The sequence below is a fragment of the Lutjanus erythropterus genome, chromosome 1 (assembly GCF_056507025.1).
Source record: "Lutjanus erythropterus isolate fLutEry1 chromosome 1, fLutEry1.hap2, whole genome shotgun sequence".
Classification (NCBI taxonomy): domain Eukaryota; kingdom Metazoa; phylum Chordata; class Actinopteri; order Lutjaniformes; family Lutjanidae; genus Lutjanus; species Lutjanus erythropterus.
The window spans coordinates 25,563,328-25,707,506 of record NC_139317.1 but is presented as its reverse complement, the minus strand read 5'-3'; the positions used below and the strand labels follow the sequence as shown (position 1 = coordinate 25,707,506).

The following is a 144,179-nucleotide window of genomic DNA, read 5'->3' as shown; positions in this document are numbered from 1 at the left end:
TATTGAAAACAAAGATTTTTGATGATGACGAGTAGGGTACATTGTAATATTATGAGGATATTTGTACTTGATATCCCTGTTTGAATACTGTTTTATCACTACTGAAAAGTAAACGTTAATAATATTTTAGGATCTAAATATTTTAGGTAAAAACATAACTGATTCTGGAGCTTTTTGTGGGTGAAAGAATAATGCGATGGGGATGAGTGCATTCCTACCTAACATTTAAACATTTAACCTTTAAATGCACAGGAAAGTGAAAAAAAAAGTATGCAGGTCTATATAAAACAAAGAAAGAATGACACGACACGGGGCGAATGAGCGTATGAAAAAAAAAACGCGCTCTAATGGAATGAAGTCATCAGCGGTAATTAAATGCAGTGGGCAGAGAGGACGGGAGCGCGCCTGCCCCTGGTGCGCGCTGGGTGGTCCGCTGCGCTGATAAATGTGTGGCCCTCACTGCAGGCGAGTGGCCGAGCAGGCACCGGTTAAAACAATACTTACATTCATTTATCCATGGGTTTAAATCTCCTCTCTGCAACAGCAAAAACTAACAGTGGCACGTCTGTCACCTTTAGGCTGACAATGAACATTTGACAATGAATTGTTTTCTCACAAACCGCCTGGAAGAAAAAAACAGCGGTTCATGTTTTTGAAGCAGGTAATTCATATTTGAGTTACATATCGAGATTTAATTTAAATAAGATTGAACTAATACACATGCTGCCACATTATTTTACAGAAAAAAATATTGTAAGAGCTTCTCGTGACCTTTACGCACAGACAACAAAATCCCCAAATATGGCCTGGTTTTACGCACAGGGCAAAAATTATAAAAATGCTCATACACAGTTTTCTTCGATGATGTTTTCCACAGTCATCCTAAGCACTCATAAGTAGCAGTAATATCGAGTCCAGAAGCAGGCAAGCTCCAATAAACCAGCCCACGGAGAGGCAAAAGGTTGCAGGCTGCAGCTATCGAGATCTCCAGGGAACAATAAGCAACCTATTGTCAACAGTTTTGGGTTATGAAGTGATCGTCTTTCAGTAGCTCTCGCTCACAGCTGCATAAAAGGCAGTCGCTTTTTAAGCGACTTTGGAAACACCAAGAATAAACAGACAAACAAGCTGTGGCACATTTTTTTCTGAGTGAATTTAAAAAGTGTTATTTAGAGCATAAGGCATAATTTGGTTGTCATTTTCTGATTATCCACTATATTATGTAACATAAAATAAAATAACATCCCAAGCTTTCCAATGTGCCACTAATTCAATATTCCGGCTGAAAATCCACTTTACCTTATTAATTCCTGGATCATTCGGTGGTAAACTGCCCTGCAGGAGTCGATCCTCAAGTCCCCGTCCGAGTTTCTGTGCTCCCACTTCGGCGGAGCTTCCACCTCACTCCTCCTGCGTCCCTGCGTAAATATTATGACTGTATTACACAAACAATATTCATGTGTAAAAAACGTCCCAACATCTACTCATAGACGCTGCGAACAGACTGGCATATCGCATCAGATTGAGTATTAGCTGATCTAAACGGAGCTTTTGCTTGATTTTTTATTTAAAGAAGGCCAGGGAAAATGTTTACATTCTGCTGTATAAACATCCTGCCCATGTTCCTGTCTATCTTTTACAGAAATCAGGAGGCTGGTTTGGAATATGAGGGGCACGCTCTCTGCTAAATGCTGATCATACACGAAAAATGTTTTATAAAATATAAAAAGTTTAACAAGAATGAAGTCGTGACCTATTTGCCGTGCTGGTGCATCAACCATGTGGCCTTTAAATAGAAAGATATTTGCACAGTATGTTTATGAAAGTACACAGATTGCATCAGAATATTTAGTGTTAAAATAGGAATAAAAATTAAAATAAAATCATATTAGATAAGAGGGCAATCAAAATCTGTGTCTACAGGCCCTAACCAGTAGCTGTAGTTACTATAAATGTGTGATCATGTAATATGGCCCATCATACACCATCTGAGACCATGTCCTTCTATGTACATCATAAAATAGTATTAGGTTATTACAGGCTATATGGGAGATATATTCTCTATTTCAATGTAAGGAAAGGGGGAAAAACACATTTCCCTGAAAAGTGAACGCACACAGATGTGCATGCTTACAGCCCACCACTGGAGTAGGAGGGAACTGGGCGGGTCCCAACATTAGGATGGCCAAGACATGCAGCTGATGGCAACAGATAAGTAAAAAGTGAGCTCCTCGGACGCACGACAACACACCAACTGAAGTGGAAAGCGGCTCCTGTTCTGCTTCTTGTCCCATTTCGGACGCTGCGTACGAGGCGGTTCGGCTTTAGACTGCTGCAGGACTGAACCAAACGGAAGAAGTTGAGAAGATAGTCTCGTCTTTGACTTGTGCGTTAAGTTTGGCGACTTCTTGGCTCTATATGCCTGCGAATTATTGTCCAACTTTGTAGTGTTTGTTGGTAGAAAGGTGGAAATCAATTATTTTCGTTTGCCTTCTCGAAGACTACATTTAACTCATGACGGCAGAGGTCCAGCAGCCCCCAGCGCAGACTCCTGCCCAGAGCAGCCCCATGTCGGCTCCGGAGAAGCCGCACGGACAGACGGCGGTGATGGAAACTGCCTCCTCCACTACGAAAACTAAAAAGACAAACGCAGGGATCCGCAGACCAGAGAAGCCCCCTTATTCATACATCGCTTTAATAGTCATGGCTATCCAGAGCTCTCCAACCAAGCGCCTGACGCTCAGTGAAATTTACCAGTTCCTACAGAGCCGCTTCCCGTTTTTCAGGGGCTCATACCAGGGATGGAAGAACTCCGTGCGTCACAACTTGTCCCTGAACGAGTGCTTCATAAAGCTGCCCAAGGGCCTCGGCCGGCCCGGGAAGGGCCACTACTGGACTATTGACCCGGCTAGCGAGTTTATGTTCGAGGAGGGCTCCTTCAGAAGGAGACCCAGGGGCTTCAGGCGCAAGTGTCAGGCGCTGAAGCCCATGTACAGCATGATGAACGGCCTGGGATTCAACCACATCCCCGAGTCCTACAACTTCCAGGGCAGCGGCGGGGGCCTGTCCTGTCCGCCCAACAGCCTGTCTCTGGACAGCGGGATCGGCATGATGAATGGACACTTGGCAGGTAACATGGAGGGGATGGGTCTGTCCGGGCACACCATGTCGCACTTGTCGACCAACAGTGGACATTCCTACATGGGAAGTTGTACAGGCTCCACTGGGAGTGATTATCCCCACCACGACAATTCCGCCTCCCCCCTGCTTACCAGCGGGGGAGTCATGGAACCTCACCCCGTCTACTCGAGCTCAGCCTCGGCGTGGGCTCCGGCCCCCTCGGCCTCGCTCAATAACGGGGCCTCCTACATAAAGCAGCAGCCTCTGTCTCCTTGTAATCCAGGGGCCAACCCGCTGCAGCCGAGCCTGCCCACACACTCACTAGACCAATCTTATCTGCACCAGAACGGGCACAGTACTACAGATTTACAAGGTAAGCTTAATTGTACTATTTTACCTTTAATTTAACTAAAACTGCAGCGTTTTATAAATAAAACATGTGGGAAAAGTGAATTTATAGGAGGAATTATGATGCAGGAATATTTACAAATACTGAACCATTTAATTACCAGAGGGTCTAAATCAGATGTCCCCAAACTTTTTCATGTGAAGGACCCCCACAACAGATGCACGGACTCCCAATTTGAGCTGATTTTGTTTTAAGCGATCCTTGCTGAGTATTTGTGTAATTTTTAATTTAATGTTTGATAATAAATAAATAAAGTCCTCATAGTCAGTCAATGATCAAACATGGATTACTATAAATTACAACCATCAAAACGGCCAACCCACTTTCTTAACATGTTGTTCCAAAAATGTGAAAAATTTTTTTTAAATATTCTTTTCCTGGGGACCCCTTAGAACACATCCAAGAACTTCTGTTGGTCCCCGGACCCCAGTTTGAAAACTACTAGTCTAAATAATATTTTCTATGCATGGATCAAGCCTTATGGTTCACATATGTTTATGGTCTTACAGGCCAAACGTGGGCCTCACTGAAATATTGAGCATCATCACATTACCTTATTCAAATAATTCTGTATTTTCCTGTCACTAGAGACAGCCCTTTCTTTATTGTATAAAACATAAGAATGACTCATATCAAAAGCCATTAAAGAAAATGTTGCAACCAAAAGGAACCACGTATTTTCTCCCACGAAAATTAACCCTAGTCATTGTCCTGCTCCCACTTAAATATAACACATTATTGCAAAATAAAACCCAGATATCGGGGGTTTCAAACTCGCACGGTTTCAGTTTCTGGAAGTGGTTTAGGGGGAAAAAAAAAAGACAGAGACTCGACAGGGCAGGGAGAGTCTGCCGGGACAGTTTAGAGCAGTGCCAATCTCCGGACAAGAAAAACAAGCGCGGTTAGGACCAGTCTGCCTTGCCCCGAGGCCCTGCACGATTCCTCCGGGACTGGCGTGCAAGAGGGCCACTGTCAATTAGCCCTGCAAACCCGCCCGCCTCCCCCCTTTCACAATCTTAATCGTGCTTGCTAAATGGACTGCGGGACTGTGAGGGGAAAAAAAGACCCGTGAACCTCTATATTCGGCCTCTAGAAATTAATAACAGAATTTATCTTGAAATGTAATTATTGATTTTCGAGAAAATGAAGGGCCTCTTTTAACAAAAAAAAATATGGCGGAACAGGTGTGGAAAAATACGAGCATCAGGACAGACTTATTATTATTATTATTATTATTATTATTATTATTATTATTATTATTATTATTATTATCATTATTACATGATGTCTTATTACGAATTGATAAAAAAAATAATAAAGTCAAGGTCATGGCTGTCTTAAGAGGAAATGTCTATCAGGGATAATTGACAACTAATTTGTCAATGCATACAGAAAATATTTATCGAATTGTTTTAACCAGTATATTATTAATATACATTTTTACGTTTATCCGAGATTCAAACTTTTTTTTTAGAATTTGTCAAGTGGATTTGTCCGAGCTGTTCATAAACACATTGAGTCTCATTTCTAGGGCGTCAAATACTGACGTTTTGGGTAGGTAAAGATCCTGAGCACGGCAACATAATGAGAAAATAAGAAAATACAAGCAAAGCGCTGAGTTTCTTGCAGATACTTCCACCACCACTCACTTCTAGTGGGTCATAGGTTAGAGGTCATAACATTGTTTTTCTTGCTGAGAAAAATGTTGCATATTATGCCTTTAACCCTCATTGACACTACAGATCTCCATCGTTTTTAACAGATATTTTCAAACACCTTTTTTTCGCAGGTATTCCTCGGTACCATTCCCAGTCTCCGAGCATGTGCGACCGAAAGGAGTTCGTCTTCTCCTTCAACGCCATGACGTCCTCGGCGATGCACTCACCGAGCAGCAGCTCGTACTACCACCACCAACAGGTCTCCTACCAGGACATCAAGCCCTGCGTCATGTGATGCAGACCAAAGACAGACTCGAGCCACGCAGCAGAATGAACTGAAATGAGAACAAACAAGTAAAATAAAATAACCACTGAGAGACAGACAGACAAACAGAGAGAGAGAGAGAGAGAGAGAGGCCTGCCGCGGTGCTTCCTGCTTCAAGTAGACCGGACTACTTTTTTCTGTACTGTGTGATACATCAGCGACAAAGACACGGAGACAGGCCGACCACAAAGCAAAAACCCATTAATAATAATATATAATAATACAAACTTTTTCATGCCATCAACATCGACCAGCGGGGTAAATACTGACTGTATGAAACCCTGCTGCTGTTTGGTACTTAGTCCTGCAGAGCGGATGACTACCACTTCACACTTTTCTTCATGTTTATTCTTTTTGTTGAAGTAGGTCAATAATGTAAAAATGCACACGTCAAATTTCCAGTTCTTCTTTTATTTTACAAATTAGACTGAGGCTCTTTTTATTTTTTGGACTTTTACCAGAATTTCAAAATGAACAATTATGGACATTTTATATATATGTCCATATATACTGTGTAAAAATGATGAAGGCACTTTTTGAATAGCCTATAAGCGCAACTTTTTATTTATTCTGTAGGCCTACATATTTTAATATCAGGCGAATTGGCCAAGGAGGTATATGCTTTATTGGCAATATTTGTCAGAACGCTTGTTATTTGTTTTAAAATGAAAATTGAGGATATATTGTAAGCACTGTTATGTCGTTTGTGTTAGATGTATGTAGACCATTACTTTCAGCACTGTATACTTATATATTGTTGTTAGGAAATTTAGCAAGGGTCCACCAATGAGGGCTAATCTTTTAGGTTATATTACAACAAATCATTTGTAAGAAATAAAATATATCTGCTGGCCTGTTTGAGCCTAAATCCACAAAAAACAAGATATCTCGATTTCATCACACACATAATTCATGGGAGATTTTTAGGGACACTGCAAAGAAATATCTGTGTAAATCTTAAATTGGCGAGAATTATACACAATCAACCCAAAATTAGTACTTCAAGAGTGGGTCAATTTCTATCATTTCTGCATTTTCTTGAAATATCACAATATTTATAATAATTCAGCAGACTTGCAATTAATTAATAAATCAAACTATTAGGGGTTTAAGTGGCTTCATATTGGTTTAATCTACTAAATATTTGGTGATGCTGAAGCCAAAAGTTTAAAACACAATGTGCATTTCACGTCCGCACTGGAAAATGTGGTGTTTTGTTGTAACGCAATTCATGATTGACTGTAGCGTATCAGGTCATGCCTGTTAGTGGCATGGCAACTGACAAGTCTGATTCTGCACAAAACAATGATTAATTGATTATAGAATTTAAATAAATGGTTTTTAAAGTCTAAAAGTATCGTGTAGTTGTGAAATGAGACTGAACGCAGCAATTAAGGCGTAACAAATCAGAGGCAAAGATCTCACCCGCATTTGGTAACAGGGTGCAAACCCGCAGCAGCTCTTCCATTACTCTGGTATATTTACAGTTGTGTTCCTCAAAAGTCTTTCATACAAAGGGTTTTTCTGCCGAATAGTTCAGGGGTTCAAAATGAATTACAATGAATTTGATTTTTTTTTTTACAATCAACACAAAGCATGTTTTTTAAGAAAATAAAAATCCCCAAACTAAAAACTTATGAGGAGGAATAAAGGTTCAGTGGGTTTTACATAAAATATGACGGGACGTTGCGCAGATTAAAGTTTGTTTCTACTTTAAGAAACACATTTTACTTAAAATTTTACAGAAATAACCTCAAAACGTATTGCAGAGGCGCAGGAATAAGATGCACAAATAACGAATAAATGACCGTCTTGTCACACTAAGGGAATGCTACAGCCTATAGTTACACAGTTAACTAGAGTTATATTCATATTACAAAAGTCATGAGACAATTTCCCTACATTCTCTTCATCTAATTACATATTTGTTATTATGGCAGTTACAAAACTCCTCATAGTTACTTTAACCATCCTCCAATAATTTAGTTTCAGTTTCAGAGAAGTCTGTGGTGTTGAAAATAATAACAGGTAGAACTGCAGTGATTAGTCCATTAATCAATTAGTTGTCAACTATTAAATTTAGCATCATGTATTTTGATAATCCATTACTTGTTTTTAATCTTTTTTTTTTTTTTCAAGAGAAGATAGCCAAATTCTCTGATTTCAGCTTCTCAAATGTGATTTTTTTTTTCTGGGTTCTTTAGTCCTCTGAATATCTTTGGGTGGCGGACAAAATAAGACATTTGATCAAGATCAACAGAGATGAAGATTTTTCACCATTTCCTGATATTTAAGATAGCATCAATCAATAATGAAAATAATCACGAGCTGCAGTCCCATTAACAGGTGCTCTGATGTAGAAAAACATGGTGGGCAAAAATCTATTTTATGAACATCTACATACTGTGCTGCACACCTCTTGTTTAGATAAAGTAACTCAATTGTAATTTAAGATGTCTTCTTGTTCATTTTACTTTGTAAGTAATGCTGTTGAGGCATGTGTGCACACATACATGTGTACTTCACGCCTTCACTTTTAATATGTGTGTAACAACATGACCACTGACTGAACCCCAGTAAAATGAGCGTGCCATTGAGCTCAACAGCAGTGGAACAGCGCATTAACAAACTGATGACATTTGCTGGGGTTCAGCGCTCTGGCGGGGCTGAGATGGGGTTCCACAGCTGTTCCCTGGCCAGGCCTGGATGACAGCTCCATAAAAAGCCTGAGGCCTGCTCTGTGTAGACAGATATGCTGTGTGCTTGTGTCTCAATACAATCAGGACTGCAGTGAAAACAGGACACTTGTGACTGGTACTGTGCAGACTGACACAAGAGTGATCAGTTACCAGGTAATAGTCTGTACAAAAACACAAAAACATGACATTTCATGGCACAAGATGAAGGTTATTGGGTGCTCAAGCCTGGATGGGTGGTGTATAAAATTTGGATTAATCTCTTGTTCAGTTTGAAAACCAATCAATACTACTGCAGCTAGACTTTCAAAACAAGGCAACAATGATGTTTAAACCCCAAATGAGGTGCTACCCAACAACAAAACTGCTCAAAATCACTGCTGTAGCAGTTAAAACAATATCAAGTTTAAAAATTTGACCTTTAAAATATTTTTGTATTTGTTTAAAATCCATCAGCTCTCTGAGTTTTGTCGAAATCTGATCGATGGTTTGAGATATTACAGTTAAGTTCCATGTTAATAACTGTCTCTTCAGCAGAACAATCTGTTAATAGTCAGGATTGTTTGAGGGATAACAGGCTTTGTTAGAACTGGACCACAACAATGGAGAAGTCGGGTTTTTTTTTTTTTTTTTTTTTGGTTTGGTTTGGGTTTTTTTTCCAGAGTTTGATCTTCAAAAAGCACAATCAGTGTAATTTCTTAAATGCTTCAAAACTATGTGAACATGCTTCAGTACTTGTCAAAATCAAAGTAAGATATTCACAGTTTTGTTTTGTTTTGTTTTAAAAAAAAAAAGACACTAAGTCGGAACCAGTGCAGTCAAACTCTTTAGTAGAGAACATTACGTGTTACAGACAGATGCATTGACACTGCAACAGTTTATCCAGGCATGTGAGGCTGGCTTTATGCTCAAACTGACCTAACCAGACAAAATACCATGAGTATATTATTTTGATCAATAAAAAGGTACAAATATCACTGTTTAAAAGTACATTTGTGTTTCCAAAATATTCTGAAAAAATAAGTAGAAACTGAAAACATTATAGCTGCAATGAGGCTGCACAAACCTGTTATTTTTTAATAAAAAAAAAGGTTTAAATGTTTGTAATCTGCATCTAGATGCAGCATTTTTCATCAAAACACACTGATAGACAATCATGACGATCTTTAAGAAAATACTTAAATCCTGTCACATCCTATTTAAATGCATTATATTGCTTTAAGTTGTAATTAAAATGGCTTAATAATTTGCTTATCAGTTCACATCTTTTAAATTTGGTTGCAACTGCACAACATGCTCCAGATTTATGGCAATATATGTTATATGGGCCACATCCATTTCACAATTTGGCAATTGAATAGAAAAAAAAAACGTTTTTAAGGTTATTAATTAAATAATCCTCAGCACTCAACTGTGTAAAACTGTTGGTTTAATCTTTACCTATGCAACCAATCAACTGCATATAATTTTAAATGTTTTTTATAGGGAGCAAAAAGGGAGCAAAATCTTAATCTTGCTATACAACCCTGTGTTGTGTAATGATAAATCTATTCTATCTTGTATGCAAATGTAACAGATTATGTGAATATCATATAAAATTACTATGGAAATAGAAATCAGAATGGTGGAAAATCTTTAGTATGTCTATATGGACATATAAATGTTAGACCACGGAACATATCATCTTATTTCTAGGTGTCATAGCTCAGGACTCATGAGGAACTCACAGGTTGATTAAATGACCACATGGTGGCGCTATGTGCAACAAAAACTAACCAATTCTTTTGAGGCCCATAGTCTTTGTTAAATGTTTCTGAGATGACCAATACGCAGACAAACAGCTCTGGAAACAACCATTTTGTAGAAAGTAATACTGATAGCTGGTTGTGGAAATAAAATGTACTCAACACTTTTAATTTTCAAAATTCACTCAACACAAAAACCTGTATCTATCTCTAAGAATTACTCAAAAAAAAAAAGAAAGAAAGAAAAAACACCTTCAAAGAATGAAGGCTCTCAAGGCACAGAGACCAGCAGGTGTGTGTTCAAAAACAAGGCACATAGATTTATGGTTAAATATTGTGAAATGATATGAACAAATCGTGAAATGCTGCATATTTTAAATATTTTGTCAAGCTTATTTGCCTTAACAGTCACTGATGTCTAAGGTTCATATAACTGAGGTAAGTAAATCCAGAAATATTAAAAAACAAACTCTTCTTAAGGCATTTCACGTCATTGAGCGTGCTGCTGCCTGTTGCTGTTACTGCTCAGTTATTTCTTTGGCATCACTCGTAGTATCTGGTGCCATTTTAGTTTTCGGAGCTGCTGATGGTCTCGGTCTCCTGTTGGACTGTCCGGACCGCTTACCTCCCCTCTGACTCTTGGCCAGCTCAACCTGCAAACTGTGACCGTTCAGACTGAGGCCGTGCAGAGCCTGCAGGGCCTGCTCTGCAGCCTGAGGGTCGCTGTAGTCCAGGAAGGCCCGGTGCTGAGCTCCCTGCCAGGTAAGCCTGAGCGGGGCAGCCTCCCGCTCTCTGAGGGCCGTTTTCAGCTCGCTGACACGCAGCCCGGCAGGGATACCCCCCAGGTAAACTGTGGTCACGCTCAGTGGGAGCTTAGACTTGACTTCACCTCCACCCTCCTCCTTCAAGCTCCCTCCTCTTCCTCCCTTTCCTCTCTCGCCGATTTCTCCCTCTTTACCTCCCCCGCCATCTCCCTTGCCTTCTTTCCTCACTCTAGCTGGACGCTGTCTGGCTTTCGGTTCTGACTCCACTCTGTTCTCCTGTTTGGGTTCTCCCTCAGCAGTCTGCTGCGTGTTCTGCTGTGGCCTCCGTGCCGTTCGCCTTCTGGGTTGCAGACCGGGCTCTGCTGCAGCAGGCGCTGCCCCCAGTGTTACATCCTTTCCAGCCTGCTCCTCCAGAGCACGCAGCTTCTTCAGGATGGGGATCTTCTGCAGCTTTTCTGTGTCCAGCTGAAGACACAAAACTGGACAGCTCAGTAAGTCTGAGAGGGGAGGGGGTCACACACAGCAAACAACTAGCCCTGCTCTGAGCTACTGCAACACCTACGAATGAGTACAATTAATAACAAGCTGACAAATTAGTTGGTATTATTCCATTCTGATCACAGCCAATGCTACAGCAATAACGATCTTTATAGCAGCAGGACATTTCACTTCCCCAGCAGTTAAAAATAAAGCCTGCTCTCCTGATTTGTTGAGCCTGTAAGTGTCTTGGCAGGCTTTGATGCTGACCAGTCCTGTAAAGGATATACGGGGCTATTGTTTTTACACTGGCCTGTTTGACCCGTCGTTCCCCTGCCCCTGCAGAGCCACGCTGGCTGGGCAGAGCAGCCTTTGATGATCAGACATGGCCTTCCTGCCAGTGAGGTCACTGGGTCCTGTTTACTTACAAGTGTGTCTTAAGGAACCCAGAGGTTACACACCAACTCTCCACATGTGAAGAATAATGTCCACATCATGTCTAATTAAAGACAAATTATCAGGTGGAAAAACACGCCACATCTCTCTGCCAGTGTCAGTAAATCAGAAGCACATTAACAGTCATACTCTGAATATCAACAGAAAAGACACTTTGATGTTAAATTTATTCAGGTACAGTTAATGAATTATTTTGTTTTGACTGCCGTTTTCTCCAATTTTGTTCTCTCTTGTGTTTTTTTCTTAGTTGTTATAGGTCTTTGGAGAATATACAGTACATGCACCATATGTACTCTATATTAAAAAAATAAGTACTAACTCATTTTATTATTGTAATTGGTGATTTAAAGAGTAGACAGAAAATAAGACAACAAGGGTAACACTGGAAATAATTATAGGGCAGAGAAATTAAATGCATTCAGAAGCAGATTGAATGACTCCACTGATCAGGTGTGGTGTCATCACTCGTCCACTAGAGAGCAGTGTTGCTAAGCAGGGAGGCTTTTGTTGGCTGTTCAGGAGAGAGCAACTCTGTACAATACTCTGATATTTGTAGCACTTAAACACTCAAAGATTTGTAGACAGATTATGTATGTAAGGTTTGAAGAATACAGCTAAAACTTTACAGTACTGTTAAAATTTGTAGAACATTTTATTTTAACTGGAGTGACCCGTTTTATTCTTAAACACAACACTGTGCTTGTTATATTGCATTTTATGCATACTATCAAATAGATGAGTGATATTCAGTGAAATTTAAACCTGAGAGCTTTAACCCTGTGAAGCCATTTGTATCATATTTTATACATGAGTTTCTGAGTTTCTCATTTATGTTAAAAACAGAGTAAGAATAGCAGTTATTGTCACTAATATTTCAATATGAATATTTACTGTTAAATAACAACTTATAATTACTTAATATTTTGTACCTTATTTTACAGTAAAATTTTGTGTATCAGTTATGACACAGCAGGTATACAAAGTAATCCCTTAACCATTGTTCAACTGAATTTCACAATGCAATCTACATTATGCCTACCACAGTGGCAAATGCACTGTGAAATAAACCAGTTAAAGATAGAAATGTCATATTAAGATAAATTTAGAGTGCAAATTATTTATATATGCAACCTGCTCTCATAATCACTTGGATGGTTTAAACAATTATTAGCGAGTCTAATATTGCACTACTTGCACTATATCAAATATGATATAAGGGGAAAAAAATCATATGTAAATGACAAGATTTTTTTTTTATTCTGTATTTTAAAATAAGATTTTTCTGGCAATTATTTGGTGTGTCAGGCTTTACAGGGTGATCCTGTAAAACTGAACATTTATTTTTGTTGCTTTTGATGTTATCAACTAAGACATGAGACTTATTAATAGTGTATTAATAGTGATGTTTCCTATCGTTTCTTTTAATTTACCTTAGTCCAGATGATTCCCTGTGGTTTGGGGAGCTGGCAGTTTGTCTTAATGACTCTGGTGGGTGTGAGAATGTAGTCCACAGTCAGGTCATGACTTTCAATTAACTCCTCTGGAATGTCCACAACCTGAAAGCACAAATACCCCCAATGAACACCAGAACAACATGTGGTCATAAATCATGTGTTTGAGTATACTGAGAATATATTTTAACAATCAAGAGAGATGGAAGTTATTTGGTCCAACAACATTTTCAAGTGAAAATTATTACTTTTGCTGCTTAAAACTTGGAAATTATAGTAAGATAGACTGGATAGATAAAAGTAGAATTTTATCTCATGCCTGTGGAAGCTAACAAACAACACCTGGCAAATGACATTTTAATGTGTCCAAGCGGATAATAGAATAAGAAAACTAACCTGGCAGTCATGCACAATAGACACCACCACAGTAGACTCATTCACAGCTCCCATCGAGGCCATCATGCCATACTCCATGTCAGCAAAGCCCTCTCCTTTTCCAATCCGAAGGCCTGCAGGAGAAGACAGGAGCCAGAAGGACAGCTATAAAAGGCAGGTTTTGCATAATTTGATACAGAGAACAACAGTCTCCACTCTTTGATGTGGCACTTTCTTGCTTGAACTATATCACAGACCCCAGAAATAACCGGCATCTGTGTCACATTCAGCAGATTTAAAAATACTCCAGAAACAGAGGATTTTAATCTAGAAACTGCACTGAATTAATACACAGACACACATGTTGAGGGTGGCTGTAGTAAAAATACATTTTTGCCTTTTCAATGCATAAGAATAGCCCGATTAAATCGAGACTGATGTGAACATGGATGGAACCTGTGATCAAACACTTTATGAGAAACATATGGTGTCGTACACTTGAAGCCGTTTGTAAATGTATCCGTTATAGTACTCATGTCCGTTCACCACAGCACTGCATCAGTTATCTGAGGTATTTGGAAAATGAGCATCAAGATGCGCTGTGAGTGATGTGAAAATTTACATGGAGAGCAGAACACAGCAGAACCCACAAGCAGTGAAATGGATCTGATTATACACATCTGCTCTTATTCTCATTTCTGTTCTTCCTCATATCTCCCTGACAGGGTGTTCTGGTGCCTTGTGGGCTTGACACACATGCAACAATCACAACACAATGTTTAGTATGACCTTCTTCACATGACATGCCGTTTCATTTTTCACAGTGTAATTAACCACCCTTATCGGATATCATTTCCAACCCTCAAAGTACGGTACAGGTTTAGCTGAGTCAGTATCTAATAACAGACACTGTGATGTTCATCACACTGCACAATACATAAGTATACAAAAGAATAACAAACTAATGTTTTTGCAGCTCATAAAGTCTTATCAGCTGTGAAAGAAAAGATCTGGAAGTTCTCTAAATCAGCAGCAACACAGGCCACACACGTGGCTTTAACTACTATTTATTTATGGATGAGGAGTGTGTTTTAAATGGACGGTTCTCCCCAAAATCAAAACTACGTATTTTTTTCTCTTACCTGTAGTGCTATTTATCCATCTAGATTGTTTTGGTGTGACTCACAGAGTTTTGGAGATATTTGCCATAGAGATGTGCGTCCTCTCTCTAATATGTTAGAACTAAATGGCACTAAACTTGTGGTGCTCACAGTGCCAAAGAAATATATTTGGAAAAACTCCACAGCAATGTCGCTTTCCAGAAGTCATGACCCAGTAGCATGACTATTTCACAATATATGAGATATAGCTAAATATTTTCTCTAAATTAAAATACTGTAAATTCTCAAATTATGCAAATATATAATAATCTGATTGAATTTGATGCATTGATGAAAATTAACTACACAACAGTATATAAAGTAGTTACGGCTGGGTGACAGGGACATTGGCGCTTTCACAAAATATTAGAGAAGATACAGGAGATTTTTGGTAAATAATCATCAGTAATGTACTTATAATAATTAAGTGGGCAAAGGCAAACAGAACAGCTAGAACAATCTGATAAGTTCAGAAAATCACATCACTTTACTGTAATGCACACTTTAAAACCAGGAGAAGAAAACACTTGTGCAATAAAAAGATATAACATTATTCAAAATCTAAGACAATATCTAGTCTCATTTCACAATATCGATATAATATCGATATATTTCCCAGCCCTACGACCTGGTTATTCTACTCATGGACAAGAGGTTACAGCTCAGCTGAGGAGGACACCATTAATGTTTCCTTCTGCACAGTCAAACAGTTGGCAGGTGCAGTTCAGTAGAAAGAAAATAGATTAGATTTGGTATATCAGTACAATGCTGTCAGTACACTGAAATTGGTCTTGAGCTCATATCTACCATATTTATAAAACACCATAAAGCTTCACACATAAATAGATAAATCATCAGGCATTTTTGGGTATGGTGATGTTGTAACTAACAGTTACCTTTCTCTGACACTGCCACAGAACCGACCACTACCAGGTCGATCTTCACCTTCGCTTCCAGGCCAACGGGCACACTGAAGTCTTTCACACCCTAAAGGAAGAGGTTGAGAAGAAAAACAGGAATAGATTAAATATTCAAGGGTTTATGAATCACAATGAAATTCTGGATGAAAATATTATGAATGAATAGAAATGTGTAAAATCAGCGAAACCTGAGAAGATGAACATATGCGCAGCTGTTCTTTGCTGGCCCCCTGTGGAGGAGTAATTTTATTGAAAAGACCAGTGCGAAGACGAGGAGTTGGGACCAATAAAGTTTTCCGTGCCTGTGAAGATAATCGCAAAAATTAGCCACCAGACATTTAGAGTTAGTTAACATCATTTCAGATTGATACCAGATTGGAAAGAATTCAGTGAGCAATGACAACAAACAGTTGAAATTCAGCAGATGAAAATCATTGACTTGCCTTAAATGGGAAGGAAATGGAAAGTTACAATCTTATTTAGTAAGTTATTTCTTATTTCTATTTTAAATCCCTACATGTGGTCAAACTGACATGTTTACAAAACAGATGAAACAGTAAATATATTCCTTTAATCCAAGACACTCTGTTTCTTGGTGTTTTTTTCCACCTGTAGCACTGCCAGCCGGACACCCTCCAGAGGTTTGTCAGGATCCACCTTCACCTCAGCTGTCTGGGTGAACACCTGCAGCTCAGACACCTTGGCACAGGCTGTGAAAGCACCCTGGTTGAGAGGAGAGGAGGGCTGATGATATGTTTCCTTTTTCAAACAAGCCAACTTACTTCCAGTGTGACAAAGCGTGCCTGCTGCTGGGGTCTGTCTGGGTTTACTTTGACTGTCTGGCTGGACTTGAACTCCTGCAGGTCAGCAAGCCTGTTGCATGCTTGAATTGCACCCTGGCCAGTGAGTACACAGTGGAAGAGATGCATAGATGCACAGGACAGGATAGGCATTAATCATTCAAAATTCAACATCAGTCAAAAGCTGCTGTGCAAACCTGATACCCTGGTGTCTTTACTGTAGCAACTGGGCATTTATTTACCTCCTTAAACAACCAACAGTGCCAGTCCAATTATGATAGTAGTACAGGTAATTGGTCAAAAAAATATCTAAATAATAATTTGGGAGACCCCCTGCAGTAAATATGGAGGACCCCTTTGGGGTCTCGGACCCCTGTTTACGTCCTTTGCTCATATTTTGGCTGAGACATGACAGATATAGGTTTTGCTATATGGTGATGGTCAGGGCCACCCTCCTGTTAAAAATAAACCACCTACTGTAAATTATCTACACTTATTTAACACGTTCTTTAACTTACCCTACTTATTGAACACAACAGATTGACTTAAATGAGTATGTAGGTTGCCATCACTCAATTTGAAGTCCATTTAAGAAAAGTTTATGTTGTTCAAGGAATTATATTTGCTTGAATGATAAAACTGAGCTCTGTCAAAATTATAGCTATCTCATAAGATCTGTCAAAATAATCGCAATATTTCAAGGATTCAAGGATTCAAGGATTCAAAAAACGCTCTTATTATAAATAGCTCTGTGTCAAATGTCTGTTATGTTATCTTTGGAGCTGCAGTGATTAATCAATTATGAATCGATCATCTAAATTCTCTGATGTGAATATTTTCTGGTTTCTTTACTCATTTATGACAGCAAACCGAATATCTCTGGGTTGTGAACAAAACAAGACATTTGAGGATGTAATCTTGGGCTCAGGAAAACACTGATCAACATTTTTCATCCTTTCTGACATTTTATTGACCAAAGATCTAATCAATTAGTCGAGAAAATAACCAACAAGTAATCAACACTGAAAATATTGCAGCCTGAGTAATTCTACACAATACTGCTTTACTATGCATTTTCATAATCTATTAATGTTCTTTAAATCTGGTTTTCTAGCTTGTCTTAGTATCAAATGTCTGTTTTATTATCTTGTTTATGCTCATAGTTTTAATGCATCCCATCACTACTTTTACTGTCCTGTGGACACGCGGCCCTCATGCAAAAGACAGTTAACAAGCCACAGAGAATAAAAGACCATGCATGAATATCCTCTGAATGAATGAACGAGCAAATAACAGATGATAGCCTCTGTAACAGCCAACACCACAATGTCAACACTGCATATTAGAGTTAACAGTTTCATTGCCAGTGTATTTTGGGTCACAATAACCACACCGCTGCTTCAGTTTAGCCGCTTTAACCTGCCTTGAAATTTGGGATCCTGTTGTGAACAGGTCTGGGGAAGTTGGCCAGGTTGTTTTCCTCGATGTAGTCCCATACTTTCTGGCGAATGTCCCACTTCGACGCTCCTGGAGAGGAAACAGAAAAGGCTTTAAGACAGACTGAAGCCAAACATTTAGCTCCACGGTGACGCCATGCATCGACATTCATTTTTTAACAACAAAACAAGCGTTGCGAACATTTAACTCACCAGGTTTTATGACTAAAACAGGCTCCATTATTAGTGACGGAAATTCATATATTCTTCGACCCTCGTTTTCAATGCACGCAGTAAAGTCTTACACGTGAGCTGTGTAACATAAAACTGGAGGAACAGCTGCTTGTCAGTGTTTATCACTGCTACGGCGGCTCTGGAGGGTCAGTCTTAACCAAACGAAAAACCGGAAGCGTCACATTATTGTGAAACCCTACAAACTGCGAGGGAACCACAGAGAAGTGAAATGTTTTCTACACAACAGCGTATTAATGTACAGTTCTTAAAATACCTCCACTTAACCTGAGTATTTCTATTTTTAACTTCTCTCTCTTCTAACTGGTTTTTATGTGGGCTGAACTCTGAGCTACAGGCAAGTTTATTTGTTTAGCACTTAGAAAATATAAGGCAATTCAGAGTGCTTCAGATGAGACTTAAAAGGGCAATGAAAGACACAAAGCAATATCTAAAGACTCACATTTGAGAGTAAAATTATTTAGAAGATAATAAAGTCTGACAAATTTGAGGCCTCCTTGTACCTGGTCAGTGTATACATTCGGATATAAAATAAAATACTTTTGAAGTACACATTGATCTGATAGTTCACATAAAGGGAAAATATGATGTTAAATCTGTTTAATGGAATCTTTGAATTCTTCAGTGCTGCTACATTGACCAAGAAAGCTAAGTCCTGCTGCTCACTGAGCTGTGCCAGCAGGGCCGACATGTACCAAGATGCATTGCACGCAAGTTTCTGAAGCCCACATGTTCAAGTATACCCACACTAGCCTATTCTGCCTGCCACAGGCCTCAGGTCAGTTTTTCTATGTTCTTGCCTCTGCATATTCTGTCCCTGACTGCTTGGCCCTCCCTCCTCGTTGGGGATTGCCTTCACCTGTGTTTGGCCTTTAACAGCTTGGGGGAATCCAGGATGGCTCTCTCTCACTCCTGGAAGGCTGGTGCCTTTCAGGCACCCACTGGTTTTGTTCAGTTTGATTATGTTTAGTTTGGCCAAGCAACCAATTTTAGCTGATGATTTTGTAGTTGCATGTGGATCTTGCATGGCAGCTGGTGGTCTTGAATGACACTATATTAGATGGTTGTTAGTGTTAACAGTAATGGTCTTGCTGGGGTCAGGAAAAGAAAACAATTAATGATTATATTTGGAAATGTGTGCACAGAAATATCATTGATGAAATATACTACCTCTTGTAGTAAACTGAAGGTGATTTCCTGGTGTGACTGTTGGTGAGGAGAGAATTTGTTGGCCGGACTGACATCCAACAGCCAATCAGTGGGGACAATTCAGGCTCCATATATAATAACATTCCTGTAAAGTGTGGACAGGGCCTGCGCAATTAATAAAAACAAAATTAAAATCGCAGTATGGCCAAGTGCAATATTCAGATCAGAAGAGTTTCAATTTTTGGATGACAGTAAAATGTGTGTCAAAACAGCATTATAATGAAGTACTGCGGTGATACAGAGATACCCTCCCCTACAAATGTTACCAGTCGTAGTGTGCTCTGAAAATTGTCTGACAGGAAACAGCTGTTATATAAGCCAACCAAACTCTATAGGTAAAATCAGTCATTTTACCTCGCAGAATACACAAATTGCTGGTCTACTCTAAATTTTGTAAACTTTGTAAACTGGAGCAGCACCTGCAGGCTTTTATGTGTCATCCGCTGTTCAGCCCAGTTATTGCTTATTTTTTCCACCTTGATCTCCATCTTCACCTGAACTGTTCAGGCAGTCTACATGCACTAGTCATCATATTTACATCACGACTTGTGTATAATCCAGACACAGCATTCCCACAGTCCCATGAAAGAGACCAAACTCTACACAGTGTACTTTACCTCCCTGAACTCACCACATTAAACCTCTGCATATGAGACCTCATAGTGTTTGAGTCATGCTTCCCACAACTGAAATTCTTGTGGATGGTTGTGTTTGTGACAGTCTTGAAGTAGTTGCAGATGGTCTGAAATATTCCAGTGAAGACAGAAGGCTTGGAGAACAAGATCTGTTTGACAGTCTTCTCCTGGTATTGAGAAAATGAGTCCTGCTCTGCCGGTGAGGACTCTTCTATACAAGGAGCTACCGGAGGGGAAGACATGAAGGGAGAAAAAACATTATACTTCTGAACTTATAAGGATCTTTCTAACAATAACACGTTAATACATAACTGTCACATCTGTATTTAACCAGATAAAAAGTGAATTTAACTTGTTAACACCATCTAGCAGTGGTGGAAAGAGTACTGAAAATCTGTACTCAAGTACAAATACTATAACATTGCTAAAATATTACTCAAATACAAGTAAAAGTACTAGTGTTAGAAAAATACTTAAGGAAAAGTACAAAGTATTCATCAAAAAAACTACTCAGAGTATTAGTTACTTTTATCAGATGATGTCACCATCACCTCTCCAGACTAAAGCTCTAAATTTTGTGTGTTTTGCTTTACCAAAAGTTAAAACACTAACAATCAATTAATCATTAATGACTGATTTGATTTGACCATATTTGAACATTTTTCCCTTAATTTTTGTTTGTTTTTTTGTCTTTTTTTCTCTCATTTCAAGTTTTTATTTCCTTATTCAGCAAATGTCTCCAGCAGACAAAATAAAGCTAGATGAGGTGCAGTTACTGCCACAACTATTGATTAAATATCCATGAACACATTTTTAACTGGTTAAATTCTTAATGAAAAATCAATTAAAGATCAGTCATGAACATACTTTGTTTTGTTTTTTATGTCCTGGTTTTCATTGGCGTTTTTTTGCTATCAAATCACTTTATTGGCTACAAAAATGCTGATAAAAGGTCTGGATATTAATTTAAATTGTACTCAGTACTCAACTATGATTTTAAAAGTAACTAAGTAGATTACATGGCATAATGAATACTTAAGTACAAGTAAAAGTACAGATTTGAAAATCTACTCATAAAAGTACAAGTACCCCAAAAAACTACTTAATTACAGTAATTTGAGTATTTGTAATTTATTACTTCCACCCCTGCCATCTAGCATTTAAATAAAAAGACATATAATTTTTATTTGGATAATACCTTTAAAAACAAACTTAAGAAAAGTTGTTTTCAGTATTAAAAAGACAAAACGTGCAAAAATTCCACTAACCTAATTACATTTAGGTACATAACAAGAAAATAAGATTTTCCAAAGTGACAGTGCACAATCACTGGACCCTGAGGCGACTGAAGCAGCTAAACAGAATTCAGACATTATTGTTTTTGTAAATTATTCATTAGGGATCCAATCAGTTCCACTTGCTGCGGACCCCTTTTGTTTTTGGTCTGATCCTTCTTCGTCTTCTTTAGGAGTCCAAGCCACGTCTCTCGCTGTGAAAGGCTATTGTTTTTGTTCTGATTATTCTTTCTTTCTTATTTTTCTCCACTAAAAGTGTTTGTGCAGCAAAAACTGTGAGATGCAAATCCAGCAAAAGTGGCAGATGGATTGCAAATTCCAGCCACTACTCAGGCAACAAAAATGACATGCATTGAACTCAGGGTGGCGCTATAGACTAAAAATTCTTTTGCCATTTTAATTGTTCAATTCATCTGCATCTTTTCTCAATTAGTCCTCTGCTTAAAAAATGTCAACTCTTGTGACTTTTTCTCAGTTTTATCAACATCCTATTTTCATAAACTTGCCTTACATCGTTGGGCCAATCATCCTGAAAATTAGTCAATTTCAAAAGGAAATTTGGTTTGTCTGTCCATTCGGATTTTATGAACCTATCAATTTTTATCAAAATAGCTAACTTTCTAAATTCTGTAATAACTCCTGAACACAATGAGATATCAATGAGAAAAATGAGACTAGTATTACTGAGAGAGTATTCAAGAGTGTCCACTAAGCTTACATATTAAAGTGCATTTCATTTCACCATGACAAATGCAAAATGTTTATTTCTCATAATTGGCTGGACCAATTTGTCTGAAAATCCGTTTGCCTGATCTCAGGTCGTGACTCAGTCAATGCATGAAATTTGGTAATAACTGCTTAAAGTGTTTGTGATTTATTACAAAGCACACCTGCTGAAATGTGACAAAATTTTGTCTCACTGCAACCTGTTGTCATTTCAGAAGTCCATCGCTCTATATTTTTCAAAATATAAAAAATCAGTTAACATCTATATCTCCACGTCTTCATTCAAATGTGACCAAAATCAACACAGACGTGCTCTAGATGGTAGATATCAACTGTTTAAAATGTGTTCAGATCACAACAGTGAGTCTGCAGTGATATTTAATATCTTGTTGTAATTTAACTTTTTAGTCATACTGTACAACCTACATTTTCTTTTTTTGGTCAGTGTTTGATGAAACGTCACCGAAATATTTGACAAAACACCTGAAACCAGCAAATTGATGTGTGATTTTTTTTTTTTCAGAATTTTATCACCAACATTTTGACTTCTGTAAACATTTTAAGTTTAAACAGATAAAAAAAATGATCCAGTTTTGCCCCATGTGACATAAATGTTTTAGATTACATCCTGTAAATGTATAGTGTAATTATATGGCCATAATGATACATGACTGAAAACATTTACAGGAAAAGGAGTCTACAATGACATTGTTAACATGCTGCTGTTCAGATGTTCAACAAGTCAAAATGAAAGTGCTGGATTATCTCTAATCTTCCCAAAACATTATTATGATCTACATATACAGCTTTATCAGCATGTTGTGACCTGGATAATTAATTCAGCCTTTTTTTCTACAAGTATGTGACTGATTATATTTAAATTGTTTTTGATATAGTTGCTAGAGGGACTCCTGAGCTTCCCTCTCCCTAATAAAACCAATTACAGTACAGAACATAAAAAGACATGACTTGATAGGGCATGTCTTACTTGTCTGCTGTGATGTGTGCCAGCAACCAAAGTAGTTTCTGTTCTGGCACTTTATAAAGATTGCTGAATCTGATCTATACTCTCAAGTTTGTTTTTTTTATTTCAGCTAAAGATGCCTTGCAAGATAGAAAATTTACTGGAGACCATATCATTTATTTGAGAGCCATTGCTCTGTCTCTGTAGCATTTATTTTGGGGGCAAATTAAAGTTTGTTTCTAAAGAAAGGAACCTAAATTTCCTTTTTCTTTTCTTGTACTGTGTCTTGTCATAGACCATGTTGTTGGTGGTAAAAGTTGGTAGTTACTGCAGGTTGTGGCACACTGCTACCTGAAAGAGTCAAATCCCACCACTAGAGGGCGAGCTCTACCAGCATATCTCACTCAGGAGCACGGAGCACCATTTCCTGCTTTTTTGAAAGGTGTGGATTCAGATTACTATCACAGACAAGTAATTTTACAATGGGCATTGTCATATATCTCTTTTAATCATGTGCATTGTCTGAGCTGTGTGACATGAACTGACTCATCACCATCAGGGTTAACTTCAAGTTTATCCACAAAGGTTTATGCCACATCCATGCGCAGACACACGGGAATACTCATTCACACACACTGTCCCCCCACTCGAGTGGTCCATAAACCTCGGTGACACCCCATTCTCTCTCTCTGTCAGTCTGGGCAGGCTGCCAGCTCCACCCTCCCTCCCTTTTTCCCTTTCTGTCTCTCTGCCTGGATCTCTCTCTCTCTGTGTGTGTGTATTCTGTGCATACCAAGCCAAGCCTCACAATGCTGCGTTCACCAAACCAAGTGGCTTAGAAATTTGCAGTGATGTCGCTGTTCCCAGAGCTGCCTCTCTGTGCAGCAGACACACAGCTGTGATGGCAGAGCGGGGCAGGTGGACTGAGCCAGAGGACAAACCAGCATCACCTGTTTGGGAAATCTAGAACAAGGGAGGACAAAAAAAGAGAGGGAGGAGGAGGAGGAGGAGCAGCAGAGGGTTTGGGGAGCCGAGGTCTCGCTGTCTACCCCATCCCGCCCTACTCTGTCTCTCTCATATGCACACACAGACACACTCTCCCCTTGCCTCTCCCTTCTTCCCTCCCTGTTTGTCTCCGATGCTGGTGTGGTGAACAGCAGGACACTCGGCTGAGCTGCATGGAGGCACAGGGAGGGGCAGGGAGCCCAGGTAAGAGACATTTTCTGCTCTTTCTTTTCTCTGTGACACAGCTTTTGTCACATTTCTCAAGTGTCTTTGTCTTTTGAATGACTTGTGCTTTGTGTCTTTCTTAAAACAGCATGTTCAAGGTGTTGTAAATTGTATGGAGACTTCTAAATGGTGGGACTGAGTAACATTTTTATGTTTGTCTACTCAGGAGTTAGTCTGATACGTTTAAATATAGCAGGGCATCAGTGTCTCTATCTTTTATCATAGGATCCAGTTGTGAATTCTTTATTTCTACATTTCTATGTTATTTCTACAGGCCTCATTTTTAATCTGTTGCCCAGCAGTACAGCTCTTTTTATTGCCACGCACTGTAGGTCAATGACACAAAAGCTGGACTGATGAAATACAAATTGCAGTACAATAGTGAATGCATATGGCCTTTGTGTAAAGACCATCCAGAGAAGCCTGTTCTGTGTGGCAGCACTGCACAATGCCTCAGTGGTGCCACTATTGCACTGTAACATCTAAAAATTCAAAGGCTCATTATTTAACTATGTTTGTCTATAGTGGTGGCAAAGTAATGTACGATATCTAATAAGGATGGACCTGAATCTGAGTACGCTATGTGGGAAGGCAGAAATAATGTGATGGAAACAGACATGTCTTCTATTCAAAGTTACTCATTATTCAGAAAAAGTCAGTTCCAGCTGAGTACCTCGACATAGTTAAAAAAAGGTTGTACCTACCTTAATCAATTCCTGATGTAGTGCACCAAAATTATCACCCTCAACTGAAGTGTATTTTTACATATTTGTATGTCTTTACCGTAGAGTTTCTGTTTCAGATGAAAAACAGAATCTTTTGATTTATTAAACTTTTTCCCTCAGTTTTTGATTTTTCAGTATCACCCAGTTAAAGGGGAGGTGGTGGTTGATAAACTTACTTTAGCTAAAAATAGGAAGTAAAGTATGATGATGTGGAAATATATTTCAGAATTAATTATAATTCAGTGCTGAATTATTTGTAGACACACCAATTGCATTGACAGTGAATATTAGGTTAAAATCCAAAACATTTGCCTTATTTAATGTGACTTTCACTAAAAGCTTAGAAAACATTTTTTTAAAGAATACAGACAGAAGTTTTTTGGTTGAATAGATACAGATACAAATAATGACATATCTGTGCATCTCGAGTAAATAAGTCTTAAATGAAATTCCTGTGCCGGAAAGATTATAACATTAGCTTTGATAGATAAAAGGCATGCATCTCATAATGTACAAAGTGATGCAGAGCAGCAGAGGGGTAGTTTATTTGTCAGTATAATACTTCCTTTGACCGTACAGAGTGCATTCACCCACCATTAAAATGTTGCTTTATTACTCTATTGCATCTCGGGGCTAAAACAATGTCTCTGCAGCCATTATAAGCTGCAATTTCAGCAGGTATTCACAGTAATAGTATTTTTTATGGGAGATGGTTATTTTTCCTGCCATGGCTTTGTTCCACTTTACATACTGTGTCTGAGAACAACATGTTCATGCTGACAGAAAGAATTACCCGCCCGTGACAAATTGGGTATTATTTGTTCATTATGATGAGATGGAATTAGAGTGAACATCATTATTATGATGTATCACAAGACAGGGTTACAAAGTGTGACTTCTAGATAACCATGTTTGCATTGTGCCTGTTCTGAACCAGCAGCCACTCTGAATTAAAGAATAAAAGTTGATAAAACATTATTTTCAGCTCATGGGGATTAGGGCTGTGCACGGTGATGTGGTCACCTATATTTAGAGAAATTTGTATAGATATGGTCATTGCAGAAAATACTGTAACATTTAAAAAAGCATTACTATACAGCAGTGCAGCTCAGCCTTTTTGAGTTGTGGCTCCCTACGACAAACCAGTTGGTGTTGGTGACCTCCACAAAAAATCTATATTGCATAAAGTCAGGGTGATATTTCAGACTTTCAGGTGACACACATTGAGACATCTTCTCTATTTCCTGTCCAGTCTCCTGTTCTGAGTCTGAAGCTGGAATACCTTTTCTGAGAAGCCATTGCTTGATAGTTATTCCATGTGATAACTAGCAAAACTGGCTCTGTCTGCTTCTTTAAGCACAACAGTATGGCACAAAGGTGGCAAAATGAAAGCGAGTTTGTTTTGTGTCTAAAATATGTACCTCATTTCCCATCCTGCTTGTTGGTCTGAGTAGTTTGTTTGCTAATTCATGTTAGAAAATGCAAATGTTACTTTGTTAGTGTTTGTGTCTGTTTCCTCTCATTCCATGCTGCTTGCCGCAATGATTCATTTTGTTCTCCACAACCTTCTGTGGACGCCTGTCAATTATTCCGTGACCCCCTTGGGAGACCCGGCCCCCAGGTTGAGAAACACTGCAGTAAAGTATAGAAGATTGAGAGCAATCAGCAGGCAAAATGACCTGGCGAAAAGGGGTGTTGGGGGTGTTAATTCCTCCTGCCTGTGCTACAAGCAATGATTGATTTATTGAACTGAGTGAGACACAGAGTTTGACTCAACTTTTGGCACACATCACTCTCAGCTCTCAGCTTCTCTCTCCATCTGTCTGCCTGTCTGTGTCGGGCTCGCTGATTCACAGGCAGCCATGGCTGGCAGCTCCAGTTGAGACAAGGTCAGCCATTGCGTGGAGAGACCACATTTCTGATAGCTCTGATTGCGTTGTACCAGCAGTAACTTATACTCTGGTTATTTACTCTTGGTTTTTCACAGCCGGTCCGGCAGGTGGTGGTTAGATCATGCCATCTGTGTAAACATGTCCTCCTTCATACACTGTGACTTTCTTGAGAGCCTTTTTCTTCTGTCACTGATTAACATCCTGACTGAGAGCCAGACTCATCTTTTACCAAAATACTAAACGTTTGGGCAAATACAAGCACACAAAACACAGGAATACTATATAGTTATAAAAGAAGGAAGGAAGGTGATCCTCAGAGATTTGTGTTGGATTTATGTCTTAGAACTTGTATCTGTGGTTTAAAACAGATTTCATATCTGACAAATAAGTATTCCACTTTTCCTTTAAGACAAATAGCTGATTACAAATATGGCAAATGCAACTCCAACAGCCCTTGTGATGACATTTCCCTGTGGAGAAAAAGCTGATTTTAGAGTTAATGGATAAAATTACAGCTTGGATAGATGGATGGATGATAAACTGCCCCAGAGCAATAGTAGAAAGGTCAGGGGACAGTAATCCAGCATGATTTCTATAATGAGTGTTTGCTGAAGAAGATGATGGAAATGGAAACCAAAGCTGCTGATATCTTGGTCTAAATATTGAGCAAACATTTCATTATAACAGCAGACGTGGTAACACTATAGTCTCCTACCGTTTGTGTGGCTCCGCCGGGGAAATCAATCAATAGCAGAGTAATGAACACTCGGCTTCTCAGGGTGAAATCAGAATCCGTGATTGTCTGGCTCGGCCTCGGCTGTAACACACTTTTCAACTAAAATGAGAAATTCAGCTGTCTAGGAATATACAGCGAGTAGACATGGACTCATCAGCCATCTGGTGAGGCCCATCGTGAGCTGTTGTACTCCTACGTTACTTTCTATTAACTGCATGTTTTCATATAAAAAAAACATTACTGATGCCACTTTTGTTAGAGGTTTCTCCATATACACAGATTAATCTTTTTTCTATTAAAATGTCCTCTTCAGTTGCATTTTTAAAATGTACTACTAGGTTATTTGGCTCTATTTTACCCAACATGCCTGGTTTGTATTAACTAGCGTCAAAAGTATTGATACTTTGCGGAAAATTGTGGTAGTTTATGTTGTAGTTATATTAGCCCAATTCCAAAAAAGCTGGGAGATTGTATAAAAACATAAATAAAAACAGAATCCAATTATCTGCAAAAATGTGTCCATTTGTGTTCAATTGATTGTAGTGCAAAGACAAGATATTTAATGTGCAAACTGTTTAACTTTATTGTTTTTTGTAACTATACACTCATTCTGAATTTGATGCCTGCAGTGCGTTCCAATAAAGTTGGGACAAGGGAATGTTTATTGCTATAATCACCTTTTCTTTTTACAATATTCAGTAAGTGTTTGGGAACTGAGGACACGAAGTGTTGAAGTTTTGAACTTGAAAGTTTCCCATTCTTGCTTGATACATGACTTCAGTGGCTCCACAGTCTCTGCGTATTTTACGCTTCATAATGAACTACACGTTTTTCAGTGACACGCCTGGACTGTGGTCATTCCAGTCCAGTAGCGCTTTTAACAATCTGGATGGTTCTTTTCCTCTTTGGCCCGAAGGACTCAATGTCCATGAATTCTAAAAACAATTTAAAACATGGACTTTCACCTGAGGGGTCAAAGGTCATGAGCATTCATTGTTCGTTTTCAGCCTTGCCCCTCACCTGAAAAGATTTCTCTGGATTATCTGAATCTCTTAATGATATTATGGATTATAGTTGGTAAAATTCCTAAATTTGTTGCAGTTGTGTTGAGAAACATTCTGAAGCTGTTGGATTATTTGCTCACGAAGTTTTTCACAAAGTTTTGAACCTTGCCCCATCCATGCTTATGTATGACTGAGCCTTTTAACACCCAATCACGATCCTGTTACCAATTCACCTGTTAACCTGTGGAATGTTTTTTGGGCATTGCACAGCTTTCCCAGTCTTTTGTTGCAGCTGTCCTGACTTTTTTGAAACTTGTTGCAGGCATCAAATTCAGAATGAGTGTATATTTATAAAAAGCAATAAAAATTAATAGTTTAAACATTAAATTGTAGTGTTTTCAACTCAATAGAGGTCAAAAAGGATTAGCAAATTATTGTGTTCCATTTTTATGTGCATTTCGCACAGCGTCCCACCTTGGAATTTGACGTATCTGAACTCCTGTCCTTACCTCAGTCAGCCTCATCACATACCCCACTGTGTTTTCAGCTGTATCAAACAGGTGAACAGAGTTTTTTGCATACTCTGGTATTTAAAGGGATGCTATTTTAAGTACCTTCTATTTTCAGACTTTGTTAATAGCCTGTGCAAACTTGTTTTTTCTATCTTGAATGGATGTTTGAGAGGCTCTCAGTTTACTCAGCTTGTATTTTTTCCTAAAAACATTAAAATGACAAAAATGTAACAACTGTTGAATTACAGCCAAGGAATCACACATTTATAAAACCTTTAACACCAGCTAAACACATGTTCACATAGATTTAAACAGAAATTTATATGCAACTGACAAAAAGCAGAGTGTGTACACTTGTACAGACTGTAGGAATGAATTAAAGAATGCAAGAAGGGGCGAACGGAGAGTAAAATTGAATTCACAGCATTACAGTAGACAGGTGACATTGGGATTCATGTCAGGTTTAGATTTGGTAATTGAATGAAATTGAACATAAAATTGGTTATACAAGGAGGATAACTGCTGAATATGGCAGACACTGGAGTGAATATACTTGGGATCTCTTAATTGATTTCTTCTCCTTCATTACTTCAAGAAGATGTGTCTTTATGGATTCAAAGACATTGTTTAATCCCTTTAATTGTCCTGGGTTAGAAATAGACTTGAGAGTTACAGTAAGTTAAGTAGAGCAAATGACCTTTTATTAAAAAATCTAAAGGCCTGATCAATATCTCCACCTTTTCTATTCTATTTGCTCCCTCTCACTCTCTGTCTTACTTTCTCTGTGTGTGCTGATAGAGCCCAATAAAGACATCCAGAAGCTGCTGAAGCCCTCCAGCTCAGGTGACCTATCCAAGGAGTTGTTCCAGCACTCAGCAGGGGGGGAGGAGGAGGAGGGCAGCCTGACTGGGCACACCGCTAGCCTGCTGCACATCACAGAGAAGAGACGTGAGTACCCAGGGAAAGGGGTGAGGAGAGGCTGATATTAAGAACGTGATGAATATTCATCAGTGGAAAAGAGGTGTTGCAGAGTAATTACTGGTGGAAAATGCCTTCAGCATGATAACTGATCAATAGTAAGTGTCTCAAATGATGAAGAACGTGAGGAATGTTAAATAAGGAAGGGAGAAGATGTTCTGTTTCTATTCCAGAGTGTCTTATCAGTGACAGTCACTACTGTCTGTATCGTCACTCAGGGTTGACCATCTCTGATCTTTAAACCCACTGAATGATCGCTGCCTATTTTAGGTATTCTGGTCCCACATTCTCAAAGACCACTGCAGCTTAGTCGTGGTTGAAAGGACTCATTGTGCATCAGTCCCATACAGAGGCTTCCCTGTACGTGCCAGACTCAGGGCCCAGGGCACAGAACCACAGAGGGCTGTCGGGTCTACATGGGTGACAAGGCAACCTTTATCTGCTTCACTAACTCAACACTTTCTCAGAGGGACAGCTCATCCAGAGGCTAATGTCTGTGTCTTTGCCGAGCCACCTGGCAGGTCACATAATAGTTTCTGGCTATGAAGCGAGAGTAAAGAAAGGAAAGACCACTGTCGCTTGAAATACTCACAAAATGCTCTTCAAATCCCATTCTGAGGAAACATATATTCAAAATGATCATTCTTCTTGTTACAGTACATTCATTCTCAGGAGATCAGTCATTGAGAGATTAGCAGTTAGCTCGCCGCAGTTTGGAAGAGCAATAGGAGTAATAATAATAAATCTGTATAGCACCTTTCATACAAGTGCTTTACAACAAAGAAATTAATGCACCAAATTAAGTGCATCACATAATAAAGACATAGAATGAAATTAAAACAGGAATAGAATACAATAATTGATAAAAAATAAGTGTGAAAACTAAAAGCTACAAGTAAAAATAAGATAAAATGAGAACAGAATACATAGAATTCATCTTCACATGGCTAAAACCCTTGATATTTTTTTTTTATCATTCATTTTTAAATCGAACGATAACAAATAGGCTAAAACCAATACAGCAAATTTCCATTTTAAGTTTTCATACCCCCCAACCCTCAGCCCCTTTCCCTATCACTTCCCACCCCCTCTCCACCCCCCTCCACTCCACCAACCAACAAGATGGATGATCAGAGTAGTCCTATTTACACAGAAGATCTTTCAAGTCAGATATCAGATTTGTCCACATTAAAATTGTGTCTGGCCCTGCATCATTAATCCTTGCTGATGATAGTTCCAGGTAAGAAATGTCCAAAAAGCTCCGTAGCCAATGAATAATATAAATATTGTGAGTAGGTTTCCAGCGCTGGGCTACAATCTTCTTGGCTGCAGTTAGGCCCGTCAGCCAGACTTTGCATGCTTTATCCATGAGGGAAAGACGGGAATCTTCATTTAGAAGATGTACAGCAGGATCCATTGGTAATAGTGCCCCAACTAGTCCTGCGAGGGTATTAACAACCTTCCCCCAGAAATCTAGAATCCCTGGACATTCCCATACAACATGAATGAAGGAGCCAACAGCAGAAAGAACAATATAGGTCAGGGACCAGTCCCATCTAATGCCTTATTTCAAATTTCAAATGTATATACTGATTTGGGGTTTTTCAAACCATCACCGATGTTCATTCCATTCCGAATTACATCCCAATCCAGTTTTTGTCCCACCTCAGCTATGTCTCTCCCCTAAGCAAACCCTTAATAATTTGATATCTTGATAATACCGGTAAATGTTAAGTAATACTGAGTTCTGGTGTTGGAAGCTGAGCAAAGTACTGCTTTGGACAGGATCAGCAGCAAATCAAAAGGTCCATTGAAAAAACCCAATATCAGTTTTACCTCTTTACCTCGCCATCAGACAACCATTTCTGACAGGAGACCACCGTTAAGCCAAATATTGTGAACTCTCACTCACCCACACATTGGTGAAATCAGTGATTTTACCTCACAGAATCTGTTCATTTGATTGTGTTATTGTGTTCCTTTAAAGTTTAGTTCAGATTCATACAACGATAACACTAACTAACAGATTGAGGCAGTGGTAGACCTGAAACTCCCATATTCTGTGAGGTAAAATGACTGATTTCGCCAATGGAGTCTGGTTGAGCGAGAGAGTTGATATTTGTCTTATAAAAATGGTTTCCCTTCAAAAATTGCCATCTGACAGCAAGATAAAGCAGTGAAAGCAGTGAGAATACTCTAAATATAACACAAATTTAGTTTAAACTGACATAAGTTTGTTTTAGGTTGACCTTTTTTGAAGTGGCTAAAATACATTTTGTTGCAGGTCCTATCCACAGCAGTCCAATGATTTTAGCATCTTACTCTAATATACCTGCTGCCCTCCAAACTGGGAGTATGCTGACTGTTATTTACTGTTGGTAATTCACTATGGATGAATACCTCATACAACCCCATTTGAGTACTTCAGACTATCCCTTTAAGTTTTTGTCCACACTGCCACAGAGCCATGTTGCAGCCTCATCTTGAATAGCACAGAAAAGAAATTCCTTGCTAGTGTTGCAGTTTTATCTGAGGGACCAGAGTTGCTCCTGTGTCACCTGCAACATTTATTTTTAGACCCGGAGCAAAGAGCCTACTTTAAAAAGACAAACATCTTAATATACCAGAAAGGAACAAGTTGGTTTCTGGCAACTAAGTCACTGAAAAACAACAATATTCAGTACAGAAAGATAGACAAATACATACACACCCATATAAAACTGCAGTGCGGAAAAGTTCCCTTTTGTTGCTGTGATTGAGTGGGTGTGTAAGAAATGAAGATTAAAAATTTATGCTGTGCAGTAAGTCTGAGAGCAAAAAAAGTGTTTATCTGTTTGTGTTCATCTTTTATAAGAGAGTCAAAGGGAAGAAGAGAGAAATGTGGGATTCAAAACATTGAGTACAGCTTATCTGACAGCATGAACTAAAACTTGTTGCAATACCAGTAAACCATCGTTTAGTCATCAAATCTTTTCTGCTAATTTGCCTTCATCATAGAGCTGAAGCTAAAGCATGATGTACTGGAGAAGAGCCGTGTGACATGTTTTAATTTTGATAGACTGTATGCTCACTAAGTGTGAGGAAAATAAAATACTTGCAACAGCCTATATTGTCTAGAGAAAATACCTTTTGGCATGTAAAGGTCCAGTGTGTAACATTTACAGGTGTTTATTGGCAGAATATGACAGAAATTCATTATAATATTCATAAGGATGTTTTTGATGAATTAGCGATTTGTACAGGGTGTACCTGGACTCTTGCCTAATGTCAGCTGGGAGAGGCCCCAGCCCTCCTGCTACCCATCAGGATAAGCGGCTATGGGCGATGGATGGATGTTTTCATTGACATTTAATCACCTGAAACTAAGAATTGTTATGTCTCTGTTACCTTAGAGTGAGCCATATAAATGTACAGGGGCGTGGATCTTCTTCCATGGAGTCTGCCATGCTGTTTTGTGGCCTTTTGCATGACCACTGTAGGTTCTTCTTTTAAACTTGGAAAAGGGTGAGATGAGGTGTTTGCAGTCTCCAAGCTCACAGCTAGATGCCTCTAAATCCTACATCGCTGGTCCTTCAATATATTTCAATACATTTCAATCAGGAGAGACAAGTGAATGAAGATGATTGTGTATTATACAGTTTATATGTTATAATTGGTCTTGACAGAAAGTCTTTGTCAGTCAGACTCTACAGGGAGATTCTGTAATCGAAGGGCATCTGCTCTGAGCAGCGGTAAGATAAATATGCCATGGAGACACCGGAGGTGGCAGCTGATGATGCTGCTGGGACTGATATGCTGAAGAGGCTGATGAAATGATGAAGCTGTTGAATCTACAGAGACTGGGCAATGATGGTAGGGTGGAGGGTGTGCATGACGGAAGCATGAATGACTAATGGCAGAGAGATATATATATATTTAAAAAGACATAGGCTTTTACAATTACTAAAATTGTTTTTTTACTTATTTTTTTTATTATGATCTAACATCACCCGGTGGCACAAGACAGTTCAATGTGAGCTTGTTTTTCATCATAGTCTAATATTAATTGTTCATCATATGATAAGTAGAAAAGTTCTTTTTTCTTTTAAGTAACCTGATAAGTTAGGTTTACTCGCCACTAGTATGCTGACTCATGAATGAATCTTTTGGTTCTTTCTCATAGTGAAGGAGTTTAGAGGAGGAGTCCAGTCACCAAGAACATGGAGTAGATGCATATGTTCTGCACTCCCACTTATTTTAACCCTTCATCCTATTTAGCCCAATTTGTATCATTCTATCCACATCAACAGTAAATATTTTATTCCGACCTCCACCTGAAAATGGCTTTGAAATCCAGCAAAAATTCAAGAGAGTATGAAACTAAAAAAAAAGAAATGCCTTCAGATCTGCATTCTTAACTCTCAAGACGAAGGTTGACACCATTCATGCCAAAGTAGAAGAGCAGCAAATTCAGTCCTTCCAATCAACCACATCAGGGCACTGGAAGTGACCTGCTCAGACCTAGCCAGCGACAAGGCTAAGTTCAAGGCTAAGGCTGTGGACCTGGAGGGACAAAGCCGCAGTAACAATGTATGCATTTTAGGCTTACCCGAGTCTATCAGAGGCCCCCGGCCAACAGATTTGTGTTCTGGGCTGCTCGTCGAACTCCTGGCTGACCAGGTGGTTTCGTCACCTCTAGAGCTAGACCTCTCACATCGTGCCCTCACTTTCATGCTGAAGCCTGGGGAGAAACCCAGAACCGTTGTCTTCTGCTTCTAGAAGCACTAGATCCAAGACCAGGTGATCCACGAATCCCACAAGATGAGAGGGAAACTCCGTCCTGAAGCAGCGGTCCACATAGTGAGTTGTTACGAGGGAGTTTTATAACCTCAGCCTTAAACCTGCGCTTCACTACCCAGCCAAACTCACAACTGAGAAGGAGGGCTAGAAACGGCTAATAACGAAGTCCCCAGTAGGCCCATGAGTTTATGTCAGCACTCCGACATCCTCCAATACAACCCACGGGGGATTAGTCATCTTGAAAGCTATAGAGTTTACATAATACTATTGATCCAAGATGAAACTGACAGAAGGATGGGACTGAGAGAAAAAGACACATTTCCAAATCTGTCTGCTACTTCAGCACCATGGACAGCACCATTTATAAATTTTATAAATACACAGCACAATTAGGCTACTGATATTTCAGAGCCATGGTCGGGTCCATAGATTCTAACCTCCACAAACCTTAGTCAGAAAAACTAGATTAACATATTCCAGTAAACAACCTGTCTGCCCCTGCATTCTCTTTGCCAGTAAGGATAGAAAGGGGAGATAGCAGGTTAACAGACAGGGCACACTTTGTTCATTTAACTGGGTGATGGCATCCCCTGTCATTACAACTCAAATCACCTACTGTATATAATAATTTATTAACCACTGTTAGTTTACATGTATATAGCCACACTGAAATACTAGGTGTATAGTTGTGTTTGCATTAATAAGAGATTTAAGGGGTGCCCTGCTAGCTCAGTTGGTAGAGTGTGCGCCTCATGTACAGAAGCTGTCAATCTTCAGCAGCGACCATGAATTCACTTCCAGCCTGCAGCCTTTGCTGCATGTCTTTCCCCTACCCTCTCCCCCTATTTCCTGTCTATCTTAAGCTGTCCAACAAATAAATATTAAAAAGCCCCCAAAATAATGATAATAAAAATGAAGAATTAAATGAATGAATGAGTAATAAGGGAATGAAAGCAGACATGCAAAAGTTACTTTCCCTTGTAACTAATTATTTTTATATGCAGTAACGTGTGTCACTGTGGATAGAAGTGACCAGCTGATATCACAACTGACAGCCCCAAGCAATGTGAGCAAAGAAATTATGAGGGAGCATGTGTGAGAGGAGTGAATGGCAGGATGGTAAACTAAACATGCATAAGAATAGTCTTTCTGACTGAACTTTGGCTATAGCTTCATTAGCCTTTTCTCAATTGTCCTCACACCATGAGAACCCAGACCTCATTACAGGCTGCCCGGGCTGGACTGATGACCTCAGAGCCCTGCTGAGCCAGTAGAGAAGGAAGGGGATTACAAAGATCCAGCATGGAAGGCGCTTCCCCTCTGGTCTCTTATCCCTTCTCTCAAATGTGAACTCCTCTCTCACTCAGCCCTCGTACTCTTTGTTCCTCCAGTTCAATCCATCTGTACCTTTTAACATGCAGAAAGAGGAAAGGGGGAAAGAGAATTAATGTAAAATCTTTTTATGGAACATCGCATGACAGCATACAAACATTTATTTTTCTTTCTGTGATGTTCTAAATTAAAGGAAACATCATATTATGTTTCAGTGGAATGAAGGGACCTTGATTTCACACACATTAACTACAAAGGCATGAATTTAAAGTGTAACATTAAGGGCATGCAGAAAAAATACATAAATATGTCAAGAAGGAGTCGAAATGGATCAGAAAGCTATGTGCTTGCTGTAAGAAGAGGCGGTGGTCTTTTACATTATCCATCTGCTTTAGTCTCAAAATCCTTTTTTTTTTGTCTCAGCGTGAATTCTCTATTGTCAGTCCTCCCCACTGGCGTCTCAGAGCTTCTCTGATTGGCTTTTCAGACGAAGGCAGTTGTTTCAGTGTGTCTGCCTGGGAGAGAAAACGTACTGATCAATTATTCAAAGAGAAAGGGTGTGGGAGAGGAAAAAAGAGAAGGAGGGAGAGGTGGTTGAAAAAACAAGCGCAGCAAGATGGGAAAAACCTTGTAGCCAATTTGAAATAACAGCAGCAAATAATGCAGTGAGTGTTTTGTTTTACATAATTCCTTCCTTCCTCTTCATCTGTTTCCTTCCCTTCTTCTTGGTTTACATTTACCTTCTTACTGAGCTTCATCTCTCCCTCTGCTCCCATCATCCTGCCTCTCCCTCTTTTCTCTTCATCTCCTCCTCCGCAATTTGCAGCCTCCCTGTTTCACTGCCTCCAATTTCGTCACTCCTCCTGAAAAGGGGGTCAAAAAATACTGATCACTGTGAGCAGGCACCTTCCAGCCTGAGGGTAAAGTCAAATTTATTCACAAACACAGTCAAGAAAACAGTCTTGAAGACAGTCAGTCTGAAGTGATGAACACTGAATGTAGACAAACCACTATTAGACAGCAGACAAAGAAAAGTGTCCAAACATTTGGGTGTGAAATAGTTCTGTCTGTTGGTTACTGAGCCTCTCCATTGCTGCTGTTTAATTATACTGTGTGTGATGTAGTGGTTAATGGTGTGATAATGGAGACTGATGAGCTTAACCCTTTAATGAAGTGCCATGTAGCTCTATAGCCCTTAGAGCATAGTTTCTCAAAGTAAGGCCTGCGGGCCAGTTGTGGCCCTCAGAAACATTTTGTGCAGTTCCTGAATGTGACATGTACTGTAGTGTATGCATTTTATTTTAATTATTTTGTTTCAATACTTACACTTTCAATAGCCTACATTTAATACATCATACATCAAACACCACTGGGTCAGACTGCACTCCCCTGACAAGCGTCTGTCAGGTTAGGAATGACGACTTGTGGAAAGCCTCTGGTTGCATGGCAACTGGTGGCACCACGTGGGTGTTGCAGGTATGTTCTGTCATCGAAGTTAGTGCTATTAGCTAATGCTAGCAAATTCAGAAAAGAAGAAAATAAGGTCTCAGGAAAAGGGCATCAACTCTTACTTCATCAGACCATGAGGACCAGGTAAAATGATCAGCCTTATCTGCGAAAAAATTAATTTGGTGCTCAAGATATTTAATGTTAAATGTCATTGTCAAACCAATCACATATCCTACAACAAGTTAATGGGTTTTCCTGTGCCATTATATGCTGGCACTCAGTTATCAAACTTTGAGAACCCCTGCTCTAGAGGGATAATAGCTTATATTCTTTTTATTAAGATAAGATAAGATAATCCTTTATTAGTGCCACACTGGGGAAATTTGCAGTATTACACCAGCAAAGTGGATAGTGTGGTAGCAATAGCAGTTATCCTCAGGCAAGGTAATCAATAATATCTTTATTTAATAATATCTTTACTGTAGCTTTCTTGCTTACAGCTTTACGCTGGAGTAGGGGCAGATTTTTTTTCTCTCTCTTTTGTAGGCACTTCGTTTTTTTTATATTAATACTATTTATTCCGATGCCGTTTTATCTGGTCCCATACCAATTCAGATACCTGAACTTTGCTTTGGCCAATACCGAGTACCTTTATAGATGGCTAAGGAAAAATAGAAATTAGAAAAATAGAAAAATAAAAAAATGCCAGTAGCAAATAACATGATATTAGTACTGACCATTACCCAGTGTATTGGAGGAACTTCCAATTCTGATATCAACCGTAATATTATTTCCTGTGGAGCATTTCTATGCTGGCCACACGGCTTTAAAAATGTTCATGCATGTCATAACTACCTGTGTCATGGCTGGCATGTGACCTGGTTCTGAGCGTGACAACAAAATTGGGAAGGGCGTCTGGAGTAGAGCAGGTAGATTGGGACGAAATAGAGGACAGATTATGTTTGATCGTCCTAGTTAAAGGTGGTTCATCTGGACTTCAAAGGCTGAAGTCTCAAAATTTTCAGTGCTCATTTCTGATTTGTATTCTATCATAGTCACTGCTTCTTATTTTTCATTCCACGTCTCTAGTGGCATTTCTGGTGTTGAGTGTTTTTAATATCTTTGAAATATGGCACAATAACCAGCCACCTCTTCAGCATAACGATCAGTCTTCTTTGGATCAATATATGTTCTATCAGGAGGGCGATGCTGGGAATTAAATGTAGCAGCAGACACAGAGGAGCAGGAGAGTGGGCTCTGTTTCTTCAGCCTCAAGCGTTGTCTTTAAACAGCCTGGAAAACAGCAGACAAATGACGTGGGGTAATCACAGCTTTCAACCTGTCACGTAACCCATCGTTTTCTCTGCAAAGTCACACCCACAAACAACCGGTGAAGTGTCTCATTCAGACTTGATGTTGTATGGCAGGCAGGTATCCGCTGATTCATGAGGAAAAACAAACACACCTCCATCCGCCTCAGTGCCATCTCCAAACATCTTTCTCACTATAATGGCAGATTAGTTTAGCTCTGTTGCACATGATCGGTTGATGCCTTGCGATGCTTAGCCAAGCAGGTGTTCCTGAATCCTTGCTAGCCTCTATGCATGTATTACAGTCTTTGAGTAAATTCCACTTTACATAACTTACACTAACATTTCAGTATCTGAGGCAGCCTGATTGGAATGCTGAGCCGGGCACGTCGACACACACCGCATGTGAATATATGTGACCCTGTTGTGTGTGGCAGTAGTAACTCCTGCCTGCAGAGGAATCAGAGGCTTGTGCAGAAATGAACAGGTGCAACACACCCAGGAGAAAGACAGAGATCACAGTATGTTAAAGAAGTGGCTATTTTCATCTCCTGTGTCTGAAATATTTCTGAAGTGGAGAGCACTTAACTTTGCAAGAGATGTACCTATAACAGTGGATAAAAGAGTAAAAATGTTCTTTGTTAGAATTGATTTTACAATAGTACTGCAAGAGCCAGCTATTGATCTGATTATAAGCACAATGGAGGTTCGAGAGCGGTGTTACTGTACATGATGGGTGGAGGAGCTCCATATACACAATATATGCAGGTCCACTTCCAGCACTTCTCTGTAAAGAGCCGCTTCTCTTCTGCACTGTCAGCAGAAATGCGTGGATAGTTTTAATCTCTCGGCTTCCCTGTTTTCTCTCTCTGCCTCGCAGAACCACTGAGCAGTGTATCTTCTTTGGAGGTGCACTTTGACCTCCTGGATCTGACGGAGTTGACTGACATGTCTGACCAGGAGCTGGCTGAAGTTTTTGCTGACTCTGATGAGGAGAACCACAACGAGTCCCCAGCAGGTAAGGTTAACTAAAAATGTAAAAGCATACATGTTTTCACAATAAACTAGAATAACAAAAATAAAGAGAAGGGGAATGTATTTAATTGCAAAAATAATACTGAGATTCCCTCAAGTATGTTTTCATATTATCATCTGAAAATAAGACTAGTATTTTTTGTAACCTTAGAATGAGCTCTTTATATCTACAGAAGGCACAGGTCCTCTTCCATGAAGTCTGACATGTTGCACAGCCATGTCTCTACAGTAGCCCAGAATGGACAAATAGCTGCATAGTAAAACATCCAGCTCTTACAGATTAACATTAGCATTTCTCTGTAGTTGTGTTTCTGGCCACCTGGCAAATATAAGTCCAATATTGACTCTCTTTTAGCTCTGTCCTGAGGGAAATATCTGACTCTTGAGCTGCTAGATTTTCCACTTTTCACATATTAGTTACTAACTGTGTTTGTCTGCTGTTTGGTGTGGAGCAGGTAGTGTACAGTGTGACTTTAGCTTTTTCACTTTAAACAGCTGCCTGCTGCAGCAAAAAGGACATAAAAGTGCACGAAATTTAGAACTTAAAGGTCCAGTGTGATTTATTATGGTGATTTATTAGCAGAATAGGGCAAAAATGGAATCTAATAATCATAGGTATGTTTTCATTAGTGTGTAATCACCTGAAAATAAGAACCATTGTGTTGTCATTAACTTAGAGGGAGCCATTTATATCTGCAGATGTTGGGTCGGAGGCTGCCATGTTGCACTCCCATATTTCTTTAATAGCCCCAAACAAAACACTGGCTCTAGATACAGCTTTTTGCATTTTGCGCAAGTTTTGTAGGTTTTCCTTCATGCTTGGAAGGGGAGAGTGAAGGGACATGTTTGCTGCTAGATGCCACTAAATCATACACACTGGTCCTTAAATGACTCTTCTCTCAGCACATTCTAATTAAATTTGGACCAAGACAATAAGCTTGCTCTATAAGTCACAAAGATGTACAGTCATGTACGCAATAGACCAATACATGCACTTAATATTTTAAATGTGTTAAGGTATGCGAACAGATCTGCTGACCCATGGCCCATTTGCTCTGTAGCTTCATTTAAAAAAAGGTCAGTGAGTTACACATAAAGTTTGATTGTTGAGGGTAACGTTTCCCAAATTAAATTTCCTCCCAGCGGTCCTTCACATCAGAATATTCACATCTTGTGCAGTGTTTTATATCATTATGGCCCAGCAGGGTTCTTAAAAGGACTGCTGAGCCATAATCATTAGAAATGTCACGTGACTCCTTCAGGGACTCATCAAAAAAAACATATTTCATGGTGTCCTGGATACACCGCCCTTAAAACTGCAAACAACTTCTGTTTTTTCACAGCCTTGTGAGAAATAATTGCGTTTACAAATTAGAGTCTATAAGATAACAACATTTAAAGTCTCAATTAGGAATTATGGAAAGCATGAATGAAAGGAAACAATGTTATTTTGAGCTGGGACTACATCATACCAGTCACATACAAGCCAAATTAATGAAATGCAGTAGATGGGCCTTATGCACATATGCATACTGAAGAGGAAAAACAGTTCACCCTGCATGTGTGTCACAGAAGAAGGTGGAGGATAAAGGTTAGCACGCCTGAAAAAGGAAGCACAAAATCTTTCCCATGTTTTATTTATGACCTGTGAGCCTCATCCTGCATGCGGACAGTGAACTCTCTCCTCCTCCGACACTCCTGCCTCTCAGCATGCACACAGGATTTCATGCTGGCTCAAGATTCAAAGGGCCACTGACACAGTTTAGCCAGTGTCTTACAAATATTGTATATTCTGTACATGGATTGTGCTAGTCACATTTTTCTTGATAAAAATGTCAGATGTTCAATTGTGATATTGTCATCAGATATGGGCACAGGGCTCGTACTTCAGCTGAAAACAGATATTCATCATACTGGCGACACGGTGACAGTGAGTTAACAGAGAACCTAATGGTGGTGGCCGACCACATGTGTATGTCAAGATCTTAGGTTGTTTGACTCCACTGAAACACAAAATGGATGGACAAAACAGATTTTGTATGGTCAGACATACTTGCTATCACTCTTGGATTTTGTAGATTTCTTATTGTATCATCTTCTGCATCTTCAAAAACATTGCTCTGTCCCTTCCTTCTCTTTTCTATTTATTACTAATGTTCAATATTGTGGCACAGCTTGTTAACTGTGTGTTATGGTACCAGTGAACCATCTGTGGTTTAAGCTGCTGTCTGCAGCTCCACAGCCAATTATTTGAATTAAAGATATTATACAGCATTTAGTGCAGAGGCGTATCTTATTTGCAAGTTTCCTTTGTTTCTTAGTAAAACCTGTGTAGAGTGTAGCGTACTCTGTGCTCATGTAAAATGTTTTTATAAAATTAAAAGTTTTCCAATTTATCATATACAATGTGAGGATTCTTAATTGGGGCTCACTCAGTTTATTTATCACTGCTGCTACTGCCAAGACAACTGTAGTGTAGACAGATTTATGGTTTCCAGTAAATCACTTTTATGGACTTAATATAGTAACTCAGCTACAAGATCAAAGCAACATATTTACTTAAACCTGGTTGAAATGATAGATTTTTTGGCCACTTGGGGACAGTGGAAACAAGTTCTGCACACAGCATTGACATATTATCACCTAAAGTTGATATGGCAAACTTGTTAGCAAACAGTTACCTATTAACACAATCTAGCCATGACAGAGGACCCTTAGCATTTATTTGGAGTTGTGTTTGTGGCCACGGGATTAATACAAGTCCAATATTGACCGTCTTTTAGCTCTGTTTTTGGATTTTGGTCTCTACCAACCCCTGAGAGAAATATCCAGCTCTGTAGTGGTTAAATGCTCCACTAAATTTATTCAGTAAGGTTCACACTGTGTCTGTCTGCTGCTTGGTATGAAGCAGATAGTGTACAGTGGGATTTTAGAGCTTTTTACTGAAAACAGTTCCCTAGTGCTGCTGCCAAAAAGGTCATATGAGAGCTGAGAGGCTGCACCAAAACAATAAAGTTGCAGGTTGGACAGCTTAACAATGAGCTGAGGCTGCTATAAACCTCCACAGAGCCAGGGCATTGTTATAAAAAATATGGATTCTAGCCACTTAAAAATGGATGGAAAACAGTTAAATTGTGACCTGGGCAGAACTAACTTTAGATTTTAATGTCTTAAATGAAACACCTGCAGGTGAGTTGCTAGTTTAGGACACACTGTCAAAAGTAATTACATCAATCTGTTATTATCAGTCCTAAAGTTAAACACATAAAGTGGCTGTGCTCTGATGTCAAGGGATATGAATCAATGACTTCACATCAGGGGTCGAAGGATATGTTTTTTTTTTTCAGGGCCAGTACTGATTATTAGTAAACTGGGGTTGTTATTTATTTAATTGGGTTGTAAATAAACTGATAGTTGTATATTTGTTGTAAATAAATTTGGGAGTTTGTTGAAGTAATACATGAGCAAAAAAGGGTTAGGGATATATAAGTTTTACTTCTCCCTACTCCTTTTCGGACACTGTTACTTTTGTCTTTTTTATTTTTAATTATGTTTTATATAATTTGTGGTTTGAAATAAAGTAATTCATTCATTCATTCATTATTAATCAAGGAAATCAGTAACCAATATTTTGAACCGATATTTTAATGTTAATTTATCTTATTGGGAAACAGATAAGAACAAAAAAAAAGCCACTGATTCTTATTATCATATAAATGCTGAATATCTTATCTGTAATAAGTCGACCACTACTTCATACAAACCGTGAGACACAATTAATGCAACAGTAGTTTGATTCAAGGTCTTTCAGTTTTGGTGCATCATTAGATATCACTCAGCTATGGTTTGATTCACAGACAAACTCTGATTAAACAACACATGACCACATGAACACCAGTGCACCATCTCAAAGAATTTGACTTATTTTCAGGGCCAAGCTTCAGCCTCAAACAACAACTATTCGATCAAATATGCTAGTACATGACATATACTGTATACAATATATGTTTACCACTTTAGACCTGTGTTCCCACAGCAGTGCAGATTAAACAGTATTTACTTGTTCACCCTTCTCAGCTGTCCTCTCCAAACACAACCACACCAAGTTTCCTGAGCCTCTTGTTAGTCACGGGCCACAGCTGCTTGTCAGTCGCCAGGTGCAGGAGATGCAACAGCCAAGACGCCTACAGTCTAGTCCAAGGCCTCACATCCGCTGCTCTGCTCTCTGCTAATCAAGATGAAGTCCTGCTGTCAGGAGACGTACAGCTGTATACCATGACATGAAACGGCCTCAGATTTGTGAGCAAAACAAAATCACAGCAATAATTAAATGTTTGCACACTCAGAATGACACATTCAGTTGATTTAACTGTTTTTATTGCTAACTAATCCAAGTGGCAAAGTGCGCGTCATTCACTATTTTTACCTGAATAAATCATGACTAAAAATAGATCAGCCATCTGAGACATTTCTTCCTTGTTGAAAATCTTTAACCTTTCGACTAAAGATGTATCACTTTGTGCAGAGTCTTTCTGTAACTTGCTTCCCAAACTCTTCTCTCGCTTCTTCTACCTGTGAGCTGTTTTTGTCTCACCCTCACCGCAGACACAGTATTCCTCTCCTTCACCCTCTGTCTTTTAGCTTACCTTCATCCTTCATTCTCGGTTTCTCTTTCCATGTCTGCCTCAGATATGGCTTGTACACAGGAAGGATAACCATCCCAGATAGATGAGAGGCTGAGAGTGCTGTAGAGTGTGCATGCTGATATGTAGAGTAGCTACAGAGTGTCTGTCTTATAGGGCTATGAGATTTACGTAAAATCATATGATCGCCAAATTTTATTTGAAATTGAAGTGTTGTGTATTACTCAGTAGGTAAGGTAAGGCATTGCACCAAAGTGCTGTCATGAGCATGACAAGTTAAAGGGCCAGTGTGTAGGATTTAGTGGGATCTAGTGGTGTGGTTGTAGATTGCAACCAACAGAATAGCGAGGTGTGGTCCCTCCCCTTCCAGTGGACCACCATGGGATGGAAAAAATATGAACGGTAGTCGGCGGCAAGAGAAAAACATTTTTTTTTTTTTCATTTTATTTGAGTTTTGCCCACAGTGACCATGAAACTTAGGCCGTATCTTGAGCCAGTGTTTGGTATGTCCCTTCAGGGCTACTGTGGAAGCATGGTGTTGCAATATGGCAACCTCCATGAAAGAAGACCCACATTATATGTTGATTTTAAAGGCTTATTTTAAGGAAATAAAAAAAAAATAATGTGATTATACACTAAGGAAAACATACTTATGAATATTATATTCTGTTTCTGACTAATTCTGCCAAGAAATCCCCATGCATCTTACTCACTGGACCTTTAACAAAGCAGACAGATGTCTTGCAAAGATACCGTGGAGGAAAAGACACAGATTGACGTTATTGCGCAAACAATGAATCTGCAAAAAATTCTTCAAACTAAATGTCATCAGCTAAGAGTTTTGGATAAAAATGTCTGTCAAACAACATAAATTGTGCAGTAGATACAATATGATGTTAAAGCTTGATTTGCTTGTTTGTTTTACACCACACAGAGTTGTTGGTCCATCACATTTTGTTATTTGTAAATTCAGTCATTCTCATTCTAAAAATGTTTTTTAATTGTGCGACAGTATTTCAGATAAACTAAAACAACGAAATGTATTTCAGTGTATTTCACAGATGAACAGAGATAGTCTATTGTTGCATGCAGACGTCATGTCATGCAGACAATGACAGTGATGTGTTTGTGTGTGTGTGTGTATGAGAAAGGATTTATCCAAACAGCGACTTATTGCACAAATCTCAGCTGTGAGGACCAGCTGTTCTGTTTCATCTGGATTCCCTAAAAACCTCCCTCACTACTCAGCCTGTAATTTCATGCAAGATGATTTTTGATAAGTCTTGAACAACGCCACTAAAACTACAATAGTAACATATTGCAAACTGAACTGTGACAAATGCTGTGTAATAAAAAGTAAGCAGCTTTATTCAGCCATAAAGTCTTCAGTGAGTTTATGTTGGAGGAGTTTAATTATGTTGTGTCAAAGTTTGCATTGCAGATGTGGTAGCATTGAGCTGTGCTGTGCTGTGTGAGCATTACACACTATGGGAAACTGCTGAGTGTGTGTGCTGGGCATGTAGGAGTTGAGGAAGAGGTTAAGTGAAGTATAGTGAGGAGAGAAGAGGAGAGAGGCTGAAGATGGGTGAGCGAGTTCATGCTAAATGTAGGTTCCTGAATAATTCACTTTTCCCTGCTGGAAACATGCAGGCCTTCAAAGCCATTTAAACAGTTATCATAATATGGGAAACAACACTAACACATTATTTATAGATGCAGTGTCTTGTTTGTTTTGTTTACTCTGCTGTCTCCTCTTCTAAGTGTTCCTTTTGTCCATTCCCATGTTCCTCTTGTTTACTTTATGCTACTTGTCAAGCCTAAATTCATGGACATTTCAACCAAAATTAGTGATTCGTTGTACCCCATTGCTGAAATCCAGAAATTGCAGCATACAGTACGTAGTGTTTCATCAAGCGTCTCTTTCCAGAGCAGCTCCAGAGGACACACAACAAAAGGCTGACTTTGTCCAGTAGGTTTTCTCTTTGTTTCACACTGAAATGAGCCTGATGAACCATAAAGTTTCCCCACATCCCTGACAAACTACCACAGGCATAGCTTTGGCTTTGTCCTATTCTTTGTCATTGGAGCAATAATAGGGTTTTAACTGATGACACTGCAGACTGAAACCTATTGTGTCTCTGTCTGGTTGATGTTTTTTTTCCATTTTAAGTGATATGACTTGTGTTTTAGAGCGGGTGTGTGATTTAAGGATTTCTTCTGTAGACATGTGAAGTGAAGCAGAAAATAGGGAACTAAAATAAATTCATTGTTCAGTCATTTTTACTACACAACATATCATGTGTCATTCTCAAATCCGTGATAGTCCGTATTTGACTGCACAGAGAAGTGAGTTCCATCTCTGACAGTTTGTTTGGTGTTTGCAATAGACCAGTGGTTCTCAAACTTTTTACAGTAATATACTGCTTATTTAAATATTTTTGTTATCCAGGTTCCCCTCAACCAGAGCAAAACAGCTTTGATAAAAAATTGTTTTTAAAAAAAGCCTACACAAAAAGGTACAATGCAGCGCTGTCGCATAAATATCAGCTCTTTGAGGTAAATGCCTTTAAAACATATTTTTCCTGACACAGCTTTTGTTGGCTCTGGTTTCGCTTTCTTTTCTTTCTTGTGACGTTAAGCTCCTGCCCTCACAGCTAGCTGAGTCCATCGTGAGCAGAGCTCAGCTGTCAGTCATAACATTAAACTCCCATTTAAAAGCATCAAATAACTAATTTGAAAACTAAACTAAACTAAACTAATTTGATGTTTTAGTTTGGCCCATGTCCCATCTACTGAAATGGAGAGAGTAAGCTTTATGACTTATACTGCTGCCAGCCACCAGGGGGAAGTGTCATGTTGTCTGTCACTATATATGTCAGTGGTGCTCCCATTTGAGAAACACTGCATTACAGCACATAAAATCTCACTGGAAACACAACCAAACAACAGACAGACACACCCTAATCAGTGACTGGACTGTGGCCAGTTAGATTTTTTTTTCCAATCTGCTGTCAGAGATACAACACCTGCGGTGATATCACTGCTTGGGATGTAGCCAGAAGTGAAGCATGTTATGAAGTTTTAGCCCATAGGGCAGCAGTACAGCAGCAGCTTTCTGTCATTCAGTGGTGATTTATCCTTTAAGAGCATGAGACCACATTTTATAGACCCTCTATAGAGGTTCCCTTTAACATAAATTCCAGTCAAATTCCAGTTCAGCTCACTGCCTTCGGGGACGTTCCAGATTAGATTATAATCGCTTTATTATTATTAATATTTGCCCCAGTTCAAAAACACTGACTGGGCTGTGCTAGGATTAGCATGCACAAATAAAACAAGCATTGGGTTTTATGAAAAGAGCATTATCACACGTCACATGTACATGTGCACATATAAACACATTTTGTTGTTTTTGCTGTGCCTACACAGGTTTTCTGTAGGAGAGCCTTGTGTTTCAGACACAATAAGTGCAGCAACATCTAATGGCTGCGAGCCAGCAGCACAGAAGGAGTACACTACATTACCCCATAGCTCAGGGTACTGTGTGCCTGTGACAGCAAGAGAGAGAACAAAGGGAAAATCTCTGTATGATGTGGGGAGGTATGTAATGACTTTACCTCTCAGGTGTGCAAACATTCCTCACTGTGTGTCTTTCAATTATTTTCCTTTCAGTCTTTTAATTAGAAGTCAAGGCAAAAACAGGTCAACAAAAATCTGAGTGATGCACACAATGAAAGGAGAAGTGACGCACACACTCTCACATTGTGCATTATGTGCACATTGTCGACACATTCACATAACTGCGTAAACAGAACACGCAGTCATCAGCAGGTGTTCGTGACGCCTGCTGCAGCAGACTCCTTCATGCTGCTGTGAAGAGGTTGTTGTCCTTCTCATTAAAATCCAGTGGAGACGCCATCAATCTCCTGAAATCAATATATCTTTTCCACCTCCCCATTCCTCTCTCTCTCTCTCTCTCTCTCTCTCTCTCTCTCTCTCTCTTTGTCTCTCAGTCTGTAACGTGTGTGAGGATGTGGATGTGTGAGGATATGGATGTCAGAGAGATGTATAAGGCAGGTATTGAGTATGACCTTCACTCATGAGATCTAACATTGGACCGATATGGGCCGTGTAAAGGCAGAATGACTTGTCGGCTCCCTGTCGGTCATTCTGTTGCTTTGTTGTCCTTCTGGTTGGTTGGACATCACCACCAAGTGGTGTAAAGTGGAACTATAAAAAAAAAATCTGTGTGTCTAATTAAAAATACAACAACAGAAACGATTGGTAGAAGACTAAGTTGCTGTGAGTTGCAGCAGAGTGATTATTTATTATATATTTACTGGATGTGCAAAGAGAAGCAGCTTCTTGTGAGGAATACTCTTGTGGATCATGTTAGATGTCTCAGATGAGATAAAGAAAGTTTCTTATCCCATCCTAGCTTGCCATTATCTCATTTTCATATTTTTGAAAGAATCCCTAAAAATATAATCAGTGTAGTCTTGAATGAACAACAATCTGTGGCCTGTCTAGAAATGGCTGGTGTGTGTGTGTGTGTGTGTGTGTGTGTGTGTGTGTGTGTGTGTGTGTGTGTGTGTGTGTGTGTGTGTGTGTGTGCGCGTGTGTGTGTGTGCGCGCGCGCGCGCACAGGCACACTAGGGGTGTAAGAAAATACCAATACACTTGAGTATTGCAATATAAAGTTTGGTGATATTAGTATCAGTTCTCAAAAGCACAGTATTAATTTTTAATTAATAGTTTATATGCAAAGACTCATTGCAGTTTTGTTATCTGTCTTAAGCCATTTGACTCTTCTACTCTAATGTAGCAGCGTAAAATTTATTGCATTAAACATAGTGCTGTAATGATAGATGATACAGGGACTGTGATGAATACAAAAGCAGAAACTGTTTGCACAAAGATTGTGTGCATATGGTGGTGCTTTTTATACTGGGACAGTTTTCCTGAAATTGATTAATAGACTGTAAAAAGCAGCAATACATTGCTGTCACAGGAAAGACCTGGAAAATCAGCCCAAAAATACTAGGGCCCACAGTCTAAGAGGACAAAGTTTTAAGTGATTCATGTTTCAACACCAGCGTCTTCATCAGAGTCAAAGAGAACAGAGACATCCTCTAAAATAACCTCCTCTAAGTACACACTCATCCGACATAGGCTAGAACAACAGAGAGGGGCCAAAATACTGCATTGAGACACGGATCACACTTATACAGTATGGAATATGTCAACAACAGGAGGTTTTTTAAGTGGATGTGGGTCTCTGCTCTGTCTAACTCTGATGAAGATGCAGCTGCTGTTAAAACATTGGTCACTAAATAAAACTTTGTCACCTGAGTCCGTGTGCTCCAGTACTTTTGGACCTATTTTCCAAGTCTTCCCCCGTGATAAGAGTCTTGAGAGTCCCAGACAGGCCTGCAGTCCCTTGCTTGCCGGTTGAAGCATGTATAACCTTCTTTGCAATATATCACCTCACCCCCGACATCAGAATATATCACAATATATTGAATCTTATCCCCTGTATCATTATATGTATTACTGATGTAAATAAACATTGAATCAAGTGTATTTTAACACTCACTGTGAAACATGACAGGTGTGCAGAGTGACTTTCTTGTGTTTGTTTCCATATGCATGTGTATGTATATCTGCCTGGACTTAACATTATGGACAAAACATAATGTGTTTGGTTTCCAGGTTCCCACCAGCCTGCGCTGCCCAGAGGTGGGTACATGCGCTCCCCCTCGTGGACACGCTGCAGCAAAGTTGAGCCCCCGCGAGAGAGAAAGCACCACAGTGACTCGGACACCCCAGAGCCCTTAATGAAGCTGGAGAGACCGAAGCAGCCGTGATATGTGAAGTGAAACAGCCGGACCGCTGAGAGAGAGAGAAGACCCAGAGCAGCCAGAGTGGAAACACAACGCGGACCAAGAGGCCCCCCATCTGCCACTGTGCACTCACACAACGTTTCATGGTGCTGAACAGACGAGTTCAGGTCGAACTCTGGACAACATGCTCTGTGCTCTGACTAAAGATGTTGAGATGTGCAATACACACACACACTCTCCTTCTCTCTCCCTTTCCTCTCTCACATGCATACACACACACAATCATTGTGTTTTTCATGCAAGCGGTTCTTAATGCACTCTGGGCTGCCAGACGATTTTAAGTTTTGTTTTTGAATGACAGACAGGGTATGATGAGGTCAACACCTCCATCCGTACAGGCTCTCGATGCGGAGAACAGCCTGGACAGCGAGATTTGGTCCTAAATTGTGTCCACAGCTTGTGATCAGACCTTTTGTGTGAAGTTCAGACACTGGGATTCACATTGAATCACCAGGGAATTATTTGAAACATAAATATGTTGGAAATAAAACATCACGCTGAGATTATGACTTCATGTGTTGGCTTGAAAATGTGACAGGGTTTTTTTTTCTGTTGCCTGCTATTAAGGTGACTCGATAAGTGGATGTAAGTGAGGCTATGCTCTTTATATCCATCACACCTTCTCCATCTTAATGAAGGATGTGTGTCATAATTATTAGAATTGCCTAAATTAGAATTTTGCACTTCTCTCACTGTGCCCCCCAGAATTATTGGCATTTGGTGCAGACGACATAAAAGATAAACAGACCAAGTAGCAAGCTATATGCAACATGCTTTTCCATTCTCAAATGCTATTTATTTAGATAAATGTTTTCCAATTATAATTTTTTAAAATGATGGCTGCCAGAACTGCTGCTGCTAAGGTAATTCAAGTACGTCCTTCAGAGTGGTTAGTCATTAAGTTGGTGGGGAATACTTGAAGCAGTTTTAAACGAAGGGAGGCTCGCACCATAGTCAAGTGGACTTCAATAAGCTTTGCATGAATGCCAAAAACACAACAAAGTGCCAACAATTTTGTAATCATCTTTTAAAAGATGAATTTAACTTCAGATGCAATATTTCACATCTTTCTACAGAGGGTATAGCTGATTACTTGATTTATTTATCTCACATTTGGCTTGTCTATACCAGGAGTGCCAATAATTCTGAATGCTGTAACACGATGGATCAAAAGTGACACTTGGATGATAGAAGAATAAATAAAAGTCTTGAAAAAATGTTTTACTGTCATTTATTAACTACACTTCAGAAAAGCAGCCTCATTCCGTACAGTACGGGACGCACATATGTTTTAGGTGTCATGGTATCCATTTACACGACTTTAAACAGGTCTGTGGTTTTCCTTCTGCTTCTCCTTCTGAGTGTGGTGGTACAGTTATACATTGACCACTGTAGATAACTGTTTTCATATCAGCCTGAAAATAAAGGTCAAAAGTGTTCTCCACACTGTTACTCAACCTCTGAGAAGAATATGAACTGTCTTTCAAATATTTCTGATGCACTCATGGCTTAATCAAAGACTTGTGCATACATTTGGATTAAACAAACAGTAAGTTAACAGATATATTTATTAAAATAATACCAGTGGTTGAATGTAACTAACAGTGGTGGACAGTACATTTACTTGAGTACTGTACTTGAGTATTTGTTCTTTTTGGAAAATTCCACTACGTTTCTAGGATGGTACTTGTTACCATGTTGCTGTTGTCTGATTTTATGCAGTGATTTTAATACAGTTGCGTCAGAAAATGACAATAGCTGTCCTTTTTATAGGTGTTTCTATAGACTTAGTGTAGCATCGTGGTTCTACAAGCAGGTCAGTGCATCATTAGATGGTTTCAGAGTTACAAGGTTCTATGCATGCACTATGAAAACAATACAGTAATGTATTGATATTAGAAAATGTACTTTGTAATTTGTACTTTTGAAAACTTAAGTATTTTTAAAAGCAAGTACTCTTGTACTTTAACTCGAGTAAAATTTTGACTAAGCAACTTTCACTTGTGGTTGAGTAAACTTTGACCAGGAGTATCTATACTTTGACTCAAGTACTGGGGTTGAGTACTTTGTCCACCTTAGTACATACTTAGTACATACAATTTTGTGATACTTCAACTTACGCATTTCCATTTTATGCTCCTTTATTCTCCACTACATTTTGCAGGCACATATTTTACTTTTTATTCCACTATATTTATTTGATATTTTAAGTTACCAGTTACTTTGCAGATTTAGATTATAATACAAAATATAAATCTATTAATACATTATGATATATTATTATGGGTTAAGCCATGCAGCAGTGTATATAAAGTAATTCAAATACACCCCACCTTTACCAGCTGCAACATGCAAGTGATGAACACATTAATGCATCACTGAATTTGATTAAAATGAGAGACTTAAGATCAATGACACTCAATCAACCATCTTTCTGGTGCAATTACAAACAGCTTGGACAAATCCTACCGATTTTATCTTTAAGTAAAAGATCTGAACACTTCCTCCATCACTGCATGATTCAACAATCAGCTGTTTCTGAGACAAAATACTTTGTATAATTCAACCTTTTAACCATCACAATCAATATTTCAATCAAAACATGCAAAAATCAAATTTGCACATGATTGTAGTTTGTGTTATTTGACAGCACCACACATGCAGGGTGCACACTAATGCTGGAATTACAATATCAAATGTCAAATCAGATTTTACTTGGATGATAAAATAAAAATCGTGTAAATAAAAACACAGACTGGTGGGGTATAAAATGGTTTAATATTGGTGTGGGCCATGACAGCCTCACATTTTACATGTTTAATTTGTCTTGACATCTCGATGATAAGTCAATAATCTTCACTGACATGTAAAAAGAAATATTCATCAAGCAAAAACAAGGACAGTACATTATCAATCAGGCACAAAACAAACCATATCTTTATATACAATCAGCTGTGCATCATTTACTAATGTATTTTGAAATCTGGGTTTCAATACTGGACAAAATGTTCCAGTGTCCATCAACCTTGTATTGGAAAACCTGATTAAAAACTTAATAGAAGGCCCATGCTGCTCATACTGCAAGGCATTAATTCAAGTATGTTTTTTTTTTTAATGTTAAACCTGTTTAGCTCAGGAGCTACTGGTTCAACCATTAAGACACTATTAATATTAGGATAACAGTGTGTAACCAGCCCTTCCAGGAGAGTGGTTGAAATCTGAATGCTACATCAATAGTTTTCTAGCTCAGCTTGCTTTGCTCACAATTAGAGAAAACATTCAAACAGAAGTCACAATTCACTGAAAGGACAATCTACTGAATAACAGCAAATGTGTTGTCATGTTATAAATGTTGAAGGGGCTGAAGGCATTGAGGTAAAGAACACCTGAACCATCCAGAAAAGACCATTAAATCCTCACTTTACTCTGAACCCTCACTGATGTGTGTCATATTCACTACAGTGAACCGCAGATAAACAGACAAAGCATCAGCCTGGAAGTCACTTCACATCACCAGCAACAGAAAAGGACCAAACAACTATCATAAGCAGCTGTAGTGTGAGTATTGTGACTAATGAACTGTTCAGAGGATCATGTTGTTTTCAAAGGCAGTTAAGAATACAGAGACTGTGAGGTAGGGTGTGTTTGTGTGTGAGTGAAGACATAAAATCTGTTTTAGAGCACTGTGTGGTATTTGATAGCTTATATTTGATTCTCACTCCGTAACCATCAACCTACAGTAATGGATGTCAACATAAATGCTGACTTGTTTTGCTGTGGGACACTGAGGAGAAGAAAACAACCTACAGTAAATGTGATACAGTAACATCTGTAATATCAATATGTGCACAATGAAAATGTACAAACACTGAGTTTTAATAGCTGCCTTTACTGATGTAACCATGAGAGCCAGGTTAAGGTCTGCTGGAAGACTGTAATGGTATGAAAATGTATTTAAAGGAGAAATCTGTAATATATTTATTGTACCTAAATCACAAACTGGCCATAATATGTCATCAGAGACGAAGGAAACATGCAAAGTTGAAAAACTGGCTTCTTTGACAGCAACACTACGGCCAGCATGTTATCCTCTGAAATGTCCTTTTTGTTCTGTTTTTGTTTGCCCGTGTCACGCTTATTACAGTTCAAATTAATGTTCACTGAAAGAGTTAAGTGTCTGTTTGTGAGTCACAAAAAAGTCACTGGCAGGCAGTCACTGATCTTCCACTCCAGGGTGTGTATTTTCAGAGCAGTGGGCTTTTGTTTCAGGACAGCAGGCTTAGCTTTACATTGACAGACAAATGACAGTTATAAACAGCTGATCAACTTACAGCACAGGAATCACTGTCACTTGTCATTGTCCAAGTATAATGTTGAGCTTATCTTGCGCTTGTGTAGGTTCAGTGACCTACAACCTTCAAGTCTGGGGAGCAGAGGGCACAGGGGAAACAAGCCGCTTCAACTATGGATTGTATATTAAATAGGGCTTCAACCTGTTTAATATACCGTCTATGGCTCCAACTTGCTATTTAGACTGCGGTACTCATTTTTGAACACTGGGGAGTTTCACATTTCCTCACAATAAAATCTAATTCATATTATTACAGTAACGACACCAGCACAGTGTGTAACTGACAGATACACACCACAAGTAATGTCACATGATGTCATGTAATCCTGAATTTTAAAAAGCATATCTCATTTGATTTCTGTTTTTTTTTTTTTTGTAACTTGAGCTCATTAACTTTCCTCACCATGACTACAGGTTATTATGTAGGACTGTGAGACTCCATCAGAGCGTTGGAAGAAGAGTGTAAAAGGCACCTCCAGTGAAATGTAAGCCATAAACTACATTCTTTACAGAAGCCTTAGCTTAAAGGCCTTAAATTTGCCCTTACATTAACATGAAGAATGTTTTTTTCTAATTCCTGCTGGAATATAAAAACTACAATTAAAAAAAAAAGAAAATTGCATAAACTCTGCCATTTAAGACCTGTGCCACATCACTGTCTGTGAGATGATTTTTTCCAGATCTCTGACAGCAGGCTGCAGTCTGGACAAGACAATGTTGTACTTCAGAAATATTTCGCTGAATCCTGTGGAATATCAGCCTCGACGCTGCACGTCCTCCTACAGGTAAAGCGCTGATTTGTTTTGCCTAGTTTGCGGGTGTTTTTCATTCCCTTTGTTCTTGTTCCAGTCCTTCAGCCCTACAGGTAGAGACGTGTCTTCCTCAAATTCCCCCAGCCCTTCAACAAACTCCTCATATGTTGACTTCTCTTGAAATGGACGAGCTCCTAGCAGCTCCAACATGTCAGCCTTGTCTAGAATCTCCTTTTCCAGAAGACGTTTTGCCACCTGCAACACATGACATAACAGTAAAGATTTTAAGTACTTTAATGATAATCACAACTCCGTCAAAAATAAATATATTATGTGATATTTCTAATCACTTCAAGAACAGATTTTCTTTCAAACTTAAAACATCTAATTATTAATTTTTAAATAATTACAGTTATAATATCACAACTAGTGGTTTAACTTTGGGTAAATGATGCTGGCCATTTCCCTCACAATCATTCCAACCAGTTTTTTGAAAATGCTATTTTAAGCAAACCACAAGAGACTTCCAGATGAAACCAAGGAGCGTGGACATATGTTTGTGAGCTCTCGGTATTATGCCTTGGCAACTGCCTTTATCCTGCTGTATTTCTGTGTAGCTTTAATTTACATACAAGACAGTGAGACATTTGAATAGTTGTGAACAGAAAAAACCCTAAAAAGAAGTAAAACTGCAGCTCAAACGTCATGCTTCACTCCTGTTGGAAACAAACAGTGCAGACGGGCAAAAGGAAGCAGACGTGTCTCTAAATAAACTCCTAGAAGCTGTCCAGGAAACTAAAGAGGACCTAAATAAATATACTGACAAGAAAACAGACGACATTAAGCAAACCACCAAAAGCTGTTAGCAGGGTTGGGTAGTAACAGATTACTATAATCAGTCCACATTACATTTGGGAAATGTGGAATTAGATTTTAGTTACATTGTCATTAACTTGATTACATTTTTATTATATATTTTTATGATAAGCAATGCTCTAGTAACTTATGAAAAGCACATCTGACTAAGGCTACTCCTCTCCGGTTGGCATGTATTTGTTTTTTACTCATGATTCATGGATAATGTTAATCATTTTATTCCTTTTATTTACACTGAAAATGTAAGATGGAATTTTTGGGTAAGTGCTTCACTTGTGTTTCAAGACTAAAGTCCTCCATGTGGCTCTTGATTAAAAAAATGCATTAATAAAACTTACACAAAGGAAACAGCATCCCACAAGATGTAGAACCCTGAACATGCAAAATGCATTTTTTTTGCACTAAAATTGTTTTGAGATGTTTAAAGATAAAAAGTAATATTTGTGGAGCTCAGATTGTTGTGGTTGCATCTATTTTTTAGCATAAGGTGCAACATTTACAGTGTTTAATTTTGAGGTAATCCACAAGTATTCAGATTAGATAAAATTGTTTTGTTATCCGATGTATTATGTGACTATACTTCCTTTTTTGTTTTTATAATCATTCTTTAGACAGTGGCAATTGTTCTCACCTTCTCCACCATTTCTTTCTTCTCTGTGATAAGCTGCAGTGTTCGCTGGAAGGCAGTATCTATAAGCAAGCGCACCTCCTGGTCTATAAGCTGTGCTGTGGGTTCACTGAAGGGTTTTTCAGTTACTATGTCACCCTTCTGCGGGAGGTCAAAGGACACCTGACCCACCGCATCGTTCATTCCAAACTGCACAACCTGAAACATAAGGAGAAATGGCAACTGTAAGTCACATAATAAACTGCTTCACTTCAAATCAACCTTTTCTTTTATACGACCTCTAATTGTGCTAAATGTGGTTAATACCTGTGCGTAGGCAGACTGTGTGACTTTCCTGAGGTCATCCTGCGCCCCGGTGGTGATTCGACGAAAGAAAACCTGCTCAGCCACTCGACCCCCCAGCATCATGCACATTCTGTCAAACAGCTGCTCCTGAGTGTACAGGTACTGTTCCTTAGGCAGATACTGTGCATACCCCAAACCTTTCCCTCTGGGAACAATGGACACCTGAGGGAGAACATTAGAATCAATCCAATGATCAATACAGTCATTTGGTGAAAACTTACTGATTGTGAAAGAAGACATGGGCTGCACAGGCTGCAGAAGACTTCAGGTAGACAAGCAGAAAGAGAAGGGAAGTGGTCTGAATACCTTTAGTAGGGGGTCTGCATGCTCTAGGAACCAGCCAACCACAGCATGTCCAGCCTCATGATATGCCACAGTAGTTTTCTCTGGAAGCTGCAGTACCTGAGTTTTTTTCTCCAGACCTGAGAGCAAGAGGAAAAGTCTTACCAAACTGCAGTGTGACAGAAATGAATCTTTGTTTTTACTAACAGCAAACTTGATTAAGGTGTGTAGCCTTCCAATAGTCATCCCGTGAGTATTGTGATGATTTTCAGTTCACAAACATGGTTGTTAACTTACCTCCAATAACTCTCTCCACTGCCTGCTCAAAGTGCTTAGTGCTGATGTGTTGGTTGAGGTGACGTGCAGCTATTAGAGCGGCTTCATTGCACACATTAGCGATGTCAGCCCCTGAGACACACAATAAACAGTTAGACTGTGGTGTGAAAAAATACAGCAACGGATTCAGCAAACAAACTGTGTGATCCTTTTAGATCAATCCAAAGACTGAGCTATGCACACACATGTGAATATGAGCATGTATCTCTTGTTCTTACCAGTAAAACCTGGGGTTAATGCAGCTAGCTTCCTGGCTAAAGCCTCTACTTCTATACTGGAGTCCAACTTCAGGGGTCTTAAATGCACCTTAAAGATGGATGCCCTGCCTTTAATATCTGGTGGGCCTGTAGAAAAAACACAACAACATAGAACGAATTTTATGCTGCTTTTTTAAAAAACAAAATAATGACAAGCAGAGAGCAAAATAGGATTAAAATAAATGTTTTTGCAGAAGTAACGTCATCACATGATAATGTTAGTGAACACTATTTTTACCAACTGCTACAGGAAACTCAGGTGTTAAAGATAATGTATCCAACTTTGTCATTGTGTTTAAAACACATCAGTGTGTCACAATTACCCGTATTATATTGGTATTGTTAAAATGTACTAAAATTATCAAAAAAAAGTACTAATACACAAACCGAAAAGATTTCACCGAGTTGTATATTGGAATCCTCTCAAGAATTTGAAATGGCATTATGTCCTTCATGATGTTTTCACTGATGCAAAACAAACCCACGTCACTGCTGCACCTGCATCTTGGAAACTTTCTTTATTGCTGGGCAGAATTTACTGTAAGCTTTTCAAACCGCAGTGAACAAACGCAGTTTTAGCAATAATTAAAATTTGAAATGGTAATACGAATCGTCAGGAATTTGTTTCATCTTTAATGTGTTGAATTTGCACTTCATGAGGACGTCACATTTATAAACTTTACAGAAGCTCATTCAACACCTGCAATACAGGTGTGGAGACCGAGGTTGTTTATACACTTAAGATTAATTCAAGTCAAACTATGGCAGCATAGAGAGATGTCAGCAACAGAGTCAAATTTTAGATTTTATAGAGCTGTACATCAAACTAGATAGTAAAGTATGACATTTTAAAATGCATTAATTAATAGTCTAGAAATGGCAGTAATCACACCTCATTTGACATTCTTTTGTTTTTTCTAGTGGAGTTTTGTTTGTTGTCCTTTGTTGAATAAGGACACGTAAACTTAAAAGGAGAAAAAAATGACAATGAGAAAAAAAAGTGTTGTATCTTATTAATTATTAATTATTAACAATTAAGTGATTATTCAATCGTTAGCATTTTCAGCTTACGGTTAAGGAAAATGCACAAAATGTACAACCCTCTTCTGGAGCTTATATCTGAAGATTTGTTCTTAAACTGTCAGCTGAAAGTGACACAAAGATAGTCAAAAAGGTGTGAAGGGGCATTTGAAGGACCCACTTGATCCATTAGACTAGAGTTGTTAGGCATTTATTAAGCACTGAAAGACCTTAGCACAACTAATTATTCATGCATTGTTTTTCCTTAAAATGAAGGACATAATGGTTGATCAGTATTTAGATAGTTAGATGACTTGTTTCATCACTAATTAGTGATGTGACTGTTTTTAAGCAACATTATCTGACCGCTACTGTAAATGTAGCAACAGAAAGACTAAAGAAAAGAGAACAGAGAAAATCAACAGCACAGAGAGGAGTGGTGTGTCCCATCCCTCATGTTGGCCTCCAGTTATCTAATCCTTCTTTTATTGAAAGCCAGCTCTCTCATTTTGACCCAGTTTTCTTTGTCAGAGAGAAAACTGCCAGGCCCACCATTGCCCAGCACTGCTGGCATAAAGCAAATTAGATTTTAGCAGACAGAAAAAGATCAACCGTGTTAACCGCACAGATGAAAGCACACAGTATGCAATACACGCCTTTTAATGACATAAAAGTGAACAGGCACAAAAAAGAACAGAAGCAAATCTAATAGGCTGGAGGCTAATTTCTGTGGAAACCATACAGTAAGATGTAAGTGTTGGTGTGGTGGAGCAAAAAAAAACATAAAGTTAAATCTGTGTCTGCATGCACATTAGTGCCACTGAATTGTATTTGTTGCATGGTGACACATACATGCATCTTACATACAGTACATACATCAGTCTTTTTTTTGGCACTGCCCACTACCAGTGAGTAGCAGCTCATTTCTGCCCAATAAATACGATATAGTGTCGCTGTTGTTGCTGTATGGACAATATGTTTCTTGTTAGTTATTAGTGATTGTGTTTTTGTTTTTGTAAGCAATCATTGACTAATGAAGGGAAATTTAAAGTGTATCTATCAAATTTATAAATGCCAACAGATTTGGCAGTACTGAAGTGATATAGTAGTAGTATGCATAGAAGATAACTGTCATGAATTGAAACCTGTTTTCAGGTATCAACGTGAGAGCAGGAAATTATAAAGCAAGTGAGGCTGACCTCAGACAGCTGCTATAACTCACCTATGTGTATATGTCTATCAAAGCGTCCTGGCCTCATCAAAGCTGGATCCAGGATATCAGGTCGATTGGTGCCAGCTAAAACAACCACGTTAGTGCTACTGTTGAACCCTGCAATGATAGAAAAAAAAATAGCATTGAAAGCTCTTCTGAAATATTAGACCAGGAATGAAGGAAATGACATGAATGCGTACCATCCATTTCCACAAGCAACTGGTTGAGAGTGTTTTCCTGCTCGCTCTGGTTGCCAAAGTTCCCTCTGCCTCTCTTCCTGCCGACTGCATCGATCTCATCGATAAAAAGGATGCAGGGGGCATTTTTTCGAGCTGTGGCAAACATATCCCTTATCTTATAAAAGACAGAGCAAAGAGAAATCACAATTTAGCTGCATTTCCTAAAGGGTTAACATTCAATTACAGAGAGCAACATATAATTTAAATTATTGTGTTTACAGATGAGCATGCACTGCTTGTGACTCATCATTCAGCTCCAGACTCCCTGGCAGAGTCAAGAGGTATTTAGCCCAGTACTGACCCTGGCTGGCCCCACACCAACAAACATTTCCTGGAACTCTGAGCCGTTGACGGTGATGAAGGGGACATTAGCCTCTCCTGCCGTCGCCTTAGCAAGCAACGTCTTGCCAGTGCCCGGAGGACCCGATAACACTGCACCCTGAAAACAAAGGTGTTACGTAATTATCAATACTAATGACTCAAGGAATACTTAACCAGGTGGAGAAATTCCACACTTTAAAAATAAATTTTCAGTCCATATTCTTCCTAAGAAGAAGAAATTCCATTAATTGAAATTTTCCCATCACCCCCGGCACACCTTTGGGATCTTTGCTCCTAGGTCCTGGTACTGCCGCGGGTTCTTCAAGAAGTTGACAAACTCCAAAATCTCCAGTTTGGCCTCCTCACAGCCTGCAACATCCTTGAATCTAACACTGATGTTGTCTTTTATTATCTTGGCTTTGGATTCACTCATGCTGAAGGGGTTTCCTCGACCCCGACCTCCACGACCTCCTGCCATTGGTCCCTGCCGTGTGGCAAATAGTAAAAACCCAACCAGAAGTAAGGTTGGGAGTACGCTGAAAAGGAGTGTTCTGTGAGGGGAAAAAGGACGATTAGAATCAACATGAGCAAATTCAATATGCTTAAAAAGTCACTTCAATATTCAGGTTTCAGTTGCTCATCAGATGAAGGTCTCACCCATCACTTTCAGTGCTGTAGAATACAGGTATTTTCTGTGTGGAGTCCAGACCCATTTCATTCTGGGCCATCTCCAGGTTGTGCTCAAAAGAGTCAACGCTGCCGATGTTGAACCACAAATAGCTCTGAAATATACAGATAACAGAAAACATGCAGTATACAGTATATATGCATAAATCCTTAAAAGCTATAGTTCATGTTATTTAAAGTAGGGTTGAATGTAGTTATCCATAGTCAGTGTATTATCTACAGTAGATGGTGGTCAACATGCCCACAAGACGGAGTAGAGAACATTTCTACCACTTTACTTTACAAATATTGTTCTGTCCTGTTGGTTAGTTTGCTTGTGTTACTGTGAGACATCTGTGATTTAAAGGGTTATCACCAAAGTCACACAGGCAGCAGAAGGCCGGTAACTGTCATATTCTGTGAGGTAAAATTACTGATTTTTGCTGAAGGAATCTGGTGGCTTTGTAGAGAGTGATATTTGCCTTGTATAACAGCAGTTCCTCATTGGAAAAAGCTATCTGTTGGCAAGTTAATGGGGTGAAAATATTCTAAATACATCATACACTTCAAATGAAGTTGAATTTTTTTTAGGTGGATGCTTATTAAGTGGCTAAAATACATGTTGCTGATGACCCTGTCCATAGCAGTACACTGCTTAGCTTCACACAACTGCACTCTTGCTGCTTTCCAAACTGGGGGCATGTCGACCACCATCTACTGTAGGTAACACACTGACTATGGATAAGAACCTCAAACAACCCCACTTCAAAAAAAAAATCTGAACGCTTTAAAGTTCATAACAAGACTGTGTAACTTTTAAAATAAGAAATTAGAAATAAGGAATAAATAAATTCTTCCTCTTACAAATGAAAATATAGAGCAATATGTTGCACCATTGTTAGTTTCAGTGGCTAATATTAGCAAACTTTTGAGTATGAAAGTTCAGAAATTGTAGTTTGACAAAGTAATCTTTACTCAAAATCCATTTACAAGCATAGAATTTGGATGGATTTTGGAGAAGAAACCTAGTAAGAGAGCGTTGAGTCTTCTTGTGTTACTGTTAAACTTAATTTAAAAATTTACCATAATGCTGTCATTTCCATGTGTAGTCACAGTGGTCTTCAGCAAAAGTAACATGGACTCACTCTAATTTCTAGCATACATGTGTGTTGTGTATTCATTTAATTTCAGGCCTACCAGTTTTTAGGGATGCCATGAACACAGTAAAACTATATCACCAGTAGAAACTAGGACTGACTAACAGAAAGATCTACATTATACGAAAAGCAAGAAGACATAACAGCATTTTCATGGAACTAACCACTTCTGCTGTGTTCACTCCATGGGCGGGAATTACTTTGACATATTGTTTATTGACAACCTCCAGGTGATCCACCTGTGCAGAGAGCACAATAACCATTTTATTCACATTGTTGCAAACACAAAAATGCAGAAAATAAAAATAAGCATCCAAATAAATTTGAAGACACACACTTCCAAGCCTCTTACCAAGCCTCTGCTCAAGTAGTAATGCACAAAGTCCTTCCAGGAGATCTGGACCCCCGTCTCTCGGAAGTTAAAGTACAAAAAAGCCGAAGTCATGCCTGCTGCACCAATTGCAAGGTTCCGAACTGCTTTTTCATCCCAAGGAAATTCATTCTGTTAGATAAAAAAAGAGAGAGAGAGAACAAAGACTGATTATAACAGTGGCAGTGTCAGCACACCCCTGAAAAACAAGCCACTCTTTTCACCCTCGGTTCTGACTTCTGTGGTACTATAGGTTTTAAGGAAAATATCCATTTCAGCATTTGAAAGCTTATATTATTTTTACATTAATACATTACATAAAGAAACATCTTGGACGAGAATCTATCAACTAATCCATTAATTGATCAAATTCACTCATTAAGAAATGTGACACAGATGTAATATGTAATGAAAGCAACATTTTACAGGGGAAAGAAAACAAACTCATCCTCATCTTGAACTATATGGTTATATAATATCAGGCAAGATTTTACATTTAGAGATTTCAAATATCAGCATTTTACTAACTATATTCCACATTATTAGTGTTTTTGTACAGTGAATGAAATACAATAATAAGCTGAATTCAACTGATTTGCACCTGAAAGCGTGTCCACCAGTGTGATTCTTCCTTTTTTCGTCTTTTTCTCTGTCTTTCGTCATCCTCGTCGTTTGTGCCCCGCTCTTCCCTCACAAGAGATTCTTGCTCTTTGGTATTTTCATCTGAAAAGCAACAGGAAATCAGTCATATACTGCAGAAGCACTGAGATGCAGAAGATGTACAAAAGCTGCTTGTGATGATGACTCAAGCCTTCCTCACCTTCTGCAGATTTGTTGACACCACTCTTTGGGAAAAACTTTTCAAAACCTAAAGCCATTCAACAGTAAACACACAGAACAAAAGGATTAAGTGCCCAAGGCTCACATTAACCCTGAAAAGATTTAGGTTGCTGTGTGTGCTCATTTAATGTGCTACATTACGTAGTGCATTATGAGGTGCATTACCTCTTGGTGGTTTGTTTGAGCTGAGTGACCGGGCAAGTGGAAATCTATGTTGATATTGTCCTCCACATCTCCTCTGAATCAGCGATGTCTTCTGAAATAAAGATACACTGTGATGAATATGTTAACAGTGAAAAGGCATTTAAAAAACCTGTGGAAAATAAATATAGAGCAGAGAGGATTAATTCAACATGCTATATGGAATATACGTATTACAAAATGGTAGCCAGGCAATGCAGAATGAAATTTGACCCAGTGCCAGGATATCTACAGCTGTTACTGAATGAATCATTCATGTAGAAGAGCTTTCATGTCAGTGTATTAAGTCTTTCCTGCTCCATGTTTTTTTTCCCAAACAACCCAAAACAACATTATTTACAGGATTACTGAAATCTCATTATGACCTGGGAGTACTGGAATGTGTCCCAGGTAACATAATTTCTTTAAGTCATTACAGCACTGGTGCAGATAACCCACTTATACTTGACACTGAACAGTTGCTATAAGGCTCACATGGTTGTTACTACAAATCTGTCACTTGTTTCAAGTCAGACTGATATATCACCACATCAATACTGGCCTATCACAGCCACATCCATATCAGCGTATATGTTGTCCAATATGAAAACGTTTTTATACAGAACATAATGAGGATTTTTAAAAATAATAATTATTACTGGTAGCATTTTATGTTAATTTTATCCTTTTCATAATTGGCTGTATATTGATATTTATATTTTTAACTCCCTAATAATGGTTTGGCATCAGTCCCAAAAACCTAGTATTTGTCAAGCTCTAACAAGTGCAAATTAAATACAGATTCAGAATTATTATATAATATAAGGTTGCAACACAAATTCAGCAAATACCATTACTGATAACTGAAAAAAATAAAAATATAACAATACTGTGCTTTTTTTTTTTACAGAAACCTACAACATAAACAAACATTTTGTTTCTTTCTTAGTAAAAACATGTTATTGTTGAACAATAAATGTATTATCGAAGTAAATAAAACGTATCTTTTAATATTAACTATGAATAAAAACACATCAAATCTAAATTAATCTTGAATTGAGAAACTGTTATGTAGTAGCTGGCAATGAAGACGTATCACTGCAGTTTTCTACTTCACAATCTCTGCCATCAATATCAATATATCTAGAAAAACACAATATCGACCGCTAATATTATGTATAGATTAGGCTTTATTTACCATTCATTAATTGATAATGAAAAAAATGTTGTTGCAACCCTACAAAACTCACCACAAGAAAAAGAATCTGACAAGAGTTGTAAATTTCAGGGGTACTGTTAAAATAAAACTCAATTATTACATATTTTGTTTCATTGGAACAGGCATCAATCCGTGATTGAAATTATTCCTCATATAATATCAACAATATTCTGTATCTCAAATACTTTTCATTCAAATATAGTGTTGAATTGCGGCTTTTTATATGGAAATGATCAGGCAAAACTTCACAGTCTCTGGTTGGATTGTGCTACTTGAACAGTAAAGCATTAAGTCCACTGACGCAGGTCTGCAAAGTGTAATACCTCATCTCAACCAGTGAACATGCCTGGCCTCTTATTTCATACGAAATCAACCATTCAAAAAGTTGAATACTTTTTATATTCATTGCTTTTCAATAACTCATCTGCATGCTTAACATATTTTAAAAACTAAATGCAACTGAATGAATGAGACTGAACACCACAGTAAGTGAGACACGCCCCCTTCAAACCAAACATTATGAAACTGAGGAAACGGAATTATAAACTGAACATTATCACACGGACATCTCGTGAGAATGCAAACAACAGAGCAATGGTACATAAACATGCTGCAGTTTGTTTAGAGGTTTGGGGTCTCTGCAGGCTGAACTACACAGGAACACTGTGTTCTTTCCTACCACAGACCTAATAATAAACCAGAATAAAGCTATACAGCGCTAAAACTCCTGCAACTCACGGTTATCCAACACACCTGCAGGTAACTTACAAAACAAGTTTGCATGCATTTGTTGTTAAGAGAGGACCTTATAAGAGAGTTTGCATAACAACAACAAGAACAACGTCACCGTACCGCCGCGAGTGCAGCTCTGCTGCGAAAAGTGCCTGAAATAGTGGATAAATCACGGCTCCACATCCGAACCGTCCGGACTCGGTTCCGAAGGGAGACGACACCGACAAACAGCAGCCCCATCCCGTCTGCTGCTTCCCTCGGCTCAACTGGTCTGGTAAAGACACACGGTATATTAGATGCCAACAACAGTGAGTCATCTCGCGAGATTTGGTTACAAAAGCGCAGCGCGAGAGTTCGGATGTGGAATATTTTTGGAGTCATGTCTAGAAGGGAACCCCAAATCCGGGATCGAGCTCACGAGAGTAATCATTTTAATCCAAACCATGATCTTTCCCTTACCCTGACCAAGTGTTTTTGTGGTTAAACCCATAAGCCACATTTTACCCACGGCGTTGTTACCTTATAAACATAATTAGTTTGTACAAGGTTCACAACGAAGAAACAACGCGCACAAATCTCGCGAGAGTTTAGCAAAGCAAGGGTTCTCTACTAGACAGGAGCAATGTTTGCAATATATTTAGTTTCTCTCACAGTCTGGGCTTAAACATTCAAATAAAATGAAAGCATTTGACATCAAGAGTATATGTGGCGTATAATAAAGCCTGGAGATTCAATTCTGAGGGGTTTTTTGTTACATATGTTTGTTTTTGTTTTTTTCAATTACATAAGATACCATTGGTGGGTTCACTGGGTTCAAACTGTACTCATGTACACATACATGTATGTGACCAAAATTCTTATATATGATGATGCTGTAAATTGTAGCTGTGTATTACCTGTTTATTTTGTACTGTAAATAATAACATGATAAAATTATTGGATGTGAATTCAGGTTATTATGTTTTGATATTAGGACATCCTGTGCTTTGCATAATGTTGCATAATGATTGGCTGAAAGCCGTCCTCCAGCTCCTCATGTACACTTGTATTTGTTTCCGCACGTGCTGCCAAAGTAGGTGTGACTGATCTACAGTGTTGCCACTACAATTCACTACTTGACTATATGACCAGTGGTGGAAAGCAGGTACATTTTATCATGTACTGTACGATGTTGAGGTACTTGTGCTTTACTTGAGCATTTTCATTTTCTGCTGCTTTATACTCCCACCATTAGTCCAGGCATTTAACTCAAATGTGTGGATCAGCCTCACACAAATTTCAAGATAAACAGAAACTCAACAGATTTTGTGTCTACAATGTGCTCTAACATTAACATAAATTTAACTAATTATTTAAATATCACTGAAAATAACACTTTTCTTTCAAGATGTTCTTAACTGCCCGTTTGGCACCAATCAACAGAAATGTCATCAATAATAAAGCTTTTAAGTAAAACTTAAGTACTGCTGGTAACAGTCAGTGTATTTTGTCTGGCCTACCTCATTTTGGGGATTGTTTTGTTGGCAGATTACAAACATACTACAGGTACATGAATGGATTACTTTGCCTACCAGGCAGTAGTGCAGGGGCCTGAGGCAAAGGAACCAGTGGAGCAAACCCTGTGTTTAAAATGACAGTTACAAGTGTCAACATTTTCCTGAAAATCAAATGGCTCAGTCAAAACAAGGGCTGTTGCAGTCACAGAGTATCTGCAGATACTGAGCACGATAAGATATTTATTTTTATTACAATCGTGTTGCTGTTAGTTAAAATAGGTAAAGTTTTACGCATCTGAGACAATGAGACTCAATATAGAGGTGAAAGTTTGATTTGAACACAACACTACAACTTTAATGCATTTCATGACTTTATTCATGCATTATTTCAACATGTTTTCCAACAGAACATGGTTTTTACCAACACCATGTATGTCCATTAGTTTGAAGAAAAAAAAATACAGTACATCATGCTGAAAGATAACACAGCCAAAACTCATTATTTTAAAACAAATACTTTAAGTCACCGTTTACACATTATTAACAAAAGTGTCATTTAACATCTTTGTCATCTCTGGACAAAATGTGCTACTGTAAGAGTGAAACCATTAACATGATGGTGAGAGTATTAAGACGTTTGGATAACAGCTGTACGTAACCTGACAATCTTAGGCACAAAATGTTCATGAGTATTCACATCTATTTGCTACACACTGCACTAGACTGCACCGGATTAAACACAGATCAAACTGGCTACAATGAGTTCACCATTTTGAATAAAAGGAAAGCACGTTTAACTCCCATATTCACTGTCTTTTTGAGGTAAACAAGAAAATGTACTGGTAGTGCATGCTTCGTATATCTGTTGCCAATATATGTATCTATATTTTTAGATCACTGTGTTAATGATTGTATATACACAACCCTTCTTGTCAAACTATTGCAAATAATAATAATTTCCAGTATCCAGGGTGGCTAACTGACAGTTTAACTCAAATCAAACCTTTACTGTGAGGTAAGGTATAAATATAGTGCGGAAAAGAAATACTGTTAAGAAAACATCGGAATGGAAATGTTTTGAAAATCCTCTGAAATGTTAAAACAGATCAACAAATTATAATTATGAAAAGAAAACAGGCATGTAACATGTGATGTAATGTCGACAGTCTAAGAGATTTAATTAATCATACCAACTTATATAACCTAAATAAGTGATGCTTGGAAATAACAGCTCAGTGAATAGTTGCTCCCTTAACTTTCAAGCATGATTACAGGATTTTGTTTTGAAAGCTGAAAGGCAAATTTCTGGTTAACATATTTTTTTGTAATTTTGTTTTTGGAAGCTGGAGTTAAAATACTTAAAATTCAAAACCATTTTTTCATATATGGCAACCTTAAAGTTTAGATTTCAGCAAAGTTGGCAGTATAGGTTAATGCGGTCAAGGCGTGTAACAGTTAATATACAACTCCTACATGCATAATCACCTACTGATAAGGTGGCTTTTCTCTACAGGGCATTTATTTTTTGTACATGTATACAAGCAGACACACAGTCACTCATACAGACACCCATACACAGTGTTCAGTACATCCAATATCAGTATGGATTAAAAAGTTAGGATAAAAATATATATATATGTATGTATATATTAATTTCCAGACGGGTTTCTATGCACCCTTCTTCATAATGTAGTGCACAGGAAGATAAAGACACTACAGTATCAACATATGCACAAAACAAACTGAGGACAAAGACGAAAAGCTTCTGTTAGACGTTCTTGATCGAGCAGAGCGCAACATGAGGCAAAGTGCAACATCCAGTAACATCAGGTGCTCCTCTGCAGAGTTATGCATCTTTAACATCGTCATCCTGCTTCCGCTCAGTCATTCGGGCACAGCGTGGACAAGTTGTGGAGTTGTCATAGTAACAATCTCTAAAGAGACGCATAAACACCAACATTTTTTGTTACATAATACATCTTATTAAATGCACAGTGTGTATGTTCTGCCACTGGGGATCTCTCTCACGTCCAAACAATAACACAGATGTAGTTTGATGATGTTGTGAAGTAGTGTGGACTCATGGGAGTTGTTGCCCTCATTGTTAAACAACAACCATCACAGGTGAAAAGCAAAATCACGTTCACGGAAGCAGTAAAGTATTAAAGTTTTATTCATGTTACGTTTAGTCATGTTTGCCGACATCCTTTCTTACGCCGATGTATCCGACATATCCTGTGTTTTCACAGAAGATATAGCAACTAGCAGCTAGAAGGAAAATGCAAAGTCACATTAAACAAATTACTGATTTCTCTGAGTCTGAACATTGTTTCTGGGATAATGTAAGTATGCAACTTAACAAAATATGCAACATCTGTCTAACATTTATGTTAAATGTGGAAATGTTTCATATTATAGCTTTCAAAGTGTCCACTTGTTGGTTTTCATTTAAAGGGATAGTTCAGCGTTTGAGCAATAGTACTGTTTTGCTAACTACAGTATTCTGAGTGGGACAAACTTATAAATGCATTTTTTATTTCTCTGTATGCTGTTTAAAGGTATGCTAACTGGTCACCTTAGACTAAATTAGCAAAATACCAGGATGTCTTTGGGATTACCAGTAAATCCATTCAAAAGTAGGAAAAACACCCTTTTCAGTGCTGAGGCTTATATATTTTACCAGTTAATGGAAAGCTATTTTTTTCACAAACATTTCCACAAGTACATTTTAGGGTGTTTTTACACCTGTAGTTTATTTCGCCTGGACCAAAAGAATGCATTTTAGTTCTGTTCTATTTCCTGTTCACATGGACTTAAAAACGAACCAAGAGGAGTTAACACTAAGTTACATAGGGCAGGTTAGACAGGTAACTCGTTGACTGGACAATTTTGGTGACTGTCATCCTGTATCATCAGAATCCATGTTACAGATGTTTACGCAACACTGTTTCTGATGTGTATTCTTATGTTCCTTGCTGTCACATAGAGCTCACAAAGAAACAACTGAACATTATTTTGTATTATTGGACTGCAAATCAAGTGCATGTTATGAATAATGACTAACAAGTAGACAGAGGATGAAAAGGAGGTGCCTTGTACAGTTACAAAATACAAAGACTATGTATTAATCAGGGAAAAACAATGCACTGACTGTTACACTCCTAACAAACACATAATTTGCTGTATTTTTCAGTCTGACTGACTGGTGGTGTGACTAACCTGTGGAAGACAGCAGAGCACTCATGGCAGACTGAGGTGTGACTGTCAAAAGGGAACAGGATGTCTCCCTCCTTACACAGCTCACACACAAATCCTTTGGCCTGACAACGCTACACATACAGACACACACACACAAAATGGGACAAAAAAATCAGATTTTCAATTAGGTCACTCATTTTCTACTTCTTTAGCAAATAACACAATTATGTGTGTTATCCTACTAGTGGATACTACAAGATTGAGATTATGTGCGCTGCATACACAGACAATGAACTCACTAACATGGAGGAGTCATTAGTGTGGCTCTTTGTGCTTTACGTATGTCTTACCTCACAGTCTAGTTTGATGTGCTTTGCAAATGTGGTGTGGATTTCTGTGAGGGAGCAGCTGAGTCTGCCACTGGAGATGTCAATCAGATCCTGTAGTGAGTACATGTCATCATTCTCCACAAAGTGCTGCCGGTCTTGTAGCTGAGGAACACAAATACAAAGAAAATTATTTATGAAAATGTGTTATTGCATTACAATACATATATACATATTATTATATTAGAAATATTAAGTATTAATTCTTAGATTAAATATATTAAATAATTTCATTAGATCATATATAAACACTAAAATATTAATGAAAACATTTGTGAACATATAATACATATTTTGTCTGTTGGCAAGCCTTTTTAACAGTCTCACAAATATCACTGCAGATATTGCCAAGTACTGAAATACTACATGTACAATTTATAAAAAGTATTGAGCTGATAATGAACTTGTACCAAGAGCAGTCAAGTCAAGTTTACAGTATTTGTATAGCTTAATATTACATACAGTGTCTCAGTTTTTCATCAGGAACCTTTCCTGATGCAGCTCAAACTCTTCATTTCCACCACATGGTGGTGTTGTTGTAGCATCTTACTTATTGGTCACATATGGTCATATCACGCCACTGTTTATGACACTTTAAAAGGTGCAGGAAGGAAGTCTGCAGAACAATAGATGATTCCTGACCCTTTTCCAGATTATTAAATAGTTAAGTTTTAGGAGTGTGTGTCTCCAAATAACTAATTTACTGACGTGATTGTCACAGGCTAGATTTTTATAAAGCCTGAAAACAGCCAAGAGAAGCAGCTGCAGTCTTGATTCTCTCGGACCACAAAATTAAAAGATGCCTAAACGTTATTATGGAACCTTTGCCCAAACATGCCAGAATAAACCGCCTACCCAAGCATTAACTGCACCATGCAAAATCAATTTCATTCATAAACAGATGCTGACCTGTAGTAACAGCCGAGCCTCCATGGCCTCCTTACAGGTAATAAAATAGGGTTTCATCAACAGAATATCTTGACGTAGTTTCTGTAAAGGAGAACCAACACACACAGACACACACACTGCTGTCAGTCTCACTTAACACAAACAGAACTGCAGTTGATTTCCCATCTCAATCCGTGTGCCAGCAATACTCTATACAAAAAATGTTTTATTTTCAGCACAATAGCGCTTGATGCAAAACATGGTGGCAAAGTGCTGTTACAAAACACCTGTGACAGTAACTCTAATGAATGTGTGATAAGGTTTGAGAAGAGAGTCCAGGCCAATACTGAGAACACAGCTGGTAAAAATAATTCAAACTGAGTACTTGGTTTTATCTTTACTTCAGAGTCCACAAACTCTTTAGGATCTTTACTAGTGCCTCACCCTGATCTCCACCAGTTCCTCCACAAAGTTGAAAAGCAGCGGGTTGATTTCTTTCAGCTTCAGCACTGGTCGTGACATCATCAAGGCCAAGTAACGCATTGAGGAGCGACAAACCTGAAAAACAGACATGCTGGGTCACGAGATAGATCTGAGGGGTCATGAGACGTCTAATGGGAGAACATTCTGAGTCTTATTGAAATATTGGATCATTGTATCTCTCTGGGATTCAAAAAGTAATTTAAATAAATCATCTGAAAAGTGTAGAGGGAAAAAGTCCCACCATCAATTCACAGACATCTGACACATGACAATGGGGGCAAACTAGACCAACTGCTGTTTTAATATTCAACTGACTAAAGATTAAACTACAGCTGTCAAATAAAAATATTGTAATAAAAAGTACAACATTTCCCTCTGAACTGTAGTGAAGTGGAAGTATAAAGTAGCATGAAATGGTAATACACAAGTAAAGTACATGATCCTCTAGATAGTACTTAAATACAGTACTTGAGTAATTTCTTAGTTACATTCCACCACTGCCATCAGAGCACAGGCTGGTTCAACATGCCCACATGAACACACTCTCTCTGAATAGGTCAGTTCACATCATATGACCTGAGATAAACTTGAAATTGGGTCAGATACTAACTGGGTTTCATAAACAGCCATTTCTATCAGATATGGAAATGTGATTTCAAGTTTAAACAACATTAAGCTGACTCCCCTAGAGAAATTTCCTTAAATTAAAAAAAAAACATTGAAAGATCCTCCAGAGCCACTGCTTTCACAGGCTGTGCAGCATTCTTCAAGACTACTAAAGTGACTTTGACATGTAAAAGTGATGGAGTGTCTGTTCAGGTTTATTTTCTGTTCGTGTAATATAATTCTGTCCAGTTTTGATATCCACCAGTACCATTTATAAGAGTACAGCTGAATATTTGAGGTTTTTTTAAACAATATGAAAACATTCTGATCAAATCACTCAAAAGTTGCACGTGTTAAGTAAGTCCACACCAAACACTCACCCCCTTTTTTAAGCATTATAACATAACAAGTCTCATAGGCCGGTATATAAAAGATGACGGGATAATTTCACATGTTGAGTGTACTGCGTTGTGGCTGTTGAGGGTACCTTGCGGGGTTCGAACTCCCAGTTGTGGATAACACGAGCTGGGACAATCGCCGTGTCATTCCAGTGGCAGGTGCTACAGTAATACTGGCCTGTGTAGTCACATTGTCTGGCCTCACTTGGCACGCCCCCTGCAAAATAAATGTGGCACAGTACAGTCAAACTTTCAAAGAAAATTTAAGCACATTTAAGACGCCCTGATTAAATATAATAGTATTTAGATATGTAGTAGAGAATAAAGATTTCTTGAAGATTACAGTATGTACCATATGTTTCTAGTCAGCAAGTTCTGGATGGCTGGAAAGTAATATTATTCAAAACTGTGTGCACATGTTTATGAGGCAAACTTGGATTCATCCGGTTCAAATCAGCCTACATATTGCTTTTAAATCCTCCGTTTCTTTGTTTCAACTTGTCAAACATAAACCAGCACAGTAAATTCATACTCACTCAGTGAAATAGGTGTGCGACATTCTGCACAACGGTAGTCTTGCCGGTCTAGTCCTATCTCAGGGCAAATGCTGAGCTCATACTCCGACTGGTGACTGACCTTTGACCTGACACAGGGCTTGGTGATCATGTTCATACATTTGCTATGGCAACGATAATAACAACCTGAAATAAGAAAGAGAGAATCATACATGCATGAATTTTGTGAGGGTATTATCGTTATACTCTGTGGGTTTGGAATGAATGGCTGATTAATGAACACAGAGAGCCGTTCAAAGATGCTCCCACTGAGTCAGGAAATATACTCTGAGAAAACTATATTAAATTCTAAAAAGATTACGTCTTGAAACAAAAATGAATGAATCAAAGGCCAACTAGCAATGTGATTATAAGGTCAGATAAAATGACTTTTCCCGTCTCTAATAGGCTCATTTTGACTTGTTGAGCTTTGAGAAAACAAGGGAGACAGTGGAACTACATGTGATACACATCGATTGTGCACGAAGCTCCGAGAGCAGAAAAAGGATATTCAGATAGATTGTGGTGAACAAAGTACTCAACCCCAGTACTCGAGTCAAAGTATAGATTTTCCTATTCAAATACTACTCAACTACCATTGAAAGTTGCTCAGTCAAAATTTTATATGAGTTACAAGTAGAGTACTTGCTTTTAAAAATACTTAAGTATGAAAAGTACAGATTACAAAGTACATTTTCTAATATTAATACTCTGCTGTATTGTTTTCACAATACATTTACAGAACCTTATAACTCTCTGAAACCACCTAATGACACACTGATTTGCTTGTAGAACCGTCGCCATTACCGAGTTTTGTTTGAATGAAAGAGGGAGAGCTTGCTTGTGCTTGTTACAGAGCGCCTGGGTGACGTATTTCTGCTTTTACATCAATACCAGTTGAGACCGGGTACTGTGATTGGTTTCTTTCTGTGAGGAACACAGCATGTGGCCAGTTGCATTTTAAAAAACAGCAACAGTTGACTTCAAAGCTAAGTTTAGTAACGATTAACGACAACCTTCCTAGAAATTTAGTGGAGTCAAAAGTATAATATTTGTCTTTTAGTGGGATGAAAGTTTCCAAAAAAAATACTCAAGTTAAGTACAGATACTCAAAACATGTACTGTACTCAAGTAAACTTTGTTACTGTCCAACACTGCAGATAGAGCTACCATGATCTTGAATGGAGGTCTGAATTTTGAACTATCTATGTAGGCTTAAAACACCCTATTTCATGCACAATGGGATGTTTTGCAACTTTCATACTCAAATAGTGCACACAGTGTTGCATCAGACAGATACACTGTGTAGTGTGCCTCACCTGTGCATGTATACCAAGTCTGGATAAGGCCCCAGATGATTGTGCTACACTTATCACAAGTCTGCTTCACACTCTTGCTCTTTTCCTTGGAAAAGCGGTGCTCCAGTAAGATCCTCAGATTTGGCTCATCCTCCTCAGGGTCCTTTTAAGAGACAAAATGTAAAAACAACATTCACCAAAACCATCAACAAAGAAATAACACAGTTAATGCTTAGTTGATTACTGCAAAATGTGTGCATGTTACTCCTTTGGGTACAGTGACTTTCACACCAACCCTTGGACTAAATATGATTTTCACATTATACCATGTGATTTTTGCTTAATCGTTGTGATTTGATCCAAATGAAATAAAATAAACAAGTATATACAATATTTGCTCTTATTTCTTGTGTTTTCATTGTCTTCTGTTCTGGATATATGACCCCCCGAAGCATCAAATACAAGACAAAATTTGTCTGTTCAACTTGCATCAGATGGCAGTTTAAGATGCAGTTGCATTACTATATATAACATAAAGCGCTCTGGGAAAATTCCTGATAGTCTATGGCACTGTCTGTGACATTCAGCTGCTTCATGTGATATGGTTCAAAATGAATGACCTAATTCAACAAGTGCAGCCTAATAAATAACAAAGTTCTTTTCGTGCATCACTGTTAACATTATTTACGCAGTAAAATATTTGCTTAGTTTACAGCATTCAGCCTTAATCATTACCACCATGCCACCAAGACAGCTTTATCAGTGATGCCAGAAGTTTTGTAAAGGTGGAAAAATCACTGAGTCATTATGACGTGGGGAGGTGCCTCTAAAGAAAAACCAAAAAAACACCAAGGCTGGACCTGGCTAGTGGAAATAAATCAATTTAAAAAAAAAAGTTCTAAAATGACACAAGAAATCACTAACATTCTCTTTTCCACAAAATGCATTCAACTTGATTTGTTTATCTGAGTGTCCTGCAAGACACCAGACTGCACTGTGCTTTCTGTATTTTAAAGTAAATCTCAAGAAACAGAAAGTCTATTTGAATGAGGACCTTTTGGAAGGAAGTTGCTGATCTCAGCAAACTTGTTTGTTACCTTATCAGTCTCCAAGAATGTCTGCAATGCATGCTCTCATTTATCTCATACAGGGCAAAGGCTTAAAGGCCAAAGGTGATACAATCAAAGCAATGAAAATGTGTTGTTAGCACACAGTAGACCCAGCAGGATTTCTTATCATCTTCCTGATTACTTCTCTGACACTGATCTCTACCCAAAAGCATGACCTCTCAGCTACAGAACAGCTACTTCATAATTAAATTTCCCTCCAGAACTACTGCACCTATTAGGCTACATTTTCCAAATGCACTTGAATGCAGCCTTAGTTTAAGGAAATGTCTCTCCATAGATGATACATTTCTTGATACATTTCTATCTGCAAACACTTGAGTACTACTGTGCATTCTACTATGTTAAACAAGTTAAATTGGTCAATTATGAATTTAGCAGATTATTCCAACATACCAACAACTGCGATATCATGTTATGCACGTTTCCATTCACTCTTCAGTTCTAACCTTCAGCTCTTGCAGTTTGAGACGAAGGTGGATAAGTTTCACCACAGTGTCCTTTTGTCTCTCTGAGTGTTCTGGCAGCTCCAAGATCAGCTTTTTACACTCCTCTATGGCAAGTTTCAGCTGTTCGATGTCAGAAGCCACAAACGAACCCTGCAAAAGGAGAACATGAGCAAAAGCATGTCTCAACACACAGTAGATAGAATAGGAAGTTCTGTTTGCAAGCACTCTCAGGTTTACAAATGAAACAGTTTCATTTCATGTGAGAAATGATTTGGACTTAAGGTGCCAGCAGGAACAAAGCTTTACTCACCATAGGCCTGGAGAAGTGATCCTCAGCTAGACCGAGGTCCATGGTCCGATCTGAACTGTGGGTTCTGGTCCCAGAGAACAGCTCAGGCCTTGCTTCTAAAAAGAGGACAATGTGGCATAAAGCACTGCTCTTCTTATAAGTATACACACCATGTTCTGGTAAGTGCACTCAGTCATGCGTTCTAATTTCACACACATGACTGTGGGCACTCAGACAATCCCTGCACTCTGACTCACCACCTCAAGAAGTCCAGAGGGAAGACAAAAGCTCAAAACACAACTGGACAACTGAAGGACTTACAGGTAATTGTCTTATCAGGTCTGGTAATATGTAACCAAGGCAGCTGACAAGACTGTCTTCAACTGTGTCATTAAAAATGCAGCTCATCAAATTGAATGAACTTTGAAGTGCTTTTGAATCTACATCTTTTGTCAGTCTGTAATGAAATCATTCACATGATATGCTTCTAAATCAACTTAATCACAGTGTTAACATTCTTCTTCTGTATATGGATAACTACTGCTGTTACTATCAACTATTTTTGCAGAACCTCAACGTAAATAAAAACAGAATGCAATTATTGCCAGTCATTTTTGAATAATATTCAACTGAATACAGAACAAAGACAGGAAGTTTAATGTGCAAAATTATATAATTAACTGTTTTTGTAAATTTACACTCATTCTGAATTTGAAGCCTGCAGCACATTTCAAAAAAGTCAGCATCATCCAGAGACGTTGCCGACGTTTCTGGGGTCCAAGCTCATCTCAAAAGGACTGATGCAAAGTGGAAAAATGTGCTGGGCCTGTTAAGTCAACATTTTTCAGTCAACAATTTTTTTTTCAGAAATCATGGACATTGTGTCCTCTAGGCTAAAGAGTAAAAGAACCATCCAGATTGTTACCAGCGCTAACTTCAAAAGCCAGAATCACTGACCATATGGGGGTGTGTTAGTGCTCATGGCATCATGGGTAACTGTCACATCTGTGAAAGCCCCATTAATGCTGAAAGGCACATGCAGGTTTTGGAGCAACATATGCTGCCATTTCAGCAAAACAATGCCAAGGCACATCCTGCATGTGTTACAACAGTGTCAATTGGTGTCCTCAGTTCCCAAGCACTTGCTGAGTGTTGTGAAAAGAAAAGGTAATGTAACACAGTGGTAAACATGTCCCTGTCCCACCTTTTTTGGAATGTGTTGCAGACATCAAATTCAAAACGAGTGTATATTTACAAAAAACAATACAGTTAGACAGTGTGAGGGTTACTAGGATGTAGCCTATGTCATCATTTTGCATGCTAGGGAAATAACAGAAATATGATCTAGATTTTTTTTATGATTACTTTGATGTTCAGTTCCTTATGAATTAATTTATTGATTCATCTTAGACGATGATCCAGCACCCTTCCCATTGGGCTTATGGATGTGCATGTCACCACTGACTTACTCCTACTTACTAAATTGGGGGAAGCTTGTGCTTTAGGGCAGTGAAACAAGCTGAAACACAGCATCTGACTTATCACCTTGTCATGGTGAACTTGATAGCAAACTAATGTCTATCAATACGTCCAGCAGACACAGAGCAACATTAGCATTCAGCTACACAGATGTTTCTGTCCACCTGACAAATGGAACTCCAGTATATGTGGTGCATCATAACAATGCATTCTGCAGTATTTTGGCCATGCAAGCAGTGTAGCAACACGTCCACAGGCAGTACTGTGAGTACAATTGTTTTAATGATAAACAAGAACTAATAAACAGCTTTACTAGTGAAGATGTATTGGTAAATTAACTAAAACAGAATGTGGGACTAGAGGCTTAAATTAGTCATGAATATACAGGAAGATAACACACAACTAGGAAGAAGTACTGAATTATGTGAATTGTAGAAATAGGACAACATCACCTGTTTAGCTTATACAATCCAAAGGCTTATAATAAATACTACCTTAATACAGTGTACTGTTTTTACAAAATGTGTGTGGCATCAATTCCTTACTGAATTTGAGGTTTAATTTTTGGCAAGTACATTTTTGTGGTTTTGTTTGTCTTTATGAGAAATAATGTTAGGGAAAAGGGAGACAACAAAATTAAAAACGACAGCACAATATACAGCACATGTTCAACTAAAGTCTGTATGTCAAATAATAAAAACTCCCTCAGTTTAAAACTTTCGAGATCCTCTGATCATAAATGCGACGTATCAATAGCTTATGCTGAAACTGTTAAGTATGATGACTGACATTTAATTGTGAAAATTAAAAAAATGGTAAAATCTTGCAAAATCTTTTGAGAAATCTAAAATTGGTCAAGGAAATTAAACAAGATTTGAAAAGACAAACATACGTTACATTTGAAATCTTTCAAATGATGCCTAGTAAATCAAACTTATCATATATTTTTAAACAAACTTACTCTCTATCTTATTGAAAAAGAGCAGACAAATATGGCTATTACCTGCATACACATCAGGACAAAACATGTTGAGAGAATTCAGCTTCTCAGTGCCAGACAGAGAGACACGGCAACAAAGCAGACGAACACAGACGACACAAGTGAAGTGAAATCAGCTCAGCTTACAGTGTGTCTCTCAAAATTACTGTGATCGAACAAAAACATCTTCAATTCCCAAATCCTGAAATACAGGAAGTGTTACTAAAGTACACTTATGCCTTTCGTTTCCTCTGGTTCAGCTACAGTTTTCAACTTCCCTTTCCTTAAGCTTAGAGTTACTGACAACAGTCCAGCATGCTTGCTGCATATATTAGGATCTGTTCTAGACAAGATGAAAACACTTTCAACTTAGCAAAATCAGTTCCAGGAGAGAGCAACTGCCCTATACAATAAGTGAGCCATATAAGCAACATGATCTAAGCACCAAGGTGGCTCACTGTATTCAGCACTATAAGGGGAGCAAGTATACATCTGCAGGTAAGGGATATTTAGAAAAGCAGAAACATTTATTTCAGAAAACGCCTCCTGCAGATGCACCCATTTGTTCAGTCAGGGAAATGTCAAGAAAATCTATACATCAGGCAGGTTTCTACAGCCTATTGATGAATAAAATATTCTGTCTTGATCCTAATGTTCCTGCAGTAATCAACTCAAGGAGAACTGATTATTTTATCTTCCACATGACAGACCACAGGAACTTAAAAGAAATCCCAGTGTAATATATTACCACATTAACTGGCCTGCCAAATTGGAGACATCTTTTCAGCGCGTAACAGGATATTCAAACAACAACAGGATGTCTGCCAAAGGCTAAACATACTTCTTAGTCAAATGTGCCTCATCAAGGTAGCAGCCAAAAGGTGTCAATTCATCATCCTCACAATTTCTGCACTTATGATCATGTCATCCTTAAATTTCAGTGATTTTCCCTAATAGATCAGAAAGACAAGCATATGACTTATCAGATCGAGTTGCAGTCTCAACTAAAAATGTTTTTTAACCAGCTTTCTCTTCATAAGGTGAATGAGTGAATAAACCTATGATATGGACATGTTATATGCCAAGAAGTCTAGTATGAGATGCTATCAGTCACCAGGGTAAACATTGCCTTAGTTTTGCCACATGGGTCAGTGTAGTGCTAATGACGCAGGCTGACAGTCAACATAACTATCCAATGAATGATATCCAATAAATGATATTCATATGTCTTCACATTTATCTCTTGGTTAATTTAGACATTCACATGAAACTGACTTGAGTTTAAGCGACCTTAGAGTTTAGAGGTCATATTCTGCATTTGATATGGCTGCATCATGAGCTGCTTGTGAATAACTTGAGCCAACTTTACCGTGCTGTGGCGGTGTCTTGCCTCCTTGGGGACCATCTTCTTCCTCTCCACGATCAAAGGGATTGAGGCGGGTCTGGCGGAAAAGTGCAAGTCTCTCATCATACTCCATTTCATCGGCTACATCTAAAGGAAGACAAAATACATTGCAGTCACACACTGGTTAATTTCTCTTCTCTTGTGTTTATGAACTGAAGGAGGAATGAGGATCATGGCCATCTTTTAATGGAAGTCAGGTAGCTAATGTGTTAGCATGGTTGTGACTTATTGTGCATATGTGTTATTTTTCAGAATCCAATTCAATTGTTGTGCTGCTGCTAACAAGTAAACACATATTTTAACCCAGTTATAATACAGATTGTTAAAACCTCCAACTCACCCACTGTCAGGGTTATTTCCTCAGACTTTACATCAGTGATAGATCTATTAATTGGATATGATTTATTTGTTTCTTCATATTCTCAAACTGCATAATATATGATCATGCAGAGGTTTAGAAACTTGTAAAAAGGTCTTAAAAATAAAAATAGCACGACTAAAACATGGATTGCTTTTCATAAACACAATGGGGGTCTCTTAAAGAGATAGAAATTGAAAGTGGTTTTCAGCAGCATGAAACCTCAACATAAGTGAACGCCTTCAACTTTTAATGAGTTCCAAAAAGCTGCGGTTCATCCTGAAACATAAAACATGTGCTAGTGTTTTGAGGGTGTGTGTCACATAAAATGGCATAGAAATTAAAACTACAGCCTTCGTATGAAAATGACTGTTCTCTATCCAGATGGACAATAACAACACTGTTATGATCCAAGCAGAGGCATGTAATTCACTGTTTATCAAATGTTATCATCGCTTTTATCACGGAGCTCAGCGCATGGGATCAAACATTGCGAAGCGTGAGACGCGTTATAAACACAGGCTGAAGCCTCACCTCACCGATTATAACCAATCAGAGCTGCTGTTTACAGACCTCCTCTACAAAGCGGTAACCTTGATTAGCTGTTGTGCTTCGAGTATTGTTGCTAAACATTTAGGATACTGAATGTAATTACAGCTTTTTTACCAACATAAAAAGGGCTTATCAACATCAATACATATAGCCTAGTCAACTGCCAGCTAACGTTAGCTAACAGCTAGCCTAACTAGCTATAAAAACAAACCAATCATCTGTTTTGATGTCAGTGTTAGCTAAATTAACGGTGGATTAGGTCGGAAGCTTACCCCGTTGTTGACCTCACTTATCATCAATGAATCGGCGGCTGTTAAATATTTTTTAAGGTCGACGTCTGTGCTTAGTAGGAACAGTTCTTCCCGTGTTGTTTTGTCTCTGTCATCAGCAGCAACATCACAAGGCAAAAACCGTCAAGTCAGCCATTGTTAAAAGGCCTGTTTCCGTTTAGGATTTTCAAAATAAAAGCTCTCGTGACTCCCATGCAGCAGCAGTGTATGAGACATGAGAAAATATCGGTCTCTTGTGGCATATTAAGCTACATTAACATACATAAGTAATGCACGATGCTTTTACTTTGAAAATTGACTTACTGTACTATGTTTTCGTTCCTATCTTTTTCTTGAGGGATGACAAACATTATCTTCAAAGAAAAAACAGTGCCATGGTAGGGTTTTCCTTTCGTTTATTGTGATGTAGCAAGTTCCCAGAGTATCTAATAACTGTTTATTTAACCAGAGATTGCACAGAAAACTAAAAAAAAATTATAGATATCAAAGTTTCACAATATACTATGAGGCTATTCAGAGGCTGTAATAATGTTTTCAGGCATACTATAGGCCTATTGAAAAAATCAATTAGAGAAATTATGATTTTCTGAAGATTTTGTTGAACAAACAGGAATAATCAACAAGGATTAATAAAAAAAAAAAGCTAAGTAAATAAAAGCTATCCTTCATTAGTTAAAATTAACTGTTTCTATGTCAGCAGATGCCCATAGTGTTTCAGTTATGTAAACTTTGTGTCTGTGTCTGTCTGAGAAAAGGTAAGATAAGAAATCAATATTCCCACAGTCAAACTGGATCTTGTGAGCTGTGGTATCATGGGAGAAAACAGGTTTAACAACACTGCATAGCTTCAATATGAATTCATGGTCACTTATCACCTGGAAAAGTATAGGATTACTGCACTGTTTCATGAAGACTCATCAAATGATTGCCACCATATAGCCTTTTCCTAGAGTCAGTGTTTTTAACTCTGACAAAGTGATGAAACAAAGAAAATAAGTCCCAGAACGGTTATTCTGCCTTTGTCTTTTCAAGTCTTTGAGCAGGTGGGTGTTAGGAAACAACAGTGCTTCCTGACTGCTCAGTTATATCAGTAAGGTGGGTGACATCACCAACCTAAACTGTTTGTAAGATAGAAAATCAACTCAATACAACAAATACAGTATGAATTGTTTATGGTAAGTCCATAGAATGTCAGTCATTTGTTTACATTGTCTGACAAGCTCTGTCAACCATAGACTGCATACTGTTTGTAGAAATGGACAACATGAGAGCTCCCTAAGAGTGAAGCCACAACATCTCAATCTCCCCCTGGTGGCTGGATGCAGTATAGGTAATAAATCCTGACTCCCCAATGTTAACAGGTAGGACATGGGCAAAACTAAAATATCAAAGTGCACATCACGTAATTTTTTCCCCCCAAAGATGGGTTTTGTCAGCAGTGATAGATCGATTAAAATAATTCTACTCTTGTTTCTTCAAGTGCTCATTTTTGGATCAGATTGGTTTTAATTTGTTATTTGATGATATAAAAATGGGGTTTCTTGCCATGATTGACATGATTAATTGGCTGTGTGGGCAGGAACTCAAGAGCACGGGTCCATTGCTGGTCAGACTACTGAGCATACTCTGGGTCCAAATTATTATACCATTTTGTGGATTATGTCAGTGGAATTGCTGCCTTGCAGTTGTATGCCTCCACCAGCTGTATGCCTCCAGACTCATATAATGTATAAATGTGTATAGTTAATACTTTAATAAAATGTATTGCATTTATTTTTTTGGCAAAATAGAAGTTATTACTCAGTTGAAATATATGATTCCAGTGAATCATTTCCCATGAGACACATGCTGTCTTCACTTAGACACTATTTTTACAGAGATAGACAGGTGAACATTATGATGTAACAGTTAAGCTGACCTTTGACTTCTGGATTTAAATATCACCTCATCATATTTGTGTGTAATTTTGTCATAATTAGTGTATACATTTTTAAATTATGGCCACAGAATGTCTTAAGGAGATCACTGTGGCCTTTGACCTTTGACCACCAAAACTGAATGAGTTGATCCTGTAGTCCAAGTAGATGCTTGTATCAAGTTTGAAGAAATTCTCTCCAAGCTTTCCTGAGATATCGGCTTCAGGAGAACGGGACAGACGTGAGGACATAGTGACTTTGATCTTTGACCTTCGAACAGTAAAATATGATCAATTTATCCTTGAGTCAGAGTGGTCATTTGTGGCAAGAAATTTGCTCAAAGCGTTCTTTAGATATCACATTCAGAGGAATGAGATCACCTGAAAACAACAATATTTGATTTAGCTGTTTATGGATTAACAAGTGCAGAGCCATGGCCTGTGTGAGCTTCAACAACCAGGGATTGACCTGTGGTTTCAACAGCTTCAATACATCTTCACTTACATGGAGATTTGCTAAGTCTTTTGAGAAAAGAATCGTTGTATTCAATCATTTATGGTTTTTTGCTCCATTGCAGTCAAAGGTTATTGATACTGAGAAACATTATCATTTACAACAGTTTGACTGTTTGGAAGTTGTGATCATTTCAGGTCGCGCTGGAGTTTACACTTAGGCTGGGTTGTACAAGGAGCAATGATTCATTCTTAACCTTGATTAAATCATGATTTAACTTTAAATTGTGTTGCACCAAACTTTTAAATTATCTTAAAATTAAGGAAGATAAAATTTAAACCTTTCTTTAAACTTAGTTTAGTTTTTACTCTAAATGTAGATTACATTTTATTTGCTACATTATTATCCAATATTAACTTCAAATGTGCACTTGACAAGATTTGGCTCCGTATTTAAGATGGATTCAGCAGAACAGTTCTCTGCTGAGCCATCGTTATTAGGCTAATTAGGCCAACCATTTTTTTAAGATAGCTAGTAATCAATATAACACTTTTTTAAAAATGTAGTTTTAGATAGCTAACAAACAATTTAATGTTTTTTGCTAGATAGCAAACGATGTCTTTTTTGGGAGGTTGTTTTACTTTTTAGCTAGCAAGCAAACAATGTAATGTTTTTATTTGCTTGTTTGTTTGTTTTTTAATTTTAGCTAGCTAGCAAGCAATCCAACATTTAGTTAAGGAATACAGAGCAGCTAAATGTTAGCAAACAGTTTCTTCCCATTTCACACTTATGAGGTCCCAACAGCACTCAAATTTATTTACTTGTTTGTTTGTTTGTTTTTTATTTATTTACATTAATTTGGGTAAGCATTAGTATAAATGTATTTTATTTGTGTCCATCTCTGAGGGCCAGAGACTTGGTTTTCTGTTCATATGGATAACTTGAGGGTGTTTTTTGTTTGGATGGCAGCTGTGGAGAGCTCTCATTGTGAACAGAGATGCATTGTGCAGCTAAATGATGGAAGAAGTTATAACCTTAACTGTTAACATATTGCTCCCTGCAAAAATAATAAAAAAAAATAAAATATAGGCACACTCATCCTTTGGGCTAATCAGCAATAATTACAGTCATGTCTATATCATATCTATATCCTCCTTATTTATTTTGTAGTTTACTTGATAGAAACCAGGGGTAAACATATGGCCCATGGACCAAAGAAAAGGTCCAATCTGACCGGTTTTGCAAAGTGTAGAAAATTGTGACCTATACAACAATAGACTGATTATGGAAAAAGGGAGACATTGTTGAAATTGCACTTATTTATGACATCATAGGTTGACTATCAGTGCACTAACAGGTACTTGTCAAGTCAAGTCAAATTTTATTTATATTGCCCAACATCAAAAATCACAATTTGCCTTATAGGGGGCTTTACAGTCTGCTTCTCTGTACCTTTAATAATCATGCAGAGCGTCATGTGATCAGTTAGCCAACTGGCCAACTAACAGGACCAAACCTGATTTATTATGACTTTTAAAAAATTAGTAAATAGTCAGTGTGAAAAGAAAATAGAAATTTACACTAAAAACTCTTAGTATAGATTTATTGCTAAATATATTTGCCATTTGATTGATTGATAAATTTAGTACTTGTACATTTATATTATCGTTTATTTATTCACTTACGATGTTCAGGTCAGGTTTGGTCCTCCACAGTCCCAAACAAGATCAGCAACTCTCAAGTAAATGTATCTCTTAAATCAAATATTTATCACAGAACATTTTTTAAAAAATTTTATGTGATTAACTTTTATTAATACCAACCACTTCACTTATCATTTTGTGAGGGTTATGTGTTGCTGTATTGTCCGTGTTAAAACGCGTGGCTTTCTTAAGTGCACGCACACATATTATTAACAATGAGTTTTAATTCAATTTAAAATATCGCAGACTGCTGTTTTCTGCTTTTAGACTTAATCTCTGAAAGGGCTGTTACAAGATTAGTGTATTAATTATTATAACTGATTATCAAACCCATGTACTGGATGGACGCAGACCATTATGCTCATCAGTCCTCTACAAAATGCTTCCTGTCACACATACAGTATGATGTCTCCCGTCTCCTCTAATCTTCTATGTGAGACTGTATTAGAGAACAAAAGTACAGCTACATTTTTTATTGCCCCTTTTTCTGTGTGATGACCCGATTATAATAGCCCCAAAATGTATAATGTAATCATGCAGTGACATGTGAATATAATAAGCACTAAACTATTAAGGGCGCAAATTAGGTTATTTTTTCTCAGTGACACATCCAGGGCCATGCCATCTATAGCCAATTATTTCGTTAAAGGAACGCATTATTTTTAGACAGACATCACTATTTATCATATTGAAGGGTCTTTGATTATTTTTGATTTCATTGCCCATGCCCTTCATCATCATCTGAAACAAAACAACAAAATCTATGACAAGAAGTTGCAAATAGTAAATAGTAAAATGGTTTCATTATAAACATATGATTGCGATTAGTACAAAATAAAAAAATAAAATAAAAAAAATAAGAGTGATTAAAATTCCAAAAGATATTCACGACAAAAACACTTAATTTTTTGCTCTCTTAAAAGCTAAAACTGTGAGATTCATTTGTATTTTATTATACCCAACTATACGGGTCAACTATAATCAGTAGTTTAAGGAAGTATTTAAAAGAATTAAGTTTTTTAATTTCTTCCTTGAGGAGAGGATGAAGATTGGTATTAGTTCCAGTTGGAAATTCCCTTCAATGGTGTTATTTAGAGCACAGTAACGGAACTTGATCATGAGTTTAAAAACGGAGTGGATTTCAAAAACATCTCTGTTGTGTTAATTATCAATGGCCCCTCTGTCTGCTCAGACTAAATGTTGTAATGCCATAGACAGTATATGTACCGCCTATTTTTGGTATATGACGAAAAAGGTGTTCATGTTGCATGTATGTCAGTCACATGTTTAAGCATCATCTGCAGACATTGGAGAGGAAATGTGTCACGAATTGAGGTTTTTACATCTTATAACGGTGCACATCCATTCCTTTCCTTATCTTGTAAAGGCTGAATGAAACGACATCTAACGAAATGTACTATGTAACAGGGTGAAATATTGTATATTAAGATATAGGAAGGGGGGCGAATAATACATGTACTTGACACCACGCAAGCTCGTCTTGTTTGGCCTCTTTATTTGAGATAAATAGATAATATCTAAACATTATCAAGGATTACAACTCAGTCCTGGTTTACTCAGTTTCAAGTTAACATGAGATATATGCAGCCGTTTTTATACCCACAGCAGTTACAATATGTGTTGAACTAGGTTTACTTTAGGGGATACAAAAGCACTTAGTGCCACAATCTCATTGCCTTTAATAGAGGTTATTTTTTTAGCAGACGACTAATGTACATTCACAATCTTTTGTACAACTCCCACGCTCAAAAGAAGAAAATACAGATAATTAAGTGATGGAACGAAAAAGCAATAAAAGTCCTACAAAACAGAAAAGAAGAGTAAGTTCTAATACAGAATCAATACGAAAATAGGCATACACTAAAAATATAAAGAATTAAATTCAGAGATAACAATGGGCAAGGTGTGAATTATATTTTACTCAGCAGCACGTACTCTGGCAAGCAGTATTCAAGTACCACAGTGTATAAGAGTCTACATTATTGTCAGTATTAACATGCACATTTCACATTACATGGCAGCCTTCATTTAATCAATAACATTTCTTTTGGCAGACAGACTGATACTGGGATCTGTGAGTCATTTTCCCTTAATTTGGAAACACGAATTTTGTGCCAAAGCATTTATACATTAGCAACGTGTATCGGAGGAAAAAATAAAAACAAAACAAATAAACGGTCAGTTAGTTTAATGGGTCCTATTTACAACAAATCCTTAGGATCAGTAAAGAATCAGATATTATGGGATTAATAAAATAAAGCCATAAAATCCATAGGCTGTTATCTCAAAGTATACATTTTCACAATTTCATCTGTTTTTTTTTCTTGTTTAACTTCAGACCACCTCAAGACTGTGTTTTGGCGTTTTCACGTATTTTCGATCTGCAAACAAAAAAGTTTTTTATCTGTTATTTTACTAAAATGTCAACGCGGGCTGTCAGGCCGGTGACTCGAGGCTCCAAACCGTCTCAGAATCCGCCTCCGTTTGCACATAACAGAGAACCACACCAATTTCCACAAATCTAACTTCGTTATGCTTCCTTTCAAAATCCCTTCTATGCCCTGGGCATCAGGCCAGCCGCCAATCGAGGCCGTTCATGTGATTTAGCCCCTCCGTTTTTTCTTCTTTAGTCATCTGGATATTTATTTTTGGAGGAGAAATTCACACGCAACGCCACCAAACCGACTGTCTGCAGACTGTTTTTTTTTTTTTTTTGAAGATGCTTCATATCGTTTTAACGGACTGGTCTCTTAATTTGAATCTTTTTCCCACTCTGCTGGCAACACGTTTGAAGAAACCACCCCGACAAATTTATCGCTACATGAAAAAAACATGTTTTACCCGAAGTAAATATTAGGCATATTGTCATAACAATGAATTAATGACAAAACTGATATTTTTCGAGTCACACGCGATAAACAGTGTTAAAATAAAACAAGTCCCCGGGCCCTGACAGGTAAGTCATCAAACACCAGACCCCCCAATTACTTCTCTCTTACACACCACATTATCTTTTAAGCTTTGCATACCAAAGCTTGTTTTGTCAAGCATCGAATTTAGTTGATTTTTATCAGCCCCCAAAGAAAAAGATCCAGCTTAATGCAGAAACATTTGTTCTGGGTCATTTCAAAGAGAATGAATCCATTTATGAGCCGGTCCACCAAAGCCTGGGGCTATAAAAACATTCAGTTTTCATTTAATGAAGGAGGACATTCAGGTCAGAGATATAGTTAAATATTTTTCCGGCGCAGATTTTCTGATTATCTTCTTGATGTCTTAAAAACGTAGTATTTAAAAGCAGACTAAGGACAATTCACATACAAGAAGGCAGTTACAGTTTAGTCCAGTGATCTGCTGACTCTCTTATCTATGAGAGTTTCTAGTCCAGTCTAGTTAAGAGTCACTGCTGGGTTAAATGTCCAGATGTTTCGCAGGGCAGGGGCGCATGAAGTGACAACAACAAACAACAACAAATAAAACTGAAGTCATGCGTGCAAACAAACGTTTATCGTGTCCCAAGCAGAATTTGAATGAAGGGCTTATGCTTCAGACCGGCTCTGCGTGGAAATAGTCACAAAATCCATGGTGAGATGTACAAAACTCTTCACCAGAAATGGTCTTTTTTTATGTGGTGTTGCGCTTGGGCATCCTCTACCAATTCAAACATGCATCAGCCACGGTTTACTTCAGCTTCTGACACAAGGTAGCTGACATTTTTGATAGAGTGCTATTGTTGCCATCTTAAATGTTCATGGTGTCACACACCGAAGCACCAGGAGCACAGCACCAGCTCTTGCAGGGTTTTCCGCAGCTCCTGGCTCCGGTAGGCGTAAATGAGCGGGTCGATGAGCGAGTTACAGATGATGAGGATGAGGAAGAGGTTAAAGTTTCTGAAGAAGCAGTTGCAGAAGGGGCTGGTGGGGCAGGTGAGGATGAGAATGAGGTGGAGGAAGAAGGGGCCCCAGCATATGATGAAGACTCCGAGCAGGATGGTGAGGGTGATCGCCCCCTTCATGCTCGTGGATTGACGCCTGCTTTTGTGGAAAGCCATGATGCGCCGGGAGTGCACGTGCGCCAGGAGGAACATGTGCAGGTAGAGGACTGCGTTGAATACCAGGGTGGTGCAGAAGAAAGTGACGAGGCACACGATGACGGCATTGTCGGTGTGGTAGACGATGAAGAGGATGCTGGAGGTGATGCTGGCCAGCCACACCACCACTATGATGGTGATGGCGCGCTGCGTGGTCATGATGCTGTGGTAACGCAGCGCGTAAAAGATGGTGATGTAGCGATCCGCGGCGATGGTGCACAGGAAGGAGAGCGACGACATCACGGAGCTGCAGATCATTACGTCAATGACGTTGTCCAGGTGGCGCAGCATACCGGGGTGCATATCCATCAGGCCGTGGTCGTTGAGCAGCATGAACATGGTCTCCACCACGTTGGAGACGCTGACCAGCATGTCGGACACCGCCAGGCAGCAGATGAAGTAGTACATGGGCGAGTGCAGGTTACGATTCTTGATGATTGCCAGAACCACCAGAATGTTCTCCACCAGGCTGATGACCCCCAGAGCCAAGAAGAGCTCCTGCGGAATGCGGATCTGCACGCACCCCAGCGAGGGTCGCTCCCCGGTGGTCAGGTTGGTGTCGTTCTCCTCCATGAAGTCACTGAAGGGGCTGAACTCCATGTGCAGGATGTGAAGGGACCTGTTGGTCATATCCATGTCTGAGTTACTGATGACTGACCGACAGCTTTACAGGCTGCCCTGATGACAAAAAAAGAAAAAGAAAAGAAAAAGAAAAAATCGAAGAAAAAAAAAAAAATCAAACGACTGGTTCGAGCCGCTGTTCAGTTGTTGAATCCATATTGGTATTAAAAATGTTTAATGAACTGCAATTATTTTTTATTTCAGCCATTAAATAAACTCTTCTGTGCTGCCGGGAGATCAGTCACATAAATGCAGCAGCAGTCTGGAGATTGGGCGCGTTTGTCCGTGAGAAAACTGTGTCCTTGCCGCAAGTCGTCTTCTGTCCTATGGATGTAATTTCTCCAGCTCGGAGCGCCATAAAATGCGGTTTTCCATCAAAACACTGCGCTCACAGTTCATGGTTCACTTCAGTGTTACGGGGCTCCCATACTCTCCCATCCGCTGAACTCTGTGTATCAGCTCAGGCTGCTCTGACATGGTAAGGACAAAGTGCCTTTGGTACCTCTGGAGCTGGAGACTGTGACTTGCTTGAACATTTCTCGGAGTGATGCTGATTCTGAAGCTCTCCAGGCGACTCCTCCTCTCCTAACGTCAGCTGGGCTGTGGCTCTGTCCGTCCCAGTGTGTGACACGCTGCGTTTCGTGGAAAAAAAGGAGCGGAAGAGAGGAGAGGCAGTGATGCTTTTGTTTCATTGTTGTTCAGCCTCATATCTCAACTTTCCGCTTATTGACACGTTTGCTAGACTAAATTCTATACCATTTATCATCTTTAAGAATGTGCTTCTATTTTCATCACTGCACCTGTCAGCTCACTTCTTGGCAGAGGATTATACTACTTACTGTATGGGAGACCAGGGATAGTGGTAACATTTTTTGTTTGAACATCAGAAACTCAACAAAAATATGTTTTCTCTGTGGTATCAAAAGTGGTAACAAGTATCTTTTTAGTATTTGTTCAAAGTGTAGAATTCTGGTATCACCACACAATAAAACTCACATGGACTTCGGCTACATAATCACAGATTATTGTTATTATCATTACTGTGAAATGTAAAGAGATCTATCTGGGGATACATATAACACTGAAAGGTAATTTGCTCCACTTTACAGAAGAATGTTATTAGTGAATAAAATAAACAGTTTTTGTTAAAGTGAACAATTTAAAGTGACAAAAAAAGCACATTTCTTTTACATCTTTACATCGTGTGTGCATATGGAGTGTAGTGCAGGTATCACATAATGGCTCAGTCAGTGTCACAGCTGACCCTGGGATGCAGGCTTTGTGGGCCCAGAATTTACAACAGATCCACAATTCTTTTGGCCTGGAGTGTGCAAATGTTCAATGCTCACAATGTAGAAATCCTCATCATCTTAATTAATTGTTACAACAACCCTCACCCCAAGCAGCCATTGTATAGCTACCCGTTTTAGCATGTGAGCTTGAAAGTAGCATGAATTCAAAGCAATTAAAGTAGAGAAAAAGCTACTTTAGGTTATGTAAGTCAAGCCAATACATTACAATGAACGCTAGGCAAAACTTCCCTTGATAAAAAAATTAGAACACTTCCTGTTCATTATATCTTTAAATCTTGTGATTTTTGACTTTTCCTGATAAACTGAAGGATAGAATGTTCCTTTATGGGTTGAGAGAACTCTCCTATTCTTAGGCGGAATAAACTCTTCAAAACCTGGAAAATAAGATGGAAAATGTATTATCATAAAAGTGAAAATGTGGCTGTTTTCTGACACCATGATAAGTATGAAGCAGTGTAAATGAGCTCAACATTAAACATTTACAGCAGTAAAATGCAACATACACATTACTGTAGCTGTAACATTAATAGAGAAACATAATATATAATAGTAAAACAGTGACAGGGACCATTTTACTGCAGAATAAGTACTTTTACTTTTAATACTTCATACACAAATCACATACTTTTACTTAAAGCTACTACAATGAATTTTAATACTGTGTTGATTTTGGAGGCCCCTGTGGACAAAGCGGCAGTGTTTCCATTGCCATAACCACAAAACAGAATGTCAAAAATAAAACTTATCTCAATGAAAATGTCGTTCTTACTTGATATACAACTTCAGCCGCTCAACAGTCCAGGACCTCTGTTCTGGTCTTTTGGGCTCTCACTGATAGACGGGTCCGGTCTGCAGGCAGGCCAGCCTAGTAGCTCAACACTGAACATGTGCAGAATGTGTTTTGGCTTTGTCTTTCTGAAATGAGCAGGGGTGTCCCTGAAAAAGATGTCTTCTGGATGGCGGCATATCTTGCACCAAAACATGTAGCTTTCAGCATTAATGGGGCCTTCACAGATGTGACAGATGTGGCAGCCATGGGCACTAACACACCACCATACCAACACAAATGCTGTTTTTTGAACTTTGTACTGGTAACAGTCTGGATGGTCTTTTTACTCTTTAACTTGGAAACTGAAAACCTGAAATGTGGACTCATCAGACCACATCACACTTTTCCATCCTCTGGCAGTCCATCTCAGATGAGCTCAGGCCCCAGAGATGTCAGGAGCGTCTCTGGATGTTGTTAATGTATGGTTTTTCGTGTGGTTGTCTTAACTTGCACTTGTAGATGCAGCGACAAAGATGGTTTTCTAAAGTGTTTCTGAGCCCATGTGGTAATATCCATTATACAATCACACAATTTTTAATACAGTACTTCCTTTATAGTGAAACCAGTAACTGTGTTATCCCTACATACTGGCTGAATTATGGTCTGCTCTTAACGAATGAACAGGCAGAACGAGGACTTTAAGTGTGTTCTCCACAACTTACAATGAAATTGCTTTGAGATGGGATCTCTTTGTGGCCAGTGATTCACCAGCTTCTGTGATCCAAATACGAGATGTCTATGGTAGGACACTTACAGCTGTAAATATTGTTGTTGTTCCTCGGTCATGCAGCTGTATATATAAGTATGGACATAAGTTATGAACAACAAGCTTGTGTCAAGCTTTGCGGTTTTATTGACCCATAGAGATAAAGATATGAAGACCCATAAGGCTGCTTGCAAACTGTGTTGCTTGACAACCCAGAAATCACAGCACAATAAACATGTTATTCTGCAACTTAAAGATGGCTGGATGCCTAGAATAAAAACTTAATGTGGTTGAAAAGTCAGTTAAATCAAGTATTCCCATTAAAGAGTAAACAATGAGATATATGGCTGTATGTTATTGAACAAATTTAGCCACATTTTAAAGGTTCAGTAGGTAACTTTTATAATAATAATGTTTTTCCATGTTTGCTGAAATTGACAGAAGTACATGAGACCGATGGGGAAAGAAAATAATAAAAACAACCAGTCAGAACCAGCTTCCAACCCAAAGCGTCAATATTTGACAACCAGGGAACTGTCTTATTCTGTGGCTGTCAAATCAACAATCTTTCTAAAGAAATGCCTACCTCAGCTTTAACCTGAGCAGTTAAATATTCTTTAACCTGAAAATTATGAAATCAATGCTTACTGGGATGTATTGATTAAATTTGATGCTGAGACACTATGGTGCACTTTGACTTACTGTAGAGTTTAAGTTTGAGGAAAAAGAAAAAGAAAATCTAGTTTGAGGTGCAGAATTTGTTGAGGAGAAGGGAATTTTCTGTTTTACAACACTTTTTTTTTTGGATGTGAACCGTTACTTGACTAGTTGGTGGAAATGTACAGCTGCAAGACTGTTATTCTGTGTTTGACTGCTCGGTTTTATACGACGACTGACAGCTGACCTCTCACTCTTCTTAACTGGCTGCTAAGGACTGCAGGTGATCACCAACTGCTTCAGTTTGAAATCCTGTTGCAGCTAGAGACAACATATGTGGGGATCATATTAATGTTGGCACAATTTTGAAAATCTCTGATGGTTTTCTATGGTAGTTGTGGTGACCTCTTCTCTATCTTCTTGCTTTTCTCTTAAACACCAAAGTTTCATGTGTTTTCTTTTAAAACCTGATGACTTAATAACTTGCATGTTTTATTTTGCTGCCTTTGTGAAGCACTTTGCAATGTGGATTTTGAAAAGTCCCCCATAAATTAAGATAAAGATAGATATAATTATTATGTTGTACTTTCAAAGGGCTTTCTTCTCCCAGTTTCAGACCAAATGATTAATCGATAAATCAATAAAATATTGTCAATAATGCAAATCATCATCAGGTGCAGCCGTATACACATTTACAGTTGTTTCACCTCAGATCCTTAACCACAGTCCATTTTTACAGCAGCAACAGGCTGAAATAAACATTTGCTGTGTCTTTTGGAGCAGTAGATGAGGATAATTACGTTAATGATTTAATCTTGTTCATTTTGATTTTCATGACAGTGCAGCAGTGGTGGCAACATTGGAGGCACACTGGACAGACTGAGCCTCGTGCACAGCCTCTGCTGGGACACTGATATGAAAGCCATTCTATACTATCTATGAATCACATGAAAAGATCGAACAGCCTCAATCATAGCTCCAGGTGAAGTAGAAACAATGACATCATGTGACCATGAAGCACAGTCACACTGCATTATCATGAGGCTCACTGGTTAACAAGAGATAGTGTATGACAGCTATAACATATATAGAGGGTGACTTGTTCAGTGTCTCCACGGTTTCTCTTCTCTGTGACTGAAAAGCCTTTAGGTTTGTTATTTTCTATTTTTGTTTAAAATCTGGTGAGCTAATTGTGTCTAGAAAGCAAAAAGAGACAAAAAAGATATTCATCAAAATAAAAGCTACAATTGATATTTGTTAGACAGGAGGCCAAAAAAAGCACATCATGAGACAGATTCTTCTTTCTGCCAAATGAAAACCATGTAGGGGCTTTTCAGGCTGTCAGGCTGAGACATCTCAGCGTCTAATTATGACAAAAAACATAAACACAAGACAGAAAACACAACACAGTGGGAAAATGATGAAATATAAGTAAAGTAGGTTAGCAGTGATAAATGTTTTGATGGCCTGTTACCAGAAGTACAGTTACAGCCTCAGGTTTTAAGTGCAGGGTCAAGTGCATCACTGAATGAGGTCATCAGTATCCAACTCACCGAGAGTGCAGAGGAAATATTAAAGTCAATTTTATCAATTATCTGCCATACTGATGCTCTGAATATGACTTGATGGACAGCAGCAGACTACTGAAAAAATTCAGGCCAATTCTCCATACTGTTGCTATTGGGTGGAGTAAGCCACAAATAACCAAATATTGGTAAGCCAACTCAATATCGATATGCCAGAATGCAAACACAGCAGGAGTGAAGAAAAATAACAGAGCAAGAAAACAGCAGACACCCTGCAGTAAAGATAAGATTGACCCAAGAATAAAAAACACGGGCTAGACGCCCAAGAAAATGTGTGTTCAAAATCACCATTTAACTGTGTACACTGTATTGCTTTTTTGGATAAGACCAAAGAACAGTTTCCCAGCACTGTGATAATGAACCTTGCAGGGGATGACTATACAAATGAATGCATCCATGATGGGTCACAATAGAAATAAATCATCAGTCCCAATAGGAACTCACTAAGGTTTGTTGGTGATTCCCATCAAAAACAACTGAATTTGCAGCAATTTTTCTAAAATGCTGTATACAATTTGTGGCATTGTTTTACTACTACTAAATAACTTATGTATCTTATCACTTGGCATATTTTGGAAAACATTTAGCAAATGATTTAATAGAAGGCAGGTGTGAAGAAATGCTGTAAAGTAAGAATGCTTTCAAAAATATAAAATGTAATTGTTTATTTTTACCAATTTGCAGAATGCAAAGTGAGCAAAGAGAAGAAAGATCGCAATCAAATCAATATTTGGTTTGACCACCCTTTACCTTCACAACAGCATCAGTTCTTCTAGGTACACTTGCACAAAGTCAGGGATTTTGTAGGATCATAGTCAGGTGTATGATTAACCAATTATACCAAACAGATGCTAATGATCATCAATTTCATGTAGGTTAAAGCAGTCATTAACTGAAACAGGAACAGCTGTGTAGGAGGCTTAAAACTGGGTGAGGAACAGACAAACTTTGCTACCAAGGTGAAGTTGTAGAAGACAGTTTCATGTCACAGGTCAGACACCATGACAAGACTGAGCACATCAACAAGACACAAGGTAGTTACACTGCATCAGAAAGGTCTCTCCCAGACAAAGATTTCAAAGCAGACTGGTTTTTTCAAAGCAGTTTTAAGATGTGCTGTTCAAGCTCTTTTGAAGAAGCACAAAGAAACGGGCAACGTTGAGGACCGTAGATGCAGTAGTTGGCCAAGGAAACTTAGTGCAGCAGATGAAAGACGCATTGTACTTACTTCCCTTCAAAACTGGAAGATGTCCAGCAGTGTAATCAGCTCAGAACTAGCAGAAACCAGTAGGACCCAGTAGGGGTGTAACGATTCACTCGTGTGTCCAATGCATCGGACTTTAATGTGTTAGATACAAGTGCATCGGTTCAGACGGCTCTGCATCAATAAAAAGCTGAACATGAATCGGCAACAAATCGATGCAGCACTAGCATATCAATAAACCTCATTAGGATGTGCATACGTTTAATTTTGGGATCAGTGAGCTGCCACTCCATCTTCTCTCTCCTGCTTTCTCTGCCTGCACTGCTCTCGCTGGACGCCCGCTGCCGCACTCACAAAAACAAACGCTCCCGCCTCCCTCTCCTGCGTCTCCTCTTCATTTACTCAAAACAGACGGTACTGAAAACAGCGACAGAAGTGACATTGTACCGCGTCGCACCACCAAACTTTCATAACGCTCAAGTGTAGAATAAGTTTGAGTTTTATAAGAAAGATCTCATTTATCTCATCTCATTTACACATGAGACTCATAATAAGATAAAAACATCACTGTAATATCTCCTTCTCTCTGTCTCTACTGTTACTATATTTAGTAAAACTATCAGGATTTTTTGGCATCTAACAGCACTCTATAAATGTAGCATTAATTGAATCAAAATCTAAAAGACTGACACATTGTCTTGTCTTGTATTGCGTCGTATCGTGACAGAGCTGAATCGTATCGAACCGAATCATTGGCCACTTAAAGATTTATAAAATATATTGTATCATTGAACATGTATCGAGATACATATCGAATCGTCTCAGTCAATGAGATACACACCCCTAGGACCCAGGTACACCCATCTACTGTCCTAGGCCCTGTTTCCCAGAGCCTTTGTAGCACTACGTGTGTCGTAAGTTGTATTTTAAGGTCTCCCTTAAGGTTGTCCCATCTCTGGGAAACAGCCCGTAACCTTAAGGGAGATCTTAAAATACAACTTACAATGCACGTAGCGTTACGAAGGCTCTGGGAAACGGGGTCCAGAGAAGTCTGGCCTGAAGTGCTCTTCATGGAAGAATTGAGGCGAAAAAGCCTTCTCTATTTCCGACATGGAAACAAGGCTAAGCGACTCAACTATGCATGAACCTGGGGGTGCAGGAAAAATGGCAGCAGGTGCTCTGGACTGATAAGTCAAAATTTGAAATATTTGACTGCAGCAGAGGGCAGTTTGTTCACAGAAGGGGCTGGAGAGTGGTGCAATAATGAATGTCTGCAGGCATGGGGTGTATCTCAGTAGCAGGTCAAAAATTAACTTTGAGTCTGTTTCTTTGGAATAAAGATGTTTAAAGATCTGGACAGGTATGACATGAATCCCAAAACAAAAGAGGCAAATATTCCATTTGCAAAAACAGATTTAACAGATTAAAAACACTGAATTTAGCAATTAAATATTTTCATGGTCAAATAAAGCACCAAGTGTGTTATACACACCTAAGTAGCCTTCAGTTTTTCCCTCTCTATTTTTAAGCCTCTGACAGTTAACATGGTCTTCATTGTGTTGAATTGATTTCCAAACAAAGCATTTTTCTGCAAGTGATAAGAGCCTTTTGGTGCAAGTCAGTGAGAATGAAAATGTCTTTTATGATTATGTGACATTCAGTGTTAAGTGTTGGCAAGCCAGTTTTGAACTTGTGATATAAAACTTCAACTTAAAATAAAAACTGTTTCATATTTGTTCTTATTTTAAAAAGCAGTCCATTGTTTGTGAACATGAAAAATTCTTAGAAAACCAGCGAGTGAAGAATGAAGAATTGCTCCCATTATATGTTAGTGCCTCTCAACTGAAGATGACTAATGTTGGAACTGCAAAATTAGTAATTGTTATAAATAACACTGTCAATTTTATGGTCAACTGACCAATGTTACTTTTCTGGTTCTGGACTTAAGTTCCCCATATTCACAACTGTCTGGATCGCCCAAGAGTATTTCTAAAAAAAAAAAGGAAAAAAAAGAATCAATGCTCCTAAAGCAGAAGAGCAGAGAGACGTCATCTCTTCCTCTCACTTTAATTCACTAAAATTGTGACAATTAAAGAAATACTATTGAGTCCTCTCACCCCCTCTCTTTATAATTATTATAAACAACATTAAATATTTTAATTTTCCTTAATGTCATAACATTTATTAAGTTTCTTTGACTATTTGATTCCTCTTCATCTTCACACTTAAAACTCCACCTCTCTTTCCCTCCTCTCTCAGTCCCATTCCTCCTCATCTCTGTAGGGGTTGTCCTCTCTCGGCGGCTCTTGAAACCTGATGTTTGCCAGCATGTCCCTCATTGCCACCATAAGACGATTCACTTCCTGATTCAGCTCCTGACCCGCTCGAGCCACCTCCATGTCATCCTCCTGCTGCAGTCCACCCTTCACAAGAAAAGAGACATAAGAAAATGATTATACCAGCATTGGACGCACATAGAAAGAACTCTGATTCCAGATATTTTTTATATTAACTAAGAAATTTTAGTGTTGCTAAGTTCATTTTAAGAAAATCCTGTTCCAATAGTCTCTCCTTGCTGAGGGCACTTGATTTGTTCTACTGTTAATATTTTTAAATTTAGTCATATAAAAACATTGCTGGAAGTCTCTGCCTGAGGCTTGAGAAACCATAACCAGTAACAGTAACATATTTTTAAAACTGCTTTGTTTATGTACAGAGGCCAGTGTGACCCTTGTTGGTGGTGTGTGTGTATGCGTGTGTAGCTGTATTTAAATTTACTTGATAGACATGCCCTGAAGGTAATGGTATAGCTACTTGTGGAAAATATATGATCAAACTGCAGGAATTTGGGCTGGTAACGTTGTATAACTTTGAGTAGTACAGATTTAGGCTCAGTGGATTGTGGCGGATTTAGGTAATCTAGAGATAACAGATGCAGTTTTTTTTTCCCCCACTGACTAATTGACCAGTCGAAGAGTAAGTAGAATTTCAGTCGACTAAGATTTTCTTTCGTTGTCTACATCCTTAACTGTGACATGATAATGTTCTGCAAAAACACCTGAAGTTCTATATCAGTCATCTGTACTACTCTATAAAAAATAGTCTCTATGTGAAGACAACATGTTTCTCACTGGAAATTATTCACCCAAATTATACATGTCAATATAGCACCAACTTTCAGTTAAAAAACACACACACGTAATACCTTTTATTAAATTCCTTAAAAGTCTTTACTATATACAGTATATTACATGAGTCTGGACAAACATGGACGTAAACTGCATCTCAACAGGTTAGCAAGGCAGTAATTTTACTTATTACTGTTACTGTTACCATTTCTTATTGTTGGGCAATTTATTCCATTTTATTTTGTATCATTTCAATTTTATGATTTTATTTGCCTAATTTCTGCCCTGATATGTTTTGATTTGGGTTCAACAAAGCACTTACATTGGTTTAAAAAGTCCTCTATAAATAAAGTTACTTATTATTAATAATGATTTTATTGTATTTGTTTATTGTTTATTGTTTGATGTATACACAGGCAAAGTAATCCAAACAAAGTACATTTATTTTTAGAAATGCAAGGCACCCTCAAACAGAGTATTCTAGGACTGTGTTACGTAATATAATATTATGTTGTTTTCACATATGTAATTCTATTTTAACAGTAAAGAACCTGGCAGCATAACTTCATTTGTCTTCATGATATTTCCTTTATCCATTTATATCTCTTCCTCTTCCATAAGTGGATAACATGATCAGCTTGAATGAAACTTTACTAAAGGAAACATGCCTTGGGCTCATCTGTTAACATTAGACATGTATGTCTGACCGCACAAGATGTTCAATGAGTGTTCAATGTGTCTGACAGCAGCAGTTGGTTTATACTGCACACTGGCAGTGGACTACAACAATAGTCTTAAAACTGGGTTCCAAAGACCAACAGGGTTCCTTGGCTGGGTTCCTGGGGGTCCTGAGCAAAAGAAAAATATAAATAGAAAATAGAATATACCTAATTAACCACCTTTTTTGGAAGTTGAAACAACAAGTAAAGAAAAATGATTGGCCTTTTTGATTTGACAATAAACACTTAAATATTTTAAAACCTAAGAATTAATTACTGAGAGGGTATCCCCTAAAACAAAGTCCTCTCAAATTCCAATATGCATCTAGTGTGGAGGGCCATGACATGAAAAAGCTTGGGAATCATTGGACTACAGTACAAGACCAATAATGCAAAATACTAAACTCTGTCACTTCAAAAATCGAAGTCTCAGTATACAAGAATGGAGAAATCAAGGTGCAGTCCAATTTTATCTTTACAACTGGTCCAAAAAAAGAGTTTTGGTCTCTGTAGCTTATGTCCCTGTTCATGACAATTGCATGGGTGGTGAATTTCTATATAACTCGCCTGTTTAATTTATATTAAGGCTTAAAGTGACAGGTGGGCACCATCACAGACGGGTAGATGCTGGGTAGCCACTTCATTCGGCAGCCTCAACTGTGCTAACCACTCAGTTAAGGCTACATAAAAATGCCATCAAGGTTCAAAGAAAATAACATTTGACTGCTGGAAGGAAACAGGATGCAAAATGAAGTCTATATCTTGAAATCCCATGGTTTGTACACTGCAGTGTTCGTCACCCAACTATAACTTCTCAGTCTGCTGTAGCTTGGGCTGCAGCTGACTGAGAGCTAGGCATCTTTTCAAAAAATTTTGGGACTAATACCCTTATATAGATACTGATACTAATGAAGCACTTTGTTCAATACCATTTTTCATAAGGTTTTTCTTTATTAAAAAATGCTTGCAGTGATTGGCTTCAAGCAAAAACATACAAATAGTAATTTTCCTTCTAGATCTGGGTACCAAAAGAATTGAATGTAGGTATTGTCTGACTGGAGAAGTTTTGATATTACTTAATATTGATTTTTCACAATCAATACCTGAAAGGTAATTATTACCGATCACCGGGCTTAAGTGGACTCCTCTCCCTTACTTCCCTGGACAAGAGCAAATGGTGGTGGTGAAGCCTGTTAGAGGACTAAGATCATCTATATTTGTTATATCCAATAAAACCCAGATTCAGATAATCAAATAAAAGAGCCAGCAATTGCATTGTTACGTATGGTACCACTGGAGTGCTGTGAATACTCAGCTGAGAGGCTCTGAGAGCTGATAAGTTGAAATGTTTACATAAAAAGCCCACAACTGAGTTAACAGCAGGTGGGTCTTTTCATTAAATATACTGTAAAATGTACCAGAAAGTGTGGAGGCTTATAATTTATGTTTCTGAAATGAACACATCAGGTTCCATTAGACTTGGACTAAAAATGATCCTCCTGTCCTGCTCTATGTGTTTATCGCCATATGGTCTGTCTGTTAATTTGTCCTCTTTCACACAATCTTGGCCAAAATGAAGTCCATTCAGGTGGAACAAGGGGATAGCAAATAACGTGGACTAAATGAACGGAAAGAGCAAACACTCATTTGTTGCTTGGGACAATATGGACTAAGGATGACTTGGCAATTTAATTTATGTAATATCACCTAGGCCTCTCACAATAGCTACTTTTGTTGGACAATATATTGCCCCAGAAGACCATTTTAATGCCGCTGATATAATGATAACATAACACCAAACCGTTCGGCACTTCAGGAGAGGGAAACAGGGGACCATCCAAGCTGTATATAGCAAGAATGGGGCCCTGTTGACTTCAAATGAGGAGGAAATCCGGTGGTGGAAGGAGCACTTTGAGGAACTTCTAAACCCAACTAACCCACCCTCTATGGTAGAGGTAGAGCTTAAGGATGATGGGGGATCACCATCAATCAATTCCCCTGGAGGAAGTCACTGAGGTAGTCAAACAACTCCACAGTGGCAAAGCCCCAGGGATTGATGAGATCTGCCCAGAAACGTTGAAGGCTTTGGGTGTTGAGGGGCTGTCATGAATGACACGTCTCGTCAACATTACATGGAAGTCTGGGACAGTGCTGAAAGAGTGGCAGACTGGGGTGGTGATTCCCCTTTTCTAAAAGGAGGACCAGAGGGTGTGTGCCAATTATAGAGGCATCACATTACTCAGCCTCCCTGGGAAAGTTTACTCTAAGGTGCTGGAAAGGAGGGTCAAGCCGATATTCGAACCTCGGACTGAAGAGGGACAATGTGGGTTAGGGGGTCACTGCTCAGGGCCATCCAATCTCTCTACGCCCAAAGCGGGAACTGTGTCCAGGTCCTTGTTAGTGAGTTGGACTCCTTTCCGGTGGGGGTTGGCCTCCGTCAGGGCTGTGCCTTATCACCAATTCTGTTCATAACTTTCATGGACAAGATATCAAGGCACAGTAATGGGGGAAAGGGTGTGCAGTTCAGTGGCCTGAGGATTGCAAAGCTGCTTTTTGCAGATGATGTGGTTCTGATGGCATCAACGGCCTGTGACCTCCAGCACTCACTGGATCAGTCCGCATCTGAGTGTGAAGTGGCTGGGATCAGGATCAGCACCTCTAAGTCTGAGGCCATGGTTCTCAGCAGGAAACCAGTGGATTGTCCACTCCGAGTAGGGAATGAGTCCTTACCCCAAGTGAGGGAGTTCAAGGATCTCGGAGTCTTGTTCTCAAATGAGGGGACAATGGAGTGTGAAATGGGCCAGAGAATCAAAGCAGCAGGAGCAGTATTGCATTCGCTTTACTGCACTGTTGTGACGAAAAGAGAGCTTAGCCAGAAGGCGAAGCTCTCGATCTACCGGTCAATCATTGTTCCTATTCTCATCTATGGTCATGAAGAGTAGGTCATGACCGAAATAACGAGATCGTGGATACAAGCGGCCAAAGTGTTTTTTTTCAGGAGGGTGGCTGGCATCTCCCTTAAGGATAGGGTGAGAAACTCAGTCATCTGTGAGGAACTCCGAGTAGAGCTGCTGCTCCTTTGCGTAGAAAGGAGCCAGTTGAGGTGGTTCAAGCATCTTGGAAGGATGCCACCTGGCCGCCTCCCTAGGGAGGTGTTCCAGGCAGGGAGGAGCTGGGAGGAGGCAAGGGGGCAGACCAAGGACTAGGTGGAGGGATTATATCTCTACCCTGGCCTGGGAACGCCTCGGGATCCCCCAGCCAGAGCTGGCTAATGTAGCCAAGGAACGGGATGTCTGGAGTGCCCTGCTGGAACTGTTACCCCCACGACCCAACTTTGGATAAGCGGTTGAGGATGGATGGACGGATAATACCATAATAATGCAAGTAAACCCTTCCAAAGAACAGTTAACTTTTACTTCAGTGCCCAATGACAGTCCATGAAAGTAGATTTTCAGCCACAGATTCTGATGACTGTGTATTTTACACTCAATTTCCCTTTTAAAGACACCCCAACTGCAATATAGACTGCAGGACTGGTTGCACACTGCAATGATTATAGAGTTCAATATTTAGGTCAGTTAATGTTGGAGTGAATTGTTAATTGTAAGCAGAAAAATGCAATGTGCTCAACTGACACTAAACATACTTTAAATTTTTTCCCAATAAATACAGGTAACATTTAAGATTGGCATTATAATGGCAAATTGAACTTGATGACTTGGCTCTGTAACTCAGCCCTATAAAGGAAAAATAAATAAATATGAACATCAAACTTGAACACTGAAAGTGAAAAAGAGACTGCAAAGCCAAGGCCACAAACAACATGAATGTTGTTATTGTTTTGGTCTTCATTAATACACTGGGAAATGGTGGACAGACTGTTGACTGTGACAAAGTCATATGCTTTCTTCATTTTTTTCCAGTTGTCCTCCCCTTAGGGTAACTATGACTCTTTGAAGGAAATAATCCATCAGGCGAGAATTTATTAACATGATTTCCAAGATGTTTTACCAGTTCAGATGTGTAAACCAGCCCTGCCTTGCGGGGTCCAGCAACTAAATGGGTCTATTTGTGTACTGCTTTAGTAATAGCTAAAACAATGGACAACATGATCTAAAACACAACTTGTGCTCCTTCAATAGTTTTTGGATGGTAAAATAAACAGAAATCTTCCATCTCAGCCCAGTGTCTCACAAGAATCAGAGCACATGAGGAAGATAACCAGGGCAGGTCAGTTCTTGGCAAATTATTCACAAAATCTGTGGGCTAACACAATTTGGTGCAGTAAAATTACACTCTTAGAAATAAAGCTAACTACAACCACATAAATTTCTTTGACTTATCCTCATAGAGGAAACCTTTTTGGTTCCTGGCAGAACCTTCCACTGTGAACCCTATCAGAGGGTTTTAATTAGAAGTCAACATACCCCCTATGAGGGGTCTTACAGAGAAAAATTCTATGTTGTAATCTAACAGCCAGAACCCACTCTGGGGGCCGAGAACGCTTTTACATTCCAATGGTTTCATCTAAAACCCTGATAACCATTTTACATAGCATAAGTTTAATCTACAACACATCTAGTGGGGTTTAACCCAGAACCCTTTCACATACCAAAAGTTTCATTTAGAACCCCTGACTGCCCTTTTATATTTCAGTGGTTTCACCTAGAACCCACTCAGGTGGTTCTATCAAGAACCCCTTTCTATTGCAGTGGTTTCATTTTGAACTCAGGGGGATCTCCACCTATCACCCTCTTCTGAGGGTTCTACAAAGAATCACACTGTATTCAACATATGAGGCAGAAATATGCTCCAGATGAAGAAAAATTTGTTCTGCCATAGATGATCATAAGTACAATGAATTGATGAAGTTGTCCTCTTTCCCGAAATTGTTCTCAATACTTTCTTTCTTTTTTCTTTCAAAAAGGATTCTTTGCATGAAAATGGAACCCTTAGTCTTAAAAAGAACCCTTTATACATGAAAGAGTTCTGGGTCTAGAACCTCAGCCCATCAAGAAGAACCATTTTGAAACCACTATTTCTAAGAGTGTCATTTTATTTCAATTGCAGACTCACAGCTGTTAATCATATGATTCTCTGTCTGTGAATTCAGCTCTCTGTAAAACATTCGCTCAGTATCTCATGTTATCAGAGAACTGGGGTTACCTTTGTAACCTCATACACCAGAAGGGGCAGCCCCTCAAACACACTATGGGTTGGAGAAAAAAAAAAATTCTCTTAAGTATCATGATTCTTTTTTGTTTTTATTTATTTATTTTTTTTTACAGTTCCTGAATTGATTTTATATGTATAAATAATTAGTGTTTTGTCCTTTAGCTCCATGCTAACATATAAAGGGAATTCCCTTTGATGTGCTAACAGAAATTACCATTGCTGCAATATTATCTTTAAAAAACAGATCTGTTTTACTTCACATGCTTAACATAAAACGTGTGTGCTTATACTTTGTTCTGCTTTGTGGAAACTAATTGTTGCTGACTTCACACTGCTAACTCAATCTATTTCTCTGGCTTCAATGCTACACGCTGACCAGCTACAACAACCTCAAAGGGTCAAAATTCAAAATTCACATTTTTAAAATTCAGCTTCATATGTGAATAATGTTAATTTAAATACTCTTTGTGCTGTGTGCAGTTTTGAGGGTCTCTATTTATTTTGGCTCTATTTGTTTTGTTGTACTGTTTTCTCATGGTACTAGCATGATGAGCAGGAACAACTTTTTTTTTTTTTTTTTTACTTCAAAAAGGATTTATTTCCTACTTTTTAGCAATAGAAACAGAACTCAGCATAAATGACTGACTGATGTGCAGTTTTTGGAAATAGGACTCATGATATACAGTCTCTACAATTCCATTTTTTCTCATGGCCTATTGATAAAAAAAGAACAAAAATCACCATAAATGGTAATATCTATTTGCAATATTTAAGAACTCATCGCAATACATATCGAATCAGCACCCAAGTATCGTGATACTATCAAACAGAGAGATAAGTGAATCATCCCAGCCTTAAAACACAGGCACACTGACTTTCAGTCTCTTCATTTTACCTCTGCTTGCTATCTTGCCATCACAGTTTAACTTGTTATCAATCACTGATTACGTATGTGCGCCGTGTGAGCAAGAACATGCCTATGTATCAGACTAATATTGAAACAAAAATATTACAGAGGTAAAACCTATATTAAACTACAATTCAACCATTTCATAATGTAAGTATTTTCCTTTGAAATTTTGTACTATTTTGATTATTTGTTTTTAATTTATTTCAATTTAAAATCTTAAGAGATTCCTCAGGGTACCACTTGTCATAAATTTGGGTAGCACTAGTGGGACACGTACCATAGTTTAAGAATCTAGGTGCTAATCATTTCATTACTTCAGACCTATTTCCTACCTGATCTATCTTGCCTAGCCACCATGCAACTCACCTGAAGGTTGAAGTTTGGCAGCAAAGACCGGAAAAACAGTGACAGTGTACTCTCATTGGACGCACCAACATGCTGCCTATATGCAGACAAAGCACACACACAGAGAAATCTCATTAAAAAGTAAAAAGCAAATTGATGATATAATACCTGTTAGTATGTAGACCACAATATTTGCATCTTCTTTTGACTGCATGATGGACTTTCACAACACACGATGTCTGTCATTACCTTTCTGGTCGTGTATATGATATCACTGAGTCCAGCGGAGGCAGAGGGTCAAAGCCCATCACAGGCTGACTGGTCACCTCCTGAGGGTATGACACAAATAAGCAAGATTAGAGTCAAATCCTCAGGGATGCATGAGTTCAGAGATATTGAATACTCCAGATGTATAGGTATTCTGTTGATCATCTGGCTGACTTGGTTTCACATCTGGCTTCTGTTGAAGTCAGATGTGAAACCAAGTTACTGGCCAAGTTTCACAACCAGTTGTCCCAACAATCATTAAAAGCATTTTGCACTTCTTCTTGATGTTCTTTTTGGTTTGTGTGACCATAATTCCATAATTTAACATAATTCACAAAACTCCCTCAAAACTAACCAACTGCAACAACTTTTAGTCGGCAATCAGACTGTTTACAAAATGTTGGCTAACTGGTCACGAGCCAGACAAATCCCATAAACTGATCCCATTACAAGATATGTCTGGTCTTAATCTTAAATTAAAGAAGGTGTGGCTGGCCACAAAGTAGTTTTTCTTATTGCAGTTTTGGAGGCGAATGCACGGGTGGTGACCTATGTAGTCAATGGGAGTCTTTTACCAAATTACAAAATATAGCAGGGAAGATTTTATATATAGTTGCAACTACACTCATGCAAAAACAAATTTATAAGAGGAAAAGTTGCTTTCGACAGTTTGATCTTTCATGCTCATGTGGTTACACTTATGGAGGGCTAAATCTCTGAATCCACAACATGGACATCCCTGTTATATTGAGTTTGATCCAAAGATTGGTAGCGTAAAATGTGAGTTACAAACCAGGAAGCACTAAAGTATGCCTTCATATATGCTGTATCAATAGACAATCTAAAATTGAGACCTCAGGGATTGAGAGGCAACATGTTTCTTGTAGAGTGCTAATGAATTTGTTCAACTCCTCTGGTTTGTGAGGAAATTTTGATTTACTATGTAAATTTTGAACCTATTAATACTAGTCACACCTCTAGAGTCTATTATTGAGTGGACTGAGGACATTGTGAATACAGTGAATTATGTTTAAGTGTGGTTTCTCACTAGAGGAAGACTTGAGGTGGCTTCTTTGATCTCAGAGAGGAGAACGTGACGATGGATGTTCCTTGGTGCACTCTGGTACCTCTGCTTTCTCCTGAAACAGAGTGATGAAGGTATGCTAATGTATGTATTATAACTGCACAGAAATGTGTGCAGCAGAGCAGCTCATTGAGATAACACATAAATTAAGATAATCTTTTATTAATCCCACAATGGGGAAATTTGCATTTTTACAAATGCAAAAATGAATAGTATAAAAACAGACGCAACAACAAAAAAGCAAGATATAAAGCAAACAGTAAACAGCAAGGTATATAAATAAGTAAATAAGAAAACAAGATGTAAAAACATATAATAAAAATGGTAAAAAGAATATACACGAGAAAGAGCCTGAGTGGTTGCGCTGACACAAATGCAAATAGTTTTAAAATATAATTATTGCACAGTTTGGTATGAAATAATATTGCACCTGAGTAAAAATGCTGCACAGTTTATTTTTCCCTGAATGGAACACTGTAATAACACACTGGCTTACATAACATTTCAGTCACAAGTTTGGTGTGCGCAGTGTACTGGGAGCACAGATCTTACTTGTTTTGGCAGTCTTCTACCAGAGGGTCTTTGGTATCAACTCGACGCAGCACCTCTTTCACAGACTCTTCCAGCCACAGCATCACTGCTGCCTCCCTCCACAGACTACATGTCCTTCCCACATACAGCGCCGTCAGTTCAGCCAGGGCTGGGGGTTGCCTGAAGACAGGAGGAAGGATGAGGTTTTACAGTTAGGGAAGAGGAGGTGGAGAAAAACACAACAGGAAAGCAAAACAGACACAAGACAAGGATCACAATAACACCCATGACAAGATTTATTGCAATAATATAACATATTTCTTGTAGTTTATGACTATACATTACTGGATTATGAATGATATCAACAATGCTCGGAATAGGGCCGGTTTTCACCTGACAGGCCCTGACTGGTGACCGGCCGGTCAGCGTTGCAAATCCGATTCTGTGCCGGCCATTGTCACACGCGTGTTCTGCACGATGATCACGTCATGCGCGCAGCAGACAAACTGACTGTGATATCACCACAGCAATGATTAACAGCTACACACACTCAGACACATGCTTGCTTGAAGCTGGTGTCAGCAATCGATTCCAAGAACTGGATAAGGAGAAGACACACAGTCTACAACGAGACAGTGCAGCTGACAATGTCACAGAACAGCCGTAAACTCTCTAGTTCTTCAAGCTAATGTTAGCCAGCAGCAGACTGCTGTTCACAGAGGGGCAGTTAAAATCTCACTTCCTGTTCTGGCTGAAGAATAAACAACCTGTGTTGATGTGTCTCCTCAAACATTTTCTCATCCAGACTCTTAACTTCTGCATCTGTTTTTCTCAAGGCAAAGTTTTACTGCAGCAAACTGTTGCACAGCGTCTGTCTCCGGTTTGTTTACATCTGCTTCCACGGGAGATCATGTTCACCCGATTCATAATCTTAATATAAAACTATAATAAGGCCTGGCTGAGTTTCATGGCACTAACTGCAAGATTTGCAACATTTTAGACAACAAACAGAGCATACATTACCCTATCCGACTCTTTGGGCCAAAGAAGGCATGTGCAGTGACTGTGGCATCAGGCTGCACGTTACACAGGTCCAGCAGAGGCATCAAGACTGCAGAAAACATATTTACAGCAACAAAAGTGAGTGAAAATATACATCTTTCACAACTTTCTTGATGTGAACAAGGACACTAAAAAAGAAGGAAGAGTCAGAGTGTAGTGTCTTAATGAATTTTGCTGCCACACTTGAAAGCTGTCGACACGGTTAGCCAGTGTTATGATGAATGGGCAGAATAATTCATCTCTTCCCTCTCAGTTTCAAAGGTTATCAAACCAGGTGATAGAGGCACTAGTATTTCTGTGTTTTGTTATTTATCCAATGTTTCAGATGTTTTCAAGGTACATTTCGCTTCATTTGTATGGTAATTCAACAACTTATTTGTATCAAGCTATGTTAGTGTTATGCTACATTTATAACTGACTGGAGCTTCTTCTATAGGTTATATGTGATTGAAGTCAGCAACTGACTACCATTATTAAGTTATCTAACTGTGAGAGTACTCTAACTAAATGTACTCCGAGCCCTAATTAAAGGAGGTTTGTAAACATTTCATTTTAATATTTGATATTTCCTAGCTATTCTAAGCTATGTCAATTGTTGTAAAGCAGCCTCGGATTGAAATAAAAGGAAGAGAAGACTAAACTCAATATTTTCAAGTGGCACTTCATTTGCAACTTAATCAACAAGGCAAACATTTTAATTTGACTCACTATTTGCCCTGTAAAGTGTGCCTATAATCATCTTTGGATATTATTTGAAGACCAACAGCAAATAAACTAATGTGTACATTTGGGAAAAATCAGTCAGTATTCTTTATGTTTTTTTAGAGACATTTCTTCATCAAAGGTCATTCCATGTCAACATGTCGAGTATTAGTGTGCTTCAATATAAATCTCACATAGGCTTCAATAGAACGAGCACTAAGCAGAGCATTAAGGCTAATAAAACATAACACCGGTGCAGCATTGCAGTGCGCCAGTACACATAATGTGCCTTCATGTATACATGTGGGAGATGGGGCTCCTGTCTGTGCAGGAGAGCAGAGAAGTAACTGTGTGTTCAGGTTGCACTACTTTCTAATTTCTTCATAAATCTGTGTGGTTCAGAGTTCATTTTCTCTCCTGTGTCACTGTTTGTACTTTCACATTTCGACTTTATTTTAACATTTCGTTATGTTCACTTTCAGTTGATGAGAGTTCTGTTAAGTTACTGCTGGTGAAAACAACACTTCCCGATTTTGCTGCTTCATAATAAAACCTTGACTTGAGAATCTCTGCCATGCTTGGCTTATGAGCAGAGTGAGTCGAGTGAAGCCAAACAGAACGTGTGTATATGAAGAGACTCTAGTCTCTCCAGTGTTCTACACACATGAGAAACCGACACAAGGTGAGGAAGTTTAGCTGCCATGCAGGCAAAGGGTGAGAAGAGCTGCAATGGGAGAAAGCGTGCAGGCAGCTGAAGGCAGAGAGTGGGGCTGGGGCACAAGTGGAATAGTTGAAACCACAGCAAGCAACATACTAATAACATCTGTAGTTGGGTCAACATTATATTGAAGCACAAAACAGTTGTTTCTCAGGGGGAGAAGGCATTTTTTTCAGCCACGGCCATGCTGGGAATAGGAAAGTGACATGATGTGCCGCAACAACGCACACAGGCACAAGTCTGACGGCCACCTCTTTTGATACGCAGCATCCAATGGTGGTGTGTTTTAGCCTTTATAATGTTTGTATCATGTCCTTTTTTTAGTTTCCTTGGATGTGAATTGCAAGTAAGCTCTACTATAGCAATGCAATAAACAATGTGAAGAAGTGATTGAGGGGCAGTCATATCTAAATATTGATATACTGGTGGTGGTTCATGACTAACCTCCAGGGAACATAATGAGAGCGTTCTGCAGCATCTGGTCAGCTTTCTGTCTTTCTTTGTTACTTTCTTCAGGATCCACATCTTCCTGCTGACTGAGATGGAAATGGCAAAGTGCTGTGGAGAACGCAAAGTTTGGCAGCTGGGACAGATTTCTGTGCTCCTGAAAGACAAACCATTTTTGTATCAGACTGAAAAGTTAACACTGGCACACTAACACACACACATTAATACACACTAATACACACTAACACACACACACACACACACACACACATTAACAAAAACACACACACACACCTGCCCATGATAGCACACTTTACCTCCCAGTCCTGATATAACTGAAGGAGAGACTGGTACTGTCTGGAACGCAGCGTCAGGAAATCAATGAACAGGAGCATGCAGAGTGGGTCAGAGTCCGGGTCCAAACTGATAAAAGACCACAAGCAAATGATTACTACAAAGGCAGACCAACCAAATATCTGAATTCAAATACAAGTATAAGTCTCATCTCACACTCCAGAGTGGAATATAAGAAAAAGCACTCCCAGCATGTGTTAAACACTACTCTGTCCACAAAATGTACAGCCGGTTATGGTTGACATTTAGCTTAAATTCAGACTTTTATGTGAAATGAGGTATCACAAACCATCAAACAAAAACACCACCGCTCTGCTATTTGCCTCCAGAGTTAATTTTGAAGCTTCCATAGCTGACCAACTTCAGTAACAACTGTTGTCAGTCTGCTGTGCACAAATTGCTACTGAAAATTAAATAACGTAATTTTTCTGGTTTCTTTCAAATCCAACACAATGCATTTGATGCTATCTGAGCATGCATGACAATGATACCAACTATGGCTTCTGTCCAAAAAACAAGGGACAAGGGTTTTTTTTTTTCTCTAAAGCAGTGGATCAACAGATTTAATCATATCATATATGTAATTCAAAAAGTGCTTTTTAAGATTATGCCATCAATCATGCTGGCATTTTAAGCTAACAGTGATTTAATCAGAGCTGACTGGAGCAGAACAGCTGTCAGCTTTCATTCCCACGTACTACTTTACAAAAGGACCAGAACATAGCTGTCATGAAGTCAGGAAGCCAGAGTTTGATGAGAATCACAGATAAGCATTGACCAATATATGGACAGGCTGTAAAGCTCAATGTATGACAGACTGATGGCAGCAGCGTGTGGGAAGAGCCATATGTAAGTGGACACTGTTGCATCATGGCATCGGAGGTTTTGTTTTACATATTGGGGTTTGATGAGGAAATAGTTTTTTATGTTTTGACTTTATCATGCTTTTTCTCCTAATGTTTTCTTCTAATGTTACTGGGCTGAGTCCTATGTTGGTTCACATTTTTGGGCAGTTTTTGTTATTTCGTATTGCTAATGTCATGGCCTACAGAGTGAGAGCCGGCGCTCAGTGACACACACTCATGCAGCAGCACACTACACAACCACTGAGCCAAGAATGAGTGCAATGAGCTGGAAGAGGAATGAGAGGTAAACAGGCTGTAGAGCCAGACTATTTTGTAGTGCATTATAGATTTATTTAAACCAAAACAGAGTTGGTGATTGATGGAACAGTGCACAGTGGAGGTTTTGGTGAGTTTTACCTTGTTTTTCAGTTGAGTTTGAATTAAGTGGGTTTAACAGTGAGTTAACGAGGCAATTAAGCTTGACATAGTTTGGTAAAAGAGAGAAATTTTGATTCAGAAGGTGTGTGGTTGTATCTTTCTGTTTAATAAGGAAATGGGTATAAGAATGTTTAATTTATACCCATTTCTTTGTTTTATTTAGCAAATGTATGTAGTGCACATAACAAAGTGAACTCGCCACTTGCACACATCTGCTAGCTGGGCAATATACTGGCAACCACCGGTCGATGGGCTGACTGCCGCCAGTTGGGAAATTTTAAAATATTGCACAACCCTAATGCCTGTTCCTAAACTCAATATAAAACTGTAACAACTTCCTGTCTTCTTACTCATTTTATTTATTGTTTTCAGGAAGTGGGGCTCTGACTCTGAGGAGATGGAAAGCTATCCAGTATTGTCTTGAAGCATGTTCCACTGTCAGACAGTGTTTCTGGTAGCAGTGCCCTCTGTGGTCAGGCCTAACAGAGTAAGGTGAGGGGGAACATATATCGACGGGGAAACAGAATTCAACACAACACTTGTTGCCACAGCTACCCAACAATAATACCACCAGGGCTGAAAAGTTGGCTGTTTTAGTATTTCACTATGTCACTGTTATAAAGGTTATTAAATGGTGAAAATATTTCAAACGTCTTAAAAAAAACAAAAACAACAACAAAAACCAGGGTGGCCTGGTAGCTCAGTTGGTAGAGCATTCACCCAAGTACTGAGCATGTGAGTCCTCTACAGCGGCCATGGGTTTGACTCCCACCTACGGCCCTTTGCTGGATGTCATTTTTCCTACTCTCTCTCCTCCTAACCTATCATATCTTCAGCTGCCCTATAAATTAAAGGCATCTTAACAGATAAAATGTTCAACTTCCTCATCTGCTGATCACCACGGGCAGATTCCAAATAAATAGTTGTGTTATCATTCATTGAGAAATAACTTACAGGTCTGATGACTGCTGTTGGTGGTTGTTTTATTCAGGAGAAATAAAGTTCTTTTTGTTTAGCAAGGAAGCCATGTGATCATATGCAACACTTTTCAATGTGATGTCCAACAGAGAACAGTGTCTGAACTGCCACCTTCCCTCTTTTTGAGTGCAGGTCAGAGACAATGGGAAGAGAGGAGATAAGTTTGTCATAAACAGAGTAATATCTGTAACCAAGGTAACAGCTATGTTTTGGATGACCTTTAAATGGAGAAGTGTGTCTATCTATAGGTCTCTGTCTATACATTTTACTGTTTTCCTTCAACTTTATAGCTCGTCTATCTGCTTAAGTGTTCCCCTTCTTACCTCAGGATCAGTTTACAGTACTCCAAAGCTGTCCGTGGGCATCCTCTCTTTTCCAGGAACATCATGTGCTTATAAAGAGCCAGATAAAATGCCCTGTAAACAGAGATTACTGAATCCTTGAATTTCTGCATTCTTCAAACACAATTTAAGTAATGCGGGGTCATACATATGCCTCACAAAAGCAAAAAGAGAAGAAAGAACCAACCAACCTGTTCTCTGGTCTCAGATAATCAAGTCTGCTGGTGCCTGAAGTCAGACTGAATAAAGGGTGGAAAGCACACTCAAAACTGTACAGGGCCCTCTCTGGAAAACAACATAAACAAAGCATTTTCATTTTCACTGAAGCAGCAGCAATCTGGGTAATGAACAATGTACAGAAAGCGGTACTTAACACAGCAAAAAAAATAATGCATGTGTTGGGCTCAGTCAGTTATGCTCTTCTTCCAAATAATCACGTTACCAGGAAGGTGTTGTATCAAAAAGACCAGTGGCCTCATTTTAAAAAATGGACTTATGACTTACACAGAAAATCATATATAAATACTGATTTATAAACTCAGACATACAAATGATCTTATCGCTAAGCAGTCTAGACTTAATGTGAGTAATTTTTCCAACAGATTTAAAAATATTGCAGTTTTGGGTGCATATTTGCTCAAACCTGAGGTAGGCTTCGCCTTAGCTTTATGACCAATGTGACAGGAATTACGCAGTTGGTTTTGTTGGTCATAGTCCACTGAAAAATACATGTTGTCTGGCTTCAATCTCCTCTACGGTCTCACAGATCTCATCTTCCAAAAAGTTTGTTTTTCTGTTTTTGTTGATGGCTGTTCCTGTCAGAATTACACAGGGAAAATCGCTGATTGTAAGGCAGGTGCTGTCAATTCTAAGTTAATTTGAGATTTATAGATCACGGGTGTGTAACTTATAAATGTGCTTCTTAGAACCTGCATGAGCAAGGTTTTTTAAGCTCAGTATCTAAGACCATTTTTTATACATGAGGCCCCTGAACTTAAAACTACTGTCTTAATTCTTTGTTTTATGTTTGCGGATCACAGTGTAGGATTTAGTGGCGTGTAAAGATGAGCTTGCAGACTGCAAACATATCTCAACACCCTTTCCTTCTTAGCATGTAGGAGAACCTACAGCGGCTGTGAAACTCATGTAAAACGTCAGAGACTGTATCTAGAGCCAGGGTTTAGTTTCTCTGTTCTAGGCTGACGTAGAAACATGGTGGTGTAACATGGTGGGCCCAAAAGGAAGAGGACATGCACCCTCTGTCAATATAAAGGGCTCATTCTAAGGTAACTAAAACACAACAATTCTTATTTTCAGGTGCTTATACACTAAAGAAAACTAACTTATGAATATAACATTACATGTCTGCCATAATCTGTCAATAGATCCCCACACACTTGACCTTTAAAGTTCAACTGATGGCATGTTATACATCACCAAGGGAACAAGACAAATGCCCTTTGTTAAATTATCCCTCTGGTCTTTTACACGAGCTATTTTAGCTATCCGTTCACAGAGAGGGCCTGTGATAATAAACCTAGTATTGTGCTTTGCATGGAACATGAACTCTGACTTTTTACAAAGGAAGTTTTGTAGTTCATCTAAAATGCACAAAAGCGCAGTGACCTTCAGCACAAAAACAAACACAATTATTTAGCTTGATAATCTGACAATTACTGATGAACACAACACAATATCCACAGACCCAAAATCAGTTAAGAGACTGGCTTCATGTTGTGATGCGTATAGTTAGCATCTTCAATGCAGAGATCAACAAATATATTTTTAATATATTTTTCCAATTATTTCTCTGTTAATTGTGAGGATGGGTCCTGAGCTAATTACCACTAGATGAATTTGATTACTATCATGTTGCTTACCAACAAACAAATAAAAATGTAAACAACATTAAAATATAAAAGATGTAGTAAGTGATATTATATGACGACAAGTATTTTAATAATAATATCGATATGATTAAAATGCATTTTGAATAGGTAGCACTGCAACATAAAAATCCTTTAAGGACCTGGCTGTAGGATTTAGTGGCATCTAGTGCTAACCTTGCAGACTGCAAACACCTTGTGTTATTCTCCCTTTCAAGTATGTAAGAGAATGTATGGTGGCTGCAAAACTTGCCAAAATGCAAAAGGCCAAATCTACAGCCAGTGTTTGATTTGTTCAACTGGGGTTACTGCAGACATGACGCTGCAGTATTTGACCTCTGTGGAGGAGGACCCATGCCCTCTCTAGAAACAACCCAATTCCAAAAAAGTTGGAATGATGTGTAAAATGTGAGTAAAATCAGAATGTAATGATTTGTGACCTATATTCAATTTAATCCAGTGCAAAGTCAGGATATTGACTATTTAAACTAATTAACTTTATTCATTTATATATTTTTTTTTTTTTTGGGGGGGGGGGGGGGGGGGTAAATTTACACTCATTCTGAATTTAATACCTGCAACGCATTCCAAAAAAGTTGGGACAGGGCATGTATACTGTTTTACGTCACTTTACTTTTAACAACACTATTCTTCTCAATATTTGATAAGAGCTAAAAAGTATAATAAAACTAATCATCATACACTTTATACAACAGATAGTGTTGGTTTGCCTTTAAGCGACACTAATCAATTGGTATTAAACTGATTGTGGTAATATATACTCAATCCCTACATGTGGTTCTTAAAACACTGATTATCAAGTTGATATCTGGGTTGCTGCTGGGCCCCAAACACATTTACAGTTTAGAACTGATGTAGTTTATGGAACCTCACCGATAAGGTCCCTGGCCATCTCCTGATCCTCCTGAATGCGGCAGACATCAGAGAGCTGCAGCAACGAATCAATGTGGTAGGGGTTGAGCTGTAGCAGGGCCTGGAGAGATCAAGAGAAGATGGACAAAGACATGAAGGCAGAAGAAAGAATGTGATTTCAACAGAAGAAGTGGGATTACAGTATGAGACCTGGGTCAAAATGTAATAAAAATGCATCCACACAGATCATGTGGTTACTCTATCTGTGCTACAACATGGTTTAGTTGTCAGGGACCATGTACAAAATACACTGGTCTCTGGACCGATTGGACTGTGAAAAAACACGAAGGAACCTATCTAGACCAGTGTTTGATTTGTCTGTTCTCGGCTTCTGTAGAAACATGGTGGTTCAACATGGTGACCTTTGTGAAAGAGGCCCCCTGTAGATATAAACAGCCCATTTTAAGGTAATAAAAACACTTTTCTTTAGTTTCCAGGCGATTGTACACCAATGACAACATCTGTGAATATTATATTCCATTCCTGACATGTTCTGCCAACAGAGCCCCATAAATTGTAAACACTGGACTTTTAATTTCAGTTGTTGATTGTTTACACTAATGATAATTTAACAAAATGGTTTCTTGCCCTGTGACCAGTCTTCCCATCCCACATAACTAATAATTTCACGGATTCCAGGTAACATCAATATTGAGGTTGATGTAAAATAATACTGGATCATCATCAAACTCACTGACACCAAAGTGCACAGCAGAGATAAACTGTTTTTTTCTTTTTTTTTTACCACAATATTGTTGGGATCCATGGACTCGACAGCATCTAGGAACTTGAACTGTACTTGTTGGTAGTCCCGACTGTGCTCAAAGGTGAAGTACTGAATGCCGTCCTTTGACTGCAGCAAGGTCATCGACATTCCTGTAAAGACGTCAAGCAGAGTTAAGAACAACAACACAAGACAGCAGGGTGATACAAAGTGTAAACCCTCCGTAACATTAACCATTTGTTTGTGGACTATAGTTTTGAAGCTGAAAGTTTGGCGTAATTTTCGTTGCTATCTTGTTTCATTTTTGGAGACAGAATTTACCATATTTTGAGCATTTGGCTGCGGAGGATATGCATTGCTACTCCTCTATCCTGAGTGTATCTGACTGAGAACCAGAGACACACTGTTAGCAACTAATCAATCACAAGCTAGGCATACCTCATTTTATTGTCTATTTAACTCTAAATGGAACCACAATTTACTGAATGAACTTCATGTTGTATTGATGAAGACTTGAGGTGATACATCAAGTGACAAGTAGGGCCATTTTCTCATAAACTTACATACATTTTGACTTCATTTTGCAACTAGTAGCGTTGCCCCCTGCTGGCCAATTGAAAATCTGTAGGTTTAAAGCAAATCAGCATGGGCTTCACTTTTTCACACGTGCAAACTTTGCCCACTATTTGTATAGTTCATGCATAATACAAGGTGAAGATATATTTAATTCACACTAATAGACCTGAATAATCTTACGTAAAAATGGGTTTTTGTAATTTATATTGTTTTAATATATCTCATAAGCACAAAAAGTTTTAATAACAAAAGTGTTACAGTTGTGACTTGTATATCATGTTTGATTGTGTTCCTACAGCCCTTGTGATTGTAAATCAATAACACATATTTTCATGAACAAATGCCTACTGAAGCAGATGGTTAACAGACAGGAAGTCTGTGTGTAATGCATCCATTTAGTTAATATTAAATTACTGCTTGAATATTCTAAATAAAAAATAAACATGATTTTTTTTTAACATGTTTCTGAACATTTTATGCTGTTTGCAGACTGTGCTAAAATAGAGTGCTGCATGAATTAGTCTTAAAACCCCAAAATTTGTTTGCGTTTTCAAACCTCTGGTTCCCTTGATCTCAAAGTCAGCAGCTCTTTTTAATGGGGTTTTGATTAGATGCCTGAAATCTGAAGTTAACAAAAGCTTAAGAGATGTGCACGTTTTTCTACGATATAAAATACCCCACATGTGAATTTTGAAGCTTTAATGTATCTTTAAAAAAAAGAAGCCGGCTGCTAACAAGTGGATAAACGAGACTACAGTGGTTGTCAGAGACATAAAATGTCAGCATGCTGAACACTAGTTACTTAGTGGTGGTGACACTGAAGTCAGGTGACTGTGGTGTAGTTTGTTTATAGTCTAAGGTTACCTTTTTACTTCTGGTGACAAAAGTAGTGTTAATTTGTGAAGATTATCTTGTTGAACAAAATGTATCATAAAAAAAGTATCATGAACTTTAGTTTTGTCACAGAGCCTATTTTCTACACTAATCCAAAATCCAATTGAAAAATATGGACTTTTTTGTGGGGTAACCACAGCGAAGCTAACTTCCAAAGATTCGTCATTACTCTATATGTGTAAATCATGGCATATCATGGTCGAACAACTGTATAAATCACAGAGAGCTTTATAACAAGAAGCAAGAAATCCTAGATTTTAGCAGTAATGTAATATAGTTACACCATAATGTACATAACTGCTATCAGCTGTTTTTCAACAAAATAAAGTCTGGGCCTGAATTTTATAATGAAGTCTGGGTGAGTCAGCAAATGTCTGAACGATGTGTGTAGAGATCAGGCCAGGTTTGTCATCTTACCTAAAATGATATCTATTGGATCTAACTGTGGCATGAATAACAGAAAGATTACACAATACAATCAATGGTGACTTTCAGAGTGAACATGAGACGGTCTTTCTGCTGACGTTGGTATGACACAAGCAACTTTAAGGCTATGTTATGCTGGTTAAATAGAAAAGCATAAATTGCTACTGAGGTAGTTCAAGGTTTTCATCATTGACAAATCATTGCCTGTGCAAAGGTGCATAAACATCTAAAAGTGCTAAGAGCCTAACTCTTACCATTACTAAACTATTACTAAATATGCCATGAAAGAGTTCGATGAAGGTTAATCTGTAAAAGGGACAAACAGAGGAGAAACTGTCATAACAATACTAACTTTGTGTGTGTTTGTAAGTGTATGAAATTCAGCCCACAGTGTTTTCATTTTTACACATCCAAGAGAAAAACAGTCAAGTCATTCATATAAAATATAATCTTTAATTGTATTATTCTATTAGTGCAACAGCTGATAAATCAACAGGACGGGACAGTCATTAAAACTAGAAACTTGAAACTTGGTTTCAGCCTGAATTTCTATATTTAAAAAAAAGGCACAAGTTATAATTCAGATGACAGTAAGGAAAAGCCTACCTGGGCGGGTAAAGCGAGGCCAGCTGTCCTTAAGACTGGTCATCCAGGTGCTGTGGTGAAACTGCCTGTTTCTCTGACGAGGTCTGTCCAAACAAAAAAAGGGAGTACAAGAAAATATTGAATATATAAAGAGGGCATGGGCCATTTAAATCCAAAGAATCTTACATTTTTCATTTCTTTTTACCTCTGATCTCCTTGAACAGCTCGAGCCCCAAAATATCGTTTCAACTCCGTCTCTGGGTTGAGATTCCTAGTGATTTGACACAAAGAATGACATTCTGCTCCAGACACACATGACCTACATGACAATGTAAGCCAGCAGAGGAAATACATTCACAATACGGCCTCCTGCAATTTTCCAATTCTCAAATCTCAGGAGGCGCAATACTTGTTAAAGGTAAAATATGTGCAAGATGGCATTTTAAATTTAATACTTTTGTACTGCAGAGATGTTCTGACTTACACACCATTTTGTACAGACTTAAGAAAGCATATTTGTTTGATACAGATCCCTGTAAAATAACACCATAATCATGTTAATGTTGTACAAGGAATGAGAATAATGATCAAATCATTGGTAAAAATTAGAATTCCCTCTAATGTGGCAAATCATATAACAATTGCAATATCAGTCAAAATAATCTCGTCAATTAAGTTTTTTCAAAATTATTCAGCCCTAAACCATATGTAGTACATTTATGGGAACCATGATTCTGTAAATAAGCAATCGAACCAATCCAAGTCTCATAGTTTGTGACAGAACCAAAACAAAACTGTAATTTGCTTGATATTTTTCCTGCTTTGTAGTTAGTAAAGTCAACTTTTACATGTATAACTGTATCTTGTGTCAATGAACAAAAACAGTGGCAGATAATATTTCCATGTAATTATATGAAAAATACTTATCAGTGATAAGGGTTCTCTTAATAGTTGTTCACTGAGCAGATATTATAGACCCTCTATCAATGACATAATGGCTGAGCTGATTTTGCACATTTAATTGAGGCAATCTTTCTTACCAAAAGGTGATCAAACTGTGTGCCCTGTACCACAACAGCTGCATTACTGAAAACAGCAAAGCTACGGTCTGCACTGACATCACTGCTTGCGTGGCTAGATGTGCAACATGTTTCAACAAGTTTTAATTAGTGCTGATTCACCGTAGTGCATCCCCTCAGACACACAGCCTCCAAATTGTTCACGTATGTCTGTCTGCAAATGCACAGTAGTTACAAGACATGCTGTCTTCATGATACACTCCTTGAAGCAGGACAATTTAGGCACCAAAATCACTTGGGAAGCTTTAGGAAAAGACGTCAGGGGGTTGTGTCGTGTAGTGAAGTGGGTCTGTAAAACTGCAGCTGGACCCTTTTCAAATAGTTTACTTTTCTTGCGTGAGCCAAGCACCACCACATGGTGGGAATTAGGAATCACAGAAATAATCTATACGTCATGAGTAAGTGAGGCGACTCATGGCCAGTGCCAAACTCAGCTCTACAATGGTCAAGTGGTATTTTTATACTACTATTTCAATGAACAAATTCATGTATAACTGCATTTATTATGAACCATATAACAACTCAAATTCATTTAATACAATAACTACTGGAATAGAGAACACTGGAAACCAGAGTGTTACGTGCATGTAAATGTACAGATTAATGCTTCTGTCACCATTCAAGTCAAGTCTAGGTGGTGAAACAATTTACAAAAAAAGGATATGTGATCTAGATCTATTTCTTTTGCATTTATTTTAAATAAGAGAAGTTGTGTCTTACCTATGCTCCACATGTAGCACAGACCTTCTGTCGGACACCCCACAATCCTCATTTTGCAAACTCAGACCATTTGACCACTCCAGGTTCTCCAGCAATAAATCAATGTTATCATCTGGTGCAGCCCCCTGAAAGTCATAAAAGAGAGAAAGAGAAAGAGAGAAAGAGAGGGAGAGAGAGAGAGAGAGAGAGAGAGAGAGAGAATAGTTCATTCTTATTTGCATGCACTATAATAATTTTTTTATTATACTTTATAAGGTTAAAAAGTCATAATGAGCATATTAATAAAGTGACCATTAATTCTTGGACTATTATATTATAGTTTTACAACTGTCCTACTGAGCGAGTATAGAGTCCCCTCTCAACACATTTACCTTGCCATCTTCTGATGTTACTTTTGTCTTCTTCTTTTTTTTCTTCTTTTTAACTTTGTCTCCAGACAAAGACTGTTTAACAAAAAGAGATCACAGTTTCACATATCCAAAGATGTAAATTAAAAATAAAATCAAAAATAAAATGAAATGATCACAGAAAAGACATACTTCTCACATTGATTTATTTTTACCTTTGTAGATGCTTCCTCTTGCTTCTGGTCTGGTTTCTCAGTGTCTCTGTTATCATTCTTGTCCACAACACTTGTTTTACTTCCATCTGGTTTCTCTGTCTCTTCATCAGGTGAGATTTTCTCTGACTCATTGTCTGCATCACCAATCTAGTAAAAATTTGAAATTGGCAAGAAGGTGTGTTCAGTAAAGCACTGATTAACATGAGTAAAAACAAACCCATGTCTAGATGGACCATTGCAAAAAACTTTGCTCAACATTATGACAACATCTCCCAAAAAAAAAATCATTCAATACTAACCACATAGACAGGATTGGTGTGTTTAAGATGTTAAGACAGGGAGATATACAAACTGGATGCTTTGCTGTGAAAGTAAATGATCAATAAAATGTTCATATTTAAAGTCTTTATAAAGCTGAACTCCGAATAAATCTTCCTTTCAAGTGGTTGGGGTAAACGGCTCATGCATTAAATACTGCTATGACAAATAATACAACATAATGCTGTGTCGTAACTATTACTACCTACTGGATGTAAGAATATATCAAATTTCATGATATCACAATAAAACAAACTTCTTAATACCATGCTGGCTTGTGACAATATCTACTGTGATATTACAGTATTTACAGTATTATTTTATTTCATTATTTTTGTTTGATTGTTAGAAATGACTGCTACTGATTTGTGCATTTTTTACAATACATAATTCAAAGGTTCATTGTCAAAGATAATTTTTTGCACATGCAGGTCATGGCTGGCTATTTTTTTCTAATTTATTAAAGAAGGAAAGCAGAATCACTTTAAGTTAAAAGGATTTTTTAAAGACTGCTCTATCTTGTATCTATATTAATATCTTTTTGTGGACTTCATCGTAGGTTGAATTTTTGGTACAACCTAAGATTTTGGTGACACTGTGTCATAACTACCAACACTGTCATTTTGTCAAATTAATAAATAATGAGAGGATGTTTTGATTTACAGTGATCCTTAGCCCTATAACATAAAGCAAATCTCACGCCATGGCTGTTCAAACCAACTGGCTATGTTTCCTCTAAATTCAAATTCAAGTTTTACTACATTCCTGATATAGTCTTTATCACAGACAAGGCCTTTATGAATGCACCATCAACTTGACTTTATTATTTGTGAACAATTACATCCATTCTGTCCAAAATAGGTCTGTTTACCTAAAAAAAATGAAGCTAGAAAGGTTAAGTTGCATAATGTGCAATATTTATTTAAAAGGCTCCATTTTGTGTCACTCTTGTGTCAGCTGAAGGGCTGGTAAAGTGCTGGTGGTGTTCTCTTGAGTTGAGTGACACAGACTGAGTTACATTCCAGAGACTTTCTTCTGTGATAGACAACTTGTTAGCTAACGATTTAGTGTATGAGTTCAGTTAAATAAGCTGAGAAATGAGCTAACGTTACGTGGCTAGCTTGTGTTAGCAAGGTTTACAGTGCAACCGTTGCTAGGAAGAAACTCAGAATAACGTTATAATAAAGTAGCATGGAAGTTTTTTTACAACGCCACCTTACCAATTCATAAATGTTGGTGAAGTTTTTCTGAGCCTTGTTTTTCTTCGCCTTTCGGTTGGTGCTTTTAGTGTTGGTCGCAGCCGTGTCCAGCTGCTCCTCTTCAACCGCAGCCTGCTCCTCCTCCGGACTGTCACCTAAAGTTAGATCCCCGAGGTCTAGGGTTTCCTGACCCCGCTGCTTCCCTCTGAGCCTTCGCAGAGCCCGGCTAGACATGGTCCACTGCTGATGGGACACATACAATTCAATACTCGCGATTAAAGTAGTTTTTTTTTGGGTAGCTAACAGACACAACAAACCAATGCTATGAGGGTCTATTCCATTGGTTTCTTTTTCTTCTTCTTCTACGTGTTTCAACGCTGCTGAGCGTGTTACTGCTCCCCACAGGACACACGAGGAAATGCATCAAGAGCTATCTCTTTCTCCTATGGAGAATATTTTTGATATGTTATGTGGAATTAAGATTACTTAAAAAACGATGTTGATGAAAAAAGATGTTATTATTATCGTATATTATTACTGTAAATCTCAATATAGTAATTTTTAGCGGGATTATTTTCCAGCTGTCTGAACAGATGAAGCTTCTTGGATGAGAGGCGAAACACCCTCAAAGACATATAGTTAAACATGTCCAGTTGCCTTTGATTTAATCTTTTCTTGAGATTACAATGACCTGGGTGAATGAGAACATTGTTTGTGTGTTTGTGCACACACAAACAAATACAATGTGGGGGGTGGGGGGTCAAACAAAACTTTGGAGGCTCTCTGCAGTAACTGAAGATGCCCTAGGGGTCATCGACAACCTGTTGAAGGCCAGTGCCTTTAGTGATGCAGAACATCTGTCTCAGTTGGGTTTTTTACAGCAGGTTTTGACACAGAGCATCCTCTGTTCTGTGCTGTAAACAAACCAAATAGCCAACAGTTTGTAGGACTGAGGTAGAGATACGTGCACAAAAGAAAACCTCACATTTGTGATCAGAGGGAACACTGAGAGAACATTAAGTATTAATTTGACCTCTGATTAATGTGAAGTCCAAAATAAAACACTTTAAATGTTTTTTAAAATATGTTTAAGTATTTAAAAGTTAAATGGAATTATGAAATAAATTAGATTTGTGTGATTTAAAAGTTCAACAGTTATTAATTTATAGTATTAAAAAGAATACAGTAATACCTTTTACAGTAGTTGAATAAGTGTTGTGATAAAAAATACAGCAATATCATAACAATTACAATACTGTGGTGCTGTGATTAGATTTACAGTAATCATACTGTGAAATGCATTTTCAGCATTTTACCAGCTAATTGCTGCCAGTAAGTTACTGAAAATTTTACAGCATTCTTGTTACAGTGTAGCCCAGTTGGTTTATTTGTAACAATCTACAAAACTACACTGTCCCAGCCCATGTATCATCAATTTAACCACACATGGATTTTAGACCTTTTAACATGACATTTTAACCAAAGCTCAAATACAAAAGAAATCACATCTATTTTATCCTCTTTGCCACATTTTCCAAATTCTTAGTTCTATTCTGCAGGGGCACAAGATATAGAGATACTTTATTAATGTCATGCAACAGTGTCAGTGGTTTTACACAGCATGGTAGCTCAGGTTGAGTGGGAAAAGAAAGAGAGAAAATATGAAAACAGGCACCTTAAATCATTACTGCAACACAAACAAGAAGACACATTACTATGACCAGTGGTGGACAAAGTACTCAACCCCAGTACTTGAGTCAAAGTATAGATACTCCTGGTCAAATATTACTCAACTACAAGTGAAAGCTGCTCAGTCAAAATTTTACTTGAGTTAAAATACTTGGTTTTAAAAATACTTAAGTATTCAAAAGTACATGTTTATAAAAACACTTAAGTATTCAAAAGTACAAATTATGAAGTACATTTTCTAATATCAATACATGCTGTATTGTTTTCATGATGTATTTACAGAAGCTTGTAACTCTCTGAAACCATCTAATGATGCACTGACCTGCTTGTAGAACCACTCTGCTACACAAAGCCTATAGAAACACCTATAAAAACTTCAGCATAGAAATGCAATCAAAAACAAAAAGGACAGCTATTATCATTTTCTGATGTAACTGTATTAAAATCACTGCATAAAAGCAGATTGAAGTCAACTGTAAGGAGTTCTCCAAGTCTGTTAAATAACTGAGATTTCTTTCTGGCTTCAGGGGCAGTATATAAATTATGAATGAATGAATTATGTGGTATTTTTCACCCAGATAAAAACAATCAATGTTTTTGAGTCAAGTGGTATTGTTTGGATCTGGACATTCCAGGGCTTTGTATACAGCGAGATGACAGAGGGAAGGTCAGAACCAATTATATTGGAGGATTTAGTTACAGTCTGCTCCAATTTCCTCTTGGTGTGACAGTCTGAGCTCCCATATCACACAGTGTGGGGTGATGTGAGGATGCTCCCTGTGTTGATGTTTCATTCCATGGTGGGCAAACAGTCAAAAGTAGCTGGTCAGCTATACAATTGTTATTTTACATATACATTATTGATTTGAATAATGTAAAAGGATGCATACAGTAGGGGACACCAGGGGCAATTGCAACTTTTTTTTCACATATTCTTTCATAACTCATTGACTATACTGGTCATCTTTTGATATAAGCTATATACACTGATTAATAATACAATTAATATATTTTTGCCAATGCAGACAATACTATAATATTCAATTAAATAAAGTCGTAGTGTCACAATTGACACCTTGGTGAAAAAATAAGGGATATTTACTCAAAGTAATCAATCAAAACTGCTGTAGTATAATTACTACTTAAGATTTTTTATGATTGAGTTAAAGTAATTTAACATTTAAATCAGTGAAATATCTTCATTTTCTTACAGAAAAGTATGTCAATACAGAAAACAGGGTGCCGACTGAGCATGTGCAGAGTACATCATCACTCTCTCTGATTGGAGGAAATGAGTTTGGTCCAATTGGCCACTGGTCAGTGGAACCAGTTGATATGATCTGAAGCAAATGGGGGAAAAATGATTCTGCGTCACAAGGTGGAGGTTCCCATGGCAACGTGATGCACAGTTTGTACTGCTGTTATGTTATGTTACATTTCTACATTATACAGCTTCATTTGTTGATATTACAAACGTACAGCTCAGCAACTTTTAATTTTTAACATCTTGAGTTCAGCATAAGTTACAATGGGGAGGTAGCCAGGTTAAAAGAGAGCCACTTTCATGACACCGTAAACTCTGGCTTTAGACTCAACATAGCTCGCTAACCCATTAATCTTACTTCACAGTACACCCCACTGGCCCTGCTGCTTTCATTTTATTTGTTCTTTTTAAAAGCGTCTTCAGCTCAGCCTGAGGGAGGGGTGAGGGAGGGAGGGAGATGGGAAATGAGTACTGGGGTGTGTATCTCCTCAAAACATGCATAAAAATCACAGCCTGGAGAGAGGATTCTAATCTGGTTTGTACTTTGTCATCTTTTTCAGACTGCTCTTTGTTGTGTGTTGTTCCAGTTGTTCCAGTTTTTTTTTGTAGTCAGACTTGGCTTTCCTGATTGCAGAGCACATATTTATATCTATATCTTCTTCCTTTAAATTCTGGGAATATAAGCAAATTCCTTTTATATTTGAAGTACAACATTATTTGGACCTATATTTGTTTATAGGGTTCTACATAATGTCTTTGGTATTTTTAAGCTATTTTAAAAGGCTGTGTATTTGATGCACTTAGGTGTTGCATCTCATGGAAAATTGTATTCTATATTGTTTTTAATTTCTATTATAGTTAAATGTTTAAAGTACTATGAAACAGCCCTAGTGTGCGAATTGTGCAGTATAAATTAACTTGTTTTGTCTCACTTTGCCAAAAACTTTATTTTACTGCTCCGAATCAACTCAATCTGTAGTTCTCTTGTGCTGCAGGAGGTGGCAGCATTATAACCAGAGAAAAACTGCCTGAGACAAGAAAGTAGCTCTTCTCTATATGGACTCGGCATTATGATCCGAAAATACACTCAGTTTATAAAGTAGAAGACAGTAGAGGAATAACTAACAACTGTTAATTAAAGGGATAATACTGTAAATATATTAAGAATAAGAATAAGAATAAGAATAACTTTTTTTTAGAAGTGCCATATTTGGAAAGAAGTAAAGCACAGAGGGCTGGACATTTATATGCCTGACCTGAAAAGTTATATTTAGTTATATTTGAAAAGCAATTAACCATTTTTGTTTTTTCTCTTTATTAGTTTTCACAGTTTGAAACAAAAACATTAGGTTGAAAAGTCCAGAAAAAACAAAGTGCATTTGTAATCCTAGACTAGAAGTTGTTTTATGAAACACAATGTTGCATTTAACTTTTTCACCATTCATTTTGACTGTCTTAAATCTCCTCTGCTTAAACAGCCCTTAAAACTTTTTTTTTTTTGGCTCTGTGGTTAACAACAGACATGATGATCTTCTTCTAAATAATGTAAACACCCATTAACTTAGAATGTTAGCAGGTTTTAAAAATAAAATCACAATAACATAGTTTTTTTTATAGTTATAAATTATCCAGAGGCCACGTTGATGCTATTAAAGGGCCAGATTTGGCCCACATGCCACCAATTTACAAGGTCTGATCTAGGCAATAAGCTACAAGGTAGATTTATATAGAAACATTAAGGCCGACCATTTGCAACACATGGTTGTACAAGCTTAAGTTGCAGTTTACTTTTTGCTACTCACAAACAAAACAAACAGTAAATACAAAAAATATACACAATATATATATATATTAGATTGGTTGAATAGCTAATAAGTCATTGAAATAAAAGAAAAAAAGCTAAAACAACCCATTTTGCACACAGGAATGCTGAGGATGAATTAAGGAGTCTCGCAGCCTGAGGGAAGAAGCTGCTCTTTAGTCTGGTGATACAACAGCAGATACTTATACATCTCTTTTAAGAATTTAGCAGGGTGAACAGACAGTGGCTGAGTGCTGTGAAGAGCACTGTACATTTGTTGTGAGTCATGTTACAGGCCCACAAACTACAATGAGGAAGTACCATACCTTCCACAGAGACTCCAGCTGTGACCAACAAAAAAAAAAAAATGACGAGACGTGACAAAAGAAATAATACCAACTCACAGAACTTGTCTGACTACATTTAGTCAAGCCAGGTGTATTAATGTGTATTTTTTTCATGTTGAGTGAACAAAGGACGGCCTTGTGACAAAAAAAGAAACACTTGAGATGAGAGAGGGAAATTCTGATGTATTGAAATTCAATGTGTTTGCGAAAGAAGGAAGTTGCAAATGTCATTACTTAAAATAATTTTCCAGAGGAAACTTGTAAAGTAAGACAGTCGAACCAAAGATCATGATTCAGGAGACACAATGGATTTATATACAAAACATCAAAATACAAAAACAAAATAATAAATGGCTAATATCAGCCACATACATATATATGTGCCAATATGTCAATTTGATTCAAGTGCTACAGTCCTACAGTATTTTGATCAGTTGACTTCAAGAAATACTCAAACGCACAGGGGTTAAGAACAATATATTTTTATATCTTGCAATACATTGTAAGATAATACCTGACAACACAATATAGCTTCAAATATACGGAGTTTGGCGCAGGAAAAAGTTATCTGTTTACACTTTTAAGTAACAATACCACCATGATACTTTCTTTTGACTTGACAATATCTGTTGCCACTTAGCAGCAGCAGTTTTTTTTTGTTAAGATGTAAAACATTACATTCACTTTACCCATCATCCTTTGAATTCTTGCTAAGAAAGATTTTCTTTGTTTCTCTTTCTCTCTGTTTTCAATATATTTCTCTGCACTTTGAGGTATTTAGGTGGGCACCCAACATGTAGTCCAGTTGTTAGCGTCACATACACTTTAGGGCCGGGTAACAAAAAACCTTAAGTTAAGATTCTCCTTAAAGTCAAAGTTAAATCAGTTGCACAAATCAACCCCGAGTCTTCTACTTAAGGTTTCCTTAAAAAGCTCACTCATGAATTTACGGTTTTCTCCTTATTCTTTTTCACGTTGGTCTTATACTTAAGGAATCTCTTAAAGATGGTTAAACCTTTTCACAACAGACCTTAGCAACCAAAGTAAGGGGGAAAATTGACTTATTTGAAAATTGACTTATTATTTTATTTGAAACATAATGCATCATTATGGTGAAAATAAACCCTGACAGGGTGTTGCAGGACTCTGACGTGGATCTTGAATAATTCTGAAGGGATGACTATCCATTATGCTGTAAAGGTTTTAGGATTTTTCCTTAACTAAGGAAGCTTTTAAGGGATTCTGTGCAACATCCTTAGGTAAATTCCTCAGCTAAGGAGAAATTAAGCCTTAAGTGTCATACTTAAGAAGAAAACTTACGGTAATTTGTGCAGCCCGCCCCGGAAAAGTATCTATTTGTCCAGAATCACAGAATCTGATGACACCCCTGGTTTTCATGGGTTTAATTGATCTCAGGCAGACAGGGTTAGGGACACAGAGGACAGGACACTGGACTGGTTACTCGTTGGCAGTGACAGAGATGGGGTTATCATAGGCGGCTGCCTCCAGGTCATCTACCCGTTTCCTACGCATCTCTGCAGGAGGTCTTGGTGGGGGATTCTGGGGAGGATTCTTGATGCTCTCTGCAACTGGCTTTCTGATCTCCTTCTTTGGAAGAATGGGTTCCCAGTGTTCACCTCGGATAGCTGCCTAGAAAAGCAAGAAGATGACAAAGAAAACAAGTCAGTGATGGCTGGCTAGAGTACGATCGAGTTAAGCCACATCTAGAAGAGTTCAGTCACACCCCTGACTCTTCAGATTTCAAAACAACACAGCCATGTCTCAACAGAGGTACCAGTAATGAAACAATCTCTTCCTTGTTGCTATTTCCTTGTTTATGTCAACTGGCCACTTCCTGCCTGTATCAAGTTGACAGGTATTTAACCTGCTATTATGGAGAAAATAAAAGCTAGCAACTTACCACAAGGTAAATGAGGCTGGCGATGCCCAGGCAGACACATCCGAGGACAGTGGCGAGCATAAAACCTCCAGGTACGCAGATTCTAAGACAGAGAGAAAAGGATTTTGTGGACAAAATATTGCAAATACAAGTCCTTTGTTTAACAGACTTATTGTGAATGAGAGGAATGTTGTCCTGCAAAGGAAAGTGGCTGATATAATGAACTCACGCAGCATGTAAAAATGCTCTGACATAATAGTTCCTTGTCAATGGTCCAAACGCTTTTACACAAACAGTGAAGCAGTACTGGCCCCTGATGGAAAACAACAGACAGGAGAGAGCTGAAAGTTAAAGTACATCCAACGTGTAGAAAAAAAAAACAGAAGAGGAAAATGTCATCACTTACGTCCTCTCAACACTCGTGCCTTTAGACCTCTTGCTTCTGGGATACTCAAGTAGACACACAAACACCCCGGCAGCTCTAGTTATCTGTCAAGGCTGTTAATTAATACGTTCAAAGCAAATTTAAATTTTAAATTAAGATTTAAATTTAAATCTGTAGAATTTGCCCAAGCTGTTTGTAAATGCACCATAAAGAGAGTTGGTTGCTGAGTGTCACTTCCAGGATGTCAAATACAAACATTTTGGGCTGATAAAGCATCCCAAGCACAGCAAAGTAATGATAACAGAAGGAAATACAGGCAGAGGGCAGGTTCTCTACACATTTATGTCAGGAAAATGTTGCATTTTATCACTTTAATTAAACATCTGTGATCCTGACCAGGTTCAATAGGTAAAGAAATGACTGATAGACTGATTGTTTCATCTAATTCTACTAATATTTGAGTTTTCACTCATGTATGAAAAAAAAAAAACATAATTCATGTATGCAAATGGAAACGGCCACATTTGAGACTTATTATATATTGGTGCAAGCCTTAATACAGTAAATGTCAATTGAAGTAAATACTGATGGTGGCTTTAATTTACTTAAGTAAACTTAATCACAACTATACTTTTTGTTTTTTGGCATTAATCCTGTCACAATCCTGCCACTATGTGCTCCTCAATCTAACAACCACTAACCAATTAGTTAACTGGTCCATAAAATGTAAGAAAAAGGTTTCCCAAGGCACAGAGTAACATCCTCAAGTGTCTTGTTTTGTCCACAACCCAAAGATATTCAATTTACTCATAAAGTCATAAAGAACTCAAAAAAATGAAAGCAGAGAATCCTAAAAATGACTAATAATGATTAACCAATTATCAATTAATAATTTACAACTATTCAATCAATCAAATCGTCTCACAATGAGACATCTTAACTGTCACTTCTTAAGATTAAAGTCTATCGTTTAGGTTTATGCAAAGTATAAAGGATACACTGCATAAGCAGCAAACTGCCAGCCTCTGAACTGTCCGGCCACCCCCACAACACCTCCAGTGAGGAGAACTGAAACAAGGAAACAGGAAGGTAAGATTAAAACTTAAACTAAACAAAATAACATTTATGACACCACTAAAAAAGTACATCGACTTGACTGTGAAAAGCAGTTTCTTTTATATTTATTATTCATGATTTAGTTCTAAAGTAGGCTCTAGTGAGTGAAATGATGATGAGTTGACTGCTGCTGTAATAAAATCAACCATTGTGGGAGAACTATTCAGATTCAAGAATACAGCAACAACAAAAACTCTTTTACAAGTAAAAAGTCCTGAATTCAAAATTGTACTTAGAGTTTTCTGTAGTCTTTGCTTTTTTGTGACATACAGAATACTTTGACCAGTTACTTGGATGATTTCATGAGATAAGTTCAGAGGGGTAATGTCTCTGGTAGTAACTTCAGTAAATGCAGCAGAGTAAAAACTGCAATATTTTCCTCTGAAATGTAGTGGAGTAGAAGAATAAAGTAGCAAAAGAAGTGGAATACTCAAGTAAAGTGCAAGTACCTAAAACTGTACTTAAGTACAGAACTTGAGTAAATGCACTCAATTATTTTCCACCAGTGAAAATCAATAAATAGCATTTACTCGATCAACAAACAGGTGAGTGAGGGCAGCTAAAAAACAGACTAAGTATTTAACTACTCGTGTAAGTTAATCAGACATTAATTTCTATGAAACCCAGCCTCTTTTTGTTTTTTTTTTTTTGTTTTTTTTTACTCTTTAGTAAAAGTTTGTTATACTCACTGAGTCCTGAAGCCAGAGCCTGTTCATTGGCCCACATCGCCCACTCTATCTTCCCCATCGTGTTCACTTTAATAACGACCCCTCTGTTGACGGCTGCCGCGACTCTCCAGAAACACACTCTCTACTCTGCTTGTTTCGACAAGGAAGCAAATGTATTTACGTGTGTGAGGTGTGGAGATGTGCAGGGTGGGAGGCGGGGCTCGAGCAGTCGTCATTTCCGATAACAATGGGCGAGGAGGGGCCAACTAATCAGACAGGTAAAATAACGGTAACACAGGCAGGTGCAGCCCCTGAATTTCACTTTATGATCTTCCTTGTTGTTTTCCGTCAGGAAGTCATAATGTAAATAGGTTATAAACAGGTAGAGGTAAGTCTATAAACAGCTTGATTGGACTGGGAAGTTGTTAACAGGAAATAACAGAGCAGACTACATCCTGAAGAAACTATCAGGTGCTGTGATACAGATGTTCTCCGTTTTTTTCTCAGCCAGGGACCCCTCTTATAAGATGTATGTCCTTACATGAATGTCCCTTGGAATAATTTGACATCTCTTTTTCTTCTTTTGTTAGACTTCTACTTAGTTATGTGAAAGAACACCTAAGGAAATAGTTTGTGCAAAGAAGTCATGATTGCTATCTATCTACATATATTCTAGTGTACCCTGTTAAAGCTGACAGTACAACACTCAGTTCAAGTGCAACACCAGTTGTACTGCTATTGAAATTTTGAGTTTAATTTAATTATTTAACTCCCACATATTGTTATTGTTAGGGATGTCCGGATACAACTTTTTCACTTCTGATACGATACCGATATTGCAGCCTTGAGTATTGGCCAATACCGATACGATATCAGCATGAATCATACATACTTTTATTACTTATTTTGTAGTGTGGAATGATAGAAAAGGCTTGATCAAGTGATGTTACTCAAACAGAGAACAATAAGTCAGCAACCAGAGTCACCTATGGATAGAAGTGCTGGAGCAGAAAATGGACTGCTTATCGGAGATTTTAGATGCAGTCCGATAAAATCGGAATATAATATTCTTATTTGTATTGTATGCATTTTTTATTTGCTAAATTTGATATTTATCTGTACGTATTTCTGTAATACCTGAATTTCCCCCCTGGGTGATCAGTAAAGGATTATCTTATCTTTAACAAACCTCTTCAAAAGAATCTGATTTCCTCCATATATAAAGGAGTTATCTTTTTATGTTGTCATGACTCATGTGCAAGGTACAGTGTATGACTTGAGTGATTCTGAATCACACTGTTAGTGATAGCTATACTATGTATGTAATTCAGAACATTTCTGCTTAAGTTAGGCACATCGAGTGGACCATCAGATTGTCCCTCACAAACAAGCATCTAACAAAAGCAAACTTGAATCAGGAAATGGCAAAAGATGAAACAATTATATTGACTAAATTATACTTTATTTACTGTCACAGAAAAAAATGACAGAAATGATTTACTGTTGATCTGAAATGTTTTCACAACATGACAATGAGAACATAATTAAAGTGACCATAATTTCAACACTCTCCTTAAATATTTTGCCAACTAGGCCAAAGAGCATTGAGGTCAGCTGCAGTGGAGAACTTTATTTATGGTTCAATGCATTGCTTAATGACACACTGACTGTATCCTTAAGCAATGCCATGTATATACCTTGAAAACAGCATCTACCCTTAGACACTAGCAAATGCAGAGAGCTATACAAGAACATAAAACAATAATGAGTGGCAGAGAGATGAGAGACAAACCAGTGAAGTTTGATTATTAAAGGAAGCACCCACAATGGCAAAGAAAGTGCCTGTCATTTGTAAAAACCTAGTGACATGGGACTAATGCAGATTTTGTTTCTGCTAAACAGAATTTATTATTGCTCAGTTGAACTTTGTCCTTTTACGGCTGCGGGGCATCACACAGTTTTCTTAGGAAACCCATCAGATCCAAGTAGATGCTGAGCAGGATCCTCCACAACACAAGGACCTGGTCCAGCCTTAAACACAAAACAAGAAAAGATCATGTTGCTGACTGATATGAAAGAACAGACTCATCCTCATCTGATTGTTAGCATCTAAAAATGCATCTAATTCAAAATGTTCAAATAATATTTAACCTAAATAAGCAGTATTGTTTAAAAAAAGATTCAAAGGTCAAATACGGGATCGACTCTCTAACATCAGTCGAGCAGAGGAACTACTATATATCACAATATATGCCACAATTTTCAACTGAAGTTGTGCAAGACAATGTTACATAAAAGGAAATGTGGACATAAAACTTGTCCTGCAACCTGACAATTAACATACCACGTTTATCTACTCTATAGTGTGCAGCCTTAAGTTAAACAAGCCAAAAGATATAAATCAATAACAGATAACATTGATTTTCAGTTGCTGTATAAAGTAACCTGATTAGAGAGTTGAGGCACAGAGTCAATACATATGTGTGTACCTTGGTACTAATAACATAGCTTATTCCCTTTGGCATGGGCTCTAGACCAATGGCCTGTTTGAGCTCCTCAGACAGAGCAGCATGGTTCACTGGAAGGCCTTTAATGAACCTGCAGAGAAGGAAGAAACTTTCAGTGACTCATTTCAAATAGGCGGAAACACACACCTTAATAAACAACAGTGTAAAATGGCTTCTTAGGAGAAAAAACACTCCCATCTAGCCTTGTGTGTTTATGCATATAAATTATATATATTTTAGATTAGTTTGCATGTGAGCAATACTCACTGTCCTCCATTGGTCTCTGGGGGAAAGAAATGCTGAACCACCTGAACAAACTCAGGAACGTGCTGCTGTAGAGTGAAGATCACAGCGTTGGGTCCTGCATCAAATGTGTAGGCCACCTAGACGGAAACAACAAACAGACTGTGACTGTAATGTAAAGAAGGAGAAATTTTCTGTTCCCCAGTTTGAAAACCACCACACAAGTTTCACATCCCCATTACACCATCTCAGAAATTCAGCTGCATGAACCGAGACAGATGTCCAACAACAGAAAAAAGCATAGTTAGCATTAGTTAGCTACAATTAATGTACTTTACAAGTGATGTGACTTCATGTGTTCATTTTTTCATGCCACTGTTTAATTAAATTTTAGGCCAGTTTTGCAACAAAACTACCACATCACATGTGAAAATATAGGTAGACTCTTCTGAGTGAATACATATACTGTCAGATTAAAATTGTAAGTAAGGCAAAATGACAACAGGTTGACTGAAGGAACATTTGCTAAATATGTTTATTAGTGTGAGAAAATAAATTGGTTGTTAATGATATAATCGCTACCACTTTCCTACAAACAGACTCTGAAATTATATGACATCAAGGTAGAATTCCCCATTTCTGTGTTGTATTATTGTCATGGTTCTCTGTTTTATAGTTTCTACATGGATTTTAAAGAAGTAGGTTAATGCTATCATGTGTAAGGTACAGTGCAATGCAAATTGGCAGTTCCAGTTGATGGAGTGTTTGCAGGTTAGCTCTTTCATGCTAGCCAGATAGACACTACAGTGGTCACCAGGGAACAAAGTTTGTGAATATGAATGGCAAAAACCTAATGGACGGTAACAGGATAACAGACATTTGAATTTAACTCCTACTGATATCACCAAAGATTAAGTGCACAGGCACATATCAAAGACCTGCCCAAACAGAAATGCAGATTATTTAACATTTTTAAGGTCTGTGAATTTGAGACATTTTAAGACTTTTTAGGGACCTGTAGACACCGTTTTCTAGGACATTTCACTTTTTCTTCAAAGCTGCCATACAGAACTGAAACTGAATCTTAATCTATCACAGTTAACATTTATTTTATTGTCAGAGTTGTGTTATTATTTCAGAATAATGCACAAACCAGAATTTTCTTTGAAAAGGCAAATATACAGCTGAATAAACAATATACCAAGAGGGGGGCTACAGAGATATTTCTGCTTGTTCTCAGAAACACAAGAGTAAAGTTTAGGGACGTTTGTTTTCTATCAGATGTTCACTTTCTAAATGTAAAAAATCATTGTTGCTGTTTCCTGTTGGTAATGTGACCATAGTTACCATACACATTACATTTTTGGGTTTTTTGTAGTAAGTTCCTTAACTGATTTTGTGTTCCTTATTAAGACGTGCAGTTTACTGTGTACATTATATACTGGACTCCCTCTTGTCTAAGAGCTAATTAGTTCCTACCTGTCATTGTTTAGGGGGGACAGATATGAGTGTGGTGCCATGTGTGCAACAGTTTTGTTGACCCTGCTGTGAACCCCAAAGAGTGAAGTTGGGTGAACTGTGCTGTCAGGACGTTTTGGTGAAGATTAAGTACAAAAAGAGAAGTTGTAGCAGTTTACTATGAAAAAAACGAGGGTTACAGACTGGTGGCAGTGGTGTTTTTCCTTCGTCTTTGGATTAATTAGCTGAGGTATTCAGCTAGTTTACACCTGCTGGGACTTCATGGGTCTACAGCTGCACTCTGTGCATTTATTTCAGTTTTAGGTGGACTTACATGGAATTTTACGGACAGTCTCCAAAATCACTGCGGTCATTAGTGGATGATGTTGAGGACAGCAAGTTTCTCACAGACAATGATGACGCAACCAAAAACAGAGGGTAAGCATCAGCAAACTCCTTGAACTCTGCGTTGTGGCGGATATTTAGATGTTTGCTTGTATCGAGCAGCTACTTTTTGTGACGTGGTATCGGGTGTGGGGTACTGGAGTAGTTTTATGAGTACAAGTATCGGATGAGGACAGTATCGGACCGATACCCAATGCTGGTATCAATATCAGTGCATCATTAGTAAAGTTGCTCACCCTCGTCTCCCCGTAGTGTCTGTTATACCGATGCACCAAAGCGATAACCTGTTGGGACACACTGTTGAGGTAGAATATGGGAGGGTAAGTGTCAAGGCAGGTGGCATGAAACTGATTACTGTCCTTCATGGTTAGCTCAGCAAATGCAGTGAAGTCCTTTCTTCGCACCGCTTCAGTCATCTCTGCCATCCGGCCCGGAACAACCGACTCAGCCCGATGCTACAGACACACAGACAAGACAGACACAGACCCTCTTGTCAGTGGCATTCAGTTAGTTTTAAATGAAGTGTAAATGAACATAATCTCCACTTTTAACAGTTTTGACAGTAATGTTAGTGATTAATGTAAGCTTAGACAAAGTACCTTTAAGAGACGACTTGTTTGTACACTGGTTTGCATCCCAGAGGTGCTGCCCACTGGCTTCTTCTCAGCACTGGCCTGTAGCAAAGTGCATTATTAATGCCCGATATAACTTCTGATTATTTTCAATTCAGTGTGGATTATCTGTCACAACTCATGATGCTTCCTCTTCATGTTACACAAGAAACAGTCATTTATTTCAGAATCAGAAGTACTTCATCCCAGGGGGGAAACATTACAGTTGCTCCCATTCAAGAAGAGAGATTTATAATACGCACAGAGAAATGATGAGGAAAAAAATAACACTATGTAAAAATATTTGAATTATCTTGTAATATTTAACAATATAACGAATAAAGAGAAACATATGAAATGTAAAAAATGTATATTACAATATCTACTATGTACTTAAACAATAACAATTTATAGAAGTAAGAAATTAAGTATGTGAATTTCACAAGACATAATAGATTTGTATCAAACACACACAAACTGACATACCACTAGTACAAGGATTCTGAGCTCAGGCCAGTGAGTCTCTGGCTCCACCTGCTGGGCTAGACTGTCTTTGCCATCATCTTTCTGTCCCATGATCCACTCGACAAACCCTCCATACATACTCCGGCAAGCACTACCTGACCCCTGCCGAGCAATCCCAGACAACTCCCCTTCTACGCCAAACACACGGGCCAGAGTGTAAACTGCAACACAGAGATTACAGAGGGCGTAAGAGAGGAGAATACTGCTGGGTAAAATGGAAACTATGAGATAGACATGGCATATTGAAGAATGGGCAACCATAGGCAACATGACATAGATTTAACTTATTTAGTCTAAAAAGCAGCTGTCATTAGTCACTTTCCAGTCATTAGTGTAATTTCAGTCAGACACTGAAACACAGCTTACACACACAGAACCATACACTCACCTAGACAAGCAAATCCAGCAGCTGAGGAGGCAAGGCCGGCAGCAGTGGGGAAGTTGTTAACAGAGCAGATGTGGACTTTGTGAGACAAACCAGTTGAATCCGAGCCGGATTCCCCATCATTACGTCTCTTCCTTGCTAATCGTCTAACTAAATACAGAAACAAAACAAAAATAAGTCTCAGTGTTTTTTTCAGTTTTTTTCCTTTCTGTGCTTAGGAAGACAGAAAAATGGAACAGAAAGGACTCACTCTCTCTCAGACACGACTGCAGTCTTGGATGGCTGATGTCCTCCTCTTTGCCATTGAGCCATATTCGGTCTTCCTCAAATGATCTGCTGGTTGCAACTGTTGTGGTTGTTTTCAGCTGAACAGAAAAAGGGAGACAAAGCAGAGTTATATCAAACTGCAATCAGTCTTATTCCTATTAGAGCTGTCACAGAGCTGAATTTGAAACTCGGATGCAATACTAGCATGAAAAACGACATTTGATACCTTTTTTTGATACCACCATGAAAAAAGTTCCAAGTACAAAAAATAGAATTTTTGTGATTCTTATTTTCAATCCCAAACAGTGCCGGTACAGAAAAAGTCACTGAACTCTGTGAGGTTTTGCTGTTCTGCTAGCCAAATTTCAGACAAGATAATAAATACATAACGGGACATAAGTATTGAATGAGAGCTTCAGTCATTTTTTTAACAGCTTTGGTACTTTCATACTCACATGTATATCAAATATTGTATAGTTTTTAAACACATGGTATTGAAAACGTATTGATACTTTGACACTTTTGACAACCTTAATTCCTATTTATTATTGCAATATCAGATCTAAAAACTTTTGCCTCTGGATATTTGAACATATATTGATCATATATGGTAACATTTATTTCACCCATCATCCAGCCACAATTCAACAGCAGAGTCAATATTTTCTATAACCCAAATTATGTATTTGAAATATCTTGCAATACTTCCATTGCATTTCTCAAACAACCTGTTTCCCAAAGACACAGTATATTCTAATGCCAGCCCTGGCACAAAGCTTGTCAGTACACACCTGTAGTTTTGTTCACAGAGTTCACAGTGTATGAAACAGCACGGGTGAATATAAACATTTAAAGACTGACCATCCAAAGTGAAACCACCAGTCAACCCAACCATGACAACCAAAACTGAACTGCCTGTTTCTATGATGGCAAGAAAACAGCTGTAGCTCACTGGAGCAGTTCTGGACTCTGAGAAAGCGGACTTGTTTTCCTGCAGACACAGGAGTCACGGTCTGAATGATGAAAATACAGTTTACTTAAATACCTGGTCTTGATGCAGCGTGACGCTCAAAGACGAGTTAATGGGCAGAATTAAGTCTTCGTTTCTCTTCCCCCCTGAAAAGTTGATACAGACAGAGGTATTATCGATCTGATAATTCAAACAGTGTGATATGTTTCACTCTTAAACCGCCCATTTAATAACCAATATTCAGAGACCCATAAAACACAAGTCACCATACAGGAAACACATGTTCTGACAGGATTTAGCTTATTTTGAGTCTTAAAGCTACCAGCCAGGCTAAACACATACTTACAGTATTTGATGACAGCTATGTTCACAGGAGCGGTGCATGTAACTATGTTAGGTTTGTCCATACTGTCCTCACACTGTGCTGCACGTTATAACCGATGTTTGTTGGTAAGAGTGATAAAACTATACCTGAATATTCTCACATACACCGTACAAACCTCTTAGGACATTGAGCAGTTAGTTTAGCTAACACTAGTCAACCTTACTATAGCTTTTCCTTGAGGTCTCTCGCGATTGGCTGGTATGGAACATGTGGCTAACCTCGCCACCAATCAGAGCCGAATCGTTTGCATCAAGCAGTCGGAATAGCCAATGAGAGGTCATCTGACCACAGTCGTGTGAAAATGGGACAAGAGATAGAGACCATCCCACACCACTGACTGTTCAGTAAAGCAGTGTTTCCCAAAACAAAGTTACAATAAGCATTTCAGTTCATTCGTAAAATAAATGAACTTTTCTGACCCTTTTTTATTGCCATTACTTATATCGTCTTGACACTGTATTAAAAAATATACACCTTATACTTTAGAAATAAGGAAATATATTCAGTTAGGCTGAGTTAACAGGACATCTCATTGTTTGTATTTCCTCTTATCAGGACATCAGCATAGGACATTTTAGGCTACTTAATAAATGAAACAGATTTAGGCAGAATTAACAGGCTCATGTTTTTTCTTCTTACCAGGAAAATAATAGACACATTTTAGATGCTGCAGACATGAATCTTAAATTTGCAGAATTTCCTCCAAAGTGTTTCATTTTGGGGGGGATCCAAATAAAATCTCCTGTGACTCACCTGTGGGTCCTGACTCAGGCTTTGGGAATGACTGCTGTAAAGAATCCATACAACAGGGAAAATAAACGATGATGACTGTGAGGGGGAAAAAAAGTAAAATAACTGTATATTGAAAATTGCAGTAACATAAGTGCAAGTACTTAAATGTGTCACTATTTGTACGCACAACATGTTGCTTCCTTGTACATGTGTTATTCTTGTCTTTTATTTTATTTTATTTGTGTGCACGTGTCGCCCCTATGCCCCCCTCATGCACTATCTTAGCAAGGCTGTAACCCTTCTTGTCATTTACATATATGCCTGCACACTGTGCTGATGACAATAAAATTGAATTTATTTGAACTGAACTGAAGTAAAAACAAGTGTGATACAGTGTTGTAACATAGTACTCAAGTACTGTACTCAGTACAATTTTAAGGTAATTATACTTGAGTATTTCCATTTTATAGTTATACATGACATATGATGATGACCTTATGAACTATAAAGTGCTGCACATGAACTGAAAAGCAGTATATAATTAAAATTAGCTTGACCAATCAAAATGCTGTTTAATGCATAGGAGTAATAATCCAATGACAGGAGCCCTCCAGCAGGACTTATATCATGGAGTGTTTTTGCACTGTGGTATTGTTAGTTTTACTTAAAGTTCAACACTTGAAGGCTGTTTTCACATTCATCTGCTTAAAGTGGAAAGACTTTAGGAGGGGTAAGTTTGGAAACTAATCCTGGTCCAATTTGCAACTTATACAAGAGTGATATAGAAACTTCAAACTTTACACACACACAAGTACTGAGTACGGTCTTTACAGTGTAGGAGACATGTTGTGTTCAGCAGGAACTTTAGAACTTTAGAAATGAACTAAGTTTGTAGATTCATAGATCCTCTGATTTATAATGATGTAAAAGGAGTGGGTGCATTTTTAAGGATTTAAATTTTGACATGGTCCTCTTTTTTTTGCAGAAATAAAATATCAGACATGTTTGTACTTCTTATATGGTACTCAGCATGTCTGTAGGTGATCATAAAACAAA

The 144,179-nt window shown here is 38.2% G+C and overlaps 9 protein-coding genes and 1 pseudogene across 13 annotated transcripts; 2 read left to right on the top strand and 8 right to left on the bottom strand.

The window, feature by feature from the left end:
* The window catches only part of LOC146333000 (uncharacterized), an 11,025-nt pseudogene extending 9,514 nt beyond the window's left edge, over positions 1-1,511 (bottom strand).
* A 715-nt stretch (positions 1,512-2,226) lies between these two features.
* On the top strand, positions 2,227-7,457 carry foxf1 (forkhead box F1). The gene is made up of 2 exons (XM_084718240.1): positions 2,227-3,493; positions 5,319-7,457. The coding sequence occupies exons 1-2, from the start codon at positions 2,515-2,517 to the stop codon at positions 5,480-5,482; spliced, it is 1,143 nt and encodes a 380-aa protein (XP_084574366.1). The 5' UTR covers positions 2,227-2,514; the 3' UTR covers positions 5,483-7,457.
* Positions 7,458-10,092: 2,635 nt separating this feature from the next.
* Positions 10,093-18,163, bottom strand: mthfsd (methenyltetrahydrofolate synthetase domain containing). Of its 2 annotated transcripts, none has more exons than XM_084718239.1 (8): positions 18,006-18,163; positions 17,780-17,883; positions 16,339-16,452; positions 15,745-15,858; positions 15,533-15,623; positions 13,498-13,610; positions 13,081-13,206; positions 10,093-11,182 (listed from the first exon to the last, which is right to left on the bottom strand). In XM_084718239.1, exons 1-8 carry the CDS (start codon positions 18,031-18,033, stop codon positions 10,472-10,474), a joined length of 1,401 nt encoding a protein of 466 aa, XP_084574365.1. In that variant the 5' UTR covers positions 18,034-18,163; the 3' UTR covers positions 10,093-10,471. The 2 variants fall into 2 exon arrangements, with proteins under 2 accessions (XP_084574365.1, XP_084574364.1); XM_084718238.1 differs by lacking the exon at positions 16,339-16,452 and adding an exon at positions 16,166-16,279.
* A 5,709-nt stretch (positions 18,164-23,872) lies between these two features.
* On the top strand, positions 23,873-51,630 carry dbndd1 (dysbindin domain containing 1). The gene is made up of 4 exons (XM_084718236.1): positions 23,873-24,082; positions 29,771-29,920; positions 39,701-39,838; positions 50,211-51,630. The coding sequence occupies exons 1-4, from the start codon at positions 24,052-24,054 to the stop codon at positions 50,363-50,365; spliced, it is 474 nt and encodes a 157-aa protein (XP_084574362.1). The 5' UTR covers positions 23,873-24,051; the 3' UTR covers positions 50,366-51,630.
* A 3,429-nt stretch (positions 51,631-55,059) lies between these two features.
* On the bottom strand, positions 55,060-66,483 carry LOC146332996 (mitochondrial inner membrane m-AAA protease component AFG3L1-like). The gene is made up of 17 exons (XM_084718237.1): positions 66,306-66,483; positions 64,220-64,310; positions 64,035-64,082; positions 63,816-63,937; positions 63,197-63,346; positions 63,009-63,083; positions 61,679-61,803; positions 61,299-61,572; positions 61,002-61,139; positions 60,662-60,815; positions 60,471-60,578; positions 58,190-58,315; positions 57,933-58,043; positions 57,660-57,775; positions 57,315-57,515; positions 57,012-57,206; positions 55,060-55,759 (listed from the first exon to the last, which is right to left on the bottom strand). The coding sequence occupies exons 1-17, from the start codon at positions 66,423-66,425 to the stop codon at positions 55,532-55,534; spliced, it is 2,382 nt and encodes a 793-aa protein (XP_084574363.1). The 5' UTR covers positions 66,426-66,483; the 3' UTR covers positions 55,060-55,531.
* Positions 66,484-68,034: 1,551 nt separating this feature from the next.
* On the bottom strand, positions 68,035-82,562 carry def8 (differentially expressed in FDCP 8 homolog). Of its 4 annotated transcripts, none has more exons than XM_084718231.1 (12): positions 82,403-82,562; positions 81,185-81,307; positions 77,379-77,473; positions 77,069-77,218; positions 75,514-75,655; positions 74,177-74,341; positions 73,730-73,857; positions 72,598-72,711; positions 72,175-72,255; positions 71,230-71,370; positions 70,901-71,010; positions 68,035-69,615 (listed from the first exon to the last, which is right to left on the bottom strand). In XM_084718231.1, the coding sequence occupies exons 2-12, from the start codon at positions 81,291-81,293 to the stop codon at positions 69,528-69,530; spliced, it is 1,323 nt and encodes a 440-aa protein (XP_084574357.1). In that variant the 5' UTR covers positions 81,294-81,307; positions 82,403-82,562; the 3' UTR covers positions 68,035-69,527. The 4 variants fall into 4 exon arrangements, with proteins under 4 accessions (XP_084574357.1, XP_084574359.1, XP_084574360.1 ...); XM_084718233.1 differs by having other exon boundaries at positions 77,379-77,470; XM_084718234.1 differs by lacking the exon at positions 72,175-72,255.
* Positions 82,563-89,897: 7,335 nt separating this feature from the next.
* Positions 89,898-92,016, bottom strand: mc1r (melanocortin 1 receptor). The gene has a single exon (XM_084718230.1). It carries the CDS (start codon positions 91,237-91,239, stop codon positions 90,271-90,273), a length of 969 nt encoding a protein of 322 aa, XP_084574356.1. The 5' UTR covers positions 91,240-92,016; the 3' UTR covers positions 89,898-90,270.
* Positions 92,017-98,826: 6,810 nt separating this feature from the next.
* Positions 98,827-125,792, bottom strand: tcf25 (TCF25 ribosome quality control complex subunit). The gene is made up of 18 exons (XM_084718229.1): positions 125,487-125,792; positions 123,949-124,095; positions 123,758-123,829; positions 123,387-123,511; positions 121,793-121,858; positions 121,609-121,691; positions 119,128-119,258; positions 118,344-118,443; positions 115,755-115,848; positions 115,546-115,638; positions 112,925-113,030; positions 112,605-112,764; positions 110,702-110,789; positions 109,700-109,858; positions 109,112-109,202; positions 108,046-108,125; positions 107,818-107,893; positions 98,827-99,942 (listed from the first exon to the last, which is right to left on the bottom strand). The coding sequence occupies exons 1-18, from the start codon at positions 125,697-125,699 to the stop codon at positions 99,775-99,777; spliced, it is 2,052 nt and encodes a 683-aa protein (XP_084574355.1). The 5' UTR covers positions 125,700-125,792; the 3' UTR covers positions 98,827-99,774.
* Positions 125,793-131,954: 6,162 nt separating this feature from the next.
* Positions 131,955-134,814, bottom strand: cyba (cytochrome b-245, alpha polypeptide). Its single transcript, XM_084718228.1, has 6 exons — positions 134,657-134,814; positions 133,850-133,919; positions 132,873-132,947; positions 132,696-132,779; positions 132,488-132,569; positions 131,955-132,216 (listed from the first exon to the last, which is right to left on the bottom strand). The coding sequence occupies exons 1-6, from the start codon at positions 134,712-134,714 to the stop codon at positions 132,025-132,027; spliced, it is 561 nt and encodes a 186-aa protein (XP_084574354.1). The 5' UTR covers positions 134,715-134,814; the 3' UTR covers positions 131,955-132,024.
* A 1,270-nt stretch (positions 134,815-136,084) lies between these two features.
* mvda (mevalonate (diphospho) decarboxylase a) lies at positions 136,085-142,505 on the bottom strand. Its single transcript, XM_084718227.1, has 10 exons — positions 142,353-142,505; positions 142,082-142,152; positions 141,020-141,134; positions 140,773-140,919; positions 140,346-140,545; positions 139,848-139,922; positions 139,485-139,703; positions 137,410-137,525; positions 137,125-137,233; positions 136,085-136,666 (listed from the first exon to the last, which is right to left on the bottom strand). The coding sequence occupies exons 1-10, from the start codon at positions 142,411-142,413 to the stop codon at positions 136,586-136,588; spliced, it is 1,194 nt and encodes a 397-aa protein (XP_084574353.1). The 5' UTR covers positions 142,414-142,505; the 3' UTR covers positions 136,085-136,585.
* Between the last annotated feature and the right edge of the window lie 1,674 nt (positions 142,506-144,179).

What these genes read in the sequence shown, in the direction of transcription:
- foxf1 (XM_084718240.1), top strand. Translation starts at nt 2,515, where the DNA reads ATGACGGCAGAGGTCCAGCAGCCCCCAGCGCAGACTCCTGCCCAGAGC. An exon ending in CAGTACTACAGATTTACAAG is followed by an intron (nt 3,494 to 5,318) that starts GTAAGCTTAATT and finishes TTTTTTTCGCAG; the next exon opens with GTATTCCTCGGTACCATTCC.
- mc1r (XM_084718230.1), bottom strand. Translation starts at nt 91,239, where the DNA reads ATGGATATGACCAACAGGTCCCTTCACATCCTGCACATGGAGTTCAGC.
- def8 (XM_084718231.1), bottom strand. Translation starts at nt 81,293, where the DNA reads ATGGAGTATGATGAGAGACTTGCACTTTTCCGCCAGACCCGCCTCAAT. An exon ending in AGGAACTGGTGGAGATCAGG is followed by an intron (nt 72,256 to 72,597) that starts GTGAGGCACTAG and finishes TCTCCTTTACAG; the next exon opens with AAACTACGTCAAGATATTCT. An exon ending in AGGCTCGGCTGTTACTACAG is followed by an intron (nt 71,371 to 72,174) that starts GTCAGCATCTGT and finishes TGTGTTCCTCAG; the next exon opens with CTACAAGACCGGCAGCACTT.
- LOC146332996 (XM_084718237.1), bottom strand. Translation starts at nt 66,425, where the DNA reads ATGGGGCTGCTGTTTGTCGGTGTCGTCTCCCTTCGGAACCGAGTCCGG. An exon ending in ATGCAGACCCCCTACTAAAG is followed by an intron (nt 57,516 to 57,659) that starts GTATTCAGACCA and finishes GTTCTCCCTCAG; the next exon opens with GTGTCCATTGTTCCCAGAGG. An exon ending in CACAGTCTGCCTACGCACAG is followed by an intron (nt 57,207 to 57,314) that starts GTATTAACCACA and finishes CTTATGTTTCAG; the next exon opens with GTTGTGCAGTTTGGAATGAA.
- mvda (XM_084718227.1), bottom strand. Translation starts at nt 142,413, where the DNA reads ATGGACAAACCTAACATAGTTACATGCACCGCTCCTGTGAACATAGCT. An exon ending in TCACGCTGCATCAAGACCAG is followed by an intron (nt 141,135 to 142,081) that starts GTATTTAAGTAA and finishes TTTTCTGTTCAG; the next exon opens with CTGAAAACAACCACAACAGT. An exon ending in GCAGTCGTGTCTGAGAGAGA is followed by an intron (nt 140,920 to 141,019) that starts GTGAGTCCTTTC and finishes TTCTGTATTTAG; the next exon opens with TTAGACGATTAGCAAGGAAG.
- mthfsd (XM_084718239.1), bottom strand. Translation starts at nt 18,033, where the DNA reads ATGGAGCCTGTTTTAGTCATAAAACCTG. An exon ending in TGTTTTAGTCATAAAACCTG is followed by an intron (nt 17,884 to 18,005) that starts GTGAGTTAAATG and finishes TTTCCTCTCCAG; the next exon opens with GAGCGTCGAAGTGGGACATT. An exon ending in TGTGGCAGTGTCAGAGAAAG is followed by an intron (nt 13,611 to 15,532) that starts GTAACTGTTAGT and finishes CTTCTCCTGCAG; the next exon opens with GCCTTCGGATTGGAAAAGGA.
- tcf25 (XM_084718229.1), bottom strand. Translation starts at nt 125,699, where the DNA reads ATGTCTAGCCGGGCTCTGCGAAGGCTCAGAGGGAAGCAGCGGGGTCAG. An exon ending in TATCTGAGACCAGAGAACAG is followed by an intron (nt 115,639 to 115,754) that starts GTTGGTTGGTTC and finishes CTCTGTTTACAG; the next exon opens with GGCATTTTATCTGGCTCTTT. An exon ending in GGCCCAAAGAGTCGGATAGG is followed by an intron (nt 109,859 to 110,701) that starts GTAATGTATGCT and finishes TCCTGTCTTCAG; the next exon opens with GCAACCCCCAGCCCTGGCTG.
- cyba (XM_084718228.1), bottom strand. Translation starts at nt 134,714, where the DNA reads ATGGGGAAGATAGAGTGGGCGATGTGGGCCAATGAACAGGCTCTGGCT. An exon ending in GGCTCTGGCTTCAGGACTCA is followed by an intron (nt 133,920 to 134,656) that starts GTGAGTATAACA and finishes TCCTTGTTTCAG; the next exon opens with TTCTCCTCACTGGAGGTGTT. An exon ending in AGAGCATTTTTACATGCTGC is followed by an intron (nt 132,570 to 132,695) that starts GTGAGTTCATTA and finishes TCTCTGTCTTAG; the next exon opens with AATCTGCGTACCTGGAGGTT.
- dbndd1 (XM_084718236.1), top strand. Translation starts at nt 24,052, where the DNA reads ATGGAGGCACAGGGAGGGGCAGGGAGCCCAG. An exon ending in GGGAGGGGCAGGGAGCCCAG is followed by an intron (nt 24,083 to 29,770) that starts GTAAGAGACATT and finishes GTGTGCTGATAG; the next exon opens with AGCCCAATAAAGACATCCAG. An exon ending in CCACAACGAGTCCCCAGCAG is followed by an intron (nt 39,839 to 50,210) that starts GTAAGGTTAACT and finishes TTTGGTTTCCAG; the next exon opens with GTTCCCACCAGCCTGCGCTG.